This window comes from Mytilus californianus, unplaced genomic scaffold (genome assembly GCF_021869535.1).
Source record: "Mytilus californianus isolate M0D057914Y unplaced genomic scaffold, xbMytCali1.0.p SCAF_16, whole genome shotgun sequence".
NCBI classification, from domain to species: Eukaryota; Metazoa; Mollusca; class Bivalvia; order Mytilida; family Mytilidae; genus Mytilus; species Mytilus californianus.
The window spans coordinates 2,242,815-2,386,993 of NW_026262648.1; the positions used below are offsets into that span (position 1 = coordinate 2,242,815).

General features: G+C 32.8%; 3 protein-coding genes across 3 annotated transcripts; 2 read left to right on the forward strand and 1 right to left on the reverse strand.

The window, feature by feature from the left end:
• The first annotated feature begins 25,199 nt into the window (after positions 1 to 25,199).
• Positions 25,200 to 33,781, forward strand: LOC127726116 (collagen alpha-1(IV) chain-like). The gene is made up of 4 exons (XM_052233437.1): positions 25,200 to 25,266; positions 27,213 to 30,077; positions 31,562 to 31,602; positions 33,713 to 33,781. Exons 1-4 carry the CDS (start codon positions 25,200 to 25,202, stop codon positions 33,779 to 33,781), a joined length of 3,042 nt encoding a protein of 1,013 aa, XP_052089397.1.
• Positions 33,782 to 44,058: 10,277 nt separating this feature from the next.
• On the forward strand, positions 44,059 to 51,154 carry LOC127726065 (uncharacterized). Its single transcript, XM_052233405.1, has 3 exons — positions 44,059 to 44,397; positions 45,571 to 45,735; positions 48,653 to 51,154. The coding sequence occupies exons 1-3, from the start codon at positions 44,103 to 44,105 to the stop codon at positions 49,111 to 49,113; spliced, it is 921 nt and encodes a 306-aa protein (XP_052089365.1). The 5' UTR covers positions 44,059 to 44,102; the 3' UTR covers positions 49,114 to 51,154.
• A 20,062-nt stretch (positions 51,155 to 71,216) lies between these two features.
• Positions 71,217 to 121,305, reverse strand: LOC127726068 (uncharacterized). The gene is made up of 19 exons (XM_052233409.1): positions 121,209 to 121,305; positions 119,912 to 120,040; positions 118,823 to 118,934; positions 117,452 to 117,537; positions 114,382 to 114,473; positions 109,823 to 109,934; positions 108,227 to 108,333; positions 96,284 to 96,410; positions 94,772 to 94,892; positions 93,927 to 94,012; positions 93,553 to 93,695; positions 90,018 to 90,077; positions 88,122 to 88,283; positions 87,225 to 87,353; positions 86,023 to 86,137; positions 84,113 to 84,256; positions 80,493 to 80,668; positions 78,295 to 78,386; positions 71,217 to 74,283 (listed from the first exon to the last, which is right to left on the reverse strand). The coding sequence occupies exons 2-19, from the start codon at positions 120,015 to 120,017 to the stop codon at positions 74,088 to 74,090; spliced, it is 2,166 nt and encodes a 721-aa protein (XP_052089369.1). The 5' UTR covers positions 120,018 to 120,040; positions 121,209 to 121,305; the 3' UTR covers positions 71,217 to 74,087.
• Between the last annotated feature and the right edge of the window lie 22,874 nt (positions 121,306 to 144,179).

Sequence of the window (144,179 nt, forward strand, 5' to 3'; positions counted from 1 at the left end):
GATTTCAAGTTCAGACATACTCCAAAAATTTACCAAAACTAAAAATTTAATTTTTTCATATTTTTTCCGTTTCCATGGTAACGGAAGATATTTTTAAAGTTCCAAAGATGCAATGCAACTCTAAAGTTGGTGTTCCTCATTAAAGTAAAAACAATCACTAAGATTGGTTCCATTGCCCCCAAGAAAACTGCCGGACAAAAGAAGCAGACGCCACATTGGCACATGCCATGTTACGTATCCGTACAGTTTTATTGAGTTTGATGTTATATTCTTTAAGAAAATGCAGCTTTAATGTATTTTCCCATAGGGTCAATGTTAAACTTTCCCCCTGTTGCCATGACATTGGGGGCCATTTTGGAATTTCTAAATAATGTCTGCACGTCTAGGCACGCTAAGTAACATTTCCATAAAGTTTTATCCAGTTAGGGCTTATAATAAAAGATTTAGAATTATGATTTTTTTTCGCATTTTAGCAGTTTCGATTCCAACGGTAGCTATCTTGACAATGCATACCCCGATTGCACAACTGCACATGATGGTTAACATTATGTATAGTTCCATTAAAATTAGTTCATTCAATTCCGAGATATAAGCTGGACAAAAAAAGTGGGAGAAAAAAAAAGAAGAAGAATAAAAGAAACATAGAATAACAATATGTCACCCCAACTCCGTTGAGGGTGCCATAATAAAAAGAAAAAGAAACGTAGAATAATAATACGTCACACCAACTCTGTTTAGGGTGACATAAATACAAATAATTGTAAAGCCAGTGAACGGCAAAAAAGTGAAAAATGTAAAAACTTCCAATTTAGCATTTTCATATATTTATAAACTACCGATTTTATAAGAAAAAATCGACAAGGAACATTTGGTTTGTTTGTGTTATAGATATTGAAAGAAAGCCAAATATATATATATTGACATGCGGTAAATCATTGTGTTCTCATATGCGTTTTAGCAACTTTTTTTTCGCTTGTCTGGTATCCGTCCAGTATTTAATAAGTTCATGGTCTCCATAAGCCGATACCGACCGTTGACATTTGTATATTATGAAGGCATACTAAATAATTTACGAAGAAAACCCATCTAATTTTATGCATTTTTTGAAAGCAAATGCATGAAAAGGTCACTTTATGACGTCATACCTATATATTGTTGTAACTTCAAATTGATCTTCTCTTAGTTCTGTACAATATGAATTTTTAAATATATTTTGATGAAGGTCTTACATTAAAGGTTCAAATTTTAGTGAAACATTTATATCTCCAAATAAGAAGACGAGAGAGTTACCTCGCTACCTAACGACGGAAAAAAACAAAAAAAAAGTAAAAAAGTATTGAATCCATTTAAAACAGACTATCAAATATCAGCCGTCAAAAAAAACATCCATAAGGACAACATAATTACTATAAAACTAGAGACTGTCGATAACTGGTCTCGGACTTATAAAACTAATTTTAACATTGAATAAACAATAATTGCGGAGAAAGTAGCCACGCCAATTCATGTATCTATAATTTAATACGCACCGGTCTGTCGTTTCACTCGATCAACAGTTTCGTCAGTCTACAAAATAAATAAATAAATCTATTCTGCTGATAAGGTTTCGTTCATTGAAAACTTAAATGTCGTAACACAGGTCAATTCATTAAACTTTCATACTCACCCTAAACATTATATGAACAAAACTGAATTAACAATCTGATATTTAAAACCATTTTTGCAATGAAATTGAAAATATTATGATGTGTAGACAAAACAAAACCTGGCTATGAAAGAAAAAAATTTCGTGTAAAAGAAGTGATAGTTGGATATTCTTAAGCCTCTGACGACAGAAAAATCCCGAACATAACACATATTTCTGTGCCAAGTGTACTGTGTCATATATTGTCTAATGTTATATATTGTCTAATGTAATGATAAAGAAGGAGAACATGTGTGGTAAAAAGTTTTGTCCTCTCCATTTTCATTTTTCTTGTTTTGATTAAAACATTTGTTTAAAATACTATGATTGTTCTTGTTTTTATTAAAACATTTGTTTAAAGTACTTTTAAATACAATATTCGATGTTATGATGCCTTTTTTACGTGGGTTTACTTTTATCTAAAAAGAAACGATTCCCGTTTGGTTCTGAGAACGATACACTGAAATCTGTACTTCAAAAGGTCATAATCATTAATTGGTTAGTTTTACCTGATCGATTATACAAGTTTTGAAATAAAAACAAAGCATTTCCAGACCTTGCTGTTTTATAAACACCATTAGTTATGACCACCATCCTTTATGAATTGTAAAAAGTGGACAGCATCAACAAAAGCAGAACAAACACTACACACATGGCGATAAATCAAAAACAAATTAACTAAATGCTTAACTTTTATATCTAAATAAGGAAAAGGATAAAAACGGGACAAATAAACCCGTTGTCGAATAAACAAACGCACTATGGTCAAAAGGGAAAAAATCAAAAAGATAAATAACAGCAGACAAGAATAGATTGAATACAATACAGAAGAACTAAAGATTAATCAACATAAAACCAACCAAAAGTGAGATTGGACGCTCTGGAATGACCAATAGTAGTTTTGATCACACTAGTGATACTCGTCGCATTACTTTTAGTCATATCCGTTCATGTCATAAAGCATCACAAACAAAACGGACTGAAAAATGACAGACCCTTGATTGATTCTTTGTTTCCAATATTTATATGAAACATATAATCCAGAAAATTTAGAACTTGGCATGTTAAAACTATTGTCTTTTTTTTTGTGATTTTTTTGTTGGTTTCTGTCTGATTAATGCATTATCTTTAAGGTACATGTTTCGTTTGGCCCAAAGATATTGGCTGTTTAATCATAGTTACACATTAATTTACTAACCCCTTAATTCTAAACATGAGGAGTAACAAAATGTCAGAAAATAAATCGTCGACAAAAAAGTCAGGAGAGAAAGTTCCATATAGTTCCCAAATGTTCATTTGAATTTAGTATTTCAAAATTTGGATGATAACTTTGGCCTACATACATGTATAATTTTTTTTTATCAATTAATCTATTTACGGCCTCGAAACAACAAAATGTCATGAAAAATAAGAATTGTTCATTGACTGTCATCCACTTTCAAGTTGTTACCATGAAATTGAGTGTATATCTGTTTGATCACAGATGTTGTTCATTCCAATTATTATATTGCTGCTTTCTTATTAGATCCACCTTGGAATTGTTCTCGTTAAATACATTACTAATTTTAAAATCAGAAGAAAATAATTACTAATTTGGTATAAAAAACAGTCGTTAAAACACAAATACTGTCATATAAATAATTTTCTTCAGAAATTGCACAAATATTGTTTATTAACGTTTAACGGAACATTCGTCTGCTTTTGATAAATAGACGCTTCGGTCCATACCAGTTTCTGTACAGGCGTTACATATACATGAAGCACAATCATACCAAAATAACAGCACCATAGCTATACCACTTTCTATACTCAATGCTAAAAATCTGAAGATATACACGATGTATTTCCTCTTTATATTGATTATTGAATTTGTTACACCTTTGTTACGCTCCAATATAGTAAAAGTATTGTCTTTTTGGATTATGCTAAAATAACGCAACAGTAATTTACCGATGTTCAATTCTCGTAAATCTATTAAGTAAACAAGTAAAGAAAACAAACAAAAAACTACAAGAATCGCAGGCACTCCAAAGGGAGTGAGACCGTATGTATAGAAAGAGTAAACGTCTCATGATATGCATCCATTACCTTTCATGCGAATCCATACTCAGTCATAATATAACAATTGTTATTTGGACACAATCGGCAAACTTTCAGACGAAACGACTAGCTAAAGATCGATGACAGCCAAAAAAAATATCGCTTGAGACACAAACACGTCGTATCTCTCTGTTAGAGCTGGTTCGTGTAAGGAACAAACTCCTGCTAATGAAGACTGTAGAATATCAACATGCACGACATTAACGTATCGTAAACGTATATGTAAACGCCAAAAGATGGGAAAAAGAGTATGTTACTGAAGAGAAATGAAAAATTAGATAATTGGAATGTTGAAATCATCACGTTTAGTATAGATTTTAGTTTTAAGTCGTCCATCTATGCCAATATCGAGAAAAACATCAGGTAATGAAGAAGACTTTTTTGTTTTACATATTCTTAATTTCAAGTTTACTTGTGTACATTTGATGTAAACACTCCTCTAAATGTGGGTTATTTCGTGAATGGACATCATAAATATATTAGAAAGTGAAATAACAGAACTTAGTAGGATTTTTGTTGTCCTTGAAAAGGTCTTGTATGAATTCATATATAAGTACATACATAAGTCGACCAGTAAGGGCTCACACTTAGTACCAACTGAATATGGACTCTGTTGAAAGATCAAAACGTCCAGTACTTTGATGACAACATCCCCGATGTATTTGATTTTTTGAGTCATTACGGTTATTTTTTTTACCTAAAGCAAGGTTTCGTATCTTTTTCAAAGATGTGTATTGCTGTATATGTTTATCCATTTCAAGGAACTCATTTAACTCCTCCAAACTTGTGAATCTGTTGCCTCGAGATTTTATTGTCCTATATTTTTTCGTGTTCAATATTTTAAGTAACTTGGTTGGATATTCGTCTCATTTTATGTTAGTTTCAACCGAAAGTTAATATCAGACTACATATATCAAATAAGTAGAATTATATTTCATATGTTTACGGAAAACATCACTTTTCTCTCATGACAATGGCCTGTTATCTACTTCCCAAATGATAAGGTATTTCTCGTATCACACTGAACGAAGTGTAATATGAATAAGTAATACTAATACGATAGATCTAATTGAAATGTGTTACGAAATTTCAACATTTCCATTGGCTATTCAGTAGGTCAATGAGGACTTTTAAATGTAACAACGGTCTTCCTGAGATTTGTTAGTATTTCAGTAATACACAAAACATGCACAAATTTCTTAATTGAATAACTCGAGTTGATATCAAGTGATATCTAATTCTCAATCATTATGAAATCTTCAATTAAACCATTTGTCAATTAAAAAAAATCAGAAGCTTTCATATTTCATGTATGTAAATCGAAGGGTAGTATGAAATTATTTATTACCATGACAGAATTTTTAATTTTAATTTTTGGGATATCATATCTTATTAGATGGTAACTTATGCAATATCAGAGATCCAACTCGTTTTTATCGACTAGAACTTTACTGGCTTCCGTCTGCAAAAATAAAATAATCAAAATTGATGTAAGACACATGATTTCACCATTTAACTAGAAACTGAGACATTTCACATGACTGGAAAATTTAAAGTTTGTGTTACCTGCGACAATACATTTTGATAGGCTCCCCTACCATTTATCATATCAGGCTTCTGTAGGTCTAAAACAAATAATTTAATTTTGAATTACTAATTAATACTTCAATAACATAGATAACATCACATGTAAAATTCTATTCAATTTCAGAAATTTTAGAAGAAAATGATAAAAACAATCATCACAACACTGCCAAAATCATAACATATGTAGGTGTGTTGTATTTTGTTGTTGCTATTATCTTGATTTGTATCTTCGTAAATGATTGGTGAGATTGGAACATAGGAAAATTACTGTTGCCTTAATTTCACCTCAAATTACAGCACCTCATTCATCTCTTGGTAGCATGCTCGTGATTTGATACAGACTGTGCCAAACATGAACATATTAATTGCTATTACGGAATTTAGAAGTCAGAGCAACGACTTAGAATAGTGTAGTTGATTAAGGTAATACTTCTTTAAATTGCTAGCATGTGACGTAGCACTTTAAACATGTGAAGGTACACCACAAAACAGGGTGTACTAATCACACCTTTTCCTATGTTTTCGTCTTAAAGTTGCTTAAAGTTTACCAACAGGAAATATCCAAACATTTAAATACACTTTTTCTAAAATGCAGTACTTAAATGTGCATAATGACTTAATTATAACAATATTTTTAAGAAATGGAAATATCAATATAATCTAAGACTGTTCATTTATTCTATGATCTGTTCGAATGTACAATTTTGCCGACAATAACAATATTCTTGGTTGAAACATTTTTTTCCATGAAATCAAGACGTCGTCCTCGTTTTCGACTGTTATTTCCTTGGTTGTAGAGTAGTGTATGAGTGTCACCCCCAGGTTTTGGTGGGATTCGTCTTGGTCAGTCTTTAGTTTTCTATTTTGTGTTTTGTGAATTGTTGATTGTTTGTTGGTCTTTTTTTCTTTTTTAGCCGTGGCGTTGTCAGCCTTTTTTCGACTTATGAGTTTGAATGTACTTTTGGTATCTTTCGCCTCTCTTTTCATAAGTTATACAAATGCTTTTGATTTATTGTTTTTATTACCACATATGTGTGTTTGTAGGAAATGTTTCATTAACTTTACTGTGAACATGAACATGTTGTCTAATTCCGCATCTGTTATTCAATGTTAAGTAAAATTAAGAGAACATCCAATGTAAGCCGCGTATATCTCATACAAGATAGTAAGTGCATTTTTATTATAATCTTCTTACATTTCTGATTACAAGATGTCGATAAATGAATAAAGGAATATCCCAAATACTTTAAGCATATAAAGACTGAAGCATGTTGACTGCTAATTTTCTGTTTCTAATGTTTATATGTTTCAATTTTTTGTCTTTCCATTTTCGCTACATGCGTGCCTGCAATTAATAATCATAGAACGTTTTGGTCAGTTAATAGATTTATGCGACGTTCGGCTATCAAATAACTGTCAAACCATTTTATAAATAAGACGTCTTTATACAACTGGCGATTCTTAATAAGTACATCGGGAATTTCAGATATCAATTCCTGAAGAAATATCTAATTCTACTTCACCTGGACTTACCCAGTGCATTGGTAAAGACCATTGTTTCCACCACTAAAACAATTAACCACCGCACCAAGTTGTCCATGGTCATGGTGGTGCCTGTCTTTGTGCATATGGCGTCGACGTAAACTTATTTATACAAAGAACTAATTGTACAGTTTTGAATCTTTACTCGGCAAATGTATTTGTATTTAATACCGACCATTAATATCTAAAATATAGAAACAATTGGTATTACAATACAATTATTATTTGTTTCAATTCAAAAGGCAATATAGGTATGTATATTCAGCATTAATTGGATGTATTTATTAATTTGTATTTTGATTAACATTTTTCAAGATGCTACATCTACAAAATCGGAAACACTGATGACGTTTATGATTTTTGTGTTGAAGAGGAACATTTGGGATATGTACTGCACAATATAAGATTCATTCTTTTTTACGTTTGAAAATAAAATATAATATAAGTATATACATTGCCCACGTCAAATAAATATTAAGGGACTTTTGAATTGGTAGAAAAATTTGTTGAAAGTTAAGTTTTAGTGGAAACATGATTTCCCAGCCACCATATTTCATTATTGTCTTTACTTGAAAAGAACGAATTCAAAAAGTGATTCCTCCAACATATAATGATTTCAAATATATTTTTTGTAAAGCAGAAATGCCAATTGCCTTGTCAAAACAAAGCTAATGCCATTATTTTTTTTCAATATGCTACGTTTGTTTTCAGATACAAATAGTTTAATTAACATTCATATACCTGCAAACCATAATCTCAACGTTATCCCTTATTAAACGTACTAAACATCAAATTTATCTGGCTTCATATGTTTCCTATGACTCAATAATGGAAACTCAAAAGAAATTAACACAAACACAGGCAAAATGTTTTAAAGTTTAACAATTTAAATAAAAAAAGCTTCGTTCATGAAGCACACTGTTTGCTTTCATGTTACATTTGCAGAAACATCCGAACATGCGTTTCAGGGTCTGTCAATGTTTTTTTTATCTAATTAACAACTAGGAAATGTGGCTTACTTAATGGAGAAATACAGGTACCAACTTAGGTACTAGTCATATCCATTTTCAAATATCTAAGTCTTTTAGCCAATTTATTATTTTTCCTTTTAAAACAAAATATTCGGATCCCTTTAGTGCATCACCATTTGCATCTTTCGAACAAATTTTTACAAATAGAAAATATGTTGAAGTTATCGTGCCAAGGGAGATTACCGTTGTAGGAAAATGTATTCCCTGTAAGTGCCCAAATGAAGTAAACTATTTTTTCATTATTTGTTGCCTAAGTAGGGATATTTTGGAAAGCTGATAATAATTGAAAATTAATTGTATACTCTTGATACCAGCCACTTAGAAATGGTTTGACTGAAAAATGAATCATAACTTTTTATAAATGATAATTATTTTTGCATTTTTCTGATTATTTGTAAATATAGGAATACAGATGTATTGAACACTTAAGTAACAACAGCATACAATTAATTTCTTTGTATAAATACTTTAACGTCGACGCCATATGCACAAAGACAGGCACCACCATGACCATGGACAACTTGGTGCGGTGGTTGATTGTTTTAGTGGTGGGGACCATGGTCTTTACGGAAGCACTTGGTAAGTTCCATCTGTTTTCATCTCATTAAAATGTTGAAGTCCCCTTAAATATAAGATATAAATCATCAGAGCATTTCAATGACGTTTTAATAATCAAATGTAAACGAAGTAACTATGTTATTCTTTACACAAAAAATGAAACAGGATTTTTAGTAAATTTGTACTATAAGTCTCTTAAAGTAATAGCTATGACATACGATGTAACAATTTATGGTACCAATAAACTCATCATACATTTATGTGTACCAGGAAAGTGAGACTCATCAGTTACGCTGGAACAAAAAAAGTTTAAAAGGCCAATAAAGTAAAAAAAAAAACAATTGAAGAGCATAGAGGACCCAAAGTTCCGAAAGGTTTTGTCAAATACAGCTAAGGTAATATATTCTTAAGGTAGAAAATCCTAAGAATTTCGAAAAGTTCTAAGTTTTTTTAAACAGTTAATTAATAATTACGACCATATCAATGATAATGCATGTCAACACAGAAGTGCTTATAAAAGAAACTGTAGTTTAATTTTAGGTTTATCGGTACCAAAAATAAAGCCTTCATCAATTCATTTAAGAAACATTCTATTTGAATAAAAATGTGTCATAAATTTGGAATTACCTAAAGAAATCAATTTTGAATCGTTTATATCTTATTTTGACGTCACAAAGCAAATAAACCTTTGAAATAAAATTTGGGTGGTTAGTATCATGTCGTCCTCCGGTAAATGTAGCAAATGTATTAACATCATAATAAGACGGATTTTTCCTATCAAATGTTATGCTGACAATTTCAACTTTTTAATAAGGTTAAATATCAATTCAAAAACATTTTGTTTTATAAAGCACTTCGGACGTTAAGTGTTGTTTTAATTTTTTGTCTGTATCATTCGACTGCTAAGTTATAGCAATTTCATGGTGGACTATCAGTCCCCAAGGGTATCATCAGCTCAGTAGTCAGTACTTCGATACTGACATGATTTATAACAAACCTTTCTAAAATTGTCCGTTTATAAATTTTGAAATTACTAAGGTTTCAACTCCCTCAGGAAAAGTTGATCTTAGATGGGTTTGGCTATTTTTTAGGTATATATTTTTTTTGTCATGTAGCTCTTCAACTCTTTAGGTTCTTATACATCCTCGGCTTTCAAATATTCGGCTTTGGGCGTTCCTGATGAAGGTAAATCCAGAAAAGCTGATATGTCTGACTTTCGGTTTGATTGCCCATTTTGTATCCCCATTTTTTGCATTTGATTGATTGTGTTTATCAAAATGATACATAATTTCTTTCCTAGATGTAGGAAGAGTTGCACGTACAGAAAAGGTACAGGTATGTAATGTATCTTACTAGTTTTTTGCATTTGTATTTACCTTCGTATTTATCATTCTTTTCAACTTTCCTGAAAATAAATTGTTTCTGTTTTGTGACATCGGAATATTTGTACGATTAGATCATGCTTGCCGAACGACATGAGTATAACTTGAACGCGGTCTTTAGATGCCAGTATAGTCGTCTAATCTGTAATCTTACCGATTGTGTCCTCTTCCTGATTGTGACATTTAACCGAATGTGAATCTGCATGGCGGTTGTTTCAGACTTAGCAGGAGAAGCGTACCTTGTTGCAGCATACGGCATCGCTCTTTATGGAGTTCATACGATTCCCAAGGTTTTTGTTTGTTACCTTGATTTGTCTCTTCCTTGTCGATTTGTGATATTTGAACATCGGTTAACTGTTAATTGATTGATTGACTGATTGATTGGTATTGAACGCCACTTTCAACACTATTGTGCTATTTCGTGGTGGTCAGTTTTTATTGATGGAGCAGGAGTAGGAAAACTGACAATCCTAGTCAATTAAGATTGGAGTCGAGTGCACCTTCCCCGTGCGGGATTTGAACTTACAACCTAAGTTTTGACACGCAAGTGATACAGTAGTTCGACTACTTAGACCACTCGGCCACCGAAGTTCCCACCTTTATTGAACTGACCCTTATACGATACTCATTCAAATCATGAAAAGAACAATTTATAGGATGAAGAAAAACAGTCAAATGAATATAATCAGCCGATGGACCACACCATGAAATATTCTTGCTGAGCTAAATTTTACGCGCACTCGAAATAAAGAAAACCGTCATACTGTTATCAAAATACACTCAATATATTTCTCTTTCACCAAAAGTTCCATTTCTGCAAATTTTATTGTTACTTTAAGTAAACAATGACATCACAACCACTATTTCTTGTCAGAGTAGGGCTTCTTTTAATTTGAGTTGTTGAATTGGTGGTCTTACACCAACTAAAGATCATACAATGCAATGAACTAAAAAGTTAAAAATACAAATGAGAGCTTATTATCAAACTTTGTAAAAAAGCACTTGAAAATAATGGATTTGATTAAATGTAGAGTGTAAGATACTCTTCGTATGTTTAAGGTGAATAACGCGCCTTTTACAGCTCTTTTCGCCGACATTTTTGAGTTGTCGACTATCTTCACTACCTCACGCTAACCAAATAGAAGTTTTCCTATTTAATCAAATGGTCCTTCGTAAAATCTTATTCCAAAAAATTTTCCTGCAATCCATATTAAATCTTTTCTGTAACAAAACAGATACATATGCAAGATATACTTACTTGAACTGAAATGGGATAATTAGAATAGCTTTTGTTAATTTCTTCCTTGACAACTTCTTTTTCGGTTTCGGTAATACAGCTTATCGGCAGGCTGTGTGTATTCCTATGGACACGACTTGTGTCCCTTAAATAGAATAATTGTTTTTGTTCTGTCACGATGGTGACCGCAAGGCTTATAAAGTGTCGATGTAAATGGTTCTTCTTAATAACTCTGTTGGTGTTTATTAAAGCAAGGAGCACACTCATGTTAATGATGTACATAAACTGAGAACATACACTGGCGTAACATGCGTAAAACATAAATATGGGTATGTGAACGTTATTCGTAATTAAGCATATATTGCTATCCAGTTATCACCATTTATGGTTTCCTATCCTAATGATATTGATAATTTGGCATAGCATGCTTTTCTTATACTGTTTATGATGTCTTTACATCAAACCAAATCCGGTAGAAGTATATCATTTGATAAATTAGTCTGGAAAGAAATGGAATATCTATTTTTTGAAAGTTGTGGATTTAACTAGCTTTTAGAAACTGGGACCACCCTAAGATAAGTACTTTGTTTCTTTTGTCATTTTTGATTGTTGTTTGGATGCCGGTGAGTAAAAAGACTTTTCCAACTAAATATTTAGTTTATTCAAATGTTGTGCATGACTTCCAAAAATATTTACAACGCGACATTCTTGATGTACCTATGCAAAATCAGTTATCTAGTGTTTTTCGTCTGACATAATTCTTTTTATTTTCTTTCTGCTATTAGTTAGAACTAGACCGTTATTTTTCTCTTAGGAATTGTTTCACATTTTGTTATACCGAGACTCTTATCGCATAGTGTTAGGTATGGGGCTATCTATTTGTTGATGTCGTTGGTTTTCGGTGGAAAGATGTCATATTGTCTTTATTTTCATATGATGTCAATTTCAATGTGCGCAACATGTGTTTCTGGAATAATTGTCATCAGGTATACTCAACACCAAAAACGTTGGGAAGCCAAACATTTTAAACGCTAGAGCGATGTATGGCCAATTATAGATAGCTGTGTCTACCGAGTGATAAATCAATAAAAGTATGAGAAATAATGATGTATATCAGGAGATACCTAACTTATAGAGACATGTGTTCCCACTCGGTACGGAGGGATCGTGTTGTTCTAATTGTATGTCTATCTGTATAGGGCTTATGAAATTTTATATAAGTGACTTCGGTATATATTCAGTCTCACCCGGTATGCTCAGTATCACCGATTTAGATTTATTACCTAATTCGATATTTTTCTTAAGCGGAAATCTTATTTCTATGTGAATATGCGAGATGTGTAAAATTAATTTTCTGTCCTTCTGTCCTACAGGGAGAAAAGATTCTAAAACGTGAAAAGAGGCAGATTGGTTAGTATGATTTCGTATTGATATCTACTCTTTAAATTGTCTTATATTTATGATTTGTTTGACTACATTATGTGTAACTAGCTATGAAGTATTGCTATTTTTAGGCGAAGTCTAAAACCAGCTTATAGAACGGACAGGGAAAGGGTGTACCTCATTCTTGAAATCAACTAATCCTACAGTTTTCAATACAGATCGCTTAAACTTTATAGAAAGATTGCAAACAATGTTGTTCAAATTATGCATCTGCTATTATAGAATTGTTTGAGAATTGTTTCCCTTTTGGCCAGACTAGGTAACTTATCCATTTTCATTAAAAGTAACGAAAGACGATACCAGTTTTGTGTAATAAACTCATTCTACAGTTTTCAATCTAAGATTGCTGAAACTTTACAGACAGATTGCACACATGGTGAAGTTGAACACTATTATGTAATTCAAAATAATTTTCTCATTTATCCAGACTTTGGAACTAATTGATTTTGCAGAAAAAAAAATTTAAAAGATAGTAACGAATTGTATTTTAACCCAGATCTTTGGAACATCACAGAGATATTGCAAACCTTTTGAGGGTATGCACCTTCCATTATTGAGTTTTTGTAAAGGTTTACATTTTACATTTTATATTTCCATATATTTAGATATAGGAAGATGTGGTATGAGTGCCAATGAGACAACTCTTCATCCCAGTTACAATTTATAAAAGTAAACCATTATAGGTCAAGGTACGGCCTTCAACACGGAGCATTGGCTCACACCGAACAGCAAGCTATAAAGGACCCCAAAAAATTACTAGTATAAAACCATTCAAACGGAAAAACCAACGGTCTAATCTATATAAAAACGAGAAACGAGAAACACGTATGAACTACATAATCAGACGACAACTACTGTAATCAGATTCCTGACTTAGGACAGGTGCAAACATTTGCAGCGAGATTAAACGTATTAATGGTACCAAACCTTCTCCCTTTTCTGAAACAATAGTATAACATCACAACATAGAAAAACACACTATAAAATATCAATTGGAAGACTTAAATCAATTAAAAAACGTAAATAAACACACAATGAACGAATAAATTTGACCTGTGACACCTGAATGCAAATACAAAGTTAATAAAGTATTACAAGGGATAAATAATTAAAGTCAAAGTAAATAAACAGGTTTGAACAAAGTTAAAGTATGATATCACTGTGAAATGTCAAATATTTTTTAGAAAATCATCACTTTTGAAGAAACCTGCGTCATATTATACACAGATAAATGAAAATAATTTGTTGTTAAGTATACATCTTCTTCTGTGTGTATAAAATCTTCCGTTTAGGAATACCAAGAAATTGCTTTAATATCAATGAAAATAATCTAACACTTGGTACATATGGGGTGAATATCAACAATAAAACTATACAATTAGTGCTGGGTAAAACTTCCTGTACAGGTCCAAGAACAGCATCTAAGGAAAAATGAAATAATTTTGATGTTCATAGTACGAAGAAGTGAAAATTTGTAGTAATACCAAATAATCAAAGCTGGTATATAGACAAGATCCATGTTAACATCAAATAACAAAAAAGCATTATAAATAGTATCAACAGGTCAAATTAAAAAGAAAGTACGATTTGAGAGTACTCGCAGTTACTGACAGCTAGTTAAAAGCCAAAACAATTAATCATAAAAAATCATGCATCAGAGACTAAAATCAACTAAAATACATCCCAGGGATTATGTATTATAACGTCATGAACAGTCAAAGAAGACATGACTTGTGCAATGCCAAAAATAAATGTATCGACAGGTAGTAGGATAGTTAGGAGTGACTTCTTTATAGATAAAAATAAACGTGTGTGTGTCTCTATACATCCCGTTTGAAAAGAAAATACAAATTTAGTTATGTTTTAATTTGCTAATGACAAAATCGATATTAGTGCCAATGTAAACTATATTCAGAGATCTAATTACAACATTGGTACGATAATCCTTACTAATAAGTTTGTTTAAAGGTTCGATGAGTTTACACGGATTACATAATGATTTCCGCGCTTTAAGTACAACATTACCATAAAATTTAGGATGTGAAATACAACTTAAATAATTGTTCTACAGGTACGGCCAAATTTACTAATCAAATCTTTGTATCTATGAAAGAATTTAGTAAAAGTTTTAAGTACTTTATGGTAACGAAATCCCTGACTTAATAGTTTACCAGTGATGCATTGATTACGATCGTTAAAATCTATGACATCACTACACACACGGGCATACCGAACGAGTTGGGATATATTAACACCGTATGATGGAGCCAAAGGCACATCGCCGTCTAAAAAAGGAAAATTAACAATAGGGAATGAAAAATCGTCTCTTTTGTCGTAAATTTTAGTATGGAGTTTCTCTTTAGAAATTGAAATGTCTAAATCTAGAAAAGGATAACTGCTTCTGTTTATGTTAGATTTAGTTAAAGTAAGTTCTTTTGGATAAATTTCGGTAGTATATTTACAGAACTCTAGATTATTTAACGAAAAATATCATCCAGATAACAGTAGGTATTGTTGAATGTATCAACCAAATGTAACAATGATGTGTCTCTACTGAGTTTGGTCATAAACTGAGATTCATAGCAATACAGGAATAAATCTGCTATTAAAAGGGCGCAGTTAGTGCCCATAGGAATACCTACTACCTGACGATACACTTGATCGCCGAAACGTACATATATGTTATCTAGGAGAAAATTTAAAGCTTCAATCATATCCTCACATTTCCCGTAAGTGTATCTAGCATACTTTCCTTTTTCGTCACAGAAAAAGGCTTTAAACGATTTAAATGTTTAGTAGAGATCATTCTCTATTGTTTAAGAAAAAATCAGCGCACTCCAGCCATTTGAGTCTTTGATCCATTTTTTATCACAGGAAGTACAGGTTAACTACATTTTTATTTCATTTCGCGTGTATATGAAATGCAACCCAAAGACACAAATAATAAGAAGACAGTAGAGGTCAATATACAATTAGAGTTTTGCTCACTGTTTTAAGATAGTTAGATCGTTACTTTACGTTATTACTAAAATTTGATGGTATCTTCGGTATAGTATTGTTACATTCAATAAAACGTCAGTACTGTTTACAGCAATTACAAAATATATATCTCCCAAGATAAAATTTTAATGCTATAGTCTATCTTGTTCAGTAAATATCTGTGTTGTCCTTTTTAATTAGATTTGCTACCTCCGTCGATTTTTGTTGTTCTATTTTGGCCAATCTATTTTGAAGTTTCATGAGTCTAGCTTCTAAAACGGGCAAGGATATTTCAGAAATATGTGTCTGGCACTGTGATATATGTTGATACTAATGACAAAATGGAGGGCAAGTTCGTTATTGGCGATTTTCACTTCTACCGTTCAGGAGTAATGTCATTGGTATATTGGAAAATGGCACTTTATGTCGTTTCGATAACTTTTGAACCCTATACCTATGGTTTTCAACTTATAATATGTTGTTACTGATGACAAAATGGAGGTGAAATTCAATATTGATTGTTTTTTTTTTCCTTTACCGTTCAGGAGTTATCGTTCTTAATAGATTGAATAATAGCACTGTATGTTACAAACATGTTTAAGCCCGCCACATTCAATATGTACCTGTCCAAATTCAGGAGCCTGTAATTCAGTGGTTGTTGCTGGTTGCTCTATGTTATATTTTCTTTTCGTTTGTTGTTTTGTCATAAACGATTTGTGAGGCTGTTTTTTTCCTTTTGAATTGTTTAACATATTGTCATGTCAAATACTTTTGTGGGTTACTATACGGTATTGGTTTTGCTCATTGTTGAAGGCGGTACAGTGACCTATAATTGTTTAAATTCTCTTGATTTCTGCTTTTGGATAGTTGTCTCAATGCCAATCATACCACATATTTTTATTTTATATAGTTCTTCCAACATTTATATAGTTCTTCCGACGATGTTATGTTTGGATTGTATATTTCAAATTAATGCCATCCAAAATACCTTCGATAAGCTTACACAGAAACAATATTTTAGGAAAATTACGATTTGTTATAGTATAACATTTATGTCACTATTCCTGACGAAAGGATTTGTGCCAGAACATGCGATAAGAAAAAGTTCCACCTGCAAACAACTGCTCTAGCAAGGCTATGAAGAAGGTGTCTGAAGTTATCAATCAACAAGTCCTATGGTTGCCATAACAATTTTATTGATTATCACAGAGTCTCCATTTCTCGATTTACTTGCGTTATTTTAACATGTTTAACTTTAATAGATCATACATACTCGGCATTGTCAATCTGACATTATTTTTGTTTTTTTTTTGTTTTTTTTGTTTTTTCTGATTTTGCTTCATGCAATTGCGAATTAGGTTATGTTTTAAAAAGGACACACCTGGCCACATTTGGTTAGAGTTTGTGCGATTCCAGTTGCCGTCTTTCAGAAATGTGTCCGTCTGTACCAGATTTTACAGCAAACATCTGTGTACTATTTTCATATTTTGTAATAAAGTTCTGGACTTTATCATCGTATAAAATTTTAGCGATGGCCGCTTTGATCATATTCTAAATATTTCGCTTTTTATAGCGATCTTTGACTTGTGCACTCACCAAAGAAATAAAAATGATAACCTTTATGCATTGGTCATAATATTTTTCGATATTTAAACATAGCTTTCAGACTTTGTCCTATCAAGTCATTTCTTCCTTCTCAATACATGAATAGGTGAAGGTTTGGTACCATTAAAACGTTTAAACCAGCTGCATTTGTTTGCACCTGTCCTGAGTCAGGAATCTGATGTTCAGTAGTTGTCGTTTGTTGGTGTGGTTCTTAAGTGTTTCTCGTTTCTCGTTTTTTTATATAGATCAGACCGTTGGTTTTCCCGTTTGAATGGTTTTACACTAGTAATTTTTGGGGCCCTTTATAGCTTAATGTTTGGTGTGAGCCAAGGCTCCGTGTTGAAGACCGTACTTTGACCTATAATGGTTTACTTTTATAAATTTTGACTTGGATGGAGAGTTGTCTCATTGGCACTCATACCACATCTTCTTATATCTATAGATAAAATAATTGAGAAAAAATACATTAGATACTTTATAAAGTTGTAATTGGAACCAGAACGAATGCATCAAATTTGGCAACAAGAATTGAATAGGGAAGACTCCCATTCAAATATTAAAAAAACACGATATACTATATTTAGAATGGGTTAATTGAGTATGCATAAACCAATTTTACAAAAAGCTTAAAAAACTTAGTATGTATTTACCAAACTAAACTCAAAATTATTTATCAAAAACTTAGAAACCGATTGAAAGGGAAAGACATTTTGATATTGTTTTTTTTTTTTTTTTATTAAATTGCAAAATTAATGAATAATTGATAGATTTTATATTTTAACGAAATACAAAACTATAACCTGTATTTTATTGAACTATCAAAAATTTTTTAAAAATACTGTATATTTTAACCCGTCAACACCAACGCAAGTAAATGCACTCGATTCCTTTAAAAAAAAGATGTCATTAGAACTAATATCGGTATAAGGTGTCAAGGGACTCTTGTTATATTTCCTTGATATATTATTTTATTAATCATTTTACTCTATGCCTTAATTGTATTTGTTGTGTTCCATTTGTATTTGTCACATTCAAGCTTATTTAGTTTAGAGACAATACAGATTTGAATTTGAATTTGAATTAATCACTCGTATTTTTTAAAATGGTCCTTGTCTTTTTAGTGCCGAATACAATATTCCAAAGGTACTGTAAGGGTGCATCTGCAAATCCATTTTGTTCGAATGGAGAACTTATGTACGTTCTGGAAGCCTGGTATGGTGGAGTGAATTGTGGTACATCAAGTGCATATTTTGACACAGCTTCGGCCCCATGTGGACGTGATGTAACAGATATAGTAGCAGCGATGTGTAATGATCTAGCGGAGTGCTTTGTTATGCCAATTGACGATACAATATTCGGGCCGACTGACTGTACGTCAGGACAAGATATGGACCTTTTTATGGAATGGGACTGTGGTAAGTGCACGTTAATGGATCCGTATTCAATATATCTTCAACGTATTATATCATGTAACCGAACCGACCAATGTGATAACGTATGATGTTCGATTGTCCTTGATACTTATGAATTCTGGTAGTTATTTCTTCAATGTGCTGGAATATCGCATCCTTTACATCTCTTCTTTTCTATAGATTTATAACATGTATAGTATATGTTCATTACATAGATCATCGGTTCATACATTTGGTGGGATATGGAATATTTTTTTTACCGAAATGGGTATTTTTCTGTCTGTGATATTATTTTATCAAGCTCGTGTACAAAAATGTCTCGTTAACTTTCTAAAATGCCTTAACAATACCGTACCAATACCATGTTCAATTGAAAATAATTAATACAAAATAAATAATAGACATGTATATAATTTTGATATCGTCCTCCATTTCTTCCCGGCAGTACATATAAACATATCTAAAAAAAATTGAATATGCCGAAAAAATGTTTCTGTACTTTTTGAGCAAGTTTTCTTGTATGCCACAGCCATACTTTAAGAATTCATACTTTTTCTGGTTATCCGCTAAGAAATATTAAGGAGTACCTGCATGAAAAGCATATATGTGGTTTCAGATGCCATTAAGGTTGTGTAATACGATTGTTTGCTATATACCCGTCGAATACTAGTATATATAATAGATTGTTTACTATATACCCGTCGAATACTAGTATATAATAGATTGTTTACTATATTCCCGTCGAATACTAGTATATATAATAGATTGTTTACTATATACCCGTCGAATACTAGTATATAATAGATTGTTTACTATATTCCCGTCGAATACTAGTATATAATAGATTGTTTACTATATACCCGTCGAATACTAGTATATGATAGATTGTTTGCTATATACCAGGCGAATACTAGTATATGATAGATTGTTTGTTATATACACGCCGAAAACTAGTATATGATAGATTGTTTGCTATATAACCGTCGAAAACTAGTATATGATAAATTGTTTGCTATATACCCGTCGAATACTTGTACATGATAGATTGTTTGCTATATACCAGTCGAATACTAGTATATGATAGATTGTTTGTTATATACACGCCGAAAACTAGTATATGATAGATTGTTTGTTATATACACGCCGAAAACTAGTATATGATAGATTGTTTGCCATATACCCGTCGAAAACTAGTATATGATAGATTGTTTGCTATATACATTGTTGTACCCGTCGAATACTAGTATATGATATATTGTTTGCTATATACCAGTCGGGATACTAGTGAATGATAGATCATTTGCTATATACCCGTCGAAACTAGTATATGATAGATTATTTGCCATATACCCGTCGAAAACTAGTATATGATAGATTGTTTGCTATATACCCGTCGAATACTAGTATATGATATATTGTTTGCTATATACCAGTCGGATACTAGTGAATGATAGATCATTTGCTATATACCCGTCGAAACTAGTATATGATAGATTGTTTGCCATATACCCGTCGAATACTAGTATATGATAGATTTTTTGCCATATACACGTCGAATACTAGTTAGTGGTAGATTGTTTTCTATATACCCGTCGAATACTATTGAATGATAGATAATTTGCCATATACCCGTCGAAAACTAGTTCATGATAGATTATTTGCTATATACCCGTCGCAAACTAGTATATGATAGATTTTTTGCCATATACCCGTCGAAAAATAGTTAATGATAGATTTTTTTGCTATATACCCGTCGAAAACTAGTATATGATAGATTGTTTGCCATAAATACGTCGAAAACTAGTTAATGATAAATTGTTTGCTATATATCCGTCGAATACTAGTATATGATAATTTTTTTGCCATATACACGTTGCAAACTAGTATATGATAGATTGTTTGCTATATACCCGTCGAATACCTGTATGTGATAGATTGTTTGCTATATACCCATCGAAAACTTGTTCATGATATATTGTTTGCTATATAACCGTCGGGTACTAGTATATGATAGATTTTTTAATAAGCATGATGTAAGGACGCTTGATTAACTGATTGTTATAAGATTTGTTGCACAATGTATATATGTTGTAATTTATATTTAGTTTGTTACAAGCTTTATTTTATATGCTTTACGACAATAAAAATTATTCATAATGTTAAGTCGGTAAGCTGGCTGAAGGCGTATGTCCATTGACAGAAATAAGTCCTACAATTTGGTAGGTTTTGATTTTTTTTTATTGATTGATTGATTGATTGGTAATTAACGCAACTTTTACCACGTTTGTTCTTTTTCATGGTGGTCATTTTTATTTGGAGGAGGAAGCCGGAGTGCCCGGAGAGAACCACCGACCTTCGGCAGGAAAACTGAAAATCCTAGTCAATTAAGATTGATTAATATTTTACAAGTTTTAAGATCGGTAATAGATTTAAGATAAATCAAATAAACAATTGTTTAAGAATGATTAAAAATCTTTCCACACAAATCAAATTAAGTTTTGATGAGACATAAAATTAAAATTAGTAGCTCTGGTGTCAGAAAATATCATATCTCCCACTGATTCGAAAAATACATACTTTATGGAACTGTTTTCATGAATAAAGAGAGGTAAAAGCTACTTCCGGTTTAGTCAACGTCCCTTCCGGTGTAAAATTAAGAAGCTTATATTAAACAGTCATTCCAACAATATACGGTTTGGATGTAATTTTTCATGAAATTAAGGAGACACTTTTTTACTTACGGTTTCATACGAAGACGAATACTTATATAATTATATTATATAATTCTATAATAATTAATATGATAAGTTACATCACACTGGTTCCAAAAATATATTGTTTTAGATACCTTTACATAAATTAGTGGACAAATTGAGTATTTCCGGTTAACATAACTTATGGTAACTTCCTGTTGACCTTTTTATAGTCTTTCAACCTATTGCGAAAGACGGCATGGATTTATAAAAGTGATGCGAAGGATACCAAAGGGACATTCAAACTCACAGTCGAAAATGAACTGACAACGCCATGGCTAAAAAGAAGAAAAAGACAAACAAACAGTACACAAAACACAACATAGAAAACTAAAGACTGAGCAACACGAACCCCAACAAAAACTGGGGGTGATCTCAGGTGCTCCGGAAGGGTAAACAGATCCTGCTCCACATGTGGCACCCGTCGTGTTGCTCATGTTAGTAAAAACCCAGTGATTATTCTTATTCGGTAGGTCACATTCGGGGAAAAGGGGACGGGATTGTAGTTACGACAATTAGAACATATCCGTTGTCATCTATGAAACGGATGTTCCATAACGGTCAACCAACTCGTGATGGCGTCCGTAAAATTTACGAAGGAACGATTTCAACTTCACCACTTGGAACTCTTGATTTAATAGATTCCTTGTGAGCAGCAACCCTCTATCAAGGAAATCATGATAGGAAATACAAGACCTGGAATATCGTATCAACTGGGAGATGTGCTGCTGGAATGTTGCTACTTTGAAATAGGAAGTTCACAATTGGGAAGCTGAAATCATCTCTTTTGTTGTAAAAATCTTTTTTCAACCGACAATCATTGTGATTTTCTAGAATGAGGCCAACATAACTGTATCTGTTATACCCTTTATTTCAAGTTCGATAGGATAAATGCGTTCAACATAGTCATCAAATTTTGAATAATAATTTTATACTCCATCAATATGAAGTTGTAACAAAGGTCAAAATCTAAAACGTCAAATTGATCTTTGACATTGACCTTAGTGTTAAGATCATCTAAAAGCAAGAACCTCAAATAAAAAGACCCTAGATTTCTACTGTGCATGGGAAATGAGTTGTATCACTATACATGTTATTAAAACCTTTCGTGGATATTTATTATGGATTCTGATGAACAGCAATAACAAGCAAAACAATAGTACATGTACATGGCCTTTACCTATGACCTTAATCTCATTTTCTTTTTAGTGGACCAAGAACCTCAAATCAAAATACCATATCACTTACGGTTTGCGTATTATAATTAAAGTTTACATATATTTCAAATACATAAAGGGAAATAACTCTCAAATGAAATCTCCGGATACCCTTTACTTACTCTACGTAAAGCGTTCCAGATCTTTCGGATTGATACAGACAGCTATGCTACTAGGCATTATTCACTTTGTATCGTAATCAGAGGCCATATATTTTGTTTTCACATTGAACACTGTTTAAAAAGTAATAAACCTTTTATATTATATACTATGGAAACCAAATGTTTGGAAAATAAGCGTTAATGTATATATAATGTTTGCGAGTGTTAAAAAAAGTAAATATAACAGGACAGCTAAACCCCTCAAAGTACAAAATACAAATTACATAGAACAAATAAATACAACAAATTTTTCAATAAGTTTATGAAAAGTTTCTTGTCCTCATGCAGGTTCTATTGATGTTTCTATTAAAAAGGAATCTAGACTTCTTAATCTATCAATTTGACTTGCATTTCATGTATTACATTGTTTCATGTTTTGCTTTTAGTGCGACCGAGAGCTATTGTAATGGGTGAGTTAACGTTTAATATTAAAGTAGATCAAGGCTAAAATTCAACTTGATAGCAACCCAACAATACAAGCATACAAATATAGACATGTAGATATCATCAAAGTGTCCAAATATAGACATGTACATGTAGATATCATCAAAGCATACAAATATAGACATGTAGATATCATCAAAGTATACAAATATAGACATGTAGATATCATCAAAGCATACAAATATAGACATGTAGATATTATCAAAGTATACAATATAAACATGTAGATATCATCAAAGTATACAAATATAGACATGTAGATATCATCAAAGTATACAAATATAGACATTGAACTGAATTTTAATGTGCGTATTGTTATGCGTTTACTTTTCTACATTGGCTAGAGGTATAGGGGGAGGGTTGAGATCTCATAAACATGTTTAACCCCGCCGCATTTTTGCGCCTGTCCCAAGTCAGGAGCCTCTAGCCTTTGTCAGTCTTGTATTATTTTTAATTTTAGTTTCTTGTGTACAATTTGGAGTTTAGTATGGCGTTCATTATCACTGAACTAGTATATATATTTGTTTAGGGGCCAGCTGAAGGACGCCTCCGGGTGCGGGAATTTCTCGCTGCATTGAAGACCTGTTGGTGACCTTCTGCTGTTGTCTGTTCTATGGTCGGGTTGTTGTCTCTTTGACACATTCCCCATTTCCATTCTCAATTTTATGTAGATATCATCAAAGCATACAAATATAGACATGTAGATATCATCAAAGTGTCCAAATATAGACATGTAGATATCATCAAAGCATACAAATATAGACATGTAGATATAATCAAAGTATACAAATATAGACATGTAGATATCATCAAAGCATACAAATATAGACATGTAGATATCATCAAAGTATACAATATAAACATGTAGATATCATCAAAGTATACAAATATAGACATGTAGATATCACCAAAGTATACAAATATAGACATGTAGATATCATCAAAGCATACAAATATAGACATGTAGATATCATCAAAGCATACAAATATAGACATGTAGATATAATCAAAGTATACAAATATAGACATGTAGATATCATCAAAGCATACAAATATAGACATGTAGATATCATCAAAGTATACAATATAAACATGTAGATATCATCAAAGAATACAAATATAGACATGTAGATATCACCAAAGTATACAAATATAGACATGTAGATATCATCAAAGCATACAAATATAGACATGTAGATATCATCAAAGTATACAATATAAACATGTAGATATCATCAAAGTATACAAATATAGACATGTAGATATCACCAAAGTATACAAATATAGACATGTAGATATCATCAAAGTATACAAATATAGACATGTAGATATCACCAAAGTATACAAATATAGACATGTAGATATCATCAAAGCATACAAATATAGACATGTAGATATCATCAAAGTACGATACTTGTAATATAGATTGACCAGTGTTTACAGTTAACATAACAACTAGTCTTAACAACTTTATAAGTAAACATGGTCAGGAGTCTGTAATTCAGTGGTTGTCGTTGGTTGCTGTCTGTGAAATTTTTTTTCATTTATTGTTTATCATTTTGTAATGTTGTGGCCTTTTATAGCCTTGTTATACGGTATGGGGTATGCTCATTTTGGAAGGCCGTAAGGCAACCTATATTTGTTTAAATCCGCTTCACTTGGACTGTGACGTTTTGATAGTTGTCTCATTGGTAATAATTCCACATTTTTTTTGTATGGTGTTGCTCTATATTAGTATGCTTTTATATGATGTGAGTGTTGAAAGTAGGAAGAGCCTTTTAGAATGACATTGTAACCAAAGATAGTGTATTTACATATTTCACCATATCGTGTATTAAATAATGATTGTTAAATGTAAACAAAAAACAATTAAAACTACTGCATTTACACAAAACATGTATTTCCGTTCAAAAAAGTGGTATGCTAGTATCAAAATAGTGTTGTGAAACACTTATCTAGTACAACAAAATAGTTTTTTTTAATTTGATAGATTCTTTCTTTCTTTTTTTTTGCCTTTTTAATATAGGAATTCCTGGTCCAACCGGACCAAAGGGGCCCACGGGCATGAAGGGAGAAGGAATTGAAGGAGAAGTAGGAATGAAAGGTGCTTTGGGAACAAAAGGCTCAAAGGGTATGTATACTTAACTTAAAATAAATAAAAAATAAACAAATCCAACGTATTTCCTGATTCTTGTTAACATCTTATCATTCTTGTTTCAAAAGGATTGGAGAAAGATTCCAAAGGGACATTCCAACTCAGAAGTCGAAAATAAACTGATAACGCCATGGCAAAAAGCAAAAAAAAAGAAAAGGAAACAACTTTCAACTTAACCACTTGGAAGTCTTGATTTAATAGCTTCCTTTGTGAGCAGCAACTCTTTATCAAGGAAATCATTATAGGAGATGCAAGCTCTGGAATATTGTATCAACTGAGAGATATATACTTCGTATGAAGTCGCTGCTGGAATGTTGGTACTTAGAAATGGAAAGTTCACAATTGGGAAGCTGGAATCATCTCTTTTGTCGTATTTTTTTGTTCTCAACCGACCCTCATTGTCAATTTGTAGATGTAAGTCAAGATATGAGACATACTTAAATGTTTCTGTTGTATCCTTTGTTTCAAATTCGATGGGATAGATTCGTTCACCTAACCTGAATTATCTAGTGAGATGAAAAATTGAAAATGCTTCCGTAAAGCACAGAGGTGTGGCAAATTTCATACAAAAGCTTCCGTAAAACACAGAGATATGGCACATTTTCGCACAATGATTCCGTAAAACACAGAGGTAGGGCAAATTTGCCAAAAATGCTTCCGTAACACAGAGATAGGGCAAATTTGCCCAAAAAGCTTCCGTTAATCACAGAGGTAGGGTAAATTTCGTTTGATTAAAATATGAAAAAGGTGATTGAATAGTTGTATTGAAGCTATCAAATATAATGATTTAAAATGACTATTTAATAAATAACTAACAAGCAAAAAGCTTCCGTAAAACCAGAGGTAGGGCCAATACCCCTAAAATGTATTTACAATTTACATGTATGATACATCATGAGAGCAATTCTCAAAAAGTCTTTCAAATTTTCTTTCCATTCACATTATTAAAGTAATCTGTATGTACTTTGATGTTTCAACATTGATCTGTACTGTGCGGTGCGCTTGATTTAATTCAACAGTTTAGCTCTCTCCTGAATCATATACTTTTTTATACTGCAAGCGAAGGAATTGTGTCTCACCTGGAACGAAGGAAGATTTGCTGGTGAATTGTGAATTCTTCTCCGTCTTCTTGGTGGCTGATGCATGCATACCAGGAAACGCACACGGTTTTACCCCTTTTAGAATTCATATGATTCTGTCAGTTTTTGTTATTTTTTACCTGGAATTGTATTTTCTTGATGGATTTATATGATTTGAGCATCGATAAATTACTGCTGCCTTGGAATTCCTCCTCTTATTCTTCTTGATCTGTTAAACTCGAGCTCGGCTGGGGTCAACTTATAGTTATGTTTTGGCTTACTTCGATATCAAAGAGTTTACAAATTAAGTTGTAAGGAAAAATAAATGTAAGCAAATTGATTTCTGATTATGTTGAATAAGCCTATGTTTTTATTTTTTTTTATTAAATTGATTAGTGTAATAATAAATTACCGATTGAATTCTTTTAATACAATGTTTCAACACAAGCTGTTCCCCTTTGCAAGTTGTCAGATAGGTTCTAAACCGGACAAAACGGGCTGATGTCCATGCAAAGCATGATACGTTGAAAGTGATATATAGGCGTTTTAACCAATTTTTACAAGGGTATTTAGATATCTGGAAAAAATAAAGATTACACACATAACGCACAGATTTGCTCTTGTCGCTAGCTCACCTTGATTCAAAATGTGAAAAACATAATTTTTTTTTATTTCGATAATCTGTAAATATAAGAATTGAATGCTTCTGTGCTTCATACAAATATGATGGTCACTGGCTATCATTTCGTATAAATTTAAAAAAAAAAGCATTCAGTTCTTAAATGCAAATACATACTTAAATAGAATGATTAAAATTTATAATTGATTTATTATCTTTTATAGGAATGCTAGGTCCACAGGGTATGGACGGTGAACTGGGTGAAAAGGGCAGAACAGGCCGCAATGGTCGAAGGGGACGTAGAGGCCGGCTGGGAAAAGATGGAGAAAACGGACAAAGGGGATCCAAAGGTGCAATCGGCGACAAAGGGAAAAAAGGCATGAAGGGATATAAAGGCATAAAAGGACAAAAAGGATCGAAAGGCCATAAAGGAATGAAAGGATATAAAGGCAACAAAGGCTACAAAGGCGTGAAGGGTAACAAAGGTTACAAAGGTCAAAAGGGATTTAAAGGTTATAAAGGACTAAAGGGTATTAACGGAAGCAAAGGATTAAAAGGCTATAAAGGATATAAAGGACAAAAAGGGTTTAAAGGTTTAAAGGGACAAAAAGGTTTTAAAGGGTACAAGGGACAAAAAGGATATAAGGGTAGCAAGGGAATGAAGGGATACAAGGGATATAAAGGTGAAAAGGACAATAAAGGTTACAAAGGTCAAAAAGGATACAAAGGTGACAAAGGTCAAAAAGGTTATAAAGGTTACAAAGGACAAAAAGGATATAAAGGTAATAAGGGAATAAAAGGAGATAAAGGATACAAAGGACAAAAAGGCTTAAAAGGAAACAAAGGACAGAAAGGATATAAAGGATACAAAGGACAGAAAGGATTCAAAGGATACAAAGGTCAAAAAGGAACTAAAGGTTACAAAGGACAAAAAGGAACTAAAGGTTACAAAGGAATAAAGGGATTTAAAGGCTACAAAGGTCAGAAAGGTTACAAAGGTTTAAAAGGAGTAAAAGGATTAAAAGGGCAAAAAGGAGTGATAGGACAAAAAGGATATAAAGGACAAAAGGGTAATAAAGGTTACACGGGTCAAAAAGGCTATAAAGGAGAAAAAGGACGAAAAGGATATAAAGGTATAAAGGGAATGAAAGGATACAAAGGATTTAAAGGCGAAAAGGGACAAAAGGGATACAAAGGCGAAAAAGGAACGAAAGGCTTTAAAGGAAATAAAGGAGAAAAGGGCTATAAAGGTTACAAAGGAGGAAAGGGTTACAAAGGTAACAAAGGGCAGAAGGGATACAAAGGTTATAAGGGAACGAAAGGATATAAAGGTCAAAAGGGACAAAAGGGATCTAAGGGTTACAAGGGCAAAAAAGGATATAAAGGAGAAAAGGGAAAAAAAGGACTTAAAGGATTGAAAGGACTAAAAGGATACAAAGGTTATAAAGGACAAAAAGGTTATAAGGGATTGAAAGGACAAAAAGGATACAAAGGTTTAAAGGGCCAAAAGGGTCACAAAGGTTTTAAAGGACAAAAAGGATACAAAGGACAAAAGGGAACAAAAGGTTTAAAAGGATATAAGGGACAAAAAGGTAGTAAGGGTTACAAAGGAGAAAAGGGATACAAAGGTAATAAAGGGCACAAAGGTTATAAAGGTTATAAAGGAATGAAGGGATATAAAGGTGATAAGGGGCAAAAGGGAAATAAAGGTTATAAAGGACAGAAGGGAATTAAAGGCGTTAAAGGACAGAAAGGCGTTAAAGGTTTCAAGGGAATGAAAGGCTTTAAAGGATATAAAGGTCAAAAAGGAAGTAAAGGATACAAAGGACAGAAAGGAAATAAAGGTTATAAAGGACAGAAAGGAAACAAAGGATATAAAGGAATGAAAGGTTATAAAGGAGAAAAGGGATTCAAAGGTAAAAAGGGATTCAAAGGATACAAAGGAGAAAAGGGTTATAAAGGATTCAAAGGACAAAAGGGACATAAGGGATATAAAGGAATGAAAGGGATGAAAGGATACAAAGGACAAAAAGGAACTAAGGGATATAAAGGTCATAAAGGCTTTAAAGGATATAAGGGACAAAAAGGATACAAAGGTAATAAAGGAATGAAAGGAAATAAAGGTAACAAAGGACAGAAAGGATATAAAGGTTACAAAGGTCTTAAAGGTGACAAAGGTTATAAAGGACAAAAAGGATTAAAAGGCTTCAAAGGAATAAAGGGATATAAAGGTAACAAAGGTCAAAAAGGTTATAAAGGACTCAAAGGTCAAAAGGGTTATAAAGGACTCAAAGGACAAAAGGGATATAAAGGATATAAAGGACAGAAAGGAATTAAAGGATATAAAGGACAGAAAGGAATTAAAGGAATTAAAGGACAGAAAGGATTTAAAGGGAAAAAAGGACACAAAGGTTATAAAGGCTACAAAGGACAAAAGGGTAATAAAGGTTATAAAGGACAAAAAGGACATAAGGGAGAAAAGGGAATGAAGGGAAACAAAGGATATAAAGGTAAAAAAGGACAAAAAGGATATAAAGGCAAAAAAGGTTATAAAGGTTTTAAAGGACAAAAAGGATATAAAGGTTATAAAGGTCAAAAGGGCAACAAAGGTTATAAAGGACAGAAAGGATATAAAGGAGAAAAGGGAATGAAAGGCAATAAAGGGGTTAAAGGACAGAAGGGTTATAAGGGTATTAAAGGAATAAAGGGTTATAAAGGTATGAAAGGATCAAAAGGTAATAAAGGTTACAAAGGAATGCAGGGGCAAAAGGGAAATAAAGGAGAGAAGGGGCTCAAAGGATACAAAGGAATGAAAGGGCAGAAAGGATACAAGGGACTCAAAGGACCAAAAGGTTATAAGGGAATGAAAGGATATAAAGGGACCAAAGGACAAAAAGGATATAAAGGGACCAAAGGACAAAAAGGATATAAAGGTTACAAAGGACAAAAAGGTTATAAGGGATTTAGAGGACTGAAAGGCGTAAAAGGAGCAAAGGGGCAACAAAATACAGAAAAAGGAAGAAAAGGAGGATTAGGTGAGAAAGGCTTGAAAGGAGTTAAAGGAGAACCCGGTCCTAAAGGAGCTAAAGGTAAGATCTAATTTATATGAAGTTTTTATGAATTTACTTACTTTATTCTATTATTGTTTTATCGGGGAGGGGGTGGGGAGGTGTAAAATAAAACTGATAATCTTGATCTCAATATGAGACTGGGACCCTAAAATATCCCTTGTAGAGTCATGGAAAAAGTCCCATGGACTTTCCACCCGTTATGACTAGTGAACATCAGAGAATGTATTTTCGTATGACATATGAATTTTTACTATTTATGCTTTCCAATGCAAATGGTGTCGTCTGAATGCTTTGGGTCCATTTGAAATGTACATACATTTGACAGTCAGACATCAAGGTGATATTAGACTTACATAATCAAATTATATCCACCTAAGAGAAGTAGTATTTCAGAAATTGACTTAATCATAAAAAATAATGAAAACTTGTGAAAATCTGGTCAAATGGCTTGTATTAAACAGGCATTCAGTACTCATAAAAAATCTATCATCTACGTTAAGTAATTCCTGCGAGAGGAGCTGTTTAATTTGCGAACTGTCTTGAATTAAACGACTACAGACAATATATCCCCTTGGTCTAAATGTTAATATCTTGAGAAGACAAAGGAACATATCTTGAACTTCCTCTATTGATGGCGTAAATACTGTTAATGAAAGACAACGTATATATAAGCATAGGTTCATATGACAAACGTATCAAATTTGATAAACAAATGAATGATACACATCTATTATTATCCTAACTGTGTCAAATACCATTTCGTAGATTTCTTAATATTTTCAACGAGTGTGATACAAAATCGTTTTCCAGTCACCTGTATGAATGTACGCGTGCAATAGAATAAATGATTTTATCGACTGATCTAGTATATTAAATGACTTTACCATTCAGAATTTCATTCCTTTAACTTCATAACATAGAGCCACCTATTTTTTCATATAAGTATGGAAAATACAGTAGAAGTTTAATTTATATTATAAGTCAGTTGCATTAGACGTTAGTATAGAAAATTAAGCTCCTTCAACATGAGACTATGAAACATTAAAATTCGATGGCCACGTACGCTATTACAGGGTACCTCAAAATCCTTCAATAACCAGATGTTATAACCTTCCTAAAAAAATAATATTGTCTTTCATCGAAAATAATTTGGAAAGTGTGTCGTCAGATCATTTAAAATGTTCTTTGATCCTTTTGTAAAAATATGTGCATACGGGAAGAAATCTGATAAAAAAAAACCTTTAATATTTTATAAATAACAGGTCACAACCATAAGAGAATATACTGTCAATATTGTGTTTAATGAACAATAGTTATTACTGTATATTTCTTTCTATGAATAAATATTTGATTTTTTTTATGAATGCATATTATTTTTTCTTCATGTTAAGATATTTTAACGTTTGGCTCACTGACAGAATGTACTTTATTTAAATTTCTTTCACTTTGATACGACCAGATTCACAACGTTGTTAAGAAACGTCCCTATATTTGTTTTACAGGAAGGAAAGGGAGAAAGGGACTTAAAGGTGATAAGGGTGAAGTAAGTTTGTTTCATAGTGATTTTTATCTGAAATCTAAGTCAGAAATTACTAACGAAAAGAAAGTCTCCAGAGTAAAATAAATATTAGATCTATAAAGTGACTGTGTTGTTATATCATCTTTTAAATACTAATAGATACAACAAACATTCTCAATCGCCAGATGCACGTTACATCTACAAAAGACTTATCAGTGACGCTTGAATAAAACAAGTTATAAAGCCAAATCCAATACGAAGTTGAAGAGCCTTGAGGACCCAAAATTATTTCAGAAAGGAAAATATCCATGTGCTTATATGAAATAAGATATAGGTGTACGTCAATGAGACAACAACCGGACGACAAAAATACCCAGAATAATCTAGAGGTATTGTCTCCAGCAATAGACTAGTGGCTTCTCAACTTGTCAAGCTTTACATCGCACAAAGACGAAATAATACGTAAGTATGGATTTCAGGACACGTGACAAGTGTTTCACGAACTACACTTCACTAGGTACGCTTTATACCAAACGTTTGGATAATGAGAAATATAAAATGTTTCAACAACAAAAATACTTCACCAAATGCTTGGAAAGTCAAAATTATAGAACGTTTGAAAGCATCAATTCAATAAACCCAAAAAACCAACCGTCTTTACATCATTTGTTTTAGGATCTGCAACGAATGTTTCGAATTTTTGGATTCAGATTATCAAAAATATAGTTTGAATCGTATCACACGTTCACACAGATGTATTTCCTTTAAATTGCAGTTATGAATGTCGAAACAAGACCAGAAATGACCGTGTAAATAAACAGGTACTTGTTTTATTTTAATTTCAAAAGTTATAAAGTGTTTTATGTGGACTAAGCATGAAAGGCATACTGGGGTAGGTAACAGCAGCGAGTGTTTAATGTCGACTTAGCATGAAAGGCATACTGGGATAGGTAACACCAGTGAGTGTTTAATGTCGACTTAGCATGAAAGGCATACTGGGATAGGTAACACCAGTGAGTGTTTTATGTCGGCTTCGCATAAGATGCATACTGGGATAGGTAACAGCAATGAGTGTTTTATGTCGGCTTAGCATAAGGGGCATACTGGGGTAGGTAACAGCAATGAGTGTTTTATGTGGACTAAGCATGAAAGGCATAATGGGATAGGTAACATCAGTGATTGGTTTTGTCAACATTATCTTAGCATGAGAGGCATACTGGGGTAGGTAACATCAGTGATTGGTTTTGTCAACATTATCTTAGCATGAGAGGCATACTGGGGTAGGTAACATCAGTGATTGGTTTTGTCAACATTATCTTAGCATGTGAGGCATACTGGGGTAGGTAACATCAGTGATTGGTTTTGTCAACATTATCTTAGCATGAGAGGCATACTGGGGTAGGTAACATCAGTGATTGGTTTTGTCAACATTATCTTAGCATGAGAGGCATACTGGGGTAGGTAACATCAGTGATTAGTTTTGTCAACATTATCTTAGCATGAGAGGCATACTGGGATAGGTATCAGCAGTGATTGGGTATGCTAACATTATCTTAACATGAAAGGCAGCATACTGGGATAGGTATCAGCAATGATTGTTTTATGTAGACTTAGCATAAGAAACATACTGGGGTAGGTAACAAAAATTAGTGTTTTATGTCGGCTTAGCATGATAGGCATACATGGGTAGGTAACAGCAGTGCTTGTTCATGTTAACACTGTCTGAGCATGAGAGGCATACTTGGGTAGTAACAACAGCGATTGGTCATGTTAACAGTTTCTTAGCATGAGAAGCATACTGGAGTAGGTAACAGCAGTATTTGGTCACGTTAACAGTATCTTAGCATGAGAGGCATACTGGGGTAGGTAACAGCAGCGATTGGACATGTTAATATTATCTTAGCATTAAAAACATACTGGTGTAGGTAACAGCAGTAAGTGTTTTATGTCGGCTTAGCATGAGAGGCATACTAGGGTAGGTCACAGCAGTGATAAGTCATGTTAACATTATCGTAGCATGAGAAGCATACTGGAGTAGGTAACAGCAGTGACTGGTCATGTTAATATTGTCTGAGCTTGCGAGGCATACTGGGGTATGTAACAGCAGTGATTGGTCATGTTGACATTGTCTTAGTATGAGAGGCATACTGGTGTAGGTAAATGTAACAGCAGTGATTGGTCAGTTAACATTGTCTTAGCATGAGACGCGTACTTTGGGTAGGTAAGAGCAGTGATTGGTCATGTTAACATAATCTTAACATGAGAGGCATACTGGGGTAGGTAACAACAGTGATTGGTCATGTTAACATTGTCTTAGCAGGAGAGGCGTACTTTTGGTAGGTAAGAGCAATGATTGGTAATGTTTACATTATCTTTTATGAGAGGCATACCGGGGTAGGTAACAGCAGTGATTGGTCATGTTAACATTATCTTTGCATGAGAGGCAAACTGGGGTAGGTAACAACAGTGATTGATCATGTTAACATTATCTTTGCATGAGAGGCAAACCGGGGTAGGTAACAACAGTGATTGGTCATGTTAACATTGTCTTAGCAGGAGAGGCGTACTTTTGGTAGGTAAGAGCAATGATTGGTAATGTTTACATTATCTTTTATGAGAGGCATACCGGGGTAGGTAACAGCAGTGATTGGTCGTGTTAACATTATCTTAGCATGAGAGGCATGCTGGGTAGGTAACATCAGTATTTTGTCATGTTAACATTATCTTAGCATTTCTGCTTCTATATTAGATGTTCGTTCTGTCCTTTTAACTACAATGTAGTTCCCCAACTACAATGAAAGCAAATGTTATAATGAATTTTTCTAATAAAGCATTTGAAAATAATGGAATTAATTATTTTTGAAGTGTAAAAAACTCGTTTGATGTTTTAGATAAGTTACCTGCTTTGGTGGTCCTTTCCATTCGGTGGACAGATATGACTTTCTATTTTCTGAACAACATTTCCACACAATTGTAGCAAACAGAAGTCTTCTTATATAATCAAATTGTCCTTTGAAAAATGTAGTTGCAAATTTGTTTGCTGCCTTTTTCTGTAATTAAAATGGTAAATATGCTAGACTAGAACTGTGATGAGATAATTACAACCTGTTAACTTTCTCTTTGACAAAATCTATGTACGTTAGGCAATACATTTTATCGATTGTGGGTATTCCTGTGGACACTTTGTACACCCCCTTTACTAGCAGACTTGTTTTTGTATAGTTCTAAATCATAGAATATGGCCAAACTCACTGAGATTCGTCAAAATTCCATTTAAGAGAAACATTTAGGAACATTTTCATAAAATATTTTGCTTTAAATGATAAACAATTCTCTATTTATACTTTGGAAATTTGCTCAATGGAACTGACTTAAAATAAACCTACTGTTAATATCAATAACTCATTTTCTAGATCTGGATATTTCAAATCACACGAAAACTCTATACAAAAATTTATGAAAAAGGACGATTTTTCATTTACTATTGTTATTTTGTTAAGGGGGTATTCGTGTTTCTGTAAAACTGTTAACAAAATTATTTTCTGCGTTCAGCCCTTTCTTTATGGCTTTGCGAATATTCTGATTTGGTCGACGTATTTATTTAAAAGGCAGAAGACCCCGAGTTTTGCACATTCCCAAAGAGTTATATTCGCAGTATTTCAACTTGCGAAGGTCGGGTAAAAATTGCTCGCCAAAATTATTTTGATTTACAGTAAGTCTGCTGTTTCCACTGGCTCCAAAAATACCACCATGTACGTAGATTTTACCATATCCTTTTCATGTTTTTCGTTCTTTATTATGTTTTGTTTTAAGTTTTATATCTAATGTTGCGTTTAGATCTGTGTATAAATGGGTGAGTCGAACTAAAAGTAATTAACCGATGACAATTATGACTTTTCTTCTCTACCAACAACACAACAAAATAATTTTACAATTGTTACGATTTTGACGCTGATGTTAAAAACCAATACCGCTACAGGTTATTGTGGGGGACCATCTCAAAAAGCCCAGGTAATCATTCTTTATAGTTACCTGTATGGGTTTGTTTGATAATGCCGAGATGTTTTTATACAATTAAATAATAACAATTTACACCGAGGAGGATCCAGCAAAACAACACGATCATTATTAATATTATCGTAAAATTGCCTTGGTTAATAGTAGTGATCGAATAATTCTAAGATTGTTGTTCCCCCATTTCTTACTATGTTGTTGAACGATTACAAGGAAAATCTGCAAAATGATCAAAATAAAAGAATAAAAAAAAACACAGCCATTAAATCACATCCGAATCCGATTTTTTACGTCAATCTTTGTTCAAAATGTTCGTTTATTTGAAATTTATTTAAGATATACCTTTCATAGCATTTATACGGGATGGGTTTTGCTCTTTTTTTTTTTGGGGGGGGGGGCATACGGTGACCTATAGTTGCAAACATTTGCGTCATTTGGTCTCTGGTAGATAGTTGTCTACTTTGGCAATCATACCACATCTCCTTAATTTAAATCATTTTCTGGATTAGAGAAATGTGTAGCTTAAAATTCTGATAAAAAAAACCTAGAAATTTGTGTACTTGACAATTAAAAAAAAATAAAAGAATGAAACAAAAGCTATTTCAATTTGACAATCTTTATCGTTTTATTTTATCTAGAAACGTCACTCTGGCAATTCAATGTAATGTTGTGAAGGGACAATACCTAAAAAAAAACGTTGAAATGTGTGAATTAATTATTCTTATTCACATTTTAACTGACATTTTCTTTCTATCAACTTTTGTCATTTAGTTTTTCGGACAGAAGAGGTTATCGAATTAAGTTTTAAAGATTAACACATTTGGGCATTATTCAAGCATGTTAAATTTACATTTCGGTGAAGGGTCGGAAGTATTTTTTTCTTGGTATCACGGCTTCCTCCACCAACAAAACAGAACATCACGATTAAATTGAAATATTGTTGAAAGTGGCGTTTAACTTTCATATGGAGAAGTTAATTTTATTATCCTTGGGTCAGAAGGATATTTTGAAAATGGAATATTCGTTTTCACCTCTTGCAAAGCCTGCTAAATTATATGTCGGGTAATTTTTTTTCTCGATTTCCTTAATTTTGTTCTACCTAATATTAACTATACTCTCCGCTTTCTAAATGGGACGGTATATAGTGATGGTTGGATGGGTCAATCCGTCCGTTCTTTCTTCCTTCCTTCTGTCTATGCATTGCATTCCTACCCAGATATAAGTAGACAATACGAATCACATACGACTCGTGGAAAGTGTTTTCTTGAACATTAAAACGATGCGCCAGCAAGACAACCTTACATATTCTACTCATATTATTTAATGTATATATTTGGACTTGTGGCCGTAGAATCCGCCATTCCCATTCTTGACCCTTACATATATTTTTTTTCAGTTTTGTTTTGCACTCCCAAATCAAACAAATACAAATGAATGTATGAAGATCTACGTAAGGCCAATGCACGTCTTAAAAAAATTGGAGTCAACGTTAACCGTTCGCTTCATATCAAACACACCACAAAGCTAAACTATACTACTCCGGGATACTTTTCAATGCAATTGCATTTTGAGAAAGTCCACACTTAAATCTTGTATCGGTATTGGTATTTAACATCAGAGCAGTATTTAAACCCCTTTCCTAACACGTCTAATGATAGCCATTCGATAAACACTTAAGCTATATGAAAAGGACGAAACGATAATGATCGATCAAATTGTATACACTTACAAAATTAATCAATATGCGTCAAACAAGCCATAAAGCAAGAAAGATACCTATAACATCCAAGAAGTGATTTAACATAATCAAAATAAAATTTACCCGTAATGTAAAAAATATATTTTTAAAACTTTAGAGGTAAAATTTTTAAATGTTTGTTTTTGAATCATGTGAACTAATTACGAGTGAGAATTTGCTATTTTGACAGTAAAGAACATTAGAAGAATGCTTGTTGTTATTTTTTTTTCTCAAATTTTCTTAAATTTGTTTCATAATCTTTTTACCAAATGGTTGAATGTTTTAGAATTTAACTGAGTGAATTCATAACCGGAAGCCGTACAACTGATTCTATTGGCTGTTTATGAACAACTGATAATTCATCATTTGGAATTATAGATTGATAGATTGGTTTATGGTGTTTAACTAAACTTTCAGCACTATTGGCTATTTCGTGGCGGCCAGGTTTTTTTAATGGAGAAAGCCGGAGTGCCCGGAGAGAATCATCGACCTTCAGTAGGAATGCTGGCAATTCTATTCAATTAAAAGAGAGACGAAAGATACCAAAGTGACATTCAAACTCTTTACTCGAACACAAACTGGCAATGCCATGGCAAAAACATAAAAACGATCAAAAGACAAACAGTACACAAACACAACATAGAAACGAACGACTTAGCAACACGAACCACACTTTAAACCGGGAAGATATCCAATTCAGATTTGAATCGAACGGTTCGACCTCACAACCTAAGTATTGACAAGCTAGTGATACAGCTGAGGAACTACTTATACCATCGGCCAGCGAGGCCCTCTTGGATTATAAGCAAACGATATAAATATATACATGAATGTAATTATCTATAAAACAAAAAGTAGAATAACATAGAAAATTATTAGATGGTCATATATAAATGAATTTACTTTCTTTTACAGATATTATTCGTATATATACTAGACCATAAAAGATATACCAAATTTATACCAATGTTGATCGGATTGTTTTTGGCTGACGAATTTGACTGGCCAACTCAATATGTAAAATGCAGTGTATAAAAAGCTGAATATATGTCCCACTGATTTTGTTATGTCAAGTGGAAGATATTTGACATACGTGTCTATTCTATTTTCACTTTATGATTCTTTTTTTTTTAATTGAAAGAAAATGCACATAAGTGTATATATTTTTGTGATTATTATTTCATTATAAAAGAAATGATGAATTTTTACAAAGAACAGGAATAAAAGGAGATAAAAGAAAAGACTAACGATTCGAAGGTGGACATCTTTTTTATATCTCGTATTCGACTATATATAGAACCTTAAAATGCGTTCTGGTTTTGTGTGTTTATATATATAAAGAATTGCATAGATAAAAGCCGAAAAATGTACTGACAAATAAAATGTATTTGTATATGGTCTGTATATTCAGCTTTTCATGTCTTCATTTATTACAACTACTGTAAAAATTGTAAATAATAAAGCATCATGGAAAATTGTGAAGTTCTTATAATTACCAAACACGCCTGATTTACCCTGAGAGGAGAAAATTAGGTTTCCAATCAAGCAGGACTCGATAAAAGATGTTATAATTGTGAATTAGTGATGGGGACTCTGCATGTTAAACAATGAAAGCGACTTCGCGGTTTATTTTATTCTGGCTATTCCTACATTTTGAATTTTATAAGTAAAATGCTAAGAAATTCATGTATAGGAGTTTCCAGAATTAGTTTGTCAACAACGAGATTAAGTTGGATTAAGTTAGATTAAGTTGAATTAAGTTGGATTATGTTGTAACAACTATTGGCTAATTAATCACAGTAAAAACACATTCTGTAGTCTTGTTTTCAATGTTTCAAGTCGGTTGTCGATCTCGCGATTCTTTCTTTGGAACATTTTTCCAGCAGCTCTGCATTGGATAAGGGTGCGTCAATGGTTTCTTCGTGTCTTAAAGGCTTAAAATACATACTACTACTAGGGGGGGGGGGGGGGGGGTTAACGAGCTTGACTACCCATGAGGGTCTCACATGGTCGGTACTCACAAAATATCTTTTTAATACTTGACATTATCATAAAGTATTATAGTGATTTTAAATTCATCAATAGGTTCCAGCACGGTGTATATTTTGAATATTAACTATTTACTAAATAATTGTCAATGACAATATTACATACAAAACACACACCGTTTGTGTATGTGTGAACCGAATACGAAATGTGAGGTATATACAAATGAGCCATTAACTTAAAAAAAACTCAAAACCTCCAAGATTTTATAAAAAAGATAAAGGACTTTTTGTGAACAGCTCTTGGTGTACAATTCAAAAGATTTTGCATATTTTGTAAGACTGTTTTTGTAAGAACTAAGATTCGGTTGGAATATGCTGATCACTTTGAGTGCTTCTGTGCTAAAGCCATCCATCCATGCATTATATTATCGTCGTATAACAAATTATCTTCAGAATATAAATAAGAAGATGTGGTATGAGTGCCAATGAGACAACTCTCCATCCAAGTCACAAATTAATGAATAAAATGTTAACAATTATAGGTCAAAGTACGGCCTTCAACACGGAGCCTTAGCTCACACCGAACAGCAGGCTATAAATGGCCCCAAAATGACTAGTGTAAAACAATTCAAACAGGAAAACGAACGGTCTAATCTATATAAAAAACGAGAAAGGAGAAACACTTATGAACCACACCAACAAGTATGTTTTTATGTTTTGCTTAGTTGATGGATCATTATTAGTATAAGCAGATTTGGTATATAAGCAATAAGACAACTACTTGTATTTAAGAAAACCATAGAACAAAAGATGTAAATAATTGATTGATTTCTTGATTGGTGTTTAACGCCACTTTCAACACTATTGTGTTATTTCGTGGCAGTCAGTTTTTATTGGTGGAGGAAGCCGGAGTGCCCGGAGGGAACCAACAACCTTCGGTAGGACAATCCTAGTTAATTAAGATTGGAGTCGAGTGCACCTGCACCGTGCGGAATTCGAACTCACAACCTCAGTGTTGACTGGCTCAGTGATATGTAAACAATTGCATGAACTTCAACAAATGATCAAAACTCATACTGTCAAATAAGTAATTGACAAAACGTGAAACAATTCAAAAGAGAAAACCTACCACCTGATTTATACTATATTAATAAACGAAAAATAATTATTGCAGAAATCACTGCATTACAGGCTATTTTCATGGAACAGGCACATAAAGTGTGTGGAGGGATTAAAAAAAAAATGATTGTGAGCGCTCAACTCCCTCTAACCTGGGACAGTGACGTAACAAACTGTAAAAAAATCAACTGAAAATGGCCTGAATTATCAGGTCGGTAGGAAGAAAAAATCAGATAACAAAAAAATGCTATTTTAAATGGCTATGTCGTTTTTGTAGGAATAAACATTTATGTTGATTCAGAAAAATTAACTGAGCGCCATTTTACAGGCTATGCATATAGATTACTCAAAGTTCTACTAAACTTTGAAAATTTGAAATGAAAATCGATGTCAATCCCCCTTCCCCCCCAAAAAAAAACGTTAATAATAAACAACAAAAAATCTCCATTAAAACGAATTTTTAAGTTTTAATTCAATCTTTTACTGGAACTTTAATTCTGGTTGGAATTTTGCTCGAGTACAGACTATGTCCGGACTCCCGATTTGTTGCTCGAACTTAAAACAAAACAAAATATCCAAATTCTTAAAGCCAAAAGATGCTTTAAAGTAACGGGATTTGGACCTTTGGTTAAAATATCGAATTTGTTTAATCCCGCCACAATCTATATGTGCCTGTCCCAAGTAAAGAGCTTGTAATTCAGTGGTTGTCGCTTGTTGCTATGTATCGTATTTGTTTTTCGTTCATTATTTTGTACATAAATTAGGCCGTCAGTTTTCTCGGTTGAATTGTTTTACATTTGTCATTTCGGGGCCTTTTATAGCTGACCATGCAGTATGGGTTTAATTTGCTCATTGTTGAAGGCCGTACGGTGACCTATAGTTGTTAATTTCTGTGTCATTTGGTCTCTTGTAAAGAGTTGTCTCATTGGCAATCATACCACATCTTCTTATTGTTATAAAAACTGTTTTGAAATTTGAAATTTTAATTAAAATGTAAAGTTCAGAAATCTAAGATAAAATTATTTTCGAATTGTCAAACTTTACATCGAATGTAGTTTTAAATAAATATATTTTGAAACTTTAGAGAATAAGACGAAATCCTGTATTACATATTACAATCGATTTTTCTCTCTTTATTTCCTTATCATTTGGACTTTATTTTCTTCGGTTTTCTTCGACTCTTAATTCTTTTGCTTCTCTTTCAGTTTTTCCCTGTCTGTATCTGAGGTTTTGAATGTTTTCTTCATTTCACCTTGAATCTGTTTTGTTACTTTTCTCTTCATTTCTGCAAATGTCAAAATTTAGCATGTTGATTTGATAAATTCACTCCAATGATTTCTTCATATCTTCATATTTAGATTTATCCTTTATTATTCAAGAAATTTGTACAAGTAAGCAAAAATATAACCTGATAAATACTTCGAACGCAGTCAATTCTGTATTCTTGTTTTGCTCGCCACTACAGGAAGATATAGAGCTAAGACACGTGTAGCTACACATGTTGGTTTGATACAGTTTTTCTTGAGTGGCAGTATCCTACCAACAGCTGTATCTTCAGTTACCTTATCTCGCTTCCTGTAAAAACAAGCAGAAAAGTCTTTGACCTGCATGCTTTCCAAATTATGTGCTGATTTTTGTTACCTGGTTTTGTTTTTGTTTGCAGGTTTTTTGTTATGTGCCTTAGTTTTATGACGTATACAAAGATAGACAGAGGAGAAGTTTTTTGTGCACGTAAAACTGGTTTAACCCCACCACAGTATGTGCATGAAATAAGTCAGGCTATCTGACTATGAGTCTTTCGTTTGTGTTTGTATATATTTTTTTTCTCGAAAGAGTTGTTTCTGGTTGATGTGGTCTCTGTACGATGGTACGATGTACGATGGTACGATGTACGATGTACGATGGTACGATGTACGATGTACGATGGTATATTTGCAGATTCCTGTTATCCCTTGTTATGTTATAAACCATATACTACATAATAATATGTATATTTCTACATGCATGAACCAGCAGTTATACATGCTTTTCTTCAAAAACGAAAATATTTATCAGAATAAAAACAGAAATGAAAGATAGAATTGACATTTTAACTCTTCTGTTCAAAAACATAGTTACCCCAAAAATGAAACAGATCATCGTTTGGACTTTGTCGCTGTTCTGTGTCAGAGCCAAGTGAGTATAACATTCAGTTTTTTGTGAATGAAAACTGAATACCATTTGTCGGATTCTTGAAGATCTCTGTAAAGTTGAAGCTAAATATATATTTGTTTTTGAAGAACATGAAACTGGGGGTGTTTGGTGTTTTGAGGTGGACATTGTGTACATGTACAGATGACGAAAAAACACCATTTCCAAAAGAGGAAAACAAAAAAGGACTCACAGACTATAAAAAAAGGTGTCTTTTTGAGGGGAGAGGTATGTTGCTCACATGGGCGTTGGAACAGGTTCGGTGTATTTCATCCTCATAAGGAGTTTTTACAGCAAGTAAACATAATTACAAAGTGTTGCTAAATTTTTGTGTTTGAATAAAAAGGAGATGTAAGATATACAACAAAGAGCAACGGGCCAATTAACGACACACAAAATGAAAGACATAAAGATAACACGTGCAAGATGGACGAGCATTTTTAGCTCCTCTGGCCCATCACTTGGCGTCCGTCGTCGTCTGTTGTCGTCTGTCGTCGTCGTTAACTTTTACAAAAGTCTTCTCCTCTTAAACTACTGGACCAAATTTTACCACACTTGGCCACAATCATCATTGGGTATCTAGTTTAATAAATGTGTCCGATGATCCCGCCCACCAACCAAGATGGCCGACATAGCTAAAAATAGAATATAGGGGTAAAATGCAAGTTTTGTCTATTATATTGAAAACCGTTATAGAAAGAGAAATTCTGACAGGGCAAAAATGTTCAGAATGTTGAGCTCTACCAATTGTTCATTGACGTCAAAACTGTCAGGCGACTTCTTATAGTTATTGCCCTTAAATAACAAATTTTACCATTTTGTTTTATTTTTGCCTTTTATCTTGAAAACTATAATAGATAGAGAGAAACTTTAAGTTGAAAAATGATCAGCAAGACAAAATCAACGCCGCCCACGCAGCAACCAAAAACAAAAAAATGGGCGAGTGTGGAGATTTAATTTTAATTAGATTGGAGACAGATGAAATAGAATGGAATAGTCTAACACAATCATACAAAAAAAAACAACAAACAACCAATTAAAGTCACCAAATCAAATGTTTCATGAAAAAAAAAGGATCAATACAAAAATCCTAAAACTTACAAGTCTTTACGGAAATGTGAAAAAGGTAAACACACAAGCTATTGAGAAATCACCCCCTTGTGTTTTTGTATTATCCACAAAAAAGAAAATGTGAATGTAAACCTCTAAAATTGTATTGACATTTCCTCCAGTCGATATTTTGTAACTCCAATACATTTTTATGCAAAGGACTATTCCGGATGGATGAAACAAAATAGGTAAAGACAATTTTTAACGGCTGGTAGACGACACGCTCTTTAGAAAAGCTATTACTTGTTTATACCTGGCTTTTTCAAATATCTGGTACCCAAATCCGATTGCTCCCATAAGACAGGTTAAACGAAAACCAGTTCATACAGGTAAAACATTTTGAACTCAGGTGAATCACAACAAAAATGGCGTCTGGGAGAACGAATTCCAATGCTGGAGTAGGAAGACCCAGAGGATGGATGTTCTGGGCTGCGTATGTATTAGGAATTGCAGCTTTCTTGTTTGTTTTCATTGCCTTTGCATCGCCATATTGGTACAAATCTTGGAGTCGAGTTCACAGTCCCTTGGCGAATGTCGGATTGTGGCATATTTGTTTATCAGGATGGGTGAAACCTTACGATCCTTCCATGAGATCCTACGTTGGATGTTGGTGGATACATTCAACATTCTTTGAAGATGTATATGATTTGATAATGCCACGTAAGTTTGACAGATAGTCAAAGTTACCTGTAATTAAGGTTAAAACCAGGTAAACAATATTAAAGGGAGATAATTGAAAAAAATCCAAACCAGGAAATGACCATTTATTCTGTAAGTTATTGTATAAAGGGAACTCGTCAGGTGGCTTTTGCGCATCCGACCGTGCAAGGGCTGTATAGCCAGTCAAGGTCGTTAAAAACTTCCATTTGTTGTCTTTTGCACATACTATAGCATTGCAATCATTACATTATGCACAGGTTTTTTGGTTGTTTTCTAACAGGTCAGGAATAACCACCAATTGGTGGATTATACCTCAATTGACGTATAATCCACCAATTGACATATAATGGTATAGACCAATTGGCGTATAATTCTTTGTTTTTCAAAGCAAATTATTCAATAAAAATGGAGCATTGTTTTCTTAAAACCATATTATTGTATGAAAACATGTCAAACATTCCTAGTTTAGTATAGTGACATAACATATTGCATTTAATCAATAATTGTATTTGCAGTTTCTTCTATTGTTATCTTGTCAATTCTTGATTGGCAAATTTACCACTAATCACCTGTCAATGGACATCAATACTGTCTGCAGTCATGTGATTATGAGTACAACTCCACAGGTGAATGGAACTCTTTGTTAATACTTGACTTTCATTATTAAAAGTCAATCATGGTCAATAGTACAGATGTTTCAACAAAAGAATTGTTGTACACATGCATTCTCAAGAGATGCAGCAGGCTTTGACAAAACTGAAACTTTTGGAGGACTCAATAATGGTCATAAAATAGGTTGTAAGTTGCAAAATGATGCTCCTATCTCACACTAGCATTTTATAACAAAAAAACTTGCATTATACGTCAATTGGTCTATACCAATATATGTCAATTGGTGGATTATACGTCAATTGAGGTATAATCCACCAATTGGTGGTTATTCCTGACCTGTCTAATATTGTATAAAAGTTCCAAATAGGGTCTTTAGGTTTCAGCATGTTCAAGTTAGTGCTTAGGATAATAAATAAGACTTTCATATAAATTTTGCATGTTTTAATATTGTTTCAATATGCATTGTATTGTCAATAAAGAATTGAATAGAAATATTATGACCATGATATTTTTTTTTACTTGCTAAAATAAATTGCATCCCTTTTAATTATATTTCTTCAGCCTGGTTCAGAGCAGTACAAGCCTTGGTAATATTCACACTACTGTGTAACTTGGGAGCATTAGCTATTCTAACAGCTTATATATGTGATATGTATGGATCACATTTCTATGACAACAGGAGACCAAAGTTATTTTTCCTCAGTAGCATTCTTTTGTTTGCTGCAGGTAAGTTTGGCATTGACTAAATTTAAAAGAATTTATATTGTGTGCAAATGTAAAAATAGTCTTTCAGTTGGAACTACAGGGTACTGTTATACAGTATCTACAATGTAGGAACATAAAAAAAAGGAGATATTTCTGTTGTAAAGAAAAGTCATGGCTTATTTATAAATTTATTGTACTTTTTCAATCGACGTTGTAGAAAAGTTTACTTCATGAACATTTGTTTTATAAACAAATCAAAAGACTGTAGTTGCATTGTACATGTATTATTCATGTATATTTTTGAGGTACCACAAATAATTGATATTACATATATGTTTTTAGTGAGAGTTGTAAAGTTAAATAGACATATGCAGTTTGTATAAGTTTATATTTTTATTTATAATCTTATGGTAACTTTTTAACATTACAATATAATTTAATTATGGATGTAACTCGTCTTCTGATTGGCTGACGTTGTTTTGTTTATCAGCTCATAGACATCATTTTGTCATGTGACCGTGACGTCATCAACGATTTTTCATGGTTTAGGGGACGACCATTTGATATTCTGGGGGGGGGGGCCAGGAGGATTTTGAAAATAAATAACTCAGCCTTGATAATCACAAAAATAAATGGTTTGTTCTGTGGTAGTTTGAAAATAAATTACCTGACTTGCAATGTATTGAAAATAAATAACTCAGCAGGTCTAATCGAAAGTATGAGATGGCACCAGATTCTTCATAAATTCATCTTTTTTCCAAAAAAAAAATCGTGAAACACTTCCCATATCTTTTAATAATAAAAGTATAAATATTATTTAAATATACTTGAAATGTCAGAAAATTGGTTTCATTTAACTTGAGGTTAATTGTCTCAGGAACACTTACCTCACTTTTATTAAATCAGGGCCGTAACTACATTGAGACAAATGCCTAGCCCTCATGTAGGAAATTTCAAAACCAAACACTTGTCTCCATATCAAATTGTGTTCACCGTGAGTGCATTGCAAGAAGCAAGTTTTGTTCTCCCTCAGACGTAGCCCCTGATTTTTCAGGATCAATGTTTCTTATTTATTTGTCTTTTGTTCATTGATTGCCCTACTGTATTCTGTTAGTGTTGCATTCATTTTGTAATTTAGTAATTTTATTATTAACTTGATCATGAGTTTAAAAAAACACAGCAGCCACAGACTTAACTATGTGAATTACATTTTTGCTTTAAATATCATGCATATTTGTCTTTTGATGTTGTTCCTAGAAACTTAAGTCTTACACTGAATCTATAACGTGATTTTGCTTTGAGACCAAAATATTGTCATAAAATTATTAAAAGGGTCTGGGGAACACCCAGAAGGCATGATTTTGCATCATTTGTTCTATAGCTTCTTGGGCCTTCAGCGGTTCAAAAACCCTTCAAAAAAATTTTTGCCTCGTTCCGCTTGGCGAAACATGTTTGCCAATACTTTTAGAAGGGCCTTAGTTTCAACGAAACTTTAATACTGTGTATGTATGCAATACATGTATATGCATTGGGGGATATAAAAGATTTATTTCTGCAGAGGATAATAATTAATTCTGATTAAATGGTACATAATGACTTGACTATACATGAATTATTTATAATAAACAAATAATTTAAAAATTGTATGTTTTCGAATATTATAAATATAGTTGTGAAAATAAATAATCAGTCCCTTGCTTTAATGAAAATGAAAAATCTTGCTTCAATAGTGCAGAAAATAGATAATCTGTCCTCTTAGTTTACAAAAATAAATAACCGATCCAAAACAAATCCTCCTGGCCCCCCCCCCCCCCCCCCCCCCAGAATATCAAATGGTCGTCCCCTTACTCCGGTTTAAAATGGAATTTAGAATCAAATTATAAGGAATGACTATTATATTTTTTCTGTCTATTCGAAATAACATAAAAAATGTGGTGCACACTTTAAATAACCCGCTATGCAGGTTATTCAGTGTGCACCACATTTTTGATGTTATTTCTTCATAGACAGAAACAATATTACAGTCATTCCTTAAACACATGTACATGTACAGAGAAATTAAAAAATCAAGAGAAATTATTTTAAAAGGGGAGATAACTGTACAACAATTTTGTCTTATACATCATACATGAAACATGATGCAAAAGATTTCTCTGTGACTTTGGCAGTTTGCTTTATAACAATTGCAACAAAACATGATTTGTCACCCAAATATTTCCTTTGTTTCTGAAATAGTCCAATGAAAGCTTCCTCTCAAAATGTTTTTTTCAAAATTCTTAATGTCTTTTTTTAATCATTAAACTGAGTTTTCCCTCTTCAAATACAAAGAAAGGTAAGGTTATATTGCACATCCCATAATTATTATGGTAGAGAACAAACAAAATATCAATTAGAGTGAAGCATCCCAAACCATAATTAGTTTTTGCAACAACACAGTTCTCAAATAAAGGTGTAAAATGATTGAATAAATATTCAGGTCTTTAAAGAAACAATTTGTTTCATACATGTATTTGGTATGATTAATTGTACATGTACATGTATTTTATTGTAGTAATCCAAGAAGTGAACATGTATATAGATGTAGTATTCCAAATGAAAAAGTAGCGCTCATGATCAAGAATAGACCAAAAAAGAGTCAAAGACATGAGTGAAAAAAAATGTTTTCTTATTGCAAAAGAATAAATATAATAATAAAAAAAATACACAGAATAAAATGGTACAAGTTTGAAAATGAAGGATCAGAAGTTTTTTCTTCAACTGCATAATAATGGTTGCCTGTAATGATTTTCTATGGTTAAATGTATAGAATGCAATACTTAGAATTCAACCCCTTAAGTAAAGGAGTTAAGACATCACATTTGACATTTAAATTTCTCCTATAGCTACCATGAATGAAAAGATTCATTTGAATTTATACAAGGTGGTGTTACATTTTCAGGTGGTTTGGTGTTAATTGTTTCCCTCGTTTTTGCTGAGAAATCTAGAGATGGATCATGGATGCCAAGACCTTGGCTGAATTATCTTTCATTTTCTTTCGGATGTAATGTCATGAGTGGCTTTGCGTCAGCATTTGCAGGAATGATCATGTTTATTAAAGCCACAGATATAAGGAAAAAGCCAGACAAGAAAGAACCAGACGGTATGGAATTTGAAGAAAAGGTGGCTCCAAGTCAAGCTAGTGGCTCAGCTTACCTGCCACCAATGAAATCAGTTTACCCTGCACCACAAAGGATGCCACAACCAAGTTATTATTCAGGACCACCAAGATCACATGTGTCTTCAAGAGACAATGCTCCCAGTATTTCAAGCTCTGGATCAGTCTTCCCACCTCCACCTATGCCTGCACAACCAATGTCTGGGGCAAATGGATCTGACAAAAAAAGTGAATCTTTCGTATAGTCATATTAAGAATTGTTGCATGTACATTTTTGTAAATGGATTTTATACATATCAAAAGATAACTGTATATATATTGTATATAGTAAATTTGCTTTAAGAGTAGCCATAATTCTGTTAACTCTTGTAAAGATGAAACTTGCTAGTCATTTGACAGAAGGCTCTAGTTTTCACATATTCTTTAACAGTAATGTTTAACATGCTTTTAATCGAAGGTATAATTACTGTATAAAATTATGTGTTGATATTGATTTAACATTCCATAGAGTTATGGCTATACTTAAATTATATAATTAAGTGCCATTTTGTATTCTTATGAATACTGGAAATTCAGAAGTTATTGTGAGGTTTTTAGTAATGCAAATAATGGCGACCAAGTGAGTATAGCAATAATAAGAACTCACATTCTGATATCTGATACATATATCTGTATACAGATTTTCCTAAAGTGGCAATAATTAATCTCACATTTTTGTCCATTCCTCAAAAATTAAAGATTGTTGAGTGAGTGGAATATCAAATTGAAAAACTAACCATATTCACCAGTATTTCTAAAATTTCTTAAAGGGAGGTAACTAGAGTTATGTCATTCTGCAGATATAATTTCAAGCAAATATATTGTGGCATTAATTTTGATATTTTTACAATATATGTGTTTGATTATATTTCATATCAGTTAAGCTGTAACAAATTTATAACATTTATATATAGTAATAACAAAGAAACAAGTGACATGATATTGACTTTTATCATATCTGCACCTAACAGTACACATTTGGATCCACATCTCCTGTACCAGAATTAAATGAAACCTTCTCAGAATATTTACCAAATAGATGCCAATGTGAACATACTGTTTTGCATTTTGATTCGAATTATTTTTGGGGTTTCCCTTAGCATATCATGGACTTTGCCATTGCATTATCTGGGTGATACCATTTTGTATCCAGAACTCCTAAAAAAAACCCTATTAGAAATTAGAATTTATTGAAACTTTTTCAGAATCTGAACCATATAATATCATTGTTCACCTTTTATTTTGATTTTTGATCTGCATTGTTATTGGGGGTTTCCTAAAGCAAACCGTAGTCTTATTCATTTTTTTATGTGGGGAGGTGTGCTTGGCTTACCATCTCTAGTTTTCTTAAATGGTTTATGATGTTTATAAGTGTTAAATTAATGAAAATAGCCAGTTGAGCTTTCAAAGTTAAGAATTTTAAGGACAATTAAGCAAGATATTAATAATGCAAACCAGAATGTTAATTTGTTTTTGTGGTAAACATAATTTTGTATTAATTTGTGTGTGATCAGAGAACTTCTAATAGTATCATTATTGTAAATTTTTGTGGTGAATTAGTGTTACCTTTGATATATTAAGGGCATATATATTATTTTCAAAACAAAGTTATACTTTAAATTCACGAATTATTGCTAGGTTTTTATTAAAACGAATAATGCAACTGTGTGAGTGTCACAATTATAAAAACTCGCATTCTGAATTCCATACATATAAAATAATATTTGTATGCAGATTTTCCTGAAATCGCAATAATTAATCTCACATTTTTGTCCATTCTTCAAAAGTCGCAAAAATAAGTGCATGCAATAATTTCTGAATTTACAGTATATGCAAGATTCAAACAAATAACTCACAACATTCACAGCCATTAAAAGAGTTTCAAGTTTGAACAACATAAATAAAATTTTATTGCAGTTTTTAAAAATGAAAATTTAAAGCAAAATATATAACAAAATAATAGAACATTTTCAGATGTAATAACCATGCAGCAACAGTAACTATTTGTTTTCATGTCGCTCTTGTCTAAGATCTACTTTCCACCATTTAACAAATTTTTCATTCACCTGTATTTTTCCTCAACATTTTATATATTTATGTTAAACATTCCACTATAATTGTATACCATGTTAGAAATTTCTCACTTTTTTTACACTGTAAATATCATATATTGGATAAAACTATGTAATTATGCATTCTAAAAGATATTTTTACCAATGGATCATAAAACAATAAATATATAAAGAATTTTCCTCTTTTTGATTATTGTCATCAGAATTTTTGCTTTCATCTTACAACGGCTTATTTTATACAATAAGATGTTTCCACACAGTCATAATAATACCAGACATACCATTTATATTATTTCTTGAAGTTCAGGTATTTTTACAAAAAAAGATTGTAAGATGTGTGTAATACGAGCCTGCAAAATATATTTCGAAAAAGCGAGACATAGCAATCCTTGATTCCGTCGTCTTCAACATTTAGGTTCAGTCTGTGGTTAAAGTTTTTGTAGTCATCTAGAACTTTGTCAAACCTACATGAAATTTTATGAAGTTTGGACAAAAGCTTATTTATGAACAAAATACAGTATCCAGAGCAAAATTTTGAAAATATTTATTTTCATTTTTCTGTATTTTACTAATAAATGGACTTAGTTTTTTTAAAACTTATATATAACACTCAGGTTTTGTCTGAGGTTAAAGTTTTTTCGGTCATCCATTTCTTTGTCAAATCTACATGAAATTTTATGAAATTTGGACAGAAGTATGGCAAGCTGTTCTCGTCAAAACTATGTTTAATCCATTTTTCGAAAAATTTACACACTGAGAATTTAAAAAAAATACACTGAGATTAAAAAACCTAAAAACACACTCTGAGAATTCATAAAAACACACTCAGATTACAAAAAATGAAAAACACACACTGAGAATTGAAAATTACACACTGAGAATTGAAAATTACACAATGAGATTTCAAAAACACACACTGAGATGAAATAAACTGAAAAACACACACTGAGAGAATTTGAAATTACACACTGAGAATTTGAAATTAAACACACACTGAGATGAAATAAACTGAAAAACACACACTGAGAGAATTTGAAATTACACACTGAGAATTTGAAATTAAACACTGAGAATTTAAAATTACACACTGAGATTTGTGTTCACTTTTTATGTGCTCATATCTAATTAGCATACTTAATCTGAATCTATTACAAGCTTAAAACAACTAGGGGACAGAACTTGTTAGTCCTTCAATTTTGGGCTAAATGTTTTATAAAAAACATTAAAAATACAACGTATAGAAAAACTACGTTACTAAAGACCAATAGACCAAGAAAAATACCCACTTACTCTCATTACAAAATATAACCAAATGGTGAAAAACTTTATTAAAATTATAAGAAAACATTGGAACAATCTGCAAAAAGACAAACAATGCAGTGAATTTTTTTCCCAAGTGCCTATCATAGCATATAAACAACAAAAATATAAAAGATTACCTTGCGAAATCAGGGTAACAGTTGAAAGACTTTTGATAAGGGACCTTGCTTAAACAGTTTAAAGCATAAAATCCCGATATACTGTTAGTAATAATCTGAATTATAGGCAACAAACCAGGGTTGGAAATTAACAAGGTATCCTGAAATGTCCAAATCTTGTATTCTGCCTACATAGAATTAGTGGAGAAAAGGAAGAACTTGAATTTACAAACTTCAGGAATGACTCTCAATGGTTATCTGAATAAATGTATTTATTTAGTTGTACATAATACTATTAAACTACAACAAGTCTTTACTATTTTGTGTAAAAATAAGCTTGAAAAATCATATTACCCAGTATTGCCCAGTATTACCCGTTTCTAGGAGTATTGCCCAGCCCTGCAACAAACTTAGGAATATGGGTTAGCAAAAAAAGTTGTTAAGTCTTGAAATTTATTATGAATGTTGGTTGTAGGAACCTCATTTCATTATAAAGACAAGAGTTCGGAAGACCAAGATATTGATCTGTTGAATTATTCATCTCATGAATATTCATTAGCAATTTGCATATTAGTCTCAGTGTGTATTTTTGAAATCTCATTGTGTAACTAACAATTCTCAGTTTTTCAATTTATTTCATCTCAGTGTGTCTTTTTAAAACTCAGTGTGTAATTTTAAATTCTCAGTGTGTGTTTTTCATTTTTAGCTCACCTGACCTGAAAGGTCAAGTGAGCTTTTCTCATCACTTTGCGTCCGTCGTCCGTCGTCCATCGTCCGTAAACTTTTACAAAAATCTTCTCCTCTGAAACTAATGGGCCAAATTTGACCAAACTTGGCCACAATCATCATTGGGGTATCTAGTTTAAAAAATGTGTCCGATGACCCCGCCAACCAACCAAGATGGCCGCCATGGCTAAAAATAGATCATAGGGGTAAAATGTAGATTTTGGCTTATATCTCTGAAACCAAAGCATTTAGAGCAAATCTGACGTGGGGTAAAATTGTTTATCAGGTCAAGATCTATCTGCCCTGAAATTTTCAGATGAATCGGACAACCCGTTGTTGGGTTGCTGCCCCTGAATTGGTAATTTTAAGGAAATTTTACCGTTTTTGGTTATTATCTTGAATATTATTATAGATAGAGATAAACTGTAAACAGCAATAATGTTCAGCAAAGTATGATCTACAAATAAGTCAACTTGACCAAAATGGTCAGTTGACCCCTTAAGGAGTTATTGCCCTTTATAGTCAATTTTTAACCATTTTTAGTAAATTTTTGTAATCTTTTACAAAAATCTTCTCCTCTGAAACTACTAAGACAAATTTAACCAAAATTGTCCACAATCATCATTAGGGTATCTTGTTTAAAAAATGTGTCCGATGACCCTGCCCGCAAACCAAGATGGCCGACATGGCAAAAAAATAATACATAGGGTAAAATGCAGTTTTTGGCTCATATCTCTGAAACCAAAGCATTTAGAGCAAATCTGATGGTATAAAATTGTTCATTAGGTCAAGATCTATCTGCCCTGAAATTTTCAGACCAATCAGGCAACATGTTGTTGGGTTGCTGCCCCTGAATTGGTAATTTTAAGAAAATTTTTCAGCTTTTGGTTATTATCTTGAATATTATTATAGATAGAGAAACTGTAAACAGCAATAATGTACAGCAAAGTTAGATCTACAAATAAGTCGACATGACCAAAATTGTCAATTGACCCCTTAAGGAGTTATTGCCCTTTATAGTCAATTTTTTACAATTTTCATAAATTTTGTAAATTTTTGTAAATTTTTACAAAATATTTTCCACTGTAACTACTGGGCCAAGTTCATTATAGATAGAGATAATAGTAAGGAGCAAGAATGTTCAGTAAAGTAAGATCTACAAACACATCACCATCACCAAAACACAATTTTATCATGAATCCATCTGTGTCCATTGTTTAATATGCACATAGACCAAGGTGAGCGACACAGGCTCTTTAGAGCCTCTAGTTTTAAATCTCAGTGTGTAGTTTTGATTTCTCAGTGTGTTATTTTAGGTAATCTTAAATCTCAGTGTGATTTTTGTCGAGCCTGTCGCAGAAAGCTCGATATAGGGATAGTGATGCGGCGGCGGCGTTAGCTAACTTCTTAAAAGCTTTATAATTTAGAAGGTGGAAGACCTGGATGCTTCATACTTTGTATATGGATGCCTCATGTTACAAAGTTTCCGTCAGTCACATGTCCAATGTCCTTGACCTCATTTTCATGGTTCAGTGACTACTTGAAAAAAAAGTTAAGATTTTTTGTAATGTTAAATTCTCTCTTATTATAAGTAATAGGATAACTATATTTGGTATGTGCGTACCTTGCAAGGTCCGCATGCCCGTCAGACAGTTTTCACTTGACCTCGACCTCATTTCATGGATCAGTGAACAAGGTTAAGTTTTGGTGGTCAAGTCCATATCTCAGATATTATAAGCAATAGGTCTCGTATATTCAGTGTATGGAAGGACTGTAAGGTGTACATGTCCAACTGGCAGGTGTCATCTGACCTTGACCTCATTTTCATGGTTCAGTGGTTATAGTTAAGTTTTTGTGCTTTGGTCTGTTTTTCTTATACTGTATGCAATAGGTCTACTATATTTGGTGTATGGAATGATTGTAAGGTGTACATGTCTAGCTGGCAGATGTCATCTGACCTTGACCTCATTTTCATGGTTGAGTGGTTATAGTTAAGTTTTTGTGTTTTGGTCTGTTTTTCTTATACTGTATGCAATAGGTCTACTATATTTGGTGTATGGAATGATTGTCAGGTGTACATGTCTAGCTGGCAGGTGTCATCTGACCTTGACCTCATTTTCATTGTTCAGTGGTCAAAGTTAAGTTTTTGAGTTTTGGTCTTTTTTTCTAATACTGTATGCAATAGGTCTACTATATTTGGTGTATGGAATGATTGTAAGGTGAACATGTCTAGCTGGCAGGTGTCATCTGACCTTGACCTCATTTTCATGGTTCAGTGGTCAAAGTTAAGTGTTTGAGTTTTGGTCTTTTTTTTCTAATACTATATGCAATATGTCAACTATATTTGTTGTATGGAAGAATTGTTAGCTGTACATGCCTGCCTAGCATGGTTCATCTGACCTTGACCTCATTTTCATGGTTCATTGGTCAATGTTTAGTTTACTTGGTTAATGTTAAGTTTATGTGACAGTTGTAATAAAGCTTTATATTTAGGACTATCAACATCATATCAATGATTAGTAAAGAAGGCGAGACATTTCAGTGTGTGCACTCTTGTTTTAATTCTCAGTGTGTAATTTTTTCGAAAAAATGGTTTAAACATATAGTTTGGACGAGAACGGCTTGCCATACAGAAGCTTGTTTATGAGCAAAAGACAGTAATATTTATTTTCATTTTTCTATATTTTACTGATAAATGGACTTAGTTTTTTATGCCCCACCTAGGGGCATTATGTTTTTCGGTCTGTGTGTCCATTTGTATGTCCGTCTGTCCGTCTGTCCCGCTTCAGGTTTAAGTTTTCGATCAAGGTAGTTTTTGATGAAGTTGAAGTCCAATCAACTTGAAACTTAGTACACATGTTCCCTATGATATGATCTTTCTAATTTTAATGCCAAATTAGAGTTTTGACCCCAACTTCACAGTCCACTGAACATAGAAAATGATAGTGCGAGTGGGCAGGTTAAAGTTTTTGGTCAAGGTAGTTTTTGATGAAGTTGAAATTCAATCAACTTGAAACTTAGTACACATGTTCCCTATGATATGATCTTTCTAACTTTAATGCCAAATTAGAGTTTTGACCCCATTCATGGTCCACTGAACATAGAAAATGATAGTGCGAGTGGGGCATCCATGTACTATGGACACATTCTTGTTTATAGTTAACAAGTAGATACAGTCTGGGGTTAAAGTTTGTTACACTTCAATTAATTTGTCAAACCTTCATAGAGTTTTATGAAATTTTGCAGAAGACTTTTAATGATTAAGAGATAATGTCTGAAGCAAACCTTTGAAAATATATTTTTTTCATTTTTAACTGGAATTTCGAAGTAAAAATCGGTTATTGATTTGGCGATGTACAGTGGGCAGCTGCCAAACAGTGTCCGTTCATTTACATGAAAATGCTTTGAAGACATTTTTTCAAATTAAGATATGTTGTTTCCTGTGACTAAATGATGGTCAAGTTCAATTTTCAAGATTTTAGCTTTTCTAAATTAGCTGGTAATTGTCAATCACCCAATTATAATTGTAGTGACAGATTTATTTGAAACTATTAATTATATTAGATTATAATTTGAAAATAAATATAACATCATATCTAATAACATCATATCTAATTTTAGAGAACTATAGTTAAATCATATCTAATTTTAGATTTACACTATTAGTTCATGGAAATAAAGTTATTTCCCTTTGAACAGAAATGGTTTAACTAAGAAGTATTTCATCAAAAATTGAATTCTTGGAGATCCTTGATATGCTGATTCTTGCAATGTACATAGATTTTGGATACTGGACCATAATAGGTAAATGTCCAATTTCAAATTTTTCAGTTCTTTGACCACATTTTTTTGTGTCACAAACCTATGCTGTATCAAATATTCAATCACAATCCAAATTCAGAGCTGTTTTAAGTTTAAATGTTGTGTCCATACTTGCTCAAGTGTTCAGGGTTCGACCACTGCAGGAAAATCCGGTTTGCTGTCTCTCTGACAGCCTCTTGTTAGTATTTTTTGTCGAGCCTTTTGTCGCAGAAAGCTCAACCCAGCAGCAGCGGCAGCGTCAACTAACTTTTTAAAAGCCTAATTCAGAAGGTAGAAGACCTGGATGCGTCATACTCTGTATATAGATGCCTTATGATATGAAGTTTCCGTCTGTCATATGTCCATTGTCCTTGACCTCATTTTCATGGTTCAGTGACTACTTGAAAATAAATGGGGAATGTGTCCATGGGACACATATGATGCCCCCGCCTGCATATAACCTTATAAAGGGACATAACTCAAGACAGTAAAAGTGACACTACCCAAATTTGTACTTGATCGGAGTTTTGTGGTAATAAGCATTGTGTATAAGTTTCATAACATTTGGTAGAGGCAAACTTAAGTTAGAGAATAAAAATGAGGATTTGGCATTTTTTCCATTTGTAAAAGGGGCATAACTCTAGAACGGTAAAAGTGACGCCACCAAAATTCAAATTTGATCTGTGTTTAGTGGTATTAAGCATTGTGTATAAGTTTCATAACATTTGGTTGAGGCAATCTAAAGTTAGAGAACGGAAACCAATTTTGGGACGTACAGACGGACAAGGGTAAAACTTAATGCCACCTCCGCTACGACGGGGTATAAAAAACTAATTGTTTCTTTGAAAATGTTTTTGTAAAGTTAATTTCTCTCTTATTTTGAGTAATATGATAACTATATTTGGTATGTGCGTACCTTGCAAGGTCCTTATGCTTGTCAGACAGTTTTCACTTGACCTCGACCTCATTTCATGGATCAGTGAACAAGGTTAAGTTTTCGTGGTCAAGTCCATATCAAAGATACTATAAGCAATAGGTCTACTATATTTAGTGTATGTAATGTTTGTAAGGTGTACATGTCCAACTGGCAGGTGTCATCTGACCTTGACCTTATTTTCATGGTTCAGTGGTCATAGTTTAGTTTTTAGCTCACCTGGCCCAAAGGGCCAAGTGAGCTTTTCTCATCACTTGGCGTCCGTCATCCGACGTCGTCCGTCGTCGTCCATCGTCGTCCGTCGTCGTCGTTAACTTTTTATATTTTGAAAATCTTCTAGAGAACCACTGAATGGAATGAAACCAAACATGGCATGAATGTTTCTTATGAGGTGCTGACCGAGTGTTGTTACTTTGTAGCCGATCCATAATCCAAGATGGCCGCCAGCAGGGGACTTAGTTTAACATGGGACCCTATAGGAAATACATACAAATGTCTTCTTTTAGAGAACCACTGAATGGAATGAAACCAAACATGGCATGAATGTTCTTTATGAGGTGCTGACCAAGTGTTGTTACTTTGAAGCTGATCCATCATCCAAGACGGCCGCCAGCGGGAGAGTTAGTTTAACATAGGAGCCTATGGGAAATACATACAAATGTCTTCTTTTAGAGAACCACTGAATGTAATGAAACCAAACATGGCATGAATGTTCCTTATGAGGTGCTGACCAAGTGTTGTTGCTATGAAGCCGATCCATAATCTAAGATGGCCGCCAGCAGAGGACTTAGTTTAACATGGGACCCTATGAGAAATACATACAAATGTTTTCTTTTAGAGAAACATTGAATGGAATGAAACCAAACATGGCATACATGTTCCTTTTGAGGTGCTGACCAAGTGTTGTTACTTTGAAGCTGATCCTTCATCCATGATGGCCGCCAGATGGGGACAATGTTTAACAAAGGACCCTATGGACAATACATACAAATGTCTTCTTTTAGAGAACCACATACTGAATGGATTGAAACCAAACATGGCAAGAATGTTCCTTATGATGTGCTGACTAAGTTTTGCTACTTTGAAGCTGATCCTTCATCCATGATGGCCGCCAATGGGGGGACTTCCTTTAACATAAGACCCTATGGGAAATACATACAAATGCTTCTTCTAGAGGTGCACTGAATGGAATGAAACCAAAACATGGCATAAATGTTTCTTATGAGGTGCTGATGAAGTGTTGCTACTTTGTTGCCGATTTACTGTTCAAGATGGCCACCAGGATTTTTTATTAAATTACAGGACCAATATTAAACCAAATTTGGCCTCACTCATTATTAGGGTATCTGTTATGATTTAAATCTATTTTTACATGATTTCCAAAACCAAAGTAGAATCAGGTGAGCGACACAGGCTCTTGAGAGCCTCTAGTTGTGTTTAGGTCTGTTTTTCTAATACTGTATGCAATAGGTCAACTATATTTGATGTATGGAAATATTTTACGATGTACATGTCAGTCTGGCAGGTTTTATTTGACCTTGACCTCATTTTCACGGTTCATAGCTCAATGTTAAGTTTTTGTGTTTTGGTCTGTTTTTCTAATACTGTATGCAAAAGGTCAACTACATTTGGTGTATGGAAATATTTTATGATGTACATGTCAGTCTGGCAGGTATCATCTGACCTTCACCTCATTTTCGTGGTTGATTGGTCAATGTTCAGTTTTCCTGGTTAACTTTGTTTCTTAGATACTTTAAGCAATAGGTCAACTATATTTGATGCATGGAATGATTTTAAGGTGTACATGTCCGTCTGGCAGGGTTCATCTGACCTTGACTTTATTTTCATGGCTCATTGGTTAGTAAAGAATTTCCATGGTTTGGTCTGTTTCTTTTATACTATAAGCAATAGGTCATCTATATTCTGTGTATGGAATGATTGTATTAAAGGTGTACATGTATTTCCTTCTTGGTTTATCTGACCTTGACCTCATTTTCTTGGTTCATAAATGTTAATGTGATACTTGTAGTAAAATTTTATATGCAGGACTATCAACATAAAATCAATGGTCAGTATAGTAGGTGAGACATTTCAGAATGTGCACTCTTGTCTGATAGATGGACCACGTTTTTAGTTAACATTTACAGACAGTCTGGGATTAAATTTTTTTGACATGATAAATTTGTAAACCTTCATATATTGTAAAAAAAACTTGGACATGTACAGAAGCTAATCTTCAAGACCAAAAAATAGCATCTTAAGAAAAAGTTTCAAATTTTTTAAATTTCTGTATTTTACTGATAAATGGACTCACTTTTTAAGTCAACATTACACTTTAACACTGGCAGGAGCAATCACAATCTGTGAAACCCCTTACGAAGTTTCACATACATGTACATGTTAACTTAATTGATAAGTTAAAGACCAAGATATCAATGGGCAACCAAAAATCATTATTTATAGAAATAAGAATGACCAAAAGCTTTAAGACAAACAGACAACAGTCATAAACACTGCACATAAAACTACAGATTGAAAAACACAGACCCAACCAAAAACCATTATTAATAGAAAAATGGAAATAAGAATGGCCAAAAGTTTAAAGACAAACAGACAACAGTCCTAAACACTACACACAAAAACTAAAGATTGAATAAACTATTAAAACAGAGATATGTCTCGCCTTTTTGTTATTTTGATAATGCAAATGTTGAAATTAAAATAGCAATACTTTAACATGCAAGTTACGCAAATATTCAAAGTCAATGAACCGTGACTGAAGGTACATGGTTAAACAATCTCCATGGAAATGTATTGGCATTTGCATGTCTCATTTCCATCTCCGTCAAGGTGAGGCAATAATAGATTTAGAATACAGTTATTACAGCCAACTTTGATATTATTGTGACTTTTTAAAAAAAAAAATTTCGCCTGCCTGGCGTCATGCTGCAGGGGACATAGAACTAATTTAAAATTTTGTGTCCTTGGAAGTATTAATTATATGGAAAATTACATTGTAAGTGCTCTGAAGCTTACGTATAAAGATATTTATAAAACTAGAACAGTTAAAATGACAACACCAAAATTCAAACTTGATCTGTATTTTGTGGTAATAAGCATTGTGTATAAGTTTCATAACATTTGGTTGAGGAAAACTAAAGTTAAGAGAACGGAAATTTTTCCATTTGTAAAGGGGCATAACTCTACAACAGTTTAAATGACGCCACCAAAATTCAAACTTGATCTGTGTTTTGTGGTAATAAGCATTGTGTATAATTTTCATAACATTTGGTTGAGGCAAACTAAAGTTAGAGAACGGAAACCAACTTTGGGACGTATGGACGGACGGACATACGGACAAGGGTAAAACTTAAATCCCCCTTGGCTACAGTGGGGGCATAAAAATTTAAAGAACCATGGATAAACATAAGTGGAACGGACAAGCCCTCACTTTCAGAAACTTACACAAACTAATACATTGTTGATGCTGCCAAACAACAGGCATAAGTCAACCCCAGAATCTGGGTAGTTTAATGGGAAAGCAGGGACATCCCAGGTGTTTGACTTGAAATATATCGACCAAGCCTTAGATTTGTATATATATATATATAAACTGTTAACACAGAGATATGTTTCACCTTTTTGTAATTTTGATAATGCAAATGTTGAAATTAGAATAGCAATACTTTAACATGTAAGTTATGCAAATATTCAACTCAATGAACCATGACTGAAGGTACATGGCTAAACAATCTCCGTGGAAATGAGATGTGCCACTGCTGATACAACTGCATACCAAATACCATTGACTTATCATAAGTTGTTCCCTTTAAAAACAAACCTAAACACAAACATTAACTTGTAAACTATGTAAAAGTTTCAAAGTCAATGAACCATGATGAGGGGGTGGGGCTATATAATCTCCATGGAAACGAGACTTGCAAATGCCAATAAATTTGCATACCAAATATCACTGACTTAACATTGGCGGTTCATCTTAATCAGATCTAATCACAAACTAATACATGTAAACTATGCAAAAGTTTCAAAGTCAATAGACCATGACTGAGGTGGTGGGGTCAAATATTCTCCATGGAAATGAGATGTTCTAATGCTTGTTCAACTGAATACCAAATATCATTGACCTACCACTAATGGTTCACCATAAACTACACCTAATCGCAAACTAATTCATTGTTGACCCTGCCTACGCCAGAAACAGCATACCTATGTCTCGCTTTTTGACTCTGTCAAGGCGAGACAATAATAGATTTAGAATACAGTTATCACAGCCAACTTTGATATTAGTGTATTTTTTTCAATTTAATTTCGTCTCCCTGGCGACATGTTGCAGGGGACATAGAACAACTAATTTAAAATTTTGTGCCCTTGGAAGTATTAATTATATGGAAAATTACATTGTTAGGACTCTCAAGCTTACCTTTAAAGATATTTATAAAAAAATTCAAAGAACCATGGATAAACATATTGAGGGACAGACAAGCCCTCACTTTCAGAAACTTACACAAACTAATACATTGTTGATGCTGCTGCAGGAAACAGCAGGCATTAGTCTTCCCTGTAAGACTTGGTCCAGGTGAGAGAAAACATTGAAAATGTGAATAAAACTACCTGCAGAACATGTTACACACCGAAAACACATCGTTCTGTTTTAGTTACCAATTGCTTCTGCATTAGAGATACTGTGGATTCATTTATTTTCATGTGTATCTGGATAAACATATTGAGGGACAGACAAGCCCTCACTTTCAGAAACTTACACAAACTAATACATTGTTGATGCTGCTGCAGGAAACAGCAGGCATTAGTCTTCCCTGTAAGACTTGGTCCAGGTGAGAGAAAACATTGAAAATGTGAATAAAACTACCTGCAGAACATGTTACACACCGAAAACACATCGTTCTGTTTTAGTTACCAATTGCTTCTGCATTAGAGATACTGTGGATTCATTTATTTTCATGTGTATCAATTTTTGTGGGTTGAGTTTGTGGTTCATTCATTCATATAAAATTTGTAATATGTTGAACATTCAAATTTGTGGTTCACCTATACCCACCAATTTCACGAAAATTGGTATCCAATGAATAATAATGAATCCACAGTAGTCAGTAATAGAGTGTGCTGAGTACAAGACTTGTATACTTTATTTTTTAAGTGGAATAGTCAAATACAGAATGTTCACGATTACAATATTTCCTTCATTGATATATATATATTATGAATGGACATAAAATAAAATAGAATAATATTATATCTGGTCTTTAAAACTATTCCATAATGTGTAATTTATTATTTTTCATTTTTCAATAATACAATATTAAACATATGGTATACTTAGTTATTAATAAATCATCTCATAACATATACTGAAAAAATATAATTGAAATTAAAATGACAACACTTTAACATGTAAACTATGCAAAACTTTAAAAGTAAATGGTGCATGACTGAGGGAGCTTAGCTAAATAATCTCCATTAAAATGATATATGCCAATGCTTATACAACTGAAAACTTAATATCATTGACTTACCAATAGTGGCTCCCCTTCAAGACCTTATCAAAAACTTTAACAACTATGCAAAAGTTTCAAAGTAATCATATGCATGTTGATGTAATTGTAGAATTGTCTTTACTGAATATTTTTAAAGGTTACACTTTCTCTATATCTATTATACTTTCAAGATAATTGCAAAGAACACAAAAATGAGCAATCATGGTCATTTAAGGGCAATAACTCATATAAGAAGTTCATAGACAACTTGGTTAAGTTTACTTATTTTTTATTGTTACGAATTTACAGTTTAAGAATGTTATAATATATCTACAGTTATGTATTTTCGATTTATCTATGAATTTTCCTGTTTGATCTTTTTATCGTTGAAAACAGTATCGAAATCGTCCCTTTATCCTTGGTTGCTATAAGACGCTTTAAATTTACCTGTACAGTTGTTGCTAGGGTGCTCTCTTCGAGGTCCGCGTTCGAAGTATAAATAATGGGTAGCTATTCAGTTCAAGTTGTCATTTGTACCGAAGACAGCAGACAGTGAACATCGGAAAGGTTGGAAAGGAAGTAGTTTACAGCAGGCAGAATGTTTAGTTTAAGTGAAGTGAAGTGCTTGGAACCTGCGGACAGAATATAGAAAGGCTGAGACTGTTGGTTCTGTACAGATTGTCCAAACAGGGCTGGCGCTAAGGTTTTGCGTCTCACATCTCTCACTATTGCAGTGAGTGTTTGCTGACATACCATGCCTTAGTGCTACCCTGTTGTTCCGACAGTAAAAGACATATTTGTTTAATAAAGTTTCATACAAAAGTTTACACCAGTTCAAATAGTTTCCATACATTCGTTTTAATAGGTTTCAGCCCGGTTCCATACATTAAGGTTCAGCCCAGTTTCATACCTTTTAGGTTTCAGCCCAGTTTCATACATTTAGGTTTCAGCCAGTTTCTTACATTTAGGTTTCAGCCCAGTTTCATAAATTTAGGTTCAGCCTAATTTCATACATTTAGGTTTTTAGCCCGGTTTCATGCATTTAGGTTTCAGCCAGTTTCATACATTTAGGTTTCAGCCTAGTTCCGAACATATGGTTTAAAACTAATATCAGACTGAAAGGGTTTTGTTAAACTGTTTCAATTTACCAGGTTCGGGTTAAGTTAATATGTGTTGAAATTCGTTTTATGTAGTATTTGTTTTATATTTGGTAGTGATAGCGTAAACTCTTTGACTTTAAAAATTTTGCATTTACTCTTCAAATCCCAGGAAACTGGTACGAACCCGAGGATAAAAATATTAAAACGTCCCCGCCCGGTTACACGTTACAAATGGTGGCAGCGGTGGGATTTGTCGAGCATTTCTGTAGAGTATTTTGTCTATGACTGTCCGTCCGTCGGATGGGGACGTTAAATCCGAGGTCCCGTGTTCAGGGAGTACCACGTCCTGTGCACGTTAAAGAACCCTTTACAACAACTCTTAATGAGGGGTCCGTAAGTGGCCTGTTGTGAGGCAAAATTGTTTTAAACCGGTTTTTGGCAACACAATTGTTCAAGTGGTATTCAAAATAGAATATTTGAAATGGTTATCTGGTCAAAATTTGAAATAAGTTCAGTACTCAGTTGCTTGTATGTACAAATGTGAAGTAAAGTAGGATATTTAGAAAATAGAAACTTAACTAACAAAACAGAAGGAACATGCTAGAAAGAAAGAGGCTGACAGGGACCCCAGAACTGTAAGTAGGCTAAGAGAACAACTGTAAGTAGGCTAAGGTACCCCTAGGTCCGCCGCTTGCCGACGGATTGTTGTAGGAAAGCCATTAGTTGGTTGTCATGGTATAACCCTCGGTGTACAAACAGTTGCTGGGAGAGGTATTCTGCGGAATGAGTGGAAAAATTGAGGTTAAAAGTAGGACCTTGGTATGGTGTCAGCTAGTGTTAACGAGAACGGTTTTGATTGTGTTTTGATTTAGTGAGTACAAATTTGTAAACTCATGCGAGGACGCATGAAGTCGGAGGCGTGGGTAGTGTTACGAATTTACAGTTTAAGAATGTTATAATATATCTACAGTTATGTATTTTCGATTTATCTATGAATTTTCCTGTTTGATCTTTTTATCGTTGAAAACAGTATCGAAATCGTCCCTTTATCCTTGGTTGCTATAAGACGCTTTAAATTTACCTGTACAGTTGTTGCTAGGGTGCTCTCTTCGAGGTCCGCGTTCGAAGTATAAATAATGGGTAGCTATTCAGTTCAAGTTGTCATTTGTACCGAAGACAGCAGACAGTGAACATCGGAAAGGTTGGAAAGGAAGTAGTTTACAGCAGGCAGAATGTTTAGTTTAAGTGAAGTGAAGTGCTTGGAACCTGCGGACAGAATATAGAAAGGCTGAGACTGTTGGTTCTGTACAGATTGTCCAAACAGGGCTGGCGCTAAGGTTTTGCGTCTCACATCTCTCACTATTGCAGTGAGTGTTTGCTGACATACCATGCCTTAGTGCTACCCTGTTGTTCCGACAGTAAAAGACATATTTGTTTAATAAAGTTTCATACAAAAGTTTACACCAGTTCAAATAGTTTCCATACATTCGTTTTAATAGGTTTCAGCCCGGTTCCATACATTAAGGTTCAGCCCAGTTTCATACCTTTTAGGTTTCAGCCCAGTTTCATACATTTAGGTTTCAGCCAGTTTCTTACATTTAGGTTTCAGCCCAGTTTCATAAATTTAGGTTCAGCCTAATTTCATACATTTAGGTTTTTAGCCCGGTTTCATGCATTTAGGTTTCAGCCAGTTTCATACATTTAGGTTTCAGCCTAGTTCCGAACATATGGTTTAAAACTAATATCAGACTGAAAGGGTTTTGTTAAACTGTTTCAATTTACCAGGTTCGGGTTAAGTTAATATGTGTTGAAATTCGTTTTATGTAGTATTTGTTTTATATTTGGTAGTGATAGCGTAAACTCTTTGACTTTAAAAATTTTGCATTTACTCTTCAAATCCCAGGAAACTGGTACGAACCCGAGGATAAAAATATTAAAACGTCCCCGCCCGGTTACACGTTACATTATGTTGCTGATCATTTTTGTTGTTTATAGTTTCCCTCCATATATTCTAGTTTTTAAGACAATTGCCAAAAAATGGGTAAGATCAGTTATTTAAAGGCAAAGGCAATAACAATCATATAAGGAGCCGCTTTACAATTTTGTTCATGTTGACTTATTTGCAGATTTTATCTTGCAGATCATTTTTACTGTTTACAGTTTGACTAGCTTTTATACTTTTCAAGAAAATAGCCAAGAATACAAAGCATTGGCATAACTTGTCATTTAAGCGCAATTACTCCTTTAAGGATTTGATATACAACTTCTGTCATGTTGATTCTGAGGATTATTCAGCTTAAATGTTAAATAGTTTAAATTGGTCTTGTGGTTTCAAAGGTGAAGATTTTAGAAAATCTGGATGATGATTGATGCCAATGACTTCGTAGACTTCAGCTTTTCTTGATAACCTTGGAAAACAGCATACATTAACATAATTAGTAAAATAAAAATTACAGATATATGGGTCATTTTCAAAAAATGTCGAATTTTGAAATTGCAAAATTGATTTAAAGTTACTTATTCAAACAACCCTCGTCATAAGCAAATCAAAACAAACAGTACTTATAGAATAACATATAAAAAGATGCAATCTTGATAATGTAATACAAGAATATTTTGAAACATTTTTTGATAGGTGGTGCAATATTTTGTCTCTCCTGTTACCATGTTCAAAAGAAATTTCGGGTTATTTAGAAAAGGTTTCGATAAAATTTTAAGCTTGTTTTTCGTAGCCAATAAGATGGTTTTCAAGAGTAAAAACTTCTATATATATTCATTCTGTGAAATAATAGATTGTTTGCCAATTTTCCATGTTGTACTGAAAAATGCCTCTAAAAATTGGTTTTCAAAGGTTATAAAAGTAACCACCGGTAATGCAAGTCTAAGATAGCAATTTATTTTGTTCAGCATTTTTTCTATCTTTCAAATAAACCCAACATCAAGTAAATCCCTCGCATGTTGGTTTACTTTTGTCTTTATTTTATTGGTAACAGGAACGCACGTTAATGATATATCACTATATTAAGTTCTTTCCTGTTACCCTTTTTGTCTATCCTGTTACCGTTAGCAGTATTGCACCTGCAAATGCTACATTGTAAAGATTAAGACGTTATAGCCTTGAGATGAGTTCAAACAACGAAACATTTCATTATGTGTGCAACGATATGTTATTATAAACTTTTTAAAGACTTTCCTGTCTACAATTGTCTATCCTGTTACTGTAACCATAGCAACCATAGTAACAGGATAGACATAACAGGATAGACAAATTTCTTCATTTTTGAATGCTGTTGTGAAATAACTACTCCCTTTGATGAAGTGATAATGTTTTTCTGTTTTGATTTTGGTTTACAACACTTTATTGCACTTTTTACAAGTATAATACTGGTGTAATTAATCAATATGTTGGTAACAGCATAGACATGACAAAAAAGTACCCACAATTTTTTTTCACTAAATGTTTTGAAAATTCTTTTCTCTACACTGTTATGCAAGAAATGTGCTGTGTTAAATGTTTAGTTTACTTTGCGCTTTTTAAATCAACATTCACTGACTAGTTCAATAATCACAGGGAGAACAATTTAACGGCTGATTTAAGTAGCTGTATTAGGATCGACATGAACTTCATGTACGCTGATTGAATTTAGTTTGTAGAAAAAATGTTACATATAATAATAAAGAAGCTACGATTTTTCGTTATAGTTATTATTAACGTTCTAAAAAAGCCCCTTTTGCAGATATCAAGGCGATCAGAAAATAGGAAAAAAAATCATTTGAAATGTGTTACTCTGACACTGTACGCACATAAATTACGCAAAAATAGGACTTAAATATATTTTAATCTTATCAAAATAGATCTAAATCGTGTTTATTATTAATGTCCTGACTCATAAATCCTACAAACTTTCATTTAAACACTTACAGGGAAAACGGTACTATTACATTTTCCCAGCATTAGGTTGGCCTTTAGTGTACCCAAGGCAGGTGATGGAAGTCAACTTAGGAGCGCTGTGATTGGATGTTAGGGGACAACATATTTTTTTATTTATCTATGAATAACTGCAGTGTGTATATTTACAATATAAATTTTGAAACCTATTGAAATATTTTCTAGAGAATTATTCGAAAAGACTTCAAAAATTTCATAAATTTGGTGTAAAATGACGGTGGGCATGGATAACATTAACAAGCTCCGTTGGAAGTTGGTCATGATACTATTTGGCTTCAATTTTTAAAACAGAATAATAAAGTACTAACACCACACATAACTGTTTTATCCGGGTTTTTATTATAAAAAGTGGGAAATTTAGAAAATGTTAGTATTGGCGCCTATGGCAGAATAAATAGTACCGTTTTCCCTATACTGAAGATAGCAAGGGAAATCAAAATCAATCAGACTTCAGTTAAAGTATACTATTTTGAAGCTTTTGGTTAGTACATTTGATTTTTATCACAAAGAATAGAATTTTTTCACTGAGAACAATACTGTGTTGAGAAAAGTGCTAAGTCATCATAATAAGTCAAACTGATGGGTACTGATATAAAACTTTATTCTAGGATTTCAATATTAACTATATTGTATAAAATGCACCAAACTATAGTTCTTTTGTATTTTTTTTCACCTTTCGCAATGATTAATTCAATTGGAAACACCAGAATTCAAGTTGCGACAAATATTTTTAACTGAAATATTTGCCTTTTTTGCTGTGTAATTCCCTAAATGTATCACTTGGGTATTTCTGTAGACATAATCTATTAAAATGGGAAATTGTCTGGTTAAGTTTGTACTGTTTATGGAGTAAGGCAATATTTGGTCATACTAGAAGCATTTTCAGTGTTAAAATTGTCCATCTAAGGAAAAAAGAGGCCCACTTGAGGCTAAATTTAGATAGAATTTATACTCTCCTGTGTAAAGAATTGGTCCCATTCTTGGCAATTCATGCAGCAAATATTTCAATAGTGCTTCATTTTGTAGTTTCTATCTTTTATTATATCAGGCATATATAATTTTATCATTTTCTACTGTTTGAAAGGACTTTTGTTGGAAATTAATACTCCCAAGGGACATAATTCAGCTTTTTCATAGATTCATACAGGCAACAAAGGCAGCTGAGTATTTTGCATATTTAATGTTTAAAGTGTCTAATATCTTTGTTTTCATCATCTCAAGACAGAATAATGGATTTTATAACAAGCTCTGAAATTTTGAACCACAATATGGCATATACTAAAGCATGGAATGGAGATTAGTATGAAAAATCTTGAATTTGTGCTCATGTTGTAAATTTTGGATAAATTGAATGGAACTGTCATTTTTACCTGTTTGAATGGTACTGTTTATTATTCTTTTTAAATAAGATAAGATATAATTGGATACAGGTAGTTTATTAAGCTTTATCTGAAAGAAGTACAGAAAGAGGTAAACCAGCATATAGGGGTGGGGACATGAAATGATCCATGTTTCTTTAAGTAATGGGAACATACAAGTATTTATTATAGCCAAGGTTTTCACAATAACCCAGTATTGCATTAATGGTGTCATAAGAATTCTTTATATCTTTATGTCACAGTACAACTGCAATTTCCATGAGAAATAAAAATTTTAGCATGGGTGTACTGAAAATTCGACATTTTTTGAAAATTACCCATATGTAAAATAGCAGACCAATAGTTCTAGAATTTTAATTAAGTCAGGAAATTGTGATGCAAGAATGCAACTAAAAAGAATTTTCATTCAAATGAACAAATTAAAGTAATCTTAGCCACATTTCTTATGTTATTATCATTCATATTTTTACAAAAGTAGAATGGTTTTGCTTGATTTCAAATTTTTAAAATACTTTCATGTATTAAGGGGAGGTAAGTCAGAAAAAAGTATAATTCATAAAGGAATCTTCATGAAATTTTTCTATTCTTTGTTATAGAAGGAAAAAAAGGTACAGTAACATAATTTTTTCTTTTGATATTCAGAAAACATTTTATAAGAGCTATCTTCTCATATTTTGTTTTAAAATTCTATCATTTAGTTTACCTTCTATTCACATTATGATGTTTTTTCTCTGTATAATCAATACAAAATGTGACCTATCATTTTTGTTATATTTTGGAACATATCAATATATACTACATTTTGGCAAAGTATGAACATTTTATTATCTTTTTTTTTATACTACTATACCACCTTAATGCATTTTACCCCTTTTTAGCAATGGCAGCAATTTTTGTTTACTGACAGAAATAAATAAAATGCTCGGCAGGGCGTAGCTTGATACGACGGCAGAGGTCGAATCCTGAACAGTTGGGGCAAGTATGGACACAACATTCAAGCTTGATACAGCACTGAATTTGGATTGTGATTAAATATTTGACACAGCATAGGTTTATGACACAGAATGAATGTGGTCTAAGAACTTAAAAATTTTGAATTTACCTATTCAAACCATATCATTATTATTTGCTTTTATATATATAAATCAGAAATAACCAATCTAAAATAGAAAATTTTAAAGAAAAAAAAAGGAACCCCCCCCCCCCCCCCCAATTATTTTAACCCCCTTATGATTCATCACCCCCAGCCTTCCATTTGTGGTATGGTACCTTTCAGTACAATTTCAGAGAGATCCATACACTTGAACACAAGTTATTGTCTGGAAACTAGAAAAATGATTGTTTTTTGGCCCCAAATTCCTAAACATTTAAGGCAATTACCCCCAAACTCAAACCCAGCTTTCCCTTTGTGATATGGAACCTTGTAGTACAATTTCATAAAGATCCATACACTTACACACAAGTTATTGTCATGAAACTAGAAAAATGCTTGTTTTTTTACCCTTTTTGGCCCTTAATTCCTAAACCTTTGAGGCAATTACCCCAAAAAATCAATCCCAGCCTTCCCTTTGTGGTATGGTACCTTGCAGTACAATTTCAGAGAGATCCATACACTTAAACACAAGTTATTGTCTGGAAACTAGAAAAATGCTTATTTTTGGCCCCTTATTCCTAAACATTTTGGGCAATTACCCCCAAACTCAATTCCAGCTTTCCCTTTGTGATATGGAAGCTTGTAGTACAATTTCAGAAAGATCCATACATGTACACACAAGTTATTGTCATGAAACTAGAAAAATGCTTGTTTTTTGCCCCTTTTTTTGGCCCTTAATTCGACAATTTTGAGGCAATTACCCCCAAAATCAATTCCAGCATTCCTTTTGTGATATGGAACCTTGTGGTACAATGTCAGAGAGATCCATACAGTAACACACAAGTTATGTCTGGAAGTTACAAAAATGCTTATTTTTGGCCCCTTATTCCTTAACTGTTGGTACCATAACCCCCAAAATCAATCCCAACCTTCCTTTTGTGGTATTGAACCTTATGGTAAAATTTCATAGAGATCCATTCACTTAAACTAAAGTTAGAGTGAAAAAACCAATGTCTTCGGACGACGACGCCGGACGATCCAATATATACATATATATGCTGCAAATATGCAGCCAACGTCATACCAATATACGACAGCAAAAATATTTTGCGGTCGTATATAAATACAAACTTTATACAAGATACCCTTAGTTTCATTCACCCCTAGTTTGGTTGAAATTAGTTCTGTAGTTTCAGAGGAGAATTTCTTTGAAAAAGTTTATGACAGACACAAAATAAGTTGTTTAGCCCAAAAATTCCTTATTGAGTCATCCAATAGTTTCAGTCAATCAGGCATTTTTGTAAATCTTGTATTGCTGATCAGTTTTGCTGTTTACAGTTTCTACCTATCAAATATAGTTTTGAAGATGATTGGCAAAAACACGAAAATTTGCCAAATCATCCTTTAACATGTTCAAGGGCAATAACTCATTAAGGAGTCATCTGATAATTCATTTAAATAAGAAGTAAGTAATTCTTGATATTTGCAGCATTTCTAGCCATGTTAGATTTTCTTAATCTATTTTGGTTTTTCAAGACATAAGTCTTATGTTCTATTTTAGCCATGGCAGCCATGTTTGTTGACTGACCAAAAAAAAAAACACAAACTTTACACTAAATTCACCACAAGATGAAATTGTTTCAGTAGTTTCAGAGAATATCTTTGAAAAAGTTTATGAGGGAGCAGAGAAACACCTATGAAACTTAGAGCAGAGAATTATGCAACCATTGAAATAAATACTCATGAACTTATTGTTTCAAACAGAAAAAAGCAAATTAGTTGACAGTATATAGCAAGACTTGTGTTGTATGTTCTTCATTTGTGTGTAATTAGAAAGTGAAACTATTAATCCTGAAAATATTTCTGAATCCCACTTTTTTGGTATCACTGTATTACTATAAAAAGTGAGACTGATTCCATTTGGAGTTGAAGAACTCTTTTAAGATACTTGAACAAATGATGTGGCATGGTATAAGAGATACTTTGAGAAATTTAATTTCTTAAAAGCATAGGTATCATACTATCACATGCCTATTTTTAAATGTACATGTATTTCATATATTCTAATATTAATCTAAACAATAGTTTTTGCTTATATCAGTTACCAATACTGTTCAGCAAAACATTTGCACAACTTAAATTAGCCTATTGAATGCCATAACTGCCTTTCAATTGTATATCATTAAAAAAACTGTCATAACCTTCACAACAGTATACCGGTATAGATATGATCACAAATAACTTCACACAAAGAGCATATATACACATGTTACTTCATATTGAAAATCTAATTATCATTAACGTATACATGATATGTAAAATCTTGTATCCTCCGACTAATACTGAAAAATTAACAAGTTATAAATATGTAAACATTATAAAATCCTGAGTAATAGAAATGATTCAGGTACACCTTACTATTTTTTGTGGGTCAAATCTGAAAATTTGCACATCAAGCATACATGGTTAATTAATATGCCAGGATTTCAGTTTATGACTTGTTCTGATTGTATATTAGACCTTAACACTTTAAATGCTGAAAATTGTTAAATTTCTCCATGAAATTCAGCTCAGTTTGACATTTTTCATGGACAATTCATATAATATTAAAAGGTCAATTTTGAACCTTAGAATCTGTAATGACAAAGGAAAATCTAATTTGGCAAGGAAGAAATTTTTTAAAGATTAAAAAATGACACGACCCTTTTCAGGTAATCTGTCAATTGCCAGGAATAGAACATCCAATAACAGGTAAATATCCTCCAGCTTGCGACAAAAATCATGACACTTTCCTTTTTAATTAATGCTGCTGCATACCAAATTTAGCTAACTTTTTATAAGTGGTTTCTATTCCTTTTCAGCATTATAAACTAGGACAAATATAGATGCTGCCATTACACAAATTCATTAAACACAAGAAAAAACTCAGGTCTACTTTCATTTCAATGTCAAATACAAATTTTTTTTAAAGTTAAAGACCCAAAATGACAAACGAAGCAAACTGGAGGTTTTATCTTATTCTAGTAAATACAAAGAACTGTACAGACTATAGTACTAAGGTTAGAATGTTTCTCTATATATATGTATATTTGATTGTCTGACAAGGTTCAAAACCCTTTTCTAGCTGGTGCATTTTCCTGCAAATTCCTCTGGTCATTTTATACCACATTTTACAAGTCAATTTTGAATTCTTCTTTACACATGTTTCACCCTCTGTGGTTGCCATGGTGCCCAAATTCTCACCCTATCCAAGTTCAATTTTTTTGGACTAATATTTGGAGGAACTGCTTGGTAAGATTTCAAGGACATCTGAGCTGCCATTAAACCAGCCTTAACACAGAGGTCTGGATCATGACCATGAACTATTCCACTGATCATTGTGGCTGCCAAACTGTAAAGAAATAGATAATATATATATAATATTTTTCATTTATAGATACACAAGACTCTACAAGTCACTAATGTGTGTACTTGTATTACTTTGTGTCAAATTATGGAAGCCTCATAAATTTACCGTGAAATTTCTTTTTATCACATTTATGGCATTTATTTTTTGTACAACTTGACAATTCCTTGGTATAATTTTCCAAAAAATCTGTACTTTCGTCACCCCTCAAAGCAGGACTAACCTTAATATTAAGGCATGAAAATGATTTTTTTCATTTATCTGATACAAACACTTTTTTTCTAACATGCACACAGTGGCATGTCCTATATCATATTCAATTTATTGCTTAAGGAACTTTGCTTCTCTGTTTTAAAATAATAAGCTTTCAAAAAGACTGTTATAAATTGATAGTATATAAATAATGGAAAATAATATAAAAGCAGAAAAAAGTTATAGGTTTGTGTCCTTGTTTTTCAGATATAAGCCATTGCAAATTTGGCAGGAAATGATTCTCTTTAAATTTTTCATACATTTAACATGTTTAACATTGGCACCTTTTTTCTTTCAAAAACTATAAAAAAATAACAAGGGTTTGATGAGATTTTCAAAAATGGTTTTTTAAACTATATATTGTTGATTAATGAAAAGAAAAGTAGCAGTTAGCGGTCAAAATTTTTATTGGCACTACATGGATAAAACCACAGCATTCTGAATATCTGACAAAAAAATAAAACAAGAGCAGCAAACATCCTTAACCTCAACATTTTGTTGTTTGGAAATTGTTGATAAGTACTAACAAGTAGATACTTCTGTGTGATTTATTTAGAAACAAGAGTTCACACGCTGAAATGTCTCGCCTACTATACTGACCATTGATTTTATGTTGATAGTCCTACATATAAAGTTTTACTACAAGTATCACATTAACATTTATGATCCAAGAAAATGAGGTCAAGGTCAGATAAACCAAGCCTGAAATACATGTACACCTTTAATACAATAATTCTGTACACAGAATATAGATGACCTATTGCTTATAGTATAAAAGAAACAGACCAAACCATGGAAATTCTATAGTGACCAATGAACCATGAAAATGAAGTCAAGGTCAGATGAACCCTGCCAGACAGACATGTACAGCGTAAAATCATTCAATGCATCTAATGTAGTTGACCTATTGCTTATAGTATCTAAGAAACAAAGTTAACCATGAAAACTGAACATTGACCAATAAACCATGAAAATGAGTTGAAGGTCAGATGATACAAGCCAGACTGACATGTACATGGTAAAATATTTCCATACACCAAATATAGTTGTCCTACTGCATACAGTATTAGAAAAACAGACCAAAACACAAAAACTACACTATTAACACTGAACCATGATAACGAGGTCAAGGTCAGATGACACTTGTCAGTTGGACACCATCCAATCATTACATACACCAAATGTAGTAGACTTATTGCTTATAGTATCTGAGATACGGACTTGACCACTAAATCTTAACCTAGTTCACTGATCCATGAAATGAGGTCGAGGTCAAGTGAAAACTGTCTAACAGGCATGAGGACCTTGCAAGGTATGCACATACCAAATATAGTTTCCCTATTACTCATAATAAGAGAGAAATTAACATTACAAAAAATCTGAACTTTTTTTTTAAGTAGTCACTGAACCATGAAAATGAGGTCAAGGACAATGGACATATGACAGACAGAAACTTCAAATCATAAGTCATCTATTTACAAAGTATGAAGCATCCAGGTCTTCTACCTACTGAAATATTAAGCTTTTAAGGAGTAAATTAACGCTGCCAACGCAACAAAAGTCGCAGGCTCGACAATAAAACTAGAGGGTCTAAAGAGCCTGTGTCGCTCACCTTGGTCTATGCATGTGCCTATTCAACAAAGGACACTCTCCAACATTGTAGAAGAGAATAGAATTCATGATAAAAATCTCTGATTTGTTGATCTTGTATTGCTGATCATTTAGTCTGTTTAGTTTCTCTCTACATTCTTTAGTTTTTTCTCAAAACATAAAACAGGGTAAGAAAAAAACTCATTTAAGGGCAATCACTCCTATAAAGAGTGACAGTCTACTAACTATAACTGCATAATTTGACTTGTTAGTAGATCTTATTAGAAGTCGTCTGACAGTTTTGACACATTTTTTGTCAAGCCTGCGTTTTTGTCACAAAAGCGAGACATAGCGATCCTACATTCCGTCATCGACAGCGTTCACAAATATTCACTCTGTGGTTAAAGTTTTTAAATTTTAATAACTTTCTTAAACTATCCTGGATTTCTACCAAACTTGGACAGAAGCTTGTTTATGATCATAAGTTAGTATCCAGAAGTAAATTTTGGAAAAAAGAAAAAATTCTGTTTATCATTATTTTACTTATAAATGGACTTAGTTTTTCTGCCAGTTAACATTACATTCACTCTTTGGTTAAAGTTTTAAAATTTTTATAACTTTCTTAAATTATCCTGGATTTGTACCAAACATGGACAGAAGCTTGTTTATGATCAAAAGCAAGTATCAAGAAGGAAATTTTGGACTTAGTTTTTCTTCCAGTTAACATTACATACAGTCTGCAGTTAAAGTTTTTAAAACATTTATTAGATTCATAAACCATCCTAGATTTTTACCAAACTTGGATAGAAGCTTCTTACAATCAAAAGTTAGTATCTATAGAGGAAAATTTTAAAAAAAATTGTCCTAATTTTTGTTGAGCCTGCAACTAACAGCAAAAGTAGGCGAGACACTGGGTTCCGCGGAACCCTTATGAATTTTTTTAAACAAGATACCCCAATGATAATTGTGTCCAAGTATGGTTAAATTTGGCCCAGTAGTTTCAGAGGAGAAGATTTTTGAAAAAGTTATCGACGATGACGGACTACGACGACGGATGACGGACGCCAAGTGATGAGAAAAGCTCACTTGGCCTTTTGGTTGAGGCAAACTAAAGTTAGAGAAAGGAAACCAATTAAAGGGACGTACATTTGGACAGACAGACGGAGGTACAGACAGACAAGGGTAACACTTAATGCCCCCTACGCTCTGGCAGGGGCATAAAAATAATAAAATTAAAATAAACATACAAGCCATTAGTTTGCTCTGATGTCTGAAAGTTTTTTTAGGCATAAGAGTGCAGTCCATATAAAAAACATGGAATATGCTGCTCCACACAATTGTTAACAGTGTAAAATAAAAATTGAAAATGAAGAAAAAAGTTCACAATGTTGTTAAAAATGTAATATCGTAAACGAAATCCAAGAAGAAAATAACTCAGGTGAAGGTTAGGCTCCTAACATGTAGAAATTTTACATTCTTCCTGAAAATTCTTAATATAAACTTTTAACAAGTTACTTTAACACTTAAAGAATCAATTAAAAAATATGCACAAAACTAAATATTGATGTCTTATTGAATTTATTTGTATAGGTAACTTATCTGGACAACAGGAAATTTAAAGGTTTTTAAAAGAAAAATTTAATTTTGGAAATATCATGCAGTCTCAACATCAGGTCATTTGAAAACATCTTCTAAAATATGAACATCTTTGACAGGAACTGTGCAATTTGTGTGAAGGTAATATTACAATATAGAACTTGGAAAACACAATATAACCTGGATCATTATATTTGGCCTTATTCATTATACAGTTATTTCATTTTATTTTAAATTAAAAGGCATGTAATCTGCTTAATAAAGTTTATTTCTTCCTGAGATAACTTCTCTAATGTGTGCTACTTCACTTTTTCTCTTTAGGATTGTTTATGAAAATCATTATGTTTGTATTATTTCTGTCTGTATTATACATCTGGATTGTCAGATTTTGTTAGATTTTTTTACCCACTATTGACTATAATATCCAAAATTTATGTTCTTCAATGTACAGGTGTAACAATATCAATATCAAACAAAGAAGTTCTCACAAGAGTGTGTGCAACAATTTTATATGATAACACACTAATTCTGTTGTTTTCCCTTTTTAATAGTACATACCAGTCTCCAGCTCCAGAAACACTGACAATATTCTCTGGGGGATATCCTGCATTAAAAGCAGGAAAAATGTCTGCTGTCATTTTGTCAGAATGCTGCGAAAAAGAAAAAAATACTTTGATAACAGTTTATTGAGAAATTTTCTTTTAGGAATTGAACTGATATGCAACCAAACAAACGATAAACATCCTTTATTCTTTTAAAGGCTGGCATTTTGATGAAAAACTAGGTTGAACTGTTTAAGTGGATTAAAACTAATGGCTCCCCTTCATCTTATTTAGAAGGCACTCCAGTAAAGAAAATGCCCAACAAACACATTCTAATACTTAAAAAGTATTGTCATGGAAAATAAGAATATATACAGGGTTTTGACATTAACGGCTGTCTGATAGCCCAGGACAAGTTAAAGCTGCAGTGTACATGTCCGATTGGCAAGTTAAAAATAAAAGATAAAAAAAGTGAAAAGACAGAATCTAGTCTCAATTTGTTCTCTTTTCATCTATACATCATCATATCAATCAGCCCGACAATATCGACAAATTCACTTTAGTATTATCCCTTTCTAACAATAGACATGTTAAAAATATTGGTCAATAGATAGAGTAGGATTCTGTTGTTGACACATTCTTTGATGAACCAATCAGATTAGACCAACTGATAATCTATTACTATCAGTTGCCAGCAACCAATCGACTATCGATTAAAATCGCATCATTAAAGTTTGCTCTTTTTTTATATGAAATCATGCATTCAGCCACATTGTACATGTGTACTCACATACTCCATATCATTGCAGAATTTTATATGTTCATGTTTGATCTTTTGTTTACTTTTTACATTTTTGTTAGCAATAAATCAATTGGAAACTAGATTCAGATTGAACATATTTTGTCTCATAATTACAACATTTAATCACAACTATATGACGATGTCAACTAATATTTTTTAATTTCAATGGTATCACTCACATGATACAACCTTATACATGAATTAATAAAATAGAGGAAAGCAGCATTTCTTCTAAATATAATCATTTTTATGCTAATTTTAGGGAAGGCATGTTGTCTAGCATTTAAGAAAAGAAAAAGAAAAAATTTTGAATATATTTTTTTTTTAAATAATTTTGGAAAATGTTATATATATATGTATTGTTTATTTTATGTATTTAGTAGCAATCCGATTGTTTGGATTTTGTACTAATAAATATCATATCTTATCATGATAATTTCAAAAAAAATAGCTGTATCAAAATTTGAAAGTTTCTTATTAAATGATTAAAAAGAGATATATAAAGTATTTACGTTAAGCAACTTAAATGAAATAAATTTTAACTAAGGGGATCTAACCAAATATCTGTTTAACCGCATTGGAATGAGTATTTCGTTTTTAGTTGGTCTGTATCCGATCAGTAATATGTATAAACATGTATTTCAATGGCGGTTGAGGGAAGATAAACAAAAATAAACTATGTTTGACAAGTGATCTGGAAATGAATATGACATTTTTAATGCAATAAAAGGATGAAACATTAACTACAGGCAATTTTCATCACGTTCTAATAAAGTATCATTTTATTTTGCCAAAAAAATTAGAGTGATTTGATGTACACTCTCAAGTAACAAGTACTGGAAGGGAAAGAAAATACTTCATAAAACACTTTTATTCTAAAAAACATACGACTAATCTGTAAAAGCAATGCTTTTACCACGTTTCTACAGAAAGAATTTGTTTGAGTCTTTGATTATTGATTATAAGGTTTTTCTTGTATATCACACAGAGGAGTGTCATGATTGATCAAATGAAAGACCAACCAACTATGCATGCCATGTTTGCAGCTGGACATTAAGCAGCAATCAATCAATCTATTCAGAGAAATGGAACAATTCCTATTAAATTTGATTCACGTTATGTTTGTTTCATCACACAGATTACTCCAGCTTTATCACAATTAGTCAATTTTTGTCTTAAAGATTCATCCCTTTTTCCTTAGATTATTAGGAAAAGTCAGATATACCAATAGTAAAATTTCAAATTTAATCTCTGAGCTCTTCAATAAAATTATTCTTAAAATTAGTTGCTACATTAAAACATAAGAGAGCAGGAGTCATCAGAAGCAAGCTGAAAAATCCTGACAATAACTGAAGAAGAGTGGATACAATATTGTATCCATTTATACTTCATTTCTTTTAATGAACATTAACCTCAAGTCTGTATCCTTTGACAGGAAATTTCTGTATCTGACTCCTCTGACACAACATGACTCCATGTTTTCCAAGTGTTACTAAGACAATCGGTACTTCCTCAATGATGACTTTTGACAGCCAAATAGCTTCATCTAATATTCCTTCTAAAGTTATAACATCTGGATCCCTGTGACCTGCAGAAATAAGTAAAAAAAGGCTTTGATTTCTCACACAGGAACTCTTTATATCCATGACATATATATATTTCAAGTGAGAGCTTTTTTCTAAATTTTGTAAGTCATTCGGTCATTCGAGATATCTTCAAAGAAATACAAGAAGAAACACAGCAAAACTTAACTTTTATTACTCTGGATTTTTTCTAATTGGAGAATATCACCTAATAATATGAAAAGAAAATCCTTGAAGAGTAGGTACTTCTTATTATAATCAAAATGTATAATATGGTCAATAAGACATGGTTGGTAAACAATCCTGCCATATATGAGAGCTTTCTGTTGAACGGTCTCAGGGGAGTTGTTGCCAGATGAAATAAAAAATAGCAACTTGCAACATTGGTGAAGCCCAGCTTGGTCCCTGACTGCATACCAAATGTCAATTACTTACCACTAGAGGTTCCACATAAACTGACCTAATCAAACAATGATTGGCTCTTATAAAGAGTTACATTGTATTAGTTGGCTGATATGGAACAACTGATTTTGATTTCAGTGTGATTGATTGATGCAAAATGGCTACATCCCAGCCACTTTCAGTGTGTGACAAGTGTGTACATACATACATATTATAACAGACAAAATGACTGATCACCATTTCACGCTAAGTTGATCAAAACAATGCATGTTGCATTGCTATGTGTAATCAGGAACATATATATTGACATGACTTGACACTACCTAATTGTAGCTGATTTTATCGTCAGGTCATAGGTAACAAAGATACGATACGGAAACGGACATGTGTTAAAAACGTACTTGCTATTATCCTAATAATTTCTGATAATATCAATAAAATGTCATTCAAACTAGTTTTACAGTGATGCCAGTGTATCAAACTTGTATTCTGTCACTTCAAATTTGTTATAGTAGCATTAATTTTATCACAGAATGGTACAGAATGCAAACAGGGTAATAAAAAAATGGTGCTGATTGCCTTCCCAAATTCAAAATCATTATAAAACACTTCACATCAAATAAATCACACTTATTTTGGTAATTTTATATGACAAAATGTATCTACTTTATGATAAAACTTGTATTTATTTACGATTAGAATTATGTGGTTAATTTATTGAGCAGTTCCGATACTGTTTTTCAGTCAGATGCCACCAAAATCCATAAATCTCACGAAGTCTCATGGAGTCCGATATTTTATCAATTTTATACCGAAAAGCCTATCCGATTCATTTCCTGTTAGATATACTGTTCCAAGGTGTAATAAAACTCTACACATGTAATAATTATTTCACCACATAAATGTTGTCAACACTATGTGTAATAATGCAATCTGTTTTAATTACTAAACATAGTGTTGAGAGTATAAATTGTCCATGATTAAAATGCCAAATATTTGGCTATGTGTAAAAATTATTTTGTATGGTAATCTTCATTACAGCAGAATGTAGACTTCAAACATTAATGGCAGTTTTCTTGAAAAATCTATGAATTTTACTTACTACTTATAACAAGGGACAAGAACATCAACCAGGTTTACAAGGCTACAAATCCTTAATACTTACGACTTTTTTTTTTAATTACAAATAGCATATGCTATGTGAAATGAAAAAACTTTTGATACAGTTAATGTTTATATTAAAGAGTATTGTAATAAATGCATTTCAAACAAAAGCAATACCCGGTACATCTTTCTGATTTGTTTCCAAAATATTTTGTTTATATTTCAACAGGATTGCTACGCCATGGCCAAAAGTCTCATGCACCTTTGAAAATGAGGAATAAAATTGTGTGTATAGTATAGAATTGTACAGCAAGAATATAGATTATACTATAAAGTGTTTTCAAGCTTAAGTAAGTTATACAATGCGCAGAACAAGGTGTTTTAGTTGCACAATAGTCCATAAATAGCCAAAGTTCCAGAACTCACATAAAATTGGTCAAATCAAAACGACAGTATAATATCGTCAACTACATATAATGGCAAACCTCCTTGCAAGTATGAGCACTTTCTATCAAACTGTCTCAGAGGAATCATGTTCACAAAGTATCACTGTGGTAGGATAGGCCAATAAATTTAAAGTCCCATAAATCACATAAAGATGGTCAAATCAAAATGTATAATATGGTCAATAAGACATGGTTGGTAAACAATCCTTCATATATGAGAGCTTTCTGTTGAACGGTCTCAGGGGAGTTGTTGCCAGATGAAATAAAAATAAATGTGGATTGTGTCCACATGTGTCCACAGATGCCCCCGCTTGCATATCATATAGTTATAAAGGGACATAACTGAAGAACGGTAAAAGTGACGCTACCTAAATTTGAACTTGATCTGAGTTTTGTGGTAATAAGCATTGTGTGTAAGTCTCATAACATTTGGTTGAGGCTAACTTAAGTAGAGAACAGAAATGAAAAATTCAGCAACTTTTCTATTTGTAAACACACATAACTCTAGAACGGGTGTGTATAAGTTTTATAACATTTGGTTGAGACAAACTAAAGTTAGAGAACAGAAACGAAAAAATTCAGCAATTTTTATGTTTATAAAGGGACATAACTCAAGAATGGTAAAAGTGATGCCACCGAATTTCGTACTTTATCTGTATTATGTAGTAATATGCATTGTGTATAAGTTTCATAACATTTGGTTGAGGCAAACTAAAGTTAGAGAACGGAAACAATATTTGTACTTGATCTTAGTTTTGTGGTAACGAGTATTGTGTATAGGTTTCATAATGTTTGGTTGGGGCAAACTTAAGTTACAGAATGGAAACTAAAAATTTTGCAATTTTTCGATTTATAAAGGGGCATAACTCAATAATGGTTAAAGTGACACTACCCAAATTCAACTTGATCTGTGTTTTATCAGTGGAAAGCAAAATTAAACATTGCATTGTATAAAGCATTGATTGTAGTTGATTTAACTATAATCATGGACAAAGGAAGATAACTCCAATTTTAAATATTACTTGAATAATGACATTGATATTTTTGGAAAAAAAATGAAAAAATTTAGCAATTTTTCCATTTGTAAAGGGACATAACTCTAGAACAGTAAAAGTGACGACCCCAAAATTCAAACTTGATCTGTGTATTGTGGTAATAAACATTGTGTATAAGTTTGATAACATTTGGTTGAGGCAAACTTAAGTTAGAGAACAGAAACCAATTTTGGGACGTACGGACAAGGGTAAAACTTAATGCCCCCTCCGCTTCGGCGGGGGCATAAAAATAGCAATTTGTGACATTGGCAAAGCCCAGCATGGTCACTGAATGTATACCAAACATTAATGACCTACCACTAGTGGTTTCACATAAACTGACCTAATCACAAACTGATGTATTGTTAAGGAAGCAGCCGACACCCGGAAAACAACATGCCTCAGTCTCTCTTTTTCCACGACAAAAACTAATTCCCTATGACATACTTTAATTAGGTCTTACCTATTTGTGATTCTAGTGTGTTAGTTAAATGTCTGTATATAACTCTTAACTCATTCAGATTTGGGGAAATGTAGGTTAACCTTTGCCCTGCTGATGTCAAAAATGGTTTATGTGCTTTATTAACATCTGTAGGTTCATACCAAACTGAAATATACAAAATTCTTGTGTCAAGACACAATATTTAAAACATTTTCAAATGCAACAGGAAACTGCAAAGAGCCTGTATCATTAGTCTGATCTCTGATTCAATAAGAAATGGTTCAGGGTAATAATGACGACAGGTAAGGCATCCAACATAATTCTGAAGAGAACAATAATTTTTGAATTTTGAGTCCTCAATGCTCTTTAACTATGTGCTTCATTTGGCCTTTTTAACTTTTTTTATTTGAGTGTCACTGATGAGTCTTTTGTAGGCGAGATGTGCGTACACAATTTTATCCTGGTATCTAAACTATATGATGAGTTTATTCAGCAAAAATAGCTTCCAGCAGGCAAAAAGTTTTTTTTGTTGATGTTTTATCCCATGTGGCATTTTAGAGTTCATGAGCCATGTCTGATGAAGGTTGGGTTTATCAATCATAACATAAAATAGCTATCATATATATTTATCAGTTCACTAAAGTTAGGTCCCAAATCCATTCAGGATTCCTCAGAAATTTTACTTCAGGGTGCAATCAACAGTTTTTTTCTATGACGTCATATTTTAAGGGACCATGCCTAAGTGACCCTTAGTGGTGGAATGGTTAATAAAGATACTTGTATAAAACTAGATATCACTGGAATCAGAATTTTCTCTAGTTTATATTGAAATAAAAATATAGTGTACTATTAGTATAGTAAAAAAGTTCTATCCAGAGAAAATGGGGAAAAAGTTGCCTAATCTGAACATAAAAAACCTGAAATCAGCTCATGTGCGTACCCATGTAAACATGATACAGGTACATTTCCCATAATCAAAACTGTATGAAATTCATAGGTTTTTACCTGGCCTTTAATAAAAATCATGTTTCAGGGTACGGTTTCCTGCTTCAAAAAGAGCTACAGTGGCTGCAAATAAGTTTTCAATTTTCACTGCCAAAAAAACAGGATGTTTACAGTGTTGTCTCCCCTCAAAGCATGTATATTAAATCTAATTTTTAAAATTATTTTAATCATTCAACCTGTATAAATTGAAAGCTAATTAACTAATTTATACAATCAAATACAAAAAACATGATACTTTTTCACCAATTATATGAATAAAAAGGGATTTCCCTCCATGGTTATTTTTAGTCGGGGGAATAACCCCTAGTTTTTTATACGAAACTGTTTATAGCACCCTCATTCACAATGGCAGCCATTCTGCTGTTTGTTTAGAGGATAATAAGTGTGTCATTCCCTTTAAAGTTTTATTGTAATTGTACTTTAAAGATTTTTTTAGAATTGAGCCTCACAAATCCCATTAAAGCTTTGAGTGAACACAGAGGCACTTTGTGTGCAAATTTTATTGCAAAGTAAGTAATTGTAATGCGCTGGTTCTTCAAAATCTTAAATAAGAATCAGGGATAGTGCTTAATTTCTATATCAAAACCATATAAACTAAAGGTTTTTCCTTCGTATAGGGATAAGCCTTCTAAGAAATATATACTGTAAATTCAGAAATTATTGCGTGCATTTATTATTGCGATTTTTGAAAAATTAACAAAAATGTGAGTTTAACTATTGCGAATTTTGGAAAAGCTACATACCGATATATGTATTTGATATTAGAATGCAAGTTTTTATTGTTGCGATACTCAAGTAGTCGCGTTATTCGCATTAATAAAAATCTCGCAATAATTTCTGAATTTACAGTAAACAGAATCAATCCATGTATAATTTTTGGTACAATATTACACAATGTTTTCATTGAAATGATTCAGACTACTTACCAGGAACATGGTTCTTATGACAAATTTGACACACATATTCTATTGAATCAGTTGAGATATTTCCATCTAAAACAACCATCGATGCTAATGCTAAGTTCTTCTCATACCGACTAATCTATCAAAATATATTTATAGGTATTGATATGATATGAGACCTTCAAATTTCTATCAAATTATATGAGTTTTTCTCATACACTGGTATCACTCCACATACCAACAAAAAAATGAATCATATGGGCAGCATTAAATAGATTATGCAAATGAATATCAATACAGCTGTTAGCTTATTTCGGGATGACAAAATCTCCATGCAAATAATAAAAATAAGAAGAAGTGGTATGATTGCCAATGAGACAACTCACCACAAAAGACCAAATGACACAGAAATTAACAACTATAGGTCACTGTATGGCCTTCAACAATGAGAAAAACCCATACCGCATAGCCTGTATTTGTTTGAAAATTGAGTTGATATAAGAACCCTACTAAACAGACCAAAGTTCATCTTTTATTTAGTATTTGAATGTTCCAAAATCAATCAAAGTCGTATACATCTACATGTATAAGTGCACTTACATAAGGTGGATTTCTATCCGACACAGCTCATATAATATTGAACATAGTCTGACCTCGTTGTGTAAAACTAGCCACAAATATTAAAGGCAACAAGAGTTGAAACACAACAATGTCTCGTTAGCTGAAATATTTAAAAACTAATTGACTCTGAAACTGAAGTCAATGCCAAATAAAACTTGTCAGGTACACATGTTAATTAACCCGGTAATTAATTTGCATATTATTACTAAATATTTTCAACCTATCATGGACCTAATTCCAAAGCTTTTTTAAGCCGACCACTGATGATCATGTGGTAAAGGTTATATTTCATATATGAAATTCAGTTACTGTAAATTCAGAAATTATTGCAAGTTTTTTATTAATGCGAATAATGCAACCCGGTGAGTATCGCAATAATAAGAACTCACATTCTGATGTCTGAAACATATGTCTGTATGAAGCTTTTCCTGAAATTACAATAATCAAACTCACATTTTTGTTTCGTCTTCAAAAATGACAATGATAAATGCATGCAATAATTTCTGAATTTACAGCATATAATCATTATTATACTTTCTTGCATATTTTGCCCTACATTCAATAATCACATAATTTTAACTGAATACACATTTAAAGCTACTCACATAATCAGGAGTAATTTGTTTGTGGACATCCATATCTCCTATTCCAAACATAAGTTCACCATTGCTACTTAAAACAGCACAGTAAGTGGCAGTGTTGAACTTGTCAAGAGAGGTAACTCCAGATAGATCCTTAAAATGGAAAAATTAAGTTACAATGTTAACAGAGTGAACATGCTGAAATGTCTCACCTGCTTTACTGATCATGATTGAACTTTATGTTGAAAGTCTTTAAGATCAGGGTTTTACTACAGATATAACATACATGTAAACTTAAAATAATCAATTATCAATGAAAACGCCATATAGGTCAGATGCACACTGCCAGACAGACATTTACTCCTTACAATATTTGGCTAACTACAGCTGACCTGTTGCTTATAGTATCTGAGAAACATACTTAATCATGAAACCTAAATATACAGCACTTATCCATGAGGTCAAGGTCATATGAACCCTGTCTGACAGACTTGTTCACCTAAGAATCAATCTATTCAGCAAATTTAAATATAGGTGACCTAGCTATAACTTATAGAATCTGAGAAAAGGAACCTAATCACAACTAAAGCTGTCCACATAGCAAAACCAATCCCCCCTTTTCCGTGTTCCCTGTACATGCATTTTAGTTGCTGCTGTCAATTTGAGTATTGAGACAATGACATTTAAAGATTTTTTGGCTTTCTCATTAAGAATTTACATTTATAGCTCACATCTTCAAAAAATTATATTTTTGTGCAATTGAAAGTGGAATGTGTAATAATATGTTTGAACAAGCTATAAACTCTTAGAAGTAGGTGCTATGATATAGCCAAGTGTGTTGAAAATGGTGTTAAATACCAAAAATCAATAAATCAATCATTCAATCAATCAATAATAGACATTAGGTTTTAACTAACTTACCATGTGTTTACAATAATCTTCAAATACTGTTCTGTTGGCATCATTACCAGTGGCAGATATAAACAGTGGATTGGTTTCTAATCTACTGAGACAGTCAGCTAAGTTCCTACCAACACCACCAAACGATTGTCTCACATTCCCTGGATAAGTAGCTCCATCCATCTGATTGGAAAATAATACAGGATAAAAAAAGATCTTCAATTAATTCAATAAATATGGATCTATAATTGCCTTAACTTAAAACATATTACTGTCAATTAACGAGATCCATGAGTTTGGTCCTATGTTTATTAAAAGGAACCTGGTAAAACTTAATGAGCATATTTGCTTCATCCTTTGCTTCCTCCTCTCTGCAAATCAATTCATATATATTTCAAATAATTTTTACATCAGTTACATCTGAGCAGTTTTGTTTGGACACCTAATGTCTTTTATTTAAAGAAACTACTGATAAAATTCAAAACATCTGTTGAAAAATGATTGACATAAATATGGTTTTCGTTAGTGATTAATCTATTATGTGTAATTTTCAATAATCAGTAATCGATTAAAGTAAAAAATATCTATTTCTTTAAGTACGGACAGGAAGAATGTGGAATCTAACCATTCAAAATATTTGTCAACATCCAATGAAAATCATCGTTCCAAACTATTTGCATTATAATGTAAGTTTTGTTGTCTCTAGTTCGTAATTGCTTTGACAACTTTTTTTAAGATTTGCTGTGGCCGCGGGATGTCAGAGGGCAGTCAATATAGAAAACATGTTAAATGGCTGATCCAGACTTGGGGCTGCAACTTTCCGTCTCTAAATTATAATAGATCCAATTTCAAGTTGATATATCACACATAATTCGATTCCTTATTCATTCTATTCCACACAAATGTAACTTTTATTCACGTACTAACCCCCTGTAGCACAATTGATAACATTATTCCCTTCAACCCTCCTTTTTTTGGTCCATTCTTTCACTTTGAACAAGAAGTCATGTGACTGTTGGAAGTTAATTAATGATTCTGGTGACATTTGTACAATAGTGAGGTTTCGCTCTTTATCCAGCACAAATTAACATACCCGCTGCATTTGTTTGCACCAGTCCTAAGTCAGGAACCTGATGTTCAGTGGTTGTTGCTTGTTGATGTGGTTCATAAGTGTTTCTTGTTTCTTGTTTTTTATATAGATTAGACCGTTGGTTTTCCTGTTTGAATGGTTTTACACTAGTCATTTTTAGGGCCCTTTATAGCTTGCTGTTCAGTGTGAGCCAAGGCTCCGTGTTGAAGGCCGTACTTTGACCTATAATTGTTTACTTTTTACACATTGTGACTTGGATGGAAAGATGTCTCATTGGCACTCATACCACATCTTCTTATATCTATTTGCATTAATTAGCTCCCATTATTACAAGTACTGAGAGGAAATAACACCAGATCACCATAATTTGTTCAAAGTTGATATTGCTGAAAATAATGGATCGATGGAAATAAAGCTTTCTTTTGTGCTAAAGTGGGTTAGTAATTCAATAAAAAAAAATTTTGTAGTAAAATAAATAAGGAATTGAATAATTTATGATTTATCTGCTTGAAAATGAATCTGTTACAATTACTAAACTGGAAATCACCGCCAAGTGTTGGTCGGCAATTTCCATGTTTTATATGTACTGGTCTCTGATGTCCCAGTTTTTCCAGCAAATCCTAAAAAAAATCAGAAGTGAGAGCAATCTTGGACCTCATGCAAATCATACTATATCTTCAATAAATCAATTTATCATTTCTTTGAACAACTAAAACCTTCAATTTTGTTTTTAGACAAAAGTTCTATTTATTATCTGTACAAAATGACCCAAACGTTTTTTTGTGTGGAATATCCGATTATGCTACAAATATTTTTGTTCTGTTTACCTGTATATTCTGTGATGAAATTTTAGCATAAAAATCAACTATAGATCCTCCAATGACAACCTGAAAAATAAAAAAACAAACTTTAAAAAGCTTACTTTAGTGTACAAAAATCAACTTCAATAATTTGAGGGAGGTGCGCATGCATGCTACTTGAGGAAAATACAGTAAAAGTTTCATAGTATAATAAAGTTAATCTCAGAAAAAACTAGATATGGATAATGCTCCCCATCTGCTCTGCAATATGCATGAGTATAGTTCCATACACTTTAGATAAGACACACAGTGATGTTGAAGTACAACTTGAAATTGTTGCGCTGTCTGTAAGACACAAATGATGCCCCCGCCTTACCATCAGAAATTATAAATCTAACACTGTGTATGATGATCTATCTTTTATTTTATTTTGAATGTCTAACTTGCAGGACTGGATATCCAACCAAAGGTTTCAACTTTCCAGTTTATTAGTAGTCACCAAGTTCAACTTTCTATTTCCAGTGGTCACAAAGTTCAACTTCTCGGTATTGATTAAATATTTGACATTACTAAAAAAATCTTATTTATTGCATTAGGGACATTAAACTGTAGTAGTACAAACCATGTTTTCAATCACATAGCAAGTGAGAAGGAAAGGTCCAACTACTGGTTTTTGTGAATATCTAACAAACCCCCTTTCTAACTTTTTGTTCAAAAAATGACTAAGTCCAAATACCTGGCATTTTGAGATTATTTGAAAAAAAAAAAAAAAAATCCTGAAGACATGCACACCTCTATCATGTGTAGAAACATCCTACAAAATATCAAAGCTGTAGCTCAAAAACTGTAGGAGGAGATAGCTGGACATATCATGTATTTACATTCGGACGGACGGACGAACAGACGGACGGACAGGGGAAGATTAATATGCCTCTCAACATTTTGTTGCCGGGGCATAAAAAGGTGATGCATGGATAAGTTAATGAAAAATAACAAGATTGCTATGCTGTAAGGAAATGTCCTCCACCAATGTGTAAAATAGAATTAATATTTTTTTAAACTATAGAGTGGCGGGACACATATTATCTTAAACTTCTTCTTTCAAAATATTCAAGATGGTATATAAACCCAATATTGCTCTAAGATGACAACAAATTTCTGTGATATCATAGTATCACTGAATATCTGAGAAAACTTTTGTAATTTGATAAGTTCAAGATTTTAGCCTCCTAATTAATTGGTAAAAGGAAAAAAAAGGTAATTTATTTCTGGATGACAAACTTTCACAATTATCAAACACATCAAAATGATGACATAGTCTTTCAAGCTCAACCATTTTGGTGTTAATTACTAGTAAAAGAAAATATATTTAAAACTTATAAATTTTCATGCAACAGCATTCATTTTACTATTGAGATAATACAGTGGTTAATTAATCTCAATCCTTTTGAAGGTCTTTGCTTGATTTTCTCAAGTGCCAATCAATAACTCATAAAATAGAAACAGGCTGTTAGTTATCTTGTTTGAATTGCTTTACATTTGCCATTTCAGGGCCTTTTATAGCTTGCTATTCGGTATGGGTTTTGCTTATTATTGAAGGCCTTACAAGACCTTCAGTTGCTAACCTTCTAAGTCATTTGGTCTCTGGTGGAGAGTTGTCTCATAAGCAATCATACCACATCTTCTTAATTTCATATTTAAGCAGTTTTTAAATACATATAATTATATATGTATGGCTTTCCAAATACCGTTTCGATTCCTAACATCACTGAAGAGACATTAATTGTTGAAATCCTTTTATGGTGTACAAAAACCTTTGCACCATTTGTTTGCGGTATATCATCTTTTCCGCAAGTTTATTGTTTTCTGTTTAGTATTAAATTTTTAATTAAGATCCATTTATTACATCAGTGATCTGTTTATTTGGCAATCGCCAATGGCAGTCAGCAGGGTTTAAGAACATTTGTTGTTCGACCTGTTAGTCAAATGCGTTTTGTTAAAATATGCTTTTTCACTTTTTTGGTCTTTTTGATAATGTTGTTTGTGCTGTATTTAGACCCCTCTAACAAGAAATTTGTTTTTGCATGCACACGTATAAAAATGCGGTTTTTATCCAACGCAATCATAGGTTTGAACGTTGTTTTCAATTTAGACTTGTATATATATATATATAAAACGTCTGAATAATAGTCAACTATTTTTCCCACGAGGGCGCTGGATCGTTACGAGTAACGATACATGTACACAATAAATAAATTATATAAACGCCTAAAAAGTGTACACAACAACACCAATAACAAAAAAAGGAACTATAAATGTAATTATTTATAAATATTTCGGATAACAGATATCCTTCATCAGTAAATATGATTGTGATGTTGAATGAATCATATATTAGTCTACTTAAATTAAACTATAACAATCTTGAAATTTATACAATAAAAATATATGTAGAAAGTCTTATAACAACAACACTGGAGGGACTGCTGCAGAAAATTTATTGATCGACATGTTTCGGTGCCTAGGGCACCGTCATCAGGATACAAATAATACATTGAACATACTTAAGTGTACAATCGGGTTGTCTTGTGACAACGTCATAGTATAGTAGTTGTTATGAAAGGGAAGTAATAGTGAAAGTATAAATAGAAAATGTATATAAATAGATTGTCAACATGAAAATGAAAGTAAATTAAAATTGTTTGTATATCAACTCTGTGTTATTATTGTCTCAGCTAAAAATGTTATAAATAGAATGTACAAACACATGTCTGTCCCATAGTTCTTCCGGTAGCTCATCTAAACATATGGTTTCATCACTGCTGCTTGTTGTCAGGTCTATGTAGTCTTCCTGAGTAAGGTCCATGACATAACCGTAATCGTTTGTTATTGTATTACGGTTATGTCATGGACCTTACTCAGGAAGACTACATAGACCTGACAACAAGCAGCAGTGATGAAACCATATGTTTAGATGAGCTACCGGAAGAACTATGGGACAGACATGTGTTTGTACATTCTATTTATAACATTTTTAGCTGAGACAATAATAACACAGAGTTGATATACAAACAATTTTAATTTACTTTCATTTTCATGTTGACAATCTATTTATATACATTTTCTATTTATACTTTCACTATTACTTCCCTTTCATAACAACTACTATACTATGACGTTGTCACAAGACAACCCGATTGTACACTTAAGTATGTTCAATGTATTATTTGTATCCTGATGACGGTGCCCTAGGCACCGAAACATGTCGATCAATAAATTTTCTGCAGCAGTCCCTCCAGTGTTGTTGTTATAAGACTTTCTACATTATTGTGTTTCATCATAACGACCCTGCATACCCGAGGTATCCACTTCAGGGACTCTAACTCACTACAGACTCACCAGGCGTTGGTTCACTTTCGTTTGTAATAAAAATATATATATGGAAAACAGAATATTTGTTTCTCCATTATCTTCTTGTTGCCTATTTGAATATGACGACAACACCATAAAACTTGAGGTGTACAAAAGTAATTTGTCAAAAATATATGTGCATACTACTTACAATCCTGTTGTCTCCTGTCTTCTGATTGGACGGATATCTGTGTCTGGAGGTAGAAATGACACCCACTTTCTTCTTTCTTATATCACACAGTTTCATTGCTATCTGACTCCCTACTATGGCATTATTTTTCACTAATGCAATATCAAAGCTGGTTAAGGAAAACATTTGATATCTTTTTTTGCCCTTTTTTTAACAGTCTAAGATTAATAAATATGATGTAACAATAATAGGAATAATTATGTGCAAAAGTTTGGATGGGTGTAAAAAAAAATTCATCACCAGAAATCGATTTGTATTAATTACTAATAAAAGTATTGGTAGTAATGTCCAACAGCTATACCATAAATAACAAACTGCACACACATAAAGGATACTGGCTGTCAATGATGATCCTTGTGTCATCTCATTTACTTTCTGTAACACAAATGGGGTTACTTCCTTTCCAATAATATTCTGGTTCCTACAAAAATATAAAAAGTCTATAGTAGACACAAAAGTATGTCACTCTTAAACTAAAACTCCTGCTTTTTCATGTCGGTCTCATTGGCAATCATACCACATCTTCTTATTTTTATATTTACCATATTTAGAAAATACAAGTGCTTGTTGATTTTGAATTAGAGCCCCATAAATAATTGTGAGAGAAAATGACAATAGTATCAACAGTTTACTGACATCAGACAACAGTTACTGAGTAAAATTACAAATAAATAATATTCATATAATCTGAAATCAAATAAACAGTACATTACACAGAACCTTATTAAATAGCACAACCCATTGAGTTTGATAATTGTGCATTAGATGTAAAATATGCCTGAATCAAGGGATATACTCATACTCATAAAATGCTTACAAAATCTAAATCCCCAAAATAAGCCACTGTCTGAGTAAGTGATGATTATATATTTAATACATGTTCTTGGGCAAACAAAAACAGTGAGTAAAAAGTTGTTCAGATTGAGACATCATGGCATTCTTCCAAAACCTTCCAAATGCATTTAGTGTCCCCAATCACAGCGGACATAAATTGTTTGGAGATTTGTACAAGTATATTTACTTGATCTCAATGTTTTTCTTGTTAAACAACTGATAATCAATGTCATCATGATCTATACATGTATATCTTTTAAGACATTTTACTGGTAAATTTGAACTCTGTTATTGAAAAACATAGAAAATAATCTGAGAAATCAACCAAAATTCTAACTGCACTAACTTAGCTTCAGTGAGTGCTTGCTGTATAGCAAACTCTATTATCTCGCCATCAGCTGATGATTCCTGAGGTATAGGTACTGCTATCAATATTCCACTCTGTAAACCTAACCTAAGTTGAGCATCTGTAATATAAATGCTAGGTTTGTGTTCCCTTAACCATAATCTGCTATCAGAATTCAATGTATTCATACATGTGAAACTTCGGTCTGGAAGACAATAATCCCCTTTTAAGTGGTCTCCTTACGTTTCCCCAGTGAAGAGATAAAAATTCTGTGTATCATAATTTCATGAATAAAAATTTCTAGAAGCCATTGTTATTACATTTGTTTCAAACATTTACTTTTATAAATGGTAAAAACCCAAGTTTATCAAATGTTTGATTAACAATTGATTTCTGGTGTAACTGAGATTACACAAATCAGGTAGATTTTGACCCTGAGGCTAATTAACATGTGATTATAGTTTGATTGTCAAAATGAGGTCAAGGACAATGGACATATCCCAGACAGAAATTTCTTAATATAAGACATCTGTATACAAGTTAATAAGCATCCCGGTCTTTTGCCTTCTGAAAAAAGCTTTATACGAAGAGTTTAGGCTGCAGCCCGACTATCATTCCTACGTCTGGCATTCTGTTAATTTCATTTACTCACTTGAATAATTCCCTGGACTGACCATGGGGACCAATGACTGACAACGAGTCATATTGTTTTCGTGAAAAATATTTTAATTGTTGATACAAAGTATATAGGAGTTGAAGAAAAAATTAATTAGTGTCCAGAGAAACCAATGTTAACCCTGCCTCCTACCAAATCCAATCTATGATTGAGTGGCGATATTCAAGTCAATGAAAACTTTTATACTATGAGATATGGGTTTTGTTCATTGTTGAGGACCATACTGTGACCTATAGTTGCTAACAACCACATCATTTGGTGTTTGGTGAACAGCTGTCTTAGTGGTAATCATATCACATCTCCTTATTTTCATAAACTATAAATTCAGAAATTATTGCAAGGCTGTTATTAATGCAAAAAATGTGACTGGGTGACTATCGCAATAATTAGAACATGCACTCTGATATATGATCCATCTATATGCAACTTTTCCTAAAATCGCAATAAATAATCTTGCATTTTGGTCCATTCTTAAAAAATCTCAATAATAAATGCACACAATAATTTCTGAATTTACAGTATTCTTAAATTCCCTAACAACAACTACAACAATTTTTATTTGTCAATCAAGATGCCCAGAGGAGCAGAACAATTACAGTTTTAATTAAAGTGTACAAATAATTGTGATGATTTTTTTGATTGAAAAATTACAATAAAACTAAAACTAAAACTCTATACATCATGGCTACTGAAACATACCAGTAATAGCTTTGTCTCATGCTTGGCTATATCTATAGAGAAAAGAAAACCTATGATTATGAAATCTGAAATTTGAACTTTGATTTTTAGCATGAAAGTTTAAAAAGTTACCATTCTTATAATTACTAAAATAATACCAATAAGTTCTGCTGCTTTTGTAGCATCTTGTACATTGTATGGTGACTGGTACCCACTCCTTGGTACAAAGAATGCTGGAAAATCTTTACTGTTCCCATAACTGGCCACACAAACTCCTTTTGTTTCCTATAATATACAATGTACAATGAAGTTCAGTATTACTTAAAACCAACACCATGTCAAGAATCAAGATTTAACTACAACAATAGAGAGAATAAATTGCTTCGCCAAGCACAGCTGGATACAACAGCAGAGGTTTAACCCTGAACAGTTGGGGCAAAAATGGACACAATAATTGCGCTTGATACAGGTCTGAATTTGGATGGTAATTAAATATTTGACACATAATAGGTTTCTGACACAGAATAACTGTAGTCAAAGAACTTAGAATTGGTTATATGATTTGAATTTATATTCAATTTTTTGCTTTCGTGCAATACACTTTGCTGTTGCGAATTGACCCCCCCTCCCCCACAAAAAAAATAAAAAATTTACCCCCCTTTTTATTTGCTTTTGTGCAATACACTATGCTGTTGCGTATTGACCCCCCCCCCCCCCCCCCCTTTTTTTATTTTGCAAAAAAAATTATGTTTGAAGAATTTTTCTTTTTAATTTCTGAAATCAGAAATGAGAAAAAATTGACCCCCACAATTTCTTTTTACCCCCCCCCCCCTGCTTTTTCCCCCAAAAAAAATTCTTTCCCTCAAGATATGGTCATATTCTCTATTCAAATTTCCAATGGAGTTTGCAACCATAATTACCCATTTAAATACATCATAAAAGTCTTAATATAGAAAATGACATACATAATCATGGCTAAAATTAATATTCCTTAATAGTAACTTCTAAAAATAAATTGACAGCTAATCATCTCAAGACAATACAACATTTCTTTATACATAATTTTAAAGCAGTGTAAGGGGTGTATTCAAAACGTGATTGGATTACCTCCCTTACACTGCTTTTAAATTGTCTTAAGTAATTAAAATTGAGAATGGAAATGGGGAATGTGTCAAAGAGACAACAACCCGACCATAGAACAGACAACAGCAGAAGGTCACCAACAGGTCTTCAATGCAGCGAGAAATTCCTGCACCCGGAGGCGTCCTTCAGCTGGCCCCTAAACAAATATATATACTAGTTCAGTGATAATGAACGCCATACTAAACTCCAAATTGTACACAAGAAACTAAAATTAAAAATAATACAAGACTGGCAAAGGCTAGAGGCTCCTGACTTGGGACAGGCGCAAAAATGCGGCAGGGTTAAACATGTTTATGAGATCTCAACCCTCCCCCTATACCTCTAGCCAATGTAGAAAAGTAAACGCATAACAATACGCACATTAAAATTCAGTTCAAGAGAAGTCCGAGTCTGATGTCAGAAGATGTAACCAAAGAAAATAAACAAAATGACAATAATACATAAATAACAACAGACTACTAGCAGTTAACTGACATGCCAGCTCCAGACTTCAATTAAACTGATTGAAAGATTATGTCTTCATCATATGAATATCAGGCACAATCCTTCCCGTTAGGGGTTTAGTATCATACCATCATAACATATATGAGAAGAATTGTGCATTAACCAGGAAACCCTTGTTTTTCCCCCTTTTTTGCCCCTAATTCCTAAACGGTTTGAGCCATAACCCCCCAAAGCAAATCCCAACCATCCCTTTGTGGTATGGAAACTTGTGGTATAATTTCAGAGAGATCTTTACATCGTTCAACAAGTTATTGTCTGGAAACTAGAAAAATGCTTATTTGGGCCCCTTTTTGGCTACTAATTCCTAAACTGTTAGGACCAAAACCCCCAAAATCAATCCCAACCTTCCTTTTGCGGTTATAAACCTTGTGTTTAAATTTCATAGATTTCTATTTACATATACTAAAGTTATTGTCCGGAAACCAACTGTCTTAGGACGACGACGACGACGACGACGACAACGTGATACCAATATACGACCACAAAATTTTTTGCAGTCGTATAAAAAGTACCACATTGTATATTAAATATTGAAACATTTAAAATCAGTAGAAATTAGAAAAAAGTATGGACAAAAACTAGACAATTGGTAAATGAGGCAAAAAGTCCTTTGTAAAACATGTAAAATAGCTTTGGCCTTAATCCAAAAATTATCCTATCAGTGACAGCTGTGTAGGCCTTGATGACACAAATGTTTCAAACTGTGTTTTGATATACTGGTATGCTAATTTTCATTTACATACCACAATTGAGGTCTTTTAAGTATGATAAATACACAACTAAATTTGATGAAACGTGAAATGTAGGTGTAAAAAATATTTTGTATTACCGTATATATAATATCAAAATACAAATTAGAACTATTAAACCCATCTATCAAGGACCATAACTTCTAAATGGCAAAGGTGAAAATCGTCAATATCAAAAATGACCTCCATTTTGTCATCAGTAACAATATATTAAAACTTAAAAGCATAAGATGAAAGGTTTATAAGTTATTACATTTTAAACGACATAAAGAGAATTTTCCATTGAATCTATCAAGGCCAATAACTCCTGAACTGCATAAGTGAATCTTCAATATCAAATAAATCTCCATTTTGTCATCAGTTACAACATATTAAAATTGAAAAGAATTGGTTGAACAGTTTATAAGTTATTGAAAGAAACTGTTGACAGCAAAACGCCTACTTCACCATTTTAATAAATGAATTTTTCCTGAAGAAAACCCTGATTAAAATTTAGTACTCGATAACAAATAGGAGCCTCACTTTTCTTCCAATTTCTAAAATCTAACGAATAAATATTATATTTTCCGTTTATTTACATACAGTTAACTTTTGGTTGATTCGAAATCTCGGATGAGTCGAGGTTTTCAAGTTGTCCTAAACTTTGTTCCATATAAATATATGTATATCAACTCCTAATGAGTCGAAATTTCGGTTGACTTGAACCAGATTTACCATCCCAAGGTTTACAAAAGCATGCAAATTGCATTATTCATCTCGAATTGATACACGTTATATGTCAAAACATGACCTCGGGATTTAAATAAATTGAAGAGTTCATTTGACAATACACCTGTAATTATATTTCCGGTCACTGACCAATGTATTGATTTATGACATTCTTTTTCCACGAGTGTTTACCTAAGATTATCTTTGATTACCATGATAAATAATAAGTGATACTTAATGAAAAATTATTTAAAATGTTTTAAAAAAAATCAACCGTTATCATACATTAATGAGCTTTTATAGCTGACTATACGCCATGGGTTTTTCTCATTGTTGAAGGCTGTACAGTTGCCTATAATTGCTTACATCCACTTCATTTGAACTTTGGTGGATAGTTGTCTCATTGGCAATCATACCACATATTCATCTGGATTTATTCTAGCCTAACTAAGCTAAGCACGAGTTGTGTCCCTTGATCAAACCTCTGGTATTTTTTTGAGTCGAACTACAGGTATATTGAAATATATCTCTGGTCTGGCTGACTTCGAGATAACGAGAGTCGACTGTATAAAACTAATGTATATTGTTTATATTTCTATGCCAAAAGAGTTTTACAAAATAAAAAAAAATTTGAAGTAAACAAAAGCACAAATCAATAAAAAAGTAATTGATTGAGAAAATATTAATTTGTTGAACTTTAAACAGATGAAAATTGTCTATTTTTTAAAGAAAAAAGTTGATTTCACAGGTTTTTATTCAAAATCTGAAATTGTATTATTTTGATATATGTCATTTTAAATAAATAAGACCCTTTGGCAGAAATGTTGAATGCACTAGTGACATTTACAAAACATAGATAAGTAATTTATTTACAATCAATAGCAGTAGAGATATATCAAACAGAACATCCCATTGTAACATTTCAATGTATATAATTATATAAAATTTACTACAACTAAGAAATCAAAATGAAAGTGAAGATATGAATCAATTAAGACCTAATAAAATGAAATTAGTGTTAATTGTATACATTTGTAATTCAAATAAAGTGAACAACAATTAAACACTAAACACAATACACAATACAGCAAACAGAAGAAAAAAGAATCTCTTTCTGATAAAACGATTTATAAATCAAAACTAATATCAACTCAAGTCTAAAATGCCATAAAAGTTAGTATAATTACACTAATGCAAATATAAGTTCACACAAAGCTGAGACAAACCTTAGATCATGCTGAAATATATGTACTGTAAATTAAGAAGTGTCATATTTACTTTATTGGTTTTAAAATTAGTTGATTTTCAACACATGCATGGCTTATCATCAAAATACATGATTATATATTTCTAAACCATATCAAATACCTTTCAATCACTTTTATCTGTACCATTTTTTCTGGTGTCACATGAAAAGTACTTTTTTAAGATGTGACAATGTTCTGTACTCTGAACCAGTTATCATCATTGAACAAATTGCATTCTTTATCTCTTATATTGAACTTCATTGAAGATTTTTTGGTTAAAAATTGTTTTGCCTTGGTTGATTGTAGATGTGATCAGAAAATTCTACCGGCTATATAAGCCATTAATGATGTTGAAGTTATTAGTTATGTAAACTGGTTGTTACTGGTTGTAAACATTTTTCTATTTTAAAATTTCAGATCTTTGATTAGGCCACACAAAATTAATTTCTAGTTCTTCGGACACTTTCCGCAAAAAATGGTAGCGAGAGAGCGAAATTTTGTTATTTGGTTTTTTTTTTTTAAGTTTGATTTTTGGCAGGCGAAAGTATATTTTACTAGTGAGCGATATTATTTTTGAAATATTAAAAAAATAAAATCCATGAAAAGCATTTTATGCAAGCTAGCGATCAGAAATTTACAAAGTTTTGGTGCTTCAGGTTTTTATATATCTCGTATCCCTCTTCTTATATTACCCTAATTTGCTTCTTAATATGTTCTCAGACACCCTGTTTTCAGTACAAAAATGGTTAACTAGTAGCAAAGCCTACAACTTCATGTAGTCTGCTCAAATAAAGATGCAGCTGAACATGAAATAGTACAACAGCATTGAACAGGTTGACATCCATGTTTGATGTCAGTTATAATTGATGTATTATAAAAATAAGGAGATGTGATATGATTGCCAATGAAACAACTTTCCACCAAAGTTCAAATGAAACGGATATATACAATTGTAGGCAACTGTATAGCCTTCAACAATGAGAAAACCCATACCGTATAGTAGGCTACAAAAGGCCCTGACAATACAAATATGAAACAATTCATTTGAGAAAACTAACAGCCTAATTCATAACAAAACAATTTACGAAAAACAAATTTGACAGATATGATCCAACAACAACCAGCGAACTTCAAGCTCCTGACTTGGGACAGTCACATATAGAATGGTACATGTATGTAGTTTCAAATAAACGTATGCAAAGCATATATGCATGTATGAAGCTTTTATATACAACTATACATATTTGTGAATACAACAAGATGAAAATTATATAGAAGGGACTGTCCTTCAAAAACTACACCAATTTATACTACTACATATTCAAATGCATCACACCAGATGCTATATACTAATTAAACAATTATAGGAGCATTTTAATACATTCCACTTTATAATAGTCATGCTTTGTTGAAGAATTTAGGATGATTGATTGATTGTTGGTTGCTTAACATCCAGTCGCAAATATTTCATGCATGTTCATGACGAGAACAATTAAACAATAAACACAATGGAAAGGTCCTGTAACAGAGGCCGTCCTAGACGAAGGTCGGTAAAATTTGGACCACCACAGGAAAATGAGGGTACATTGGACAGGGACAAAAATTCAGCCTTGCAACAGGCCACCTACTGACCCTAAAAAAGTTGTTGCAAGAGTTCTTAATGTGCAGATATTTTGATACTCTCCCTACACGAGGCATCTGATTTAATGTCCCCATTCTGACTTGACATGGCTGTGCACTTATATATCCCGCACAATCATTTGAATGCCCCACTCTGGCGAGGGTTTTACTGCCAGTCGGAGGAAGACATATGGTGATCATATTTCTTTTCCCCAGTCACCATTAAGGGGAAGAAGAATTTAATAGCAATCAAATCTTTATGTATATGGGGATATTGCTCTTTGTTGAAGGCTATATCTGTCGGGGCTAACTCAAACTATCGTTATACAGAAAGAACACAACCATACAGTTTAACGTTTACTTCATATATATTCGAGCTGCTAAGGCTACGTCCCGCATTGACGTCAACCCTAGATACAATTGGTAAAACGCGACGTCTTAACTCCCGCGGTATTCTCAACATTCTCCGGGCCGCTAAAAGTAAATATTAAAATTAAATTACAATAAAGTAAAAATGAATGAAAATTACTGTCTATCAAATCTAAACTTGACTTTAACTTAATAACTTTAGCACAGTCATTAACTTCCAGATTAGTTATCTTCGAATTAAATCACAATGAGTCTATCTCGTATACACAAATCACAGTATGTCTATATTTTCCGTGCACCTGTTCCTTCTTTCAATGAAATAGTATCATATTATAGGTTTTTGAAAGTAAGTCAATAAATCAAACATTTTCGTAACAGTCCATAATAAGTCACAACAGTTCATTAGATACGTATCATTCAGTCCATCTTTTAATATTTTCCCTGTCGGTCCTGCTTCCTCATCTCTCTCGATAAATCCGCGACGTGTCTGTTCCTTTATCATTTCTTTTAAGCCAAATTCCTCTGATTTATTCGAAACCAGTACGTTCAAGATGCTGGATGTCGTAGACGAATGTACCCTTCCTGGTTGTAAGGGTCCTGATAGTAAGTATCCAAGCTTTGACTTAACCGCGATCGGTCCGTCTCCTCTTATTACTTTGTCTTCGATAAAGTTCCAATAGTAGTCGGCACCAATAAGTAACGATATTTCAAAAGAATCGTCCTGAGTAACTGGATGAGCGAGTCTTAATCCTTTGAGATAATCCATATTTCGGTTTACGTACCGCATATGATTATGTATTGGAACTGCTATAGTAGGTACAATTAGAACTTCAATTGGAAATTTACGCCTATTCTCTATTTCAATGTGTACGGTGGATTTACGTAGTTCGCTCGTGCTGGTGTTATCCTTTCCAAATGCCGATAAATGTACAATTTCAACTCCTTCAGTTTTCAAATTCAATTTTTTCGCTAGATCATCAGTTAAAAAAGATCTTTGTGCACCCTCATCAAATAAAACATTCGTATCCATACATATATTACCTGACCATACAGGAGCTACAGCAGTCTTCAATAGCACATTTGTACGCATCTGTGTCGATGAATGCAAAACTTTAGTATCTTCCTCGTTTTCAGTGTCATTTATAAGATTGACGGGTATAGATTGAATCTGTTTATCGGTATTGCTTGTAATGAATGCTAAACCTTCGCTGTTAACATTGCTACTTGCACTACATAGGCTGGAATGATGTCTCTGGTTGCAGTGTCGACACGTTCGTTTCGATTGACACTCATTAGCATGATGATTACCTAAACAATTAAAGCATAAATCATCACGTTTTACGATAGACATGCGAGCTTTATGATTACTAACATTGGTACAGTGTGCTGGTGCATGTATCTCTTTACAAAAAACACATGGTCTTTCTGTAATATTCCGGGGTTGGCTCTTCGCGTTGTGTGATGTGTTTTCTCGCGGTGATTCTGTTCCTGTATGAAATGTACAAGTAGATGCAATTGCGAACTGACGGTTTAAAGACTCGAGATATGTACCTGTATTTTGTCCTGCCTCCATGATTTGAATTTCATTCAATATGCTCCTTCTCAGATCTTTCAAATTCCAACTGGATGGTCCATGTTCTCTTGCTAAGTGTTGTCTGATTTCACTTGGTAACTTTCTCATGATAATCGGTACCAGTAAAGTTCCATATGACGTCTCAGGTTGTCCGAGCGAATCTAAACCTCTTACGTAGGCTTCACATCGGTCATAAAATAATCTTAAGCTTGACAAGGTGTATCGTGGTTGGGCAATATCTAAAAGTGCCTGTAAGTAGGCTTCCGTAATTCTGTATGTTTGTCCGAACCGTTCCTTGAGTACATTTATAGCCTCCATGTAATTACCATTTGTAAGCGCAAATCCAGTTATCGTATTTAATGCCTCGCTTTCAAGTTGCGATTTCAGATAATTAAATTTCTCAATGTTTGTCAAAGTAGGATTAAAATGTACAGCAGATTCGTACGAGTCCCAAAACGTTTGCCAATCTAAAATGTTGCCATTAAACTTCGGTAGTGATAACTTGGGTAAACGATGGTTACTAGTACTAGCTATATTTTGTGGTGCAATATGACCTGTATCAGAGCCATTGTAGCTTGTCTGTGGTTGAGCGGCGGATGAAGCATAGAATGGTGTTGCGTTTTGAAAGTTATCAACATTTGCCGGGTGGAAAGGAGGGCTTTCTACATTGAGTACTTGATATGAAGATTGTGTTACATTGGAACTTGGTGTACGGTTTTGACCAATTTGTATAAAATTACGAAAATGTCTAAGTTTAGTGTCTAAATTATTTGAATACTCATCTGTATCTACTATTTCACTTTCAACGTTGTCTGAATCCGTTGCTTCCAATATCTGTTCGTTCAGTTTTTCCAACAATTTCTTCTTTTGCGTAAGATTATCGTACGTTGCAAGTAGTTCATCTCTGTCGAAGTCCGTGTTTTCCTTCGCCTCCTCGAATTTTCGGAAAAGTCTCGTCACTGCACTTCTATTTCCAGTCCTAATATTCTTTAACTTCTCCATCGATGTAATCCTGGTCACGGCACCATAAATGTCGGGGCTAACTCAAACTATCATTATACAGAAAGAACACAACCATACAGTTTAACGTTTACTTCATATATATTCGAGCTGCTAAGGCTACGTCCCGCATTGACGTCAACCCTAGATACAATTGGTAAAACGCGACGTCTTAACTCCCGCGGTATTCTCAACAATATCGTAGACTTTACTGGTTGCAAATCTCAACAAATTTGGTCTCCAGTGGAAGTTTGTCTCATTGACAATCATACACATTCTTATATTTAGAAGATTTTGTAAATTGCAAAGTTGAATTGATGTGTTATATTCAATTACCACAAACACTTTCTTGTCAAATTCCATGCTTTATAACTTTGTAATGATACTAGCAAATATAAATTAAAGTTTCAAGGGAAAAAAGCTTTTATTCTTAAACTAAAAGATAAAAAAAAAGTAAAAAATATAATAGTATCATTGCGTTGCCATTTTAAAGCATGTACCGTCAACTTCTGGGTTCTCTTTTATTTTCATGCATGTTATATTGTCATCATTACATAAAAACGTTGTGAATGTTAGATCTAGATCGTTTTGGGTGTCAGTTTTTGTGTCTGTATGGCGTTACTTTAAAACGCACAACTGATTAAAATTTTGGTTATATAAATTTAGAGACGGACCCGCGGCTACGTACTGGATGCTTGTTTTTAAAAAAAGTACTTTTTTCTCGTCGACCTTCCACAACACGCGGCCAATCCGACAAACGAGGTATTAATTTGACGTGGCCTTATTTCTGTTCATTTTTTGATAAAATGTAAACAGGCTTTTATAGCTTTCTAGATGATAAAACTATTATTATTCATTTAAAGGTTATATCAAAACAAGCTCTAAAAACTACTTTGATAATTTGATTCGTAATAAGATGCAAATAATTGATGAAAAATGTAAACTTTATTTATATACCGTAATCGGGCTTGTATAGTTCGCACTGGTACATAGTCCGCACCCCCTTCTCCCCACGAAATTTCAGGTAAAAAAACTTTTTGTAACTGTTAGAAAAGGTCTAATGAAACTCCGGTAATTTTAAATCGTGTGTGGTCATTTGCGGTATTTTCTTGGAAAAACCTATTTTCCATCACCAAACAGAAGCTGAAACTGCTTGTAAATGGTTCTAAAAGACTTCACGCTGGTTAAAAAAAGTCTAAATCACACAAAAAACAATTTAGAAACTTGTGTATGTTTAAACCGGAAGTTTGAAAAGCACGTGTAAAAGATGAAAAAACCCAGTGAGAGTCGAAATCCGTATATAATAGATATCACTATAATACGACTTTGAAAGTAAAACAGTTCCCTCCTTATGTAAAACAGTGTTTAATATATCTATCACATTAATGTTTGAAGGGTCTTAAGCTAATACAAAACATATTTGTCAATAGGAACAACCAAAACGGAACGAATAATAACCGATTACGTTTTGTAGTTTACACATCGTAAGCTGGTTTACGGTTGTCTGTCTTTTTTTACTTTTTTTGTACGATTTCATTCAAGCAGATACCAGTTTATATTTAGCAATGCATTGAAAAGAATTGAGAATTTTGTAATGAAGCATTTAATTTTTTAATTTTTCAATATTAATTTGATATTGAATAAAAATAACTTATTAATATGGATTGGGTAAAATTATTGGTTTGAAAATGATAAGAGCGCACTCTACAATGTCAATAACAAACATGGCGGAACGTAAACAAACCACATCGCGAAATTGAAATTTTCTCTCTTATTTCTTACTTATTGTACTCTATCATGTGTCTATAGTCCGCACCCCTGCTGTCAGGGTCAATTTTGGAGAATAAAACCGCGGACTATACAAGCCTTTTAACGGTAAGAATCTTAAAACAAATTTATTTTTTGAAGACTATTTAAGATCACCAAACTTTACATATAGAAAGTTAATTGTGGTAGACTGTAGGTTTTACAGTAATTGTGTATATTTTTATATTAAATTTATGGTATTCTGTTTTGTATATTATATGACTTATATTGATTAATTAAAGGTATGAGTATATTAATTATAGATTGTAATTAATTGATCAGTATTTTTATTTTCATAGTTCATTTTATTTGCTTATTTGACATTTGGACTTATTGACAGTTGAGTTTTCTACTGGTTTGGGTAACTTTTTCTTCTGGTTTTGATGGTATAGGTGGTGGTTGTAAATCAATTTTAGCCTCTGGTTCCTCCTTTATCTTTCCTTTCATCTTCAAAAATCCCATCATCCAATCATTAAGTTCCTCTGGTGTATCTGCCTTGGGTTTGACTCCCATCTTTGCAAATGCATCCATCATCTTCTATCTGGCGTATGGCTACTCTAAGTGCATCAAAGGTCTTGATGGTATCATACTTGTGGCCGGATATGTCTTTTAAAGATGTCCTAAGTCCAGTCCAAAGCATAGATCGTAGCATCTCATCAATGTCCTTGGGTTGTACTAATCCTCTTTCTTTGGCTTTCCCAAGTATGCTCTCTAGTCTACAACTCCAGGTAGTAACGCTCTCATCTGTTCCTTGACGTGCACTGTAAAATTCTGCCAATAATTCCTCTTTCTTTTCCACACTGCCATAACACTGTCTAGCTTCTGTAGTATCTCTTGAACTGAAGCATCTAAATCCAATCTCATGGCAACCATTCCAGCTTCTCCACATAAAGATCTTCTTACGGTTTTGAGTATTAGTTATTTATTAATTAACAATTAGTTATTGAAGTAAAATACAGTGAAACCAAAGTTACCCAAACCAGTAGAAAACTCGTCTGTCACTAAGTCCAAATGTCAAATAAGCAAATAAAATGAACTATGAAAATAAAAATACTGATCAATTAATTACAATCTGTAATTAATATACTCATACCTTTAATTAATCAATATAAGTAATATAATATACAAAATAGAATACCATAAACTTAATATAAAAATATACACAATTACTGTAAAACCTAGTCTACCACATACTTTACAAATACAAATATTACATAAAAAATTGTTACAGTTAGATTTAAGGCGCCATGTGGTTAAATAAAGTTTAAATAGCATTCATTTGAAGGGATATTTTGTTCAGTATAGATGGTCTTATACAACAAAGAGTTTATGGATTTTTCAATTGACCCATATTTATCAAAATGAGAAAAAAGTGGTACAAACCAAATATTCCAGTGTTCTACCAATGTCCAGTATGGATTTAACACCAGCTGATATAACTGTTACAGGAGTTCTACCAAGTTCTGTTAAATCGGCACTAATATCCATTGCTAAAGTAAAATACAATTTTAAGAAATAACTATAAAGAGTTTTGTCATTATGTTTTTTTTTTCTTTTTAATACTGATTTTCATCATTAAGATATGTTAAAATTGAAATACTTGAAACATATCTCCACGGAGATATGTAATGCCTGCTTAGCGGCAAAATTAAAGAGGGAAATAATTGATAGCACAATATAGCATGCTAACAGTTATTATCTCTTTTCAATTTATCATTACACCTGTCTAATATATAAGGTTTATCTTTGGTGAATGTATATCATGTTTCACAGACTTATCTTACTTGGCTTCTCTTAAACCAACCTATTCACAAACCTTTAATAAAAAAAACATTCACAGTCAATAAACCATGTCATAAGGAGAAGGGATAACTAATCTCCTTGAAATATGATTTACCGATTTTAAAATAAACAGCTAACCAGATATATCGTGGATTTGTCGTTAGTGGTTACAGTAGAACTAACAGAATTCAGTGTTACAGACACCATTATCACTTTGTTGACTCTTACTGAATATTATGCAGAAGATGACCTTGTGTAACAGGAGAGCATGATTCGTTTTACAAAATCGCTTGTCTCCACCGGGACTCGAACCCGGGACCTTTGTGTTACAAGGCAGCGCGTTTACCGACTGAGCTAAGGAAGTACTTCCTTAGATCAACCGCTTATGGCTGACTAAGTATCTACTAATGAAGGGAAGCAATCCCGTCACACTTCCCCCACCTCAAGAGTCATCATACCATTATGACTCTCACAACACATACCCTAGCTAGAATTCCTATCTAACCACCGTGGGTTTTTTAGTTGGGCACCAAATGTAACCGGAGAGCATGATTCTTTTTGAAAAATCACTTGTCTCCAACGGACTCGAACCCAGGACCTTTGTGTTACAAGGCAGCATGTTTACCGACTGAGCTAAAGAATTACTTCCTTAGATCAACCGCTTACAGCTGACTAAGTATCTACTAATGAAGGGAAGCAATCCTGTCACATATGTCCCATTTGTTGACGCCACAACCCCTGCTTCTTTTATCCTTTATGATTTATCACTATATTTTTAGTTGTCATGAACAGGAACTGTTTACCCTTATGTAACACCTGAGTTCATCCCTAGTTTTTTGGCAGTTTTTGATTGGTTTCTGAGTTGTATTTTGTGACATTTTATGTTTAAATTCCTTTATTTATTCCATTAGTTATGATTTTGTCTATCCTTCGTCTGAAAATCTATTTGTGCTTCTATTTCCATATATATGCAAGACAAAGGACATTTACCATTCTACTACTTGTCTTTTTCCCCAATAACAGTATATCTCCGTATACAATAGTGACACTTACAAAAGCATTGAAAATAGCTGTATCATTTTTAATTGCAATATAAAAGTGACAACGTCTTTTTTTTCTAACCTTAACAAACCTCTAAACCTTTTCAAAGTTTACCTTATCAAAAAATGATTGGACTGTATTTGTAACAATTCTTACATGTCTCCGCCCCTCTGTGTACCCCTCCAATACCTCCAGTAACAAATATAGGTATACCAACTTGATTGGCAATGCTCATTGTCCCTGAGACAGTTGTACCACCATTTATACCCTGTAAGTAAATCAAAATTTATTTTCTTGTTAATTCAAATCATCAAATTTATTATTGTTGGTAAGCATTTTTTGACAATTTTTAACTACATCTTTCATACTCAAAGCCTTACCACCCAATACGTACATGACATAATTAGAGATTGACTCTAAAGAATTTACCATTTCTTATCATTTCAAGTTTTAATAAAATGCTCCGCAGGGTGCAGCTTGATACGACCGCAGACATCGAACCCTGAACAGTTGGGGCAAGTATGGACACAACATTCAAGCTTGATACAGCTCTGAATTTGGATTGTGATTAAATATTTGACACAGCATAGGTTTCTGACACAGAATGAATGTGGTCTAAGAACTTAAAAATTTTAAATAGGACATTCACCTATTATGGTCCAATATCCAAAATCTAAATACATGGTTAGATTCAGCATGTCAAAGAACCCCAAGAATTCAATTTTTGATGAAATCAAACAAAGTTTAATTTTGGACCCTTTTGACCTCAATGTGGACAAAGTTGATAACGGGGCCCAAAAATCAAAAATCTAAATACATGGTTAGATTCAGCATATCAAAGAACCCCATATATTCAATTTTTGTTGAAATCAAACAAAGTTTAATTTTGGACCCCAACTTGGACCAACTTGAAAACTGGGCCCATAATCAAAAATCTAAATACATGTTTAGATTCAGCATATCAAAGAACCCTAAAAATTCAATTTTTGTTAAAATCAAACTAAGTTTAATTTTGGACCCTTTGGACCTTAATGTAGACCAATTTGAAAACGGAACCAAAAATTAAGTATCTAAATACACGGTTAGATTCGGCATATCAAAGAACCCCAATAATTCAATTTTTGATGAAATCAAACAAAGTTAAATTTTGGACCCTTTGGACCTCAATGTGGACCAATTTAAAAACGGGGCCCAAAATCCAAAAACTTAATACACGGTTAGATTCAGCATATTAAAGAACCCCAAGAATTCAAGAATAAAACCCCATTGAAATTGATAAAGAAATAAGCAATTTATACGAAGTATCTTCTTTTGCACAATACTGTGCAATTGAATATTTCTTGCTATTGCTCAATACTGTACAATTGACAATTTCTTGCTATTGCGCAATATTGTGCTATTGGATATTTCTTGCTATTGCGCAATACTGTGCAGATGAAGATTTCTTGCTATTGCGCAATACTGTGCAATTGAAGATTTCTTGCTATTGTGCAATACTGCGCAATTGAAAATTTCTTGCTATTGCACAATACTTATTATATAATAATTTACACATCCTGTTTGGTGTGTATCTCCTACCATATCATTATTATTTGCTTTTAAATATAAATTAGAAATAACCAACTTAAAATGGAAAATTTTAAAAGAAAACCCCCCCCCCCCCCGCAAATTTTTTGAACCCCCTTATGATTTATCACCCCCAAACTCGATCCCAGCCTTCCCTTTGTGGTATGGTACCTTGCAGTACAATTTCAGAGAGATCCATACACTTGAACACAAGTTATTGTCTGGAAACTAGAAAAATGCTTATTTTTGGCCCCTTTTTGGCCCCCAATTCCTAAACGTTTCGGGCAATTACCCCCAAACTCAATTCTAGCTTTCCCTTTGTGATATGGAACCTTGTAGTACAATTTCAGAAATATCCAAACACTTACACACAAGTTATTGTCATGAAACTAGAAAAATGCTTGTTTTTTGCCCCTTTTTTGGCCCCTAATTCCTAAAATTTTGAGGCAATTACCCCAAAATCAGTTACAACCTTCCCTTTGTGATATGGAACCTTGTGGTACAATGTCAGAGAGATCCATACACTTACACACAAGTTATTGTCCAACCCTGAACAGTTGGGACAAAAATGGACACAATATTCAAGCTTGATTCAGGTCTGAATTTGGATTGTATTTAAATATTTGACATATTATAGGTTTCTGAATAAATGTAGTCAAAGATCTTGAAATTGGTTATATGAATTGAATTTATATTGAATTAAAGATTCCTTGCTGTTGTGCAATACTTAGTAAATCTGTTGTCAGACTATAAACAAATAAAGTTCAATTAATTCTCAATGTCATATTAGAAATTTATGAAAATAAAAAGGGAGCTTACATCAATAGATATAAACAATTCACCAAAGTTTCATGAGAATTGGTGACAGCATTTTTGAGTTATTGTCCGAAAACTGGAAAATCACCCCTTTTTTTAATGAATAAAACCCCATAACTCAGAAATGTAAAATGTAAAATTTATAAAATTCTAAATGGATCTTACATCAATAGATATAAACAATTCACCAAAGTTTCATAAGAATTGCTGAAAGCATTTTTGAGTTTTTGTCCAAAAACTGGAAAATCCCCCCTTTTTTTATGAATAAAACCCTGTAACTCGGAAACGTAAAATCATAAATTTATAAAAATCGAAAGGGAGCTCATGTCAATAGATATAAACAATTCACCACAATTTCTTGCAAGTTGGTCAAAGCATTCTTGACTTATTGTCCAAAAACTGGAAAATCCCCCTTTTTTTAATGAATAAAACCCCACAACTCGGAAACGTAAAATCTAAATTTTATAAGAAACGAAAGGGAGCTCACGTCAATAGATATAAACAATTCACAAAAGTTTTATGCAAATTGGTTAAAGCATTTTTGAGTTAATGTCCGACATGTTGACGACGGACTGACGGACGGACAGACGGAGATGGACAGACGGACAACGGTATACCATAATACGTCCCGTAAACGGGCGTATAAAAACTAATTTTATGTCAATGATATTATTGAAAACTTCATGCAGACCTTTAGAGTTAATTTTGTTATTTGTGTTGTTGGTTTGCTGTCTCATACATCTCTTTTTATTCCTACTGAAACTAAATTAGGATAACTATCATAACTTATTTCAATTATATTGAAAGGTTTCGAATGCAGCAACATTGAGTTGAAAATACAACAGAGTTTTTGCACTTGAAAAACTTTGGGCCTCTTTGATAATTATTTATACAGAATGGTAGTCTTACAACCATATTGTGTTATTATATATCTTTTTGACTTATTTATGAAAACAGAGCAAAATACATGTCATGTATACACAGTACATGTAAATCTTTTTTTCTATTTAATTATCTATAGATATTTCAGTATAAAGAGATTATGAAAAAAGAGAGTGAGAGAGAGAAGGAGAGAATCAAAGGGACAAAAAAGACATTTTCAAATGATTTATATTTTAGTTTTTCATACATGTGGACAACTGCTCAAGTAACATTCTGGTATCTAACTAAATCTTTTCTGTTGTTTGAAAGCCATTGATTGTTGTTTGTTTGTTTTCATGACCAATTTATATCTATGGCAACTGTTCTTTATCTCTGCATTACTATATATTATACACACAAAAGAGCCTGTAGTTAAGTGGTTGTGGTTGGTTCATGTCAGTCCTATTTTTTTGTTGTTGTTGTTGTAAATTGTTATGTTATAAATTAGGCCGTTGGTTTCTCATTTCACATTTTTCATGTCCGGCATTTTATGTGTTTTTTTCATTGTTGAAGGCTGTACGGTTGCCTATAGTAGCTTTAATACATCCACTTCATTTGAACTCTGGTGGATAGTTGTCTCATTTTCAATCATATCACATATCCTTATTTTTATACTGAAATATGATATAGGACAAACCTCTTCTTGAAGCCTTTATACCTGAAATATGATACAGGAGAGATCTCTTCTTGAGGCCTATATACCTTAAATATGATATAGGAGAGATCTGTTCTTGAGGCCTTTACACCCGAGATATGATAAAAGACAAACCTCTTCTTGAAGCCTTTATACCTGAAATATGATACAGGAGAGATCTCTTCTTGAGGCCTTTATACCCAAGATATGATAAAGGACAGATCTCTTCTTGAGGCCTATATACCTTAAATATGATATAGGAGAGATCTCTTCTTGAGGCCTTTACACCCGAGATATGATAAAAGACAAACCTCTTCTTGAAGCCTTTATACCTGAAATATGATATAGGAGATCTCTCTTCTTGAGGCCTTTACGCCCGAGATATGATAAAAGACAAACCTCTTCTTGAAGTCTTTATACCTGAAATATGATACAGGAGAGATCTCTTCTTGAGGCCTTTACACCCGAGATATGATAAAAGACAAACCTCTTCTTGAAGCCTTTATACCTGAAATATGATACAGGAGAGATCTCTTCTTGAGGCCATTATACCCGAGATATGATAAAGGACAAACCTCTTCTTGAAGCCTTTATACCTGAAATATGATACAGGAGAGATCTCTTCTTGAGGCCTTTATACCAGAGATATGATAAAGGACAGATCTCTTCTTGAGGCCTATATACCTGAAATATGATATAGGACAGATCTCTTCTTGAAGCCTTTATACCTGAGATATGATATACATGTAGGACAGATCTCTTCTTGAGGCCTTCATACCTGAGATATGATATAGGACAGGTCCCTTCTTGAGGCCTTTAAACATGGTTTATCTTTCTTGGAAAGTAATTCTAGTTCTTCTGTTGTAAGACCTGCAAAATCAAATATGTAAAAGTAGATAAGCTTCTACTCCCTTTTAAAAACAATTTGAACTGTGAGCTATTGCTCACACAAGATATATCCAAGATGTAAGTACAAATGTATTCTCTAAACAAAAAGTTAATGAGCTTATAAACCAGGGATAACGACATTGCAAATTAAACAACATTTCTTACAGCAGCACAGTTTGATACATAATATGACACTGATTTATTTTTATGTATCTGTAACAAGGGTCAGGAAACAATCATATTTGCCAGACATGACCTAAACTAAAAGCTCATTGACCAAAATGGGAGATCGGTATTTAGGTAGAAAACAAAATTTACAGAAAAGATTTGGTCATTTTCATTGACATGAGGTTTTTTATTCACCATTTTGCCCTAATTTTTTTCTGGTAATTAAACAGCCATTCCAGTATAGTATAATAATCCGGAGGGCCCTCCTAATTACCATATTAATGCCTCCGAGAGATATTGGATACTGATCGCTAATCTATTTTTACCTGTGTTCTTCACACCTGACAGTAGTGATCATGTTCAGAACTAATATTATAAAGAAATTTTATTCCATGACAACTTACTTCATTATTTAATAACTTTTCAGCAAAGACAATCACCAATTCTGATTTAACAATTGAAACTTTTATAATTAAGTAAAAAAAAGTAATTTTTCAGGCATCAAAAGTATACTTTATTTAGGCGACACCAAATTGATTTTTCGATCTTTGGATTTTGCCATATCTGGAATTTTCTCACCCACATCATGGATTCCATATAGAAATTAAAAATTAAAAAATCTCAGGTTCCTTGTTCTGCTTGCTGCAAAGACATGTTAATTGTTAAATAATCCTAAGAACAATTCCTTGTAGGAAAACCATGCAGCTAGCAAGCATGATGATTCTGAGAAAAAACAGATGTTTGATTTTTATGACCACCCCCTCTTCTAAACTTACATATTTAGAAGAGTTATGTGACTTATTATCTGTTATAAACTTGCCTCCATCAATGATATTGTTTTTAATAGAAATCAAGCAAAGATTTTTACAAAACTTATTAAATCTTTATCTGAAATAAATAGGATTGTGAAGGCCAAACCTTGATTCAGAATATTATAATCTGCAATGAGGTAAGCATAAATAGTGTTTGTTTTCCAGCTGAAGAAATATAATTCAAAATCTTGCCATTGTTTAGATTTATAGTTAAACTTTGTTTACGATTACAAATATTCATTCCTTTGTGGGGCCTTATTGGCAGAGTAGTCAAACTACTGAATTCATCACTTTTAAACTGTTGCATTCCATTCATTGTTCTTGAACTCAAAAAGGGTAAAAAAGTTCAAATGTAAATGCGATGAAACCGTCAATACAAGTTAGTTAATGAAATAAATCTAGTATGAATAATTTTCAAATAATCTCATAATGAATGTAATTATGTGAAAATTTTTCCAGATCCTTGATTTATAATACATGCAATACCTAAAAATGTTTAAATGCTCTCCAAGTAACAGCTATACAAGAAGGAGTCATAGGCTCAAGAACACAGTAACTAACACTGTGTACTTTTTAAGAATAGATGATAGCTAAAAATACAGCAACTGTGGACAGGAGATAGTTTTCTGTATTATGGGTTTCCTCAGGAAAAAAATTAGGTCAAGCTTGAAGAAAAATTTGCTAATTGTGACTAAATTTATCTCAATGAGCATTAACCTTTTTCTTCTTGACAAAATTACCACTTCACCTCAAAAATCACTGACAAATTTTAATCAACAAGATCCCAATGCTTTTTTATTTCAAATAAATAAGGAAAGCATAATTAGAAATAAATCACAACTGGTTTGCTATGCCTGTGTCTGTTGTCGATGATATGGATTTCAATAAACTTGATCTATGTATTACTGGTAAATTTTTAAGTCAGGTATTCGGTTATCCCAAATTACTTAAAACCTTTACTTAATTATTCATTAGATATAGAGATTTGGTTTGGAAGTTTGGTTGTACCTGTAGAAAACTTATTTCAAACCGGATAGCACATCCTAATTTTTATGGAGATGTTGTTTACCAAACCAGGAAATTTAGATATGATCCGAGTAAACTTAACGATCCTTTAAATAAACTTATTCTAAAAGGTTACCAATTCAACACTGTAATTAGATCTTTGATTATAGTTTATATTGGTATTAATATTGATTTTGTTATCAGAAAATTAAAATCAAACTAAATATTATTTTTATATTCATATGAACATTCATGGCTTTACAATCTGTCGATACCTGTATCTTGGCATTGCACAAGGTCATGTTTTCTCTGACTGTTAATGACATCTTTACACTAAATCCATTGGATGTTGGATGTGTACTGATTGATATTTTTGTCTTAGATGCAAGTTATTTTTATTAGTTGTTTTGGCTTTGAACTAGCTGTCAGTAACTGTGAGTACTCTCAGATCTGTACTTGGTGTCTTTTTGTAGTGTGGAGTACCCTGCCACGTTCACTCTGTGTTTTTGTTAGATGTATTTCTGCTTTGTATCTATCTGATGAGTTAATCCCTTTCCAACTGATTTTTATAGTTTGTTCTTGTGATGTAGTTACACCACTGTCCAAGGTTAGGAGGTGGGTTGGCACCTTCAAACTAGTTTAACCCTGCCACATTCTGTATGTGAGCCAGGAGCCTGTAATTCAGTGGTTGTCGTTTGTTGCTGTATATCATATCTGTTTTTCGTTCATTATTTTGTACATAAATCAGGCCATTAGTTTTCTTGTTTGAATTGTTTTACATTTGTCATTTCGGGCCTTTTATAGCGATGCAATATGGGTTTTGCTCATTGTTAAAGGCAGTACTGTGACCTATAGTTGTTAATTTCTATGTCATTTGGTCTCTTCTGGAGAGTTGTCTCATTCGCAATCATACCATATCTTCTTATTTTTATATTATAATAATACATTACAACAAAAAGTTTGAAATTTACATACCTACTTTCACTTTACCATTAATCACAGCTATTGTAGCAGGAATTACGCCCTGGTCTCTCACAAGATTTTCTACTGATTGTGCTGTGCTGAATATATAGAGGATCATTTTAGTTAATAAAACCATACTTATTGGGATTAAATTCACCTACATTTGTACCTTAAATGCTTCTAAACATTTCCAGACAGTTTTTAGTACAAATATGATTGCAGCAGACTTCACCAATCATTATCAGGTGTTATAATAAATAACAAGTGACCTACTGCATTTTTTTGTATTGTCATTCACTTATATATTTGACTCATTGTTCTGGTAAAGCAATCAGTAATCAATGGTTTGAGCGTGGACATCAAGATAGGGTGTAACATGTCAAGCAACATCCTTCTGGTCAGTCCAAATAATTATGACCTCTTATTGAAAGGCAATTTTAATTTTTTGCTAGGACGTCATAATAATTTAGACTACCTTTCTGGTATACTTAATATTTCTGTAAGTTCTTGAGGTGTTTGTATGGTCCATGCATTTTTTGTTTGTTTGTAAAACTGAGAAATAAAACTAAATTAAAGTATTCTTTTTTAAAAACATTCTGTCTACTTGGAAGAAATTTGGGAAGTGTGATTTGTGTGATAAATGATTCCACATAGTTCACAAAGATCTGTGAAAAAAATTGTTTTCATGTGATACGGTGGGAATTTGAAATGGTTTTTTTTTTTTCAAACACCTACACTTTTACATTTATTATATGAAATATAAGATGATTTCCTGCCCTTTGATGAACAGAATTCCTTTTCTCAAAATCAAAGATAGCGTGGTCAATTCCTAAGAGATTTAGAACCATCACAATTTTGAAGTGTTGCATTCCATAAAAGGTCCTCAAACGTTTTTACAAATTTTTAAAATCGTAAGAAATTTAGTGAAGTAAATACATTGAACATGTTGAAACCATTGATACAAGTTCATTTATGTGTGCCCTAACTTCTAGTATGAATTTGATGGTTTGAGAAAAGGATTCCAACTTTCAAGTCCTATAAAACATGTTTACATGATTGAAATGGTGTGAAAACATTTCCAGATCCTTGCTTATAAAAATTAGTTTCTGATAATACATTTTTAGTAATGTAAGCCTATAACCCATGTTATTTGTCCCATAAGTTCATTAAACATACTTTTGAAGTTATATATATATATGAAAGTAGACCAATTGAAGATATATATGGATATGGATTGTTACTTTGTGTCTTTAGTCTTTTTATAGGTGCTTTGTGTCAATCTGATGAGTCAATTCTTTTTCAATTGATTTTTATATTTTGTTCTTATGTTTTGGTCCAGGTCAGCTAAAAAGTGACAGAAACTATTTTAAAATGTAAATTTACCTAAGATTATGAGGATATGGCATACCATGTGTAATTATTGTACTTTCTAATGCTACTACTGGCTTCCCAGAATCCAATGCTTCTTTCACTTCGTCTTGAACTTCAATCACACCTTAAGATAAAAATGTCATAAAAAAAATATTATAATGATAAAAAAACAATGAAGACATTAGTAGCATTTTATCATAATATGATACTTAAGAATACACTGTTGGTTATGGTATTTTATATTAAACATGTTAAAATGCAGTTAATTCATTGTGTTTGTTTACTGAAATATTTCAGTACATCATGTACATGGTGACAAATGAAAATATAGCAAATATTGGATATGGTCTTGGTTTTCGTCTAGGATGTATTATCATGATTATAGCATGCTAATAATTTAAGATTTCTGTATATATTTTATAAATGATACATGTGATACATTTGTCTGTATATCCTGTATATTGTCGTTTCATTATTATTCGTTAGATACCAATTTTCATGGACTTTGTTGGTAAAGCTTAATCACAAATTTAATTGTTCAACAAAGTACAATTTTCTATAAGCTTGTATGATGCAGGCTTTGACAAAACCAGAAAATCAAATATAGAAGAAATTACAATTTCCACATACCACAAAATTAATTATTGACAGAAATGCAATTTTTCCTCAATCCACGTAAATTGGTATCCATGAAAATAAATAAATCGACAGTTCATGGAATATTTCCAGCTCATAAATTATGTATTTGCCATACTTACTTAACTTTGTGTTTTTGTAAAAAATGTAAAATTTTACAAAAATACTTAACATGCTTAACTCCAAGGTAAATTCAAAAAGCAGGGGAAGTCCATAAAAACTGACAAAAACAAATTCTCGATAATAGCAACCAACACAAATTTGATCTCAGTTGTTTTTGCAGTTCTCATAAACTCTTTCGTTTATATGCTATATGCTCTCAAAAGATTTTTGACATCTAAAACTTTTGATTTGTGTAACACACAGAGTGTACATGTACCTTATGTTATGAAACTTATTTCATCTTTATGGTGGAACATTCCTGTTTTCATCTATATTATAAGATTAGTTTTACAGAGCACTTACCATTTGACAAATGACAGGTCTTCTGTTTCCATGGTGACTGTTTAAGGCATTTATAACCATAGAATCTGGATAACAACCTAGAGAAGTGTGTACCAGTAACTGTCATTCTAAAATCTCAGTATGTGTTCTCTTAAAAAAAAGCATCAGTACCATTTACACATGTGTCGCTCACCTGGATCTATGTGAATCTTCAATAACAGCCTCTTCCTATCATTGTAGACTAGAATATAATTCATAACTAAATCTCTTTTTATGTGATGTTGTATTGCTGATCATTTTTTCTGTTTACAGTTTCTCCTTATATACTATAGTTTTTGCCAGACCACAAATATGAGAAATGACTCTAAATGGTTATCTGTATAAAATGTATATATTTAGCTATAATACTGTGAAACTACAACAAGTCTTTACTATTTTGTTTAAAAATAAGCTTAGAAATCATATTGCCCAATATTACCCGTTTCTGGGAGTAATTGCCCCGCCTGGGAAAACCCGGGTTATCATGTTCAGTGTGTTTAAAATTTGCTTGACAATGATTTTTAAATTTTGTGTGTAATTTATTTATTGTACATGTTATTTATATTAATTTTAAACTAAAATGATAATATTTCAATTCTTTTATGTTGATAATGCACACCATTTTACAGTATCCAAAAGACAAATTTAGGATTCATCAACTTTTATTTACAATGTATTAGAGATAGCAAAAATAATAGCAATTTAAACACAACCATAAATATTTTTCATCAATATCCTAAGTCTCCAAATAATTATGACGACTTGTATAGTTAATTTAAATTTTCTGAATTTCTTGATAAAAAATAGCCTTACAACTATTTAAATACAAGGCGTCATAATTAAAATTATTTTTTGGACTGGTTGGTCACATGCATGCCATCGATCTGATCATAGATGTATAAACCCAAACACAAAAGTGTTGGAGATATGCTTTGTAGATCAAAGTTAAAGACTTAAACATAAAATTGACAGTTGGACCCCTGATGATGGCAGATCTGTCATAATAACTAGATCTATCAAAGAAGAATTTAAATATAAATATATCAATATATACATGAATAACTTTCATATTTGATTATATTCAAAAAATGCATCTTAAAATGACCATCCCAAGCTTAACTGCCGAAACACTAAAGTAGTGTCGGGTCCTATCAATATCATGCAATATGGGATGCGTGGTTACATGGGTGTTTTATTATAACAAAATGGGTTTATACATCTATGATCTGGTGTTTCTATTCAAGAGTAACCAAGACAGATGCTGTTGGTGGAAAATTACCTGATCCTAAACAGTTGTGAAGTTTGGCATACTGATAAGAGTTCAAAGATAAACGTAAAACCAAATTATTTAGACCAAGGCCGGATTTTGATTTTTCTTCTTCTTGGGGGTGATAGAGAATGGGAAAAGAAACACGTCAATTGGTCTCCGATAGTATAACGTGGTCAAAACAATAAAATTTATTTCCAATTAGGTATACAGATAAATACATGTAATATGATAAGATGATCAAAATAAAGATAGCAATAAGATAAATTATGTTATGACACATGGTATCATATCAGAGACATAAAAATACACGAGGGTGTGGATGGGGTTTAATTACCAGTTTACCGTGAGAATAGGGAGTGAGAAAGTATATAAGGAATAAAGGAAAATAGACCAACAAATAAAGAATGGAGAACAATAGAGCGCTAGATATAAGGAATAGAGAATAATGGTCAAAACAAATAAAGAATAGAGAACAATAGAGCGCTAGATATAAGGAATAGAGAATAATGGTCAAAACAAATAAAGAATGGAGAACAATAGAGCGCTAGATATAAGGAATAGAGAATAATGGTCAAAACAAATAAAGAATGGAGAACAATAGAGCGCTAGATATAAGGAATGGAGAAGAATGGTCAAAACAAATAAAGAATGGAGAACAATAGAGCGCTAGATATAAGGAATGGAGAAGAATGGTCAAAACAAATAAAGAATGGAGAACAATAGAGCGCTAGATATAAGGAATAGAGAATAATGGTCAAAACAAATAAAGAATGGAGAACAATAGAGCGCTAGATATAAGGAATAGAGAATAATGGTCAAAACAAATAAAGAATGGAGAACAATAGAGCGCTAGATATAAGGAATGGAGAAGAATGGTCAAAACAAATAAAGAATGGAGAACAATAGAGCGCTAGATATAAGGAATGAAGAAGAATGGTCAAAACAAATAAAGAATGGAGAACAATAGAGCGCTAGATATAAGGAATAGAGAATAATGGTCAAAACAAATAAAGAATGGAGAACAATAGAGCGGTAGATATAAGGAATAGAGAATAATGGTCAAAACAAATAAAGAATGGAGAACAATAGAGCGCTAGATATAAGGAATGGAGAAGAATGGTCAAAACAAATAAAGAATGGAGAACAATAGAGCGCTAGATATAAGGAATGGAGAAGAATGGTCAAAACAAATAAAGAATGGAGAACAATAGAGCGCTAGATATAAGGAATAGAGAATAATGGTCAAAACAAATAAAGAATGGAGAACAATAGAGCGGTAGATATAAGGAATAGAGAATAATGGTCAAAACAAATAAAGAATGGAGAACAATAGAGCGCTAGATATAAGGAATGGAGAAGAATGGTCAAAACAAATAAAGAATGGAGAACAATAGAGCGCTAGATATAAGGAATGGAGAAGAATGGTCAAAACAAATAAAGAATGGAGAACAATAGAGCGCTAGATATAAGGAATAGAGAATAATGGTCAAAACAAATAAAGAATGGAGAACAATAGAGCGCTAGATATAAGGAATAGAGAATAATGGTCAAAACAAATAAAGAATGGAGAACAATAGAGCGCTAGATATAAGGAATGGAGAAGAATGGTCAAAACAAATAAAGAATGGAGAACAATAGAGCGCTAGATATAAGGAATGGAGAAGAATGGTCAAAACAAATAAAGAATGGAGAACAATAGAGCGCTAGATATAAGGAATAGAGAATAATGGTCAAAACAAATAAAGAATGGAGAACAATAGAGCGGTAGATATAAGGAATAGAGAAGAATGGTCAAAACAAATAACGAATAGAGAAAATGGCATAAAAATTATAAAGACTACAGAAATAAAGCCGTGATCCCTTCCGTCTCTGATCATAATATAAAAATTAGAAGATGTGGTATAATTGTCAATGAGACAACTCTCCACCAGAGACCAAATGACATAGAAGTTAACAACAATAGGTCACCGTATGGCCTTCAACAATGAGCAAAACCTATACCACATAGTCAGCAAAGACCCCGAAATGACAAATGAAAAACAATTCAAACAAGAAAATTAACGGTCTGATTTATAGGAAAAACATAATGAAAGAAATACAAATATGATATATACAGCAACAAACGACAACCACAGAATTACATGCTCCTGACTTGGGACAGGCCGCACATACAGGATGTGGCGGGTCAGTTAAACATATTAGCGAGCCGCCAAACCATCCTCTAACCTGGGACAGTGGTGTAACAATAAAACATATGAACAAACTATATAAATCAGTTGAAAAGGGCTTAACTCATCAAATCGATACAAAGCAGAAAAACAAAAAACAAAACACAGACCGGTGACGTGGCGGGGTATTTATATATCCCTACAAAAAAAAAACCACTAAGTACAGATCTGAGATTATTCGCAGTTACTGACAGCTAGTTCAAAGCCCATTATGAATAACAACTAATAAAAAAATCATGTGTCTAAGACTAAAGTATCAATCAGTACACATCCACCATCCAATGGATTTAGTATAAAGATGTTATTAATAGTCAGAGAAAACATGACATTGTGCGTGTCCGTATGCACGATTATATTGAAAAGTTAAAGTACTGTAACAGTTTAAATCTTTTGTAAGATGCCAGAAAACATATGTTAACATAAATAATATGTTGTGACGGGATTGGTTCCGCCTTAGTACATGTAGTAGATACTTAGCCAGCCGCAAGCGGTTGAACTAGGGAAGTCCTTTTTTAGCTCGGTCGGTTAATACGCTGACTTGTAAACACAGAGGAGACAAAGTGATTTTCTAACCATTTAATTCTTAGGTGGTTCCTGGTTAGTTTGATCTCTCGGATCAGGACCAGAATACTTATTTTCTTCACCTCTAAAAAGTGACGAACAAAACTACTCCTCCCCTCAGATTCTTTTGGAATATGATAATAGCATAACAATCTGGGGGTCAAGGGTCCTACGAAGGGGCGTAGTTAACACAAAAGGTTAAAAAAAAATCTGATAAGCGTAGTGAGGCAATATATTTTTTTTTATATGATTGTAAGCCCCAAACTTGACATGTTGATTATTTGGGCCTTTAATGCAGTTGATCGTAAATACAACATTACAGAATTTAAAAATACATATTTTCAAGAAATGTCAAAACTTAGTGTCGATTTCATAGACTTTCAATCACAACGGATACGTGCATATCCTCCTCAATCAAAGATTAAGTTAGCTGTAATTATTAAGAGCTTTAAATGAAGATAACAATTAGTATATCTGCACGATGTATCCGCGACAATTCCTAAACTAATGACCGGATTTCAATTAAACTTTCATAAACAATCTGCACTAGTACGTGATGCCACTATTTCAGTTTTTTATTTATCTGAAACTGATTTTTCAATTTTTTAGCTGCAAACGTGAAATTTACTAAAATATATATGAGCTCAGTTCACTTTTATAGAACCGATTCTTAAACTTGTTGTCATGTATCTACATGTTGTATATACAATGTATACATATTAAAATAAGATGATGTGGTATGATTGCTAATGAGACAACTCTCCACAAGAGACCAAATGAATTAGAAATAAACAACTATAGGTCACCATACGGCCTTCAACAATGAGTAAAACCCATACGGCATAGTCAGCATAGGCCCCGAAATGACAAATGTAAAACAATTCAAACGAGAAAACTAACGGTCTGATTTATGTACAAAATAATGAACGAAAAACAAATATGATACAGAGCAACAAACGACGAACACTGCATGAATTACAGGCTCTTGACTTGGGACAGTGGTGTAACATTACAACATATAAACAGACAATAAAAATCAGTTGAAAAGTGCTTAACTCATCAAATCGATTCAAAGCACAATTAGAACAGAGTTCCAATGTCCCCCGCGTTGCACATATTTTATATTTCCAAGGGGCATAACTTTTTTTTAAAAAGTCGATCGTCCACCATAATGATTGTAGAACTTGTCCGACATATTGCTGATATTAACCTATGGTATAAATTTTTAAAAAATCTGGCAAGAATTGTACCTGTGAGAGCGCTAACGAGGCCATTTTCCATAAAATAAATATTTCCAAGGAGCATAACTCTTTTAAAAAAAGTCGATCGTCCACCTTTATAGAACTTGTCCGAGATATTGCTGATATTAACCTGTTGTATAAGTTTTATAAAAATCTGACAAGAATTGTACCCGTAAGAGCGCTAACGAGGCCATTTTCCATAAATTAAATATTTCCAAGGCACAACTCTTTTAAAAAAAGTCGATCGGGCATCATTATAGAACTTGTCCGAGATATTGCTGATATTAACCTATAGTATAAGTTTTATAAAATCTGGCAAAAATTGTACCTGTGAGAGCGCTGACAAGACCGAACGGACGGACACACGGACGCATTGACGGACGGACGCCCGGTATTTCCATGTCCCCCGAAACGCGTATTGCGGGGGACAAAAACAAGTAACAAAAAACACAGACCGGACGTGGCAGGGTACTTATACATCCCCACAACAAAAAGACACTATGTACAGGGAGCTTATTCACGTCCGTTAAAATTAAACGTGGTATTCACAAACGTTTCCGTAAACATTGTGATAACGGGTGCGTTAGTATGCAAATTAGACGTAATTGAAGTGTTGGGTGTTTTCATTGGTTTATAAACCAAATGGGCAATACAGTAAAAATATTTACTGTTTTCATTTTCATCATAAAAATGTAAACAGACGATGTTTAAAATTTTCTCATAATTATGCTTATAAAATTTGCTGCAATACGTCTACAAACATAACAATTAATCAACACTGCGTCTTGGTGGTGGTATTTGGACATTTATTCGTAACGTTTAGTATAGTTGATAGTTTTATCCTTTAATTTGATAGGCTAGTGGTAGCAGCGAGCGCACCTCACGTGGGAATGTATTTCGACAATTCCCAGAGGATCCAACGGTTATATTGCAAGGGAAAAATATTCTTCTTTCCAACCTACCATAATATTTTTAAAACTAAGTCAAATATCTCGTCCTGCATCAATCCCTGTCGATCGACTCATGCAAAACCAACGATATTAGATCTATTGTTGATATTTTCTCGGTCTGAATACAAATAAAATATCTGCCACCGAACATTAACCAAACAACAACAAATCAATCAAATTGTGTTAGTGTAGTTTTAGTCAAATCTTTTTTTTTTCTCTCTTTTTGGATTAGGATAATGTCTCCTGGAGTCGCATAATAATTCCGATGTCAAAGATGTATAAAAAATGTGATTTCCGATTAAAGTTATAGCTGCGCATGACAACTTATTCAAATGAAGTTACTAGTGACAAGATAACCTAAAATACTTATTATGGCAATAACATACACGATCAAGAAAAATTTAGAATCAATGCTGTTATTTACTTTTAATTTTCAAAGAAACAATTAGTTTTTTATGTCCCTCCGTAGCGGAGGGGGCATTAAGTTTTACCCTTGTCAGTCTGCACGTCTGTCCGTCCGTCCGTACTCCCCAACATTGGTTTCCGTTCTCTAACTTTAGTTTGCCTCAACCAAATGTTATGAAACTTGTACACAATGCTTATTACTACAAAACATAGATCAAGTTTGAATTTTGGTGGCGTCACTTTTTTCGTTCTAGAGTTATGCCCTTTACAAGTCGAAAAATTGCTGAATTTTTTATTTCCGTTCTCTAACTTAAGTTTGCCTCAACCAAATGTTATGAATCTTATACACAATGCTTATTACCACAAAAACAGATGAAGTGTTTCGTCTACACAAGACTCACCAGTGACGCACAGGTCAAAATAGCAAAGAAAGCCAAACAAAGATGAAGAGCATTGATGACCCAAAATTCCGAAAAGTTGTGCCAAATATGGCTAAGGTTATCTACCTGGGATAAGAAAATCCTTAGTATTGAAATAATTCATATTTTTGCAAACATTAAATTTATAAAAATGACCATATAATAGATATACATGTTAACACCGAAGTGGTGACCAACTAAATAAAAACGAATACGTAAAACAACCTATAGATCAGCACATAAAAAGAGTAAAGCCGAACAACGCATTGTATGTTATCGCACCGTGGGTAAATTATGACGTTGTGATTGGTTTAAAGCCGTCACGTGGTGACCAACTATGGATCCGTAGGGGGTTAGTGAATTTCATAGGGGGTTCATGACTTCACGTCTACTGTTAATGGTGACGTCATCTATTGATTATGTTGTTTTTCATTCAGTTTCTTTTTCTACAAAACGCTGCATGAAAAGTCCCGTGTGCGATAAATTCGTTATCTACGGTTCCCTACGGAGCCCCTACGGACCATAGAGGGTGAGTAAAATACATAGGAGATTCGGCCTTTGGCCTCATCCCCTATGGACTTTACTAACCCTCTATGGATCCGTAGGGGGTCAGTAGCGAACCATATAACTTATATTAGCCGAATTGATCGACGCACAAAAGTGAAGTCACATATAAATTTCTAAACAATTCCAAAAAATAGGATAGAATTCAAGATTAGGTTTGTAATACTGATATTACATGTATTTAATAACAATGAAAATAAGCGGGGGCATCATCTGTGTCCCATGGACACATTCCCCATTTATTTCACTCACCTTCAGAAAGAATTTTTGTTAAGAAAAGAAGAAAAGAAATCAAACAATTAATCTAAAATCCAGAAGAGGAATGATGGATGTCTTCGAGGATTTTACTCATTTAGGCGACGATCATTTCATTTTCTGGGGAAGAGGGCTTGGAATTTTTGCGAACGTAATATTAGTTTTCGCCTGTTGCTTTGTTTGTTTATGTCCATTTTATAAATAACTACTAGTATTTCTTGCAATTTGTGGGGAAGAATATACATTTAATCCTGTCATAAGCGAGATTATTTTGTTAGTTCTTACTAGGCTAGCAGATTATTTTCCAAAATCTTCAGGACGACCCTCCCCCTTCTCCGGAAATTAAATTGAATTATCCTACCTGGTTTGCACGAATTTCTGTTTCGCTCATAATTCTGACCTTCGTTATGACAAATATCAAAATTCTGAAACCGACAACACAATTTACCTGTATAGCAGGGTCGGATTCAGACACTCCTTTGACGGTGACGGCAAAAGGGAGAACATAAAGTGGATATAATACGAAGGATGTAGAAAAGCATTAGGTGGATTTCAAAAGTTATCCCTCGGGGGTACCCCGGTGTATGTAGATAATCCCAGGGTATCTGTGTTAGGGCTATAACAGAAATTGGATATGCCAAGGAGATGCTAAAATATTCACAGAATTTGTTCAGAAGAGACCTTCGACTAATATTTTTATTCAGCGAATTATTGTGTAAGAAAACAAAGATTGTACTTATGTTATTTTTAGTTGTTGTCCGTCGGGCGTCTCAGCTTTACCGACAGAATCAAATGTTTTAGCAAATTGGATTCCTATCATTTCACAATAAAATATCTAAGCTTTACCAGAGGTCTTAGAAATCAGAACTAGATGAAAGAACAAAATTACAGAGCATTTAATTTTGATCTGGATTATTTAAAATTAAATTTTGCTTTTCTAAGCAAAGCAAGTCGGTCTTCTTTACCAACAGTTCTTCCAAAATCAATACAACTTTGAATAATAAAGGACTTCTACGATCTCTATATATTATAGATCTTTTTTACTTTTTTATAGGCCTAATTCTACATAGATCACTTAAATAGAACTTTGACAGTAACTGGCGACTTTTTACATTTTTCAATCCTTCCATAGCTTTTTGATCTGACTTAAGATAGATCGGGTGACTTTTTCTGAGCATCCCTTCTGGGCATGTAGCAAAATTACTTTTTTGGTTTGAAATTGTTTACCACGTATCATTCAATATACAACCGAAAAATCTAAAACTTGAAATTTAAAGACTAAACTATCAAAAAATTAAGTGTCGTTAAGTTTGTGTTTTAAATTTTCAGAAAAAAAATTCATTTAAAATCAAGGGCAAATAATTATATGGAATTTGATAGGACAATTTGTGTTTTTTTTTTATTTGAGATTTCGTAAGTATTTATGAAAAGCAATTCTCTCATGGAATTTTGACCAATTCTATCTTTAAATTTTTCCTCAATAAAGAAAAAAATAACCCATTAAGAATAACCGTGATTTCGTTAATTTCAATGTATTTTAACAAAAAACACAAGATCCCTGAGCCCTAGTTTTAAGTTTGAAATTTGAATGGACATCGACCCAGAAATCTTGTACAGAATTTTAAGAAAAATCTATCGTCGAACATTTAGGAACTTCAGCTACCTTAATTTCATTTTCGACGTCAAAAAGCGAAAGGACCCATTTACCCTGTATTTGTTTTCATTCAAAAGGTCAACATCTAAAAGTTGTCCAATCCTACTGGAAATTAAACACCAAAGAGCTTAGTTTTGGTTAACCACGATCATTTTAAACATTTCTGTGATAAATGCTCAAAATTTGCCAGAATTTGTCAAAATTGCGGTTATGAGTTATCTTCAAGCACTTACAATTTGGTGATCTGTTTAGAAATAAAAGAGAGGCGAAAGATACCAAAGGGACATTCAAACTCATAAGTCGAAAATAAACTGACGACGCCATGGCTAAAAAAGAAATAGACAAATATACAAACAATAGTACACAAAACACAACACAGAAAACTAAAGACTAAGCAACACGAACCCATGCACCAATATTGGGGGTGATCTCAGGTGCTCCGGAAGGGTAAGCAGACCCAGCTCCACATGTGGCACCCGTCGTGTTGCTCGTGTTAGTACAAACCCGGTGATATGTCTAATTCTGTGGGTCACATTCGGGGAAAAGGGGGCGGGATTGTAGTTACGACATATTGGTTGTCATCTGTGAAACGGATATTCAATAACAGTCAACTAAAAATAAGCAATAATATAGTGTTAGAACCTTAAGATCACAAATAAGGCTGTGCTATCCTTGTATATGAATTTATGTAAAGATTGAAAGAATTTTTGAAAATGTCCCTGCTGTGATACCAATTCAAGGGAAGTTGGCACTACCTCTTTGCCCCATGTAGAAACGGTAAAATAACTGAAGTCGTAGTTTTCTTAGGGTTGCTCCGCTATTCCGACACCGGGCCATTGGTCCGACACCCCATTAGTCTGACACTCCAGAAGTCCGATACATTTGCAGTCCGCAATAAAATATCTACTTCATAGAATCGGTAAAAGTGATAATTGAACTATTGTCTACTTCCCTTCTGAGTATGAAGAATTAAATGAAAAAGACAGCACTCCCTGTCTAGTATGTAAAAAAAGACCACGATCCTATGAATATAAGGAAAAGAACCTCAAATGCAATTGATGATGAAAATCTTTTTTTTTTGTTTGGCGCCAACCATCTCAAAACTACATTGTAAGAGCAACTGTATGTTTTCTAAGATTAACTCACTCTGTTCCAACTTTAAACACTTGATTCCTAGCCAGAAACTGATCTAATGGCTAATGTAAAGTTGACATATTAATTTCTGTTTGTAACTTTAATAATGAATGCCAAATATAGATCTAGAGTCTTCTCTGCACTAGACTCGAGGATTGCATGCTGGTACCTAGACTCACCAATAATAATATGCCCTTTTGTATGTTTTTTTTAATTTTAGATAAACAGGATTGTTCCCAGATATTTTTTTTTTCTTTTTCATAAAACAATGTGTGCTCCTTGTGACATCTTTAAATGGCAAATGGAACGTCTTTTTTCATACCCTAATTTATTTTATAATTAACGTTTTTCCATAAACTCAAAATATTTTTTGGAATTTATTCATATATAAAAACATTCAAAACTTGCCAATAAAGAATAATCTCTTTTATTCGTTTACAGAAATAGAGTTGTTGGTCATTTGATCAACGATTAGGAATACAAAAAACGTAAACAACAGACAAACGACTTTTTAAAATTTAATGGGAACTCAACGAATCGCATTTTTGCCGGGGGTCCTTAAATCGCAAAAATAAATGCACACATTAATTTCTGAATTTACAGTTCTGGAGCCATTTCGAAGGTTTTCTGTACATTTTTTTTCCAAATGAAGTGATACCAATTTCTAATTTGACAACAACGTTAGTTTGACAAGTAAAAATAATTTGCCATTTGATTATACACCTGCTTTAAAATTTGGTCTTTTTGTTACTTTTTGTACTTCTTCTCTTGGTTGCCTATATATTTTATATTCAATTGAAAAGTGTTGTTGCGTATAAGCCCTTAACTTACTTAGTATGTTACAAGAAAATCAAATTTCATTTATGTGTACAACTAGTTAAGCATAATAATTAAACCAATCTCAATCTTCCATAACCCGAATGATCACTTTGGATGACCGTTAAAAACATATGTGTGTGTGTGTGTGTGTGTGTGTGTGTCAGTTTACCATGAACATAAGTTAAGCTAGTCGATGTTACAATAGGCCCTTCGTACATGTGCTTATCACAGAACGTATCATTTGGATTACGCTTGATACATAACGACGACAGAAACTGATAATGCTTGGGTTTTTTCCCCTACTCAATATTGAGTTTTCTTTACATCTTTACATATTCTATTGATTGTTCTTCAGTTTTCATTGAACAAATTTCGTATTCGTTTTCGTATTACATATAAGAAATATTATAAAATTCGAATCCATATATAATGCATTCTTTAAAAGTGCCCGTTTAACGTACCCGTTAATTATCGGGCTTAGATCTTTACTGTTTCTGTTGAATTTATATAATTATCTGTCATGGAATCGAGACAATTGAGAGCGAGACATATTTGTGTGGTCACCTATCTATTTGTCGAAGACTGTATGTATGCATCTTGTTGTTGTTTTTTTTTAATTTATGTCTGTCGTCGGGCTGCTGTTCCATTGACGTATAAATCCCATCTGATTCTCCTTCTATTTCACACTTAATTTTCCGTGTACACTGATGGCTGAAAAAATATATCGGTTATTTCTGTAGTTGGGTTAATGTCTCATTGACGTTCATCTCGCATCTCCTTTTATTCGTGCATCAATTAATTTTCCGTGTGCTCAGATGGCTGAAAAAAATATATTATCATATAAATCTGATAGCACTACCAGTTTTGCTTTGTATCAAATATAGTGGATTGATTTGAATGTTTTCTACTTAAAGTCCAGTAGCAAATATTTCATGCATATTAATGCCATAATGTTAGACTGAAATCAAATCGTAAAGCTAGTGAACATGTGTCTAGTCTACTTAGACACTTACTTGTTTTGGTATTTTCTGAGCGAAGAAAGAAAAAATGCTCCTAAAACGCACATGCAGACTTGCTTCCATTATGTTTTCTGGAATAAATCCGCTAATTCATAGCCCCATTGTTTTCTATGTTAAATTATGAACTTTTAAGCCTTTATAGCTATTCTGTCTTAAGTTCAAATAATGTGGCAATCACGTTATCCTGACTTGTGCATATCTTTATTTGCATATTAGAGCGTACTGGTTCCCGGAAGTTGAGTAATATTAAAACAGGTACTTCTGATCTGAGTAACAGGGCAAATATGCTCTCTATCATAATTTCGTATATGTATTTCATTATTAATGAAAAACAATCATCAAGGTTCTACAGTAATTCCAAGACCTTGAGCTTTCATTTGATACCAAAATTACCCATTGTTTTGTACTTTTTGGCAAAGTTACAGCAGTTATGCGTAGGAACTATTTTGTTTAACATATGTACTACTTTCTTGTATGTTCTTTGTGACAGGGCCTGAATTAGTGATTCTATACCTTCTGGTAGTCAAGTCAAGCGCAAAGTTAAAGAATTTACACACAAACTATTTTCGTGAAATCATTGCAAAAACCTTGCACGCTCTGTGTAAGTCTTACTAATTTTCTGGAGACAAATTCAAATAAGTAAAAACTAAATGAACAGGAAAATGAAAAAAAAAATCTTCTTTGGTGATTACATGTTTTGATGTCAATAATAGTCATACTCTTTTTGAAATAATTTTGTGACTCTAAAAAGAGCCGTTTTCGATATGCAATTGTCTTTGTTCTGTAATATTCTGTCTGGTTTTAATCACTTTAACTGCTTCTTCGGCAGTGTTAACTTTTGATTCTTCCTCTTACAATGCAGTGTAGACAGATTTCTCAGATCCTCTCCCTGTGTTTCCATTAGACGATCGATTAAATAGACTTCCTTTCTGCATGGTAAACTTAGTGGATTGTTTGTCCACAGTTTCGTTACATCTGGTACCATAGTGACTTCTTCAACATCGGCGTACGACTGTTTTCTCCCTCACGGAATGGTTATGCCAGTTTAACTTTGACTTCGACTGAAAACAGACGTTAGCAGTTTTAATCGTTTAATATGAAATTATGCTGTTTCTTCTTCTGTTGCAGATAGTATATATACTGTGATATAAAATGTACATCTACTCAGATTGACGGCACTGCACGACACTGTTACTCATCTATTTTACGTAGGCTTGCGCTGAAGAAAGTCCCGCTCTAAAAATTTTAGTTTTTTGCTAATTTTCTTCCCTATAATGCCGTTATAATCAAAACTGCACCTCTTGCACGTGAAAAGTGGTGTATATTTAAACTGACATTCTAATAAAGTAAAAACAGCGAATTTCATGCCGTTCAGTTGTGTGTTGTTGGGTTGCTGTTTTATTGATGTATACCTTGCATCTTCGTCTATTCATATTTTATGATTTATGTGGTGACAAAAAGTTGTTGCCTATTTACTACACATTGAAAATATTTTTCTCAATTTATAGCTGATGTTTATCATTAAGAAAAATCGATTTCACAGCACCCCCTTTTTCTAAAAGAAAAATCAAAACACAAACCAATGCAAAAAGCAAAAATAATACAAAAACACAAAAAAAAAATGTTTTCCATACATAATACGAAACAAAACAAGCTATTTATTTCAGAGGTTAGCATACGAAGTAAAGGATTTGAAACCCTTATATAGTACACAATTTGCAAAATTTCCTCAGAGAAGGTATTGGCAAAAATCTGGATCGTTTGTATACATACGTTTGTAGGTTTTTTTGGCATTTTTCGTATTTTTTAATGTTGTGATCTGCTCAGATTAAAATTAAATTGTGCCAAAAAATTTTAAACAACGACTCAAACATAAAATGAGTCTTTATCATGCTTTTTTCCTGATAACAAATACAAATTTTGCAAAAACTTTGAAATATTTCCGTAATGTTATACCTTTTTCATGAATCAATTTTTACATATAAGTTTGCCTTACAAATTTTTTTTTCTAACCGCAGTTTAGTAATTACAGTCTATTCTGTTGGGAACTTAGCCCTCGTTGGGACTGAGTAAAACCCGTACGTCCGATGAGGCGACGGGATTAAATCTTAGATGATACTCTTATCATTTCTCTCCTAATAATGATGTAAAATTTAAGGGGGATGGTTGAGATTTAAAAATCAAACTAGAGTTTAACCCCATTACATTTCATTTTCTTAAACGTGTCTGTGTTCCACGTCAGGGGAAACGTTGTCGTTTTTGGTCGTATGTCATATCGTCATGACCCCCCCCCCCCTTTTTTTTTATTCTGATAACTGTTTGTTAATAGCAGATCTTTACTGTTTCTGTTGAATTTATATATATATATCTGTCATGGAATCGAGACAATTGAGAGCGAGACATATTTGTGTGGTCACCTATCTATTTGTCGAAGACTGTATGTATGCATCTTGTTGTTGTTTTTTTTTTTAATTTATGTCTGTCGTCGGGCTGCTGTTCCATTGACGTATAAATCCCATCTGAATCTCCTTCTATTTCACACTTAATTTTCCGTGTACACTGATGGCTGAAAAAAATATATCGGTTATTTCTGTAGTTGGGTTAATGTCTCATTGACGTTCATCTCACATCTCCTTTTATTCGTGCATCAATTAATTTTCCGTGTGCACAGATGGCTGAAAAAAAAATTTATTATCTTATAAATCTGATAGCACTACCAGTTTTGCTTTATATCAAATATAGTGGATTGATTTGAATGTTTTCTACTTAAAGTCCAGTAGCAAATATTTCATGCATATTAATGCCATAATGTCAGAAAATCAAATCGTAAAGCTAGTGAACATGTGTCTAGTCTACTTAGACACTTACTTGTTTTGGTATTTTCTGAGCGAAGAAAGAAAAAATGCTCCTGAAATGCACATGCAGACTTGCTTCAATTATGTTTTCTGGAATAAATCCGCTAATTCATAGCCCCATTGTTTTCTATGTTAAATTATGCACTTTTAAGCCTTTATAGCTATTCTGTCTTAAGTTCAAATAATGTGGCAATCACGTTATCCTGACTTGTGCATATCTTTATTTGCATATTAGAGCGTACTGGTTCCCGGAAGTTGAGTAATTTTAAAACAGGTACTTTTGATCTGAGTAAGAGGGCAAATATGCTCTCTATCATAATTTCGTATATGTATTTCATTATTAATGAAAAACAATCATCAAGGTTCTGCAGTAATTCCAAGACCTTGAGCTTTCATTTGATACCAAAATTACCCATTGTTTTGTACTTTTTGGCAAAGTTACAGCAGTTATGCGTAGGAACTATTTTGTTTAACATATGTACTACTTTCTTGTATGTTCTTTGTGACAGGGCCTGAATTAGTGATTCTATACCTTCTGGTAGTCAAGTCAAGCGCAAAGTTAAAGAATTTACACACAAACTATTTTCGTGAAATCATTGCAAAAACCTTGCACGCTCTGTGTAAGTCTTACTAATTTTCTGGAGACAAATTCAAATAAGTAAAAACTAAATGAACAGGAAAATGAAAAAAAAAATCTTCTTTGGTGATTACATGTTTTGATGTCAATAATAGTCATACTCTTTTTGAAATAATTTTGTGACTCTAAAAAGAGCCGTTTTCGATATGCAATTGTCTTTGTTCTGTAATATTCTGTCTGGTTTTAATCACTTTAACTGCTTCTTCGGCAGTGTTAACTTTTGATTCTTCCTCTTACAATGCAGTGTAGACAGATTTCTCAGATCCTCTCCCTGTGTTTCCATTAGACGATCGATTAAATAGACTTCCTTTCTGCATGGTAAACTTAGTGGATTGTTTGTCCACAGTTTCGTTACATCTGGTACCATAGTGACTTCTTCAACATCGGCGTACGACTGTTTTCTCCCTCACGGAATGGTTATGCCAGTTTAACTTTGACTTCGACTGAAAACAGACGTTAGCAGTTTTAATCGTTTAATATGAAATTATGCTGTTTCTTCTTCTGTTGCAGATAGTATATATACTGTGATATAAAATGTACATCTACTCAGATTGACGGCACTGCACGACACTGTTACTCATCTATTTTACGTAGGCTTGCGCTGAAGAAAGTCCCGCTCTAAAAATTTTAGTTTTTTGCTAATTTTCTTCCCTATAATGCCGTTATAATCAAAACTGCACCTCTTGCACGTGAAAAGTGGTGTATATTTAAACTGACATTCTAATAAAGTAAAAACAGCGAATTTCATGCCGTTCAGTTGTGTGTTGTTGGGTTGCTGTTTTATTGATGTATACCTTGCATCTTCGTCTATTCATATTTTATGATTTATGTGGTGACAAAAAGTTGTTGCCTATTTACTACACATTGAAAATATTTTTCTCAATTTATAGCTGATGTTTATCATTAAGAAAAATCGATTTCACAGCACCCCCTTTTTCTAAAAGAAAAATCAAAACACAAACCAATGCAAAAAGCAAAAATAATACAAAAACACAAAAAAAAAATGTTTTCCATACATAATACGAAACAAAACAAGCTATTTATTTCAGAGGTTAGCATACGAAGTAAAGGATTTGAAACCCTTATATAGTACACAATTTGCAAAATTTCCTCAGAGAAGGTATTGGCAAAAATCTGGATCGTTTGTATACATACGTTTGTAGGTTTTTTTGGCATTTTTCGTATTTTTTAATGTTGTGATCTGCTCAGATTAAAATTAAATTGTGCCAAAAAATTTTAAACAACGACTCAAACATAAAATGAGTCTTTATCATGCTTTTTTCCTGATAACAAATACAAATTTTGCAAAAACTTTGAAATATTTCCGTAATGTTATACCTTTTTCATGAATCAATTTTTACATATAAGTTTGCCTTACAAATTTTTTTATCTAACCGCAGTTTAGTAATTACAGTCTATTCTGTTGGGAACTTAGCCCTCGTTGGGACTGAGTAAAACCCGTACGTCCGATGAGGCGACGGGATTAAATCTTAGATGATACTCTTATCATTTCTCTCCTAATAATGATGTAAAATTTAAGGGGGATGGTTGAGATTTAAAAATCAAACTAGAGTTTAACCCCATTACATTTCATTTTCTTAAACGTGTCTGTGTTCCACGTCAGGGGAAACGTTGTCGTTTTTGGTCGTATGTCATATCGTCATGACCCCCCCCCCCCCCCCTTTTTTTATTCTGATAACTGTTTGTTAATAGCAGATCTTTACTGTTTCTGTTGAATTTATATATATATATCTGTCATGGAATCGAGACAATTGAGAGCGAGACATATTTGTGTGGTCACCTATCTATTTGTCGAAGACTGTATGTATGCATCTTGTTGTTGTTTTTTTTTTAATTTATGTCTGTCGTCGGGCTGCTGTTCCATTGACGTATAAATCCCATCTGAATCTCCTTCTATTTCACACTTAATTTTCCGTGTACACTGATGGCTGAAAAAAATATATCGGTTATTTCTGTAGTTGGGTTAATGTCTCATTGACGTTCATCTCACATCTCCTTTTATTCGTGCATCAATTAATTTTCCGTGTGCACAGATGGCTGAAAAAAAAATTTATTATCTTATAAATCTGATAGCACTACCAGTTTTGCTTTATATCAAATATAGTGGATTGATTTGAATGTTTTCTACTTAAAGTCCAGTAGCAAATATTTCATGCATATTAATGCCATAATGTCAGAAAATCAAATCGTAAAGCTAGTGAACATGTGTCTAGTCTACTTAGACACTTACTTGTTTTGGTATTTTCTGAGCGAAGAAAGAAAAAATGCTCCTGAAATGCACATGCAGACTTGCTTCAATTATGTTTTCTGGAATAAATCCGCTAATTCATAGCCCCATTGTTTTCTATGTTAAATTATGCACTTTTAAGCCTTTATAGCTATTCTGTCTTAAGTTCAAATAATGTGGCAATCACGTTATCCTGACTTGTGCATATCTTTATTTGCATATTAGAGCGTACTGGTTCCCGGAAGTTGAGTAATTTTAAAACAGGTACTTTTGATCTGAGTAAGAGGGCAAATATGCTCTCTATCATAATTTCGTATATGTATTTCATTATTAATGAAAAACAATCATCAAGGTTCTGCAGTAATTCCAAGACCTTGAGCTTTCATTTGATACCAAAATTACCCATTGTTTTGTACTTTTTGGCAAAGTTACAGCAGTTATGCGTAGGAACTATTTTGTTTAACATATGTACTACTTTCTTGTATGTTCTTTGTGACAGGGCCTGAATTAGTGATTCTATACCTTCTGGTAGTCAAGTCAAGCGCAAAGTTAAAGAATTTACACACAAACTATTTTCGTGAAATCATTGCAAAAACCTTGCACGCTCTGTGTAAGTCTTACTAATTTTCTGGAGACAAATTCAAATAAGTAAAAACTAAATGAACAGGAAAATGAAAAAAAAAATCTTCTTTGGTGATTACATGTTTTGATGTCAATAATAGTCATACTCTTTTTGAAATAATTTTGTGACTCTAAAAAGAGCCGTTTTCGATATGCAATTGTCTTTGTTCTGTAATATTCTGTCTGGTTTTAATCACTTTAACTGCTTCTTCGGCAGTGTTAACTTTTGATTCTTCCTCTTACAATGCAGTGTAGACAGATTTCTCAGATCCTCTCCCTGTGTTTCCATTAGACGATCGATTAAATAGACTTCCTTTCTGCATGGTAAACTTAGTGGATTGTTTGTCCACAGTTTCGTTACATCTGGTACCATAGTGACTTCTTCAACATCGGCGTACGACTGTTTTCTCCCTCACGGAATGGTTATGCCAGTTTAACTTTGACTTCGACTGAAAACAGACGTTAGCAGTTTTAATCGTTTAATATGAAATTATGCTGTTTCTTCTTCTGTTGCAGATAGTATATATACTGTGATATAAAATGTACATCTACTCAGATTGACGGCACTGCACGACACTGTTACTCATCTATTTTACGTAGGCTTGCGCTGAAGAAAGTCCCGCTCTAAAAATTTTAGTTTTTTGCTAATTTTCTTCCCTATAATGCCGTTATAATCAAAACTGCACCTCTTGCACGTGAAAAGTGGTGTATATTTAAACTGACATTCTAATAAAGTAAAAACAGCGAATTTCATGCCGTTCAGTTGTGTGTTGTTGGGTTGCTGTTTTATTGATGTATACCTTGCATCTTCGTCTATTCATATTTTATGATTTATGTGGTGACAAAAAGTTGTTGCCTATTTACTACACATTGAAAATATTTTTCTCAATTTATAGCTGATGTTTATCATTAAGAAAAATCGATTTCACAGCACCCCCTTTTTCTAAAAGAAAAATCAAAACACAAACCAATGCAAAAAGCAAAAATAATACAAAAACACAAAAAAAAAATGTTTTCCATACATAATACGAAACAAAACAAGCTATTTATTTCAGAGGTTAGCATACGAAGTAAAGGATTTGAAACCCTTATATAGTACACAATTTGCAAAATTTCCTCAGAGAAGGTATTGGCAAAAATCTGGATCGTTTGTATACATACGTTTGTAGGTTTTTTTGGCATTTTTCGTATTTTTTAATGTTGTGATCTGCTCAGATTAAAATTAAATTGTGCCAAAAAATTTTAAACAACGACTCAAACATAAAATGAGTCTTTATCATGCTTTTTTCCTGATAACAAATACAAATTTTGCAAAAACTTTGAAATATTTCCGTAATGTTATACCTTTTTCATGAATCAATTTTTACATATAAGTTTGCCTTACAAATTTTTTTATCTAACCGCAGTTTAGTAATTACAGTCTATTCTGTTGGGAACTTAGCCCTCGTTGGGACTGAGTAAAACCCGTACGTCCGATGAGGCGACGGGATTAAATCTTAGATGATACTCTTATCATTTCTCTCCTAATAATGATGTAAAATTTAAGGGGGATGGTTGAGATTTAAAAATCAAACTAGAGTTTAACCCCATTACATTTCATTTTCTTAAACGTGTCTGTGTTCCACGTCAGGGGAAACGTTGTCGTTTTTGGTCGTATGTCATATCGTCATGACCCCCCCCCCCCCTTTTTTTTATTCTGATAACTGTTTGTTAATAGCAGATCTTTACTGTTTCTGTTGAATTTATATATATATATCTGTCATGGAATCGAGACAATTGAGAGCGAGACATATTTGTGTGGTCACCTATCTATTTGTCGAAGACTGTATGTATGCATCTTGTTGTTGTTTTTTTTTTAATTTATGTCTGTCGTCGGGCTGCTGTTCCATTGACGTATAAATCCCATCTGAATCTCCTTCTATTTCACACTTAATTTTCCGTGTACACTGATGGCTGAAAAAAATATATCGGTTATTTCTGTAGTTGGGTTAATGTCTCATTGACGTTCATCTCACATCTCCTTTTATTCGTGCATCAATTAATTTTCCGTGTGCACAGATGGCTGAAAAAAAAATTTATTATCTTATAAATCTGATAGCACTACCAGTTTTGCTTTATATCAAATATAGTGGATTGATTTGAATGTTTTCTACTTAAAGTCCAGTAGCAAATATTTCATGCATATTAATGCCATAATGTCAGAAAATCAAATCGTAAAGCTAGTGAACATGTGTCTAGTCTACTTAGACACTTACTTGTTTTGGTATTTTCTGAGCGAAGAAAGAAAAAATGCTCCTGAAATGCACATGCAGACTTGCTTCAATTATGTTTTCTGGAATAAATCCGCTAATTCATAGCCCCATTGTTTTCTATGTTAAATTATGCACTTTTAAGCCTTTATAGCTATTCTGTCTTAAGTTCAAATAATGTGGCAATCACGTTATCCTGACTTGTGCATATCTTTATTTGCATATTAGAGCGTACTGGTTCCCGGAAGTTGAGTAATTTTAAAACAGGTACTTTTGATCTGAGTAAGAGGGCAAATATGCTCTCTATCATAATTTCGTATATGTATTTCATTATTAATGAAAAACAATCATCAAGGTTCTGCAGTAATTCCAAGACCTTGAGCTTTCATTTGATACCAAAATTACCCATTGTTTTGTACTTTTTGGCAAAGTTACAGCAGTTATGCGTAGGAACTATTTTGTTTAACATATGTACTACTTTCTTGTATGTTCTTTGTGACAGGGCCTGAATTAGTGATTCTATACCTTCTGGTAGTCAAGTCAAGCGCAAAGTTAAAGAATTTACACACAAACTATTTTCGTGAAATCATTGCAAAAACCTTGCACGCTCTGTGTAAGTCTTACTAATTTTCTGGAGACAAATTCAAATAAGTAAAAACTAAATGAACAGGAAAATGAAAAAAAAAATCTTCTTTGGTGATTACATGTTTTGATGTCAATAATAGTCATACTCTTTTTGAAATAATTTTGTGACTCTAAAAAGAGCCGTTTTCGATATGCAATTGTCTTTGTTCTGTAATATTCTGTCTGGTTTTAATCACTTTAACTGCTTCTTCGGCAGTGTTAACTTTTGATTCTTCCTCTTACAATGCAGTGTAGACAGATTTCTCAGATCCTCTCCCTGTGTTTCCATTAGACGATCGATTAAATAGACTTCCTTTCTGCATGGTAAACTTAGTGGATTGTTTGTCCACAGTTTCGTTACATCTGGTACCATAGTGACTTCTTCAACATCGGCGTACGACTGTTTTCTCCCTCACGGAATGGTTATGCCAGTTTAACTTTGACTTCGACTGAAAACAGACGTTAGCAGTTTTAATCGTTTAATATGAAATTATGCTGTTTCTTCTTCTGTTGCAGATAGTATATATACTGTGATATAAAATGTACATCTACTCAGATTGACGGCACTGCACGACACTGTTACTCATCTATTTTACGTAGGCTTGCGCTGAAGAAAGTCCCGCTCTAAAAATTTTAGTTTTTTGCTAATTTTCTTCCCTATAATGCCGTTATAATCAAAACTGCACCTCTTGCACGTGAAAAGTGGTGTATATTTAAACTGACATTCTAATAAAGTAAAAACAGCGAATTTCATGCCGTTCAGTTGTGTGTTGTTGGGTTGCTGTTTTATTGATGTATACCTTGCATCTTCGTCTATTCATATTTTATGATTTATGTGGTGACAAAAAGTTGTTGCCTATTTACTACACATTGAAAATATTTTTCTCAATTTATAGCTGATGTTTATCATTAAGAAAAATCGATTTCACAGCACCCCCTTTTTCTAAAAGAAAAATCAAAACACAAACCAATGCAAAAAGCAAAAATAATACAAAAACACAAAAAAAAAATGTTTTCCATACATAATACGAAACAAAACAAGCTATTTATTTCAGAGGTTAGCATACGAAGTAAAGGATTTGAAACCCTTATATAGTACACAATTTGCAAAATTTCCTCAGAGAAGGTATTGGCAAAAATCTGGATCGTTTGTATACATACGTTTGTAGGTTTTTTTGGCATTTTTCGTATTTTTTAATGTTGTGATCTGCTCAGATTAAAATTAAATTGTGCCAAAAAATTTTAAACAACGACTCAAACATAAAATGAGTCTTTATCATGCTTTTTTCCTGATAACAAATACAAATTTTGCAAAAACTTTGAAATATTTCCGTAATGTTATACCTTTTTCATGAATCAATTTTTACATATAAGTTTGCCTTACAAATTTTTTTATCTAACCGCAGTTTAGTAATTACAGTCTATTCTGTTGGGAACTTAGCCCTCGTTGGGACTGAGTAAAACCCGTACGTCCGATGAGGCGACGGGATTAAATCTTAGATGATACTCTTATCATTTCTCTCCTAATAATGATGTAAAATTTAAGGGGGATGGTTGAGATTTAAAAATCAAACTAGAGTTTAACCCCATTACATTTCATTTTCTTAAACGTGTCTGTGTTCCACGTCAGGGGAAACGTTGTCGTTTTTGGTCGTATGTCATATCGTCATGACCCCCCCCCCCCTTTTTTTATTCTGATAACTGTTTGTTAATAGCAGATCTTTACTGTTTCTGTTGAATTTATATATATATATCTGTCATGGAATCGAGACAATTGAGAGCGAGACATATTTGTGTGGTCACCTATCTATTTGTCGAAGACTGTATGTATGCATCTTGTTGTTGTTTTTTTTTTAATTTATGTCTGTCGTCGGGCTGCTGTTCCATTGACGTATAAATCCCATCTGAATCTCCTTCTATTTCACACTTAATTTTCCGTGTACACTGATGGCTGAAAAAAATATATCGGTTATTTCTGTAGTTGGGTTAATGTCTCATTGACGTTCATCTCACATCTCCTTTTATTCGTGCATCAATTAATTTTCCGTGTGCACAGATGGCTGAAAAAAAATTTATTATCTTATAAATCTGATAGCACTACCAGTTTTGCTTTATATCAAATATAGTGGATTGATTTGAATGTTTTCTACTTAAAGTCCAGTAGCAAATATTTCATGCATATTAATGCCATAATGTCAGAAAATCAAATCGTAAAGCTAGTGAACATGTGTCTAGTCTACTTAGACACTTACTTGTTTTGGTATTTTCTGAGCGAAGAAAGAAAAAATGCTCCTGAAATGCACATGCAGACTTGCTTCAATTATGTTTTCTGGAATAAATCCGCTAATTCATAGCCCCATTGTTTTCTATGTTAAATTATGCACTTTTAAGCCTTTATAGCTATTCTGTCTTAAGTTCAAATAATGTGGCAATCACGTTATCCTGACTTGTGCATATCTTTATTTGCATATTAGAGCGTACTGGTTCCCGGAAGTTG

What these genes read in the sequence shown, in the direction of transcription:
- LOC127726065 (XM_052233405.1), top strand. Translation starts at nt 44,103, where the DNA reads ATGGCGTCTGGGAGAACGAATTCCAATGCTGGAGTAGGAAGACCCAGA. An exon ending in ATATGATTTGATAATGCCAC is followed by an intron (nt 44,398 to 45,570) that starts GTAAGTTTGACA and finishes ATATTTCTTCAG; the next exon opens with CCTGGTTCAGAGCAGTACAA. An exon ending in CATTCTTTTGTTTGCTGCAG is followed by an intron (nt 45,736 to 48,652) that starts GTAAGTTTGGCA and finishes TTACATTTTCAG; the next exon opens with GTGGTTTGGTGTTAATTGTT.
- LOC127726068 (XM_052233409.1), bottom strand. Translation starts at nt 120,017, where the DNA reads ATGACAGTTACTGGTACACACTTCTCTAGGTTGTTATCCAGATTCTAT. An exon ending in AAAAGCAGCAGAACTTATTG is followed by an intron (nt 94,893 to 96,283) that starts GTATTATTTTAG and finishes TTTATATTACAG; the next exon opens with ATGCTCAACTTAGGTTAGGT. An exon ending in AGACAGGAGACAACAGGATT is followed by an intron (nt 90,078 to 93,552) that starts GTAAGTAGTATG and finishes TTTATTTTTCAG; the next exon opens with GTTGTCATTGGAGGATCTAT.
- LOC127726116 (XM_052233437.1), top strand. Translation starts at nt 25,200, where the DNA reads ATGAAGGGAGAAGGAATTGAAGGAGAAGTAGGAATGAAAGGTGCTTTG. An exon ending in GGGAACAAAAGGCTCAAAGG is followed by an intron (nt 25,267 to 27,212) that starts GTATGTATACTT and finishes TATCTTTTATAG; the next exon opens with GAATGCTAGGTCCACAGGGT. An exon ending in CGGTCCTAAAGGAGCTAAAG is followed by an intron (nt 30,078 to 31,561) that starts GTAAGATCTAAT and finishes TTTGTTTTACAG; the next exon opens with GAAGGAAAGGGAGAAAGGGA.